This window comes from Amphiura filiformis, chromosome 9 (genome assembly GCF_039555335.1).
Source record: "Amphiura filiformis chromosome 9, Afil_fr2py, whole genome shotgun sequence".
Lineage (NCBI taxonomy): Eukaryota > Metazoa > Echinodermata > Ophiuroidea > Amphilepidida > Amphiuridae > Amphiura > Amphiura filiformis.
This window is the reverse complement of record NC_092636.1, coordinates 39,515,418-39,645,248: the sequence shown is the minus strand read 5'-3', so window position 1 is coordinate 39,645,248 and position 129,831 is coordinate 39,515,418. Positions and strand designations below refer to the sequence as shown.

The window sequence follows — 129,831 nt, the reverse complement described above, 5'->3', positions numbered from 1 at the left end:
ATAAGCCACCATTGTTCATATAAAATTGTTCAATAAAACAAAAATCCGAAATATATATTTTGTTGTGGAAGATGTCTTAATTTGACACCTCATTTGTGAAAATTGAACGAGAATTAAGAGATCTCAGGCAATAAGGTTCGTTATACTTTATATACACCTTTTCGTAATTGACCACTTTGTTGTTGTTGGCGACGTTTTGCTCTGTTAACTCCCAATTAGGCAGGAGTTAGCGAAGTGGAAAACTGAAAGCGAGGCCAAAGATGTAAATTATATAATATGCCCAATTATGCAAAGTTAATTTGCCAAGTAACTACAAGTTACCAGTTTAAGTTTACTTTTACTCTCTCGTTTAAGTAACTCGTAGTTAACCCTATTCTATTACCCCCATCAATTTCGTGCCATATGGCACGAAATGGCTTAATATGCATGTAAAAATAAATTTTACCCAAATAAGGCCTTATCTTTCGAACAGTTTTGATAATTTATAACTTCTCTATTTAAAAAAAAAAACCTTTTTCCTAATAACTACCATTTACACATCATAAAATTGTTTAAAATGTTGGAAACTCTCATATTTTAACCATTTTTAGGCAAAATTTTGCCCTAAAAATAGCCCAAAAATGTCCATAAAATATTTAAATATACCGGTAGTCCAAATTAACTCAGATTTCTTTTTATTATATGTAGAAACATGACAGTTTATTTAAAATTGCATTAAAATGCCACATTGATGTACTCATACACTTAAAAAATCTAAATCTAAATATTTTTTCATCATATTTGGCTATGAGCTCATTAATTATTCATGAGCTAATTTGCATAACATTTACATAATTAATTATTTAACTTGTTTTTCTAAAAGCTTGAAAAAATGATATGCCACTTATTGGTTTTTATCCAACCGATAACACTGCAATGTAGTAGTTAATATGATACCTCCACACCACTCAAATATACCACTTTTGTAGGGGTAATAGAATAGGGTTACGAGTTTTAAAAAAAACTCTTAACTACGAGTTACTTAAACGAGATAGTCCTTAAACTCGTATAAGGACTATCTAGTTGAGACTTGTTACATATGTAGCAGTAGGGCTTCTGGCAAATACGGTCATCGTCACTCTCATAGTACAAGCACAATAGAAGTATCCTGTGTTCAGCATTTTGCTTATTTTAATCTGCATAATTAATCAGGGTTAATTTCATGAAAAATTAAAATGAACTCTAATAGCCTCCCAATTAATTATGCTATTTAAATGCTCAACATAATATACTTCAATTGTACCTGTACTACATGTGTACCAAGTCTCAGCTAGTATAATAGTCCTTATAGTTACTTGCCAAATTAACTTTGTATAATTGAGAGTATGTAATTTACATCTTTGTTTGGCCTCGCTTTCAGTTTTCCGCTTAGCTAACTCCGGCATAATTGGAGTTAGTAGAGCCAAACGCTGCCAATGGTCAGCGAAGTGGTCAAAAGGTGAATTGTGCAAATGAAAAGTGACATTTATTGGGCATAACACAGAAAGTGCATTCGTGCAGGCATACTATCTTTTCAACCATTCCATGATATCTCGTGGACCCTTATCAAGTGTCACTTTTGATTTGGATGATAACAGGTAACTCATGGTGCTCTCTTTTTGCCCCTTACCACACCCATGATGCATGTGCACTTAGCCTCCTCTTCAGATCTCACACCACTAAATAGAACTATGGCTGTGTGCCTCTTGATATTATTACCTGTTTACAATTCATGGAAAAAGGGTTGTATAATATAAATTAAATATTAAAATAAGCAGAAATTTCCATGATTTTGACTATATTGCTCATGATTAGTGTTAAATGCTGCAAGTGTATCACAGATGTGATAGCTTGAGTAATGTTTAATGATTTTAATTTCTGTGAAGAAACTTTCATCATCATCATCAGTTGGCTGCAGAGCAGGCGACTACAAGCTTTCTCCAACTTATGCGATCTTGGGCAAGCGAAACAATTTTGTTTGGCTGCAGCATCCCTTCAGTATCTCCCAGGAGGTGCTGGACATACTGTAAGTACAGTGTGTGCGGCAGTCCCAGTTTCCTCTTTCCATGTGGTGGAATATAAAGCGCATATTCTTTCACAGGCTCGCCATCTTCAAGACGCAGTATATGGCCGAGAAATTTGAGTTGATGAATCTTGACAACCAGTGGAGTGGTGTTGGTCAGGTTGTAGATGGTTTCATTTGGAATCCGATCCACACGTTTGATGTTTAACATGATTCTGTAGCAAGATGTTGCAAATGCATTGATCTTGTTTTCCATGTCCTTGGTAATTACCCATGACTCGCACCCAGTACAGAAAGACAGTAACACACGTTGTCTGAAACAGCTTGATTTTTGTTTCGATTGGCAGGGACGGGCTTCTCCAAAGGCGTTCCAGTTTCCAGAAAGCTGCCCAGGCTAGTGCCTTTCTTCTTTTTAGGTCTCCAACACTAGAGCCCATCTTGGAACCCAAATACTTGGAAGTCTTGAAGAAACTTTAGGACAATCTTGCATGGAGAGAATGTAATTTCCAGATATCATGGACCGGTCAAAACAAGGTGCCGGGGTCTTGAACCGTATAAAGTAATGACGGTCAACGTATTGTTTTTCCTAGATCCCGGCAAGGACTGATTTCAACCATCATAGCTGTTGCCGAGAGCTTGAGTCGCTCATGGGACAAAATAAAACCTTTTTAAGGAGAATTTAGTACACATCTCTGTATGAGGCTGGCATTTGGTAGTCATTTTCAGCATGCTCATTTCAGTGGTTGGAGGTGCCCACTCCAGCCCGGTGAAAGAGAGGCACCCTTGTATAGTATTTTGTAGTATGCAGTAGCTATAATGAAAAACACCTCCCTAGTCAGAAAATGGTATTTCGGTCATCAGCAACCAAAGCAAATTAATGAACATGTTGGTTGGCTGTCTGCAAAATGTCAGGCTACAACTGGTGAAGTTAGTTGACAATCTGCTGTTGGGAATTCATTCTTGCTGACAAGTCCTTGTTTTATTATAGTTCCCCTAGGTTTAATTCAAAGCCATATTGTAACATTTACCAAGGAGGATGCCCTCAAGCTTGTCAAAATTCTGATTTTTTTAAATTGTAATATACTTTAATTAGTAACAATACCCTGCAAAAATCAAGGTTTTAGGTGCTGTAGTTGATAAAATCCGAGATTTTGAATAAAATGACTATACATCGTTTAATTATTGTGATCGAATTTAATATTAGACAAAATGCGTATTGTACCCATGTAACACTGTACCTAAACTGTGTGCGAGACGGTCAAAGTACATCGTAAGGACCAAACTTAGTCACAATAGAGTGATGCGCATTTTCCATATTATGCCCTGGTATAAATAGCAATCGCCTTTTTTTTGTTTTTGCCTACTAATCTGTTCAGGTTTAAATTAAAAATGGACATTATCTGACAGTGAAAACTCATGTTTTACAGGGGTGCGAGAGACCGGATTTTAATCCAGATATTTTTTTTTCCAACTTCTAGATTTTTTTCTACACTTGTTGTGTACATTGTACATGTGTATGTATGTATGGTTTAAATAATTTCAGATTTTTTTAGCTGTTCCAGACCCTCCGTTCGCCAAAAACAGATATTTTTTCAAAGACACACTCAGGCCTGGTTTTCTGTTCAAATCTGTTCAAATCTATTTTTTATAGAAATGTTACATGGCTTTCCCGTAACTCTGATCACAAATCCAAAAGTATTTTGGTATAAAGATCATACCTCATGACGTTTCGTACTACTTTCTCAAATTGACTGATCAACTCCCACACTTCTCATCTGTTTCCTGTGGTGGTATTTTGGAGTGGAGTAATTGGTCATAAATGTGGGGTAGGAATTAAGTGGTTGCCCTCGTCTTGGTTGAAAATGTTGGCCCCCTTTTGCCGGATCAAGATATCTTCATTTTCTGTTTTGTTCTTTGTCTACGATTTTTGCATCTACCCAACCAATTACGTGGTTTTAATTTGCTACATGGTCTGATCTCTGAGATCTTGTGAACGCCTTATTAGAGGCTTTGTCAGCTTCAGTCTTATGTTCTTTTAGGTGTGTTCCGATCAATACCTCACGGTTTCCCCTATGTAAGATTTTTCATTTGTATGTTATTATGGACAGAATGGACAAAGTTATTACGGAAGAGGCAGACAAGCTTGTTGAAGAGAACAAAATCAAAGAAGCCCTGAAATTATGTGGTTACCCTGAATGGGCATTTAAGATGTTAACAAAAAGACTGCAAAGAAAAAAGACCATTTGCAGACTACGCCAGAGGCATGATTGTCCTCCTTTACAAAGAGGGACTTTCCCAGCGAGCAAGACGAGTGTTTAAGAAAGATGGTATTCAGACATCATTCACACCACATCAGACCCTTAGGAACATACTGGTAAACCCCAAAGACAAGTGCGACATACTTCAAACAGCGGAACTGTGTCTACGAGATTCCTTGACTTAAGGGTAGACAAGGTACTCTTTGTCGAAGCAGCCAAAAAATATTGATTTTCATTATGTAAATCAATATATAATTGAAAAATAACATTTTGATGTTTTGCAAAACTTCATTCTACAAACCATATACTTTCAAACCTTGCTTGATTAATTGTTGTTAAAATGAGTTATGTACGTTTATGTAAGTGTTGCAGGCATTTCACCCTCCTACAACATAACTCAAGAACCACAGGACCTACAAAAGCATATCGGTGATATTTGAATTCTTCTACACACTCGCTATGAAATGAGCAATGCGATTTTTGCCAAAGCTGACTACCATTCGCAAGATGCTGTGAACTACCAAATCGCAACACTTTAAAATAGTGTCAAACCTTAATTGTGAAAAAATCTTACATAGGGAAGAGGGTATTCGGAACATGTTAATAGTCCATAATGGATCTCAAATTGTTCCACTTATCATAGGGAATAAAAAGTCAATTGAATTAATTTTCTACAGTACCGGTATGTCAAAAATTTCATACAGAGGACAAAATTTAATTAAAAATGGTCCGATTTAATCGCGGCTGGTCTCAAATTATTTCCCTTAAGGGGTACTACACCCTGACCAATTTTGTGCCTTTTTTGCATTTTTCTCAAAATTATAGTGCATTGGTGACAAGTAAAATATGTATATTATAGGGGCAAGGACTACAACTACTGCACTGGAAATTTTATTTCAGCACAGACAAGTTGTGGAGTTACAGTCAAAAATGAGGGAAAACCAATATTTGATCAATAAATCAATAACTACTTCCCTTGAGTTGCTGAGTTTTCAGTGCAGTAGTTGTAGTCCTTACTTGTCACCAATGCGCTATAATTTTTGAGAAAAATGCAAAAATAGGCACAAAATTGGCTAGGGGTGTAGTACCCCTACAGAAATCTCAAACATATACTCAAATTCACAATTTTGGTGCAATTTGTATTGTATCTTCAGAGCCAAAATCCAACAGAAATATGTACATATGCATAACCTTTGACCCAAGATTTCACCAGATTCTAAGGTTACACATTTCTCAAATAAATTATTTTCCTATTTCGTTAGTCGAAAGGAGTAATTTGAGACAAGATGCGATTGAATTGGTGCATTTTGAAAATTTGGCTTCTGTGTGCGAGATATTTGACATTTCACCTAATTTACTCCTGAACTATTAGCACCCAAGTGCAATATGCAAGTGCAATATGCTGAGTGACTTTATTCTTAAAAACTTGAAAAAAAAAAATTTTGGAAATAAAAATCCGCATTTCTTTTTTTTTTTTCAAATTATAGTGCAGTACTCAGTAACCTGCATCTTTTAGAGCAACTGTACTGCACTTTCATTCTTATCTATCTTGAGACCTATTTTTTTTGTTCCATAAAGTATGAAGGAAAATATTTTAAATAAAATCTAATATTTGTTACTTCCATAAACATGATCAATATCCTAGCATTGTCACACCCCTCCACAACCCCATCCATCATAGCGACAGCCCTGTATCTTATGAATACGGGTTGGAATTTTCGATATTTGACACTTGCGTTTGAGGGGAGGTTTAGCCTTCTAATGAAAGGTCTTTCGCTTATAGGACTTATCAAACTTTTGGGTTGTTCCTAAACAGGTCTCATGATTGTGCAAGGTAGGTCTCAAATCAAGAATTGGACCACACCCCCTGAAAACAATGTAAATCGGCTTGGACAAAGGTCTTTTTTATTTTCATCATTTCACAAAATGATATGGGACCAGATTTTATACTAAACACCTCAAAAGAAATAAGTCCCCCTCTGAACATGTCGTCATAACATCGTAAGGTTTCATTTTGTACCAACAAAACTAACTAAAATAATTATATGACTGTTTACTAAGTGCTGTGTGAAAATGAGAGATTTCCATGACTTCAGGGCTGAATGAGCCTAAATTGAAGGCAAAAATGCCCTTTTCAAAAGTCACAAAGTAGGCCTATGCTTGTCACAAAAGTGGATTCATGGCTTGTTACTAATGGAAAACCCCATGTGTTAGAGTGCAGTTTAAAATCCTCACCAAGTGAACATTTACTGTAATGTGTATCGATTCTTGATCATTCAGCCATGCAAATCCCCTTGGTGCAGAGTTCAGCACAGTGAGTTGTAAGATGGTCAGTTCCATTCCTTGTCCCAATTCAGTATCGAAGTTACGTAATGTTACTATGTCAACGGGATCACGCGCTTGAGTTATGAACCACGATCGAAACAATCACCACACAAAGTATATGGCACTTGAAGGCATATCAAAATAGCGTGATCCGGTAACCAAGAGAATTACGTAACCACTTCGATGCTGAATACGCCTTGCAGTTAACAAGCATAGGCCTACTTTGTGACTTTTGGAAAGGGCACTTTTTGTCTTCAATTTAGGCTCATTCAGCCCTGAAGTCATGGAAATCTCTTTTTCACACAGCACTTAGTACACAGTCATATAATTATTTCAAAGTTAGTTTTGTTGGTACAAAACGAAACCTTACGATGTTATGACAACATGTTCGATTTTCAGGGGGGGTCTTATTTCTTTTGAGATGTTTATTCAAAGTGCCTTGGACATATGCACTTTGTTTCACTTACTTGAATTATTATAGTCAACTTCTTAATGAATAAATAGCCATGGTAATCTGATTTCCTTACGAAAAAAAAAAAAGCAGTATGGGTGGACAGACTCGTCAAGAAGGGTTGGACAGATTTTTTTAAGGCTCACCTAGGTTTCATTTTCATTGAGGTATAGGACTTTATTTTTTCGGAGAAGAGCAGGTAGGGCAACTACTTGATTATATTTCTACATGTTCATACTACAAACTCTGAAAATTTCTGAAAATTCGCAGCAGTCCATTTTTTTAAAATCACATTTTTGTTCCTAAAATGAGTGCCTCAACGGGCACTCTCTCCATAGAGCTACATGTAAAGACCAGTTATAGACAAATGGCCCTAAAATAAAACGGACTTGTGCAAATTTCCTCAAATTTTGCATATGATGTAGATTTAACATCTGGAATGTAATGCAAGTGATGTCATTGCTGCTCTTCTAAATTCATTTTTAAAATGTCCGCCCCAGACCAAGGTGGCTAAATGGCCCCCAAAAATCAATGAAAGCTCTAATTTTCCCCCAAGCCAAAGTTTATCCAATTCAGCCAAAATGAGGGTTTTTAAAATTATTGCATTCAATTTAAAAAGGCCAATCTGAGGTCGGTCAGGCCCGTAAAATCGTGTGTTTTTTTCAGTCACCAAATAAGGAGTTTTTTTGCTTGTTTATGAACAAATCCAATAACATAATTGGATCTTCTTGCTTTCAATTAATTTCTATAATTGAGGGTTAAAGAAATACCCCCCTAAAATCCCAAAACATTCCTTTGCATTAACTAGACATACATGTTGTTGATTTGAAAACTTTAAAAATCTGATAGAAACATTTTTTATCCTCCCGAAGATCTTCCTTCGAAAACTTTTTTTTTGGTCAAGTCACTATTTCCAGAAATGATGCTTTCAGAAAATATTGCACTTTTCAACATCCTAAACATGTGATGTACAAAATGTTCTCAATGTCAATGTGTTTATTGATGTTAATTTTTTCTTTTTCTTATTTTATGTGTCCAATAACTCATCACCCTTGAAATCATCTGTCAGTATAAAACATGATTTATTGACATGATTTGGACATGAACGGGGTTTGTTTCAAGATTTATTTAGGCGTTTCAAAAATGGTAAATTACTATAGGAAAAATAAGGTTTCTAGTGTGGTGTTTCGCTCTTTTGTTGGCAAGAGATGGAATTTACTTGTAAATGGTCGACTGAAACAGTTGCAATGACCTAGCACGACAGCTTTCTTGAATAAAGCGCAAGTGAAAGACAAAATGGCCATCAGAAGTCGCCTGAATTAAGAAATTGGATGTAGGCATCCCAACTCTTGTGGCCACAATGATTGTTACACCTTTTATCCAAGAAATTCATCACATAAGTTCAAAATGCAATGATGCTGCAGCCTACCCATTTACATGTGAATGTTCACCCTTGTGTTCAAATGTAACCATGGATACCAGATTTTCCATCTCTAGTGATTTTATCATTTTGAAACAACTACTGATTAAAACTTCAAACAAATCCTCATTCATGTTAAAATTAATTTCAACGAATCATTGTTTTGTACTGCATGATGGTTACATGGGTAACTATTAAAGGGATCAGAAACAGGAAGGTAAAGAAACCAATTAAATCAATCATAACATTGATATTGAGAATGTTTTGTACATTAAAATAATGTATGGGATGTTGAGAAGTGCAACTTTTTCTGAGAGCATTATTTTTTGGAAAATGTGATTATTTTGAAAATGGGTCAACTTTGGGAGTGTAGCAAAACGATTTTTCTATTCACAGCTTTTTTAATTTTTCAAATCAACAAAATGTACATCAAGTTATGCAAAAAATGTTTTGCAATTTTAATGGTGGAGTTATTTCTTTGGAACCCTGTACTTTATTCCCCAAAAGCCAATAAAAATTAAATTACTTGCTTGTCCACTGTCTTTTTAACTTTTTTCTGGGGTAGGCTCTGTAATTTGGAAGAACTTCATAAATCAAAATCAAACTATGTATTAACAACTTATGAAAAAGCCTAAATTAAAAGAATGACATAGTCATTGACTCACAAGCACACAAAATTGTTGTGATACTTTGTTTTTCTGTAATTTAGAATATCAAACCACTCAGGGGAGGGGCACACAAAGAAACCTGGGTAGAATTTCATAATTAGGGTTGGTATTTTCATAGAGCAAAACCTTTCACTTGGTTTCAAAAATTAGAGTTGGTCAGATAAGGACAAACAAGCAAACTTTTTTTTTGGTCTTGAGCCCAAAGAAAAAAACAGACACACATACAAAAGTTGTATCCTTTCTTCCAAATCTGGAAAGTGCACACATTTATTAGAATAGTTTACGCATATGATATATAAGTAGGAAATATGTTATGTGCCCTTTCTCTTTGTACAAACATTTCATTGAGGGTTTCATCATTACTGATATCATCATCATTAATAATATTAAGTCCATCAATATTTTAAGAACCAACATGATTTCATCTCAGCTATGTATCGAGCAGGAAAAACATGACACACAAATAATTCATACAATATTCAGCACTTTTTAAAAAATAGGGGAAGAGAAGACAGTGTGACTATGTCTACGAAAGCTAAAATCTTACAGCACAGTTAAGACGAAGGAAGAGAAAATTCCTTTTCGAACGAATAAACATCAGGACTTTCATATACTACTCTCATTTTCACATTTTTTATATATTAAACCCCTCTTGCCTAACTATACAAAATTCATACTAAACTTGGAAAGAATTTCATACAGAGGAAAAATCAGAAAAAATCAATACTAATATTGTCTTATGTACCAGACTATACAACAAATGAGGTCTTTTCAACCTACAATATCTTTAAGTTTATGTACTCATCCCTAAAACAAGGAATGAAGAAGATATAAAATAAAATATCAATAAAACTTACAATCTTTTTTCTTTCAAAATTATTATTTTTTTGTTTCATTTTTTCTCATGTATCACTTTGTTCTGAAAACAGAGCATTGTAAGTTATGGTCTGTTAAACCATCAATTTCTATCTTTATATTACAAATACACTATGGACAGATGAACAGTCTTTTTTCTTTTCTTCGTTATTTGCAAAGTTGTACAAAGTTGTCCTTTTAAAACAAACATCCTTGTTGAGATGCTTCGGACAGACGGCTACAAAGTGTCCACAAATCTACTGAGTTGGTCCTGTGGGTCCAGCTGTGACATACCATCGTCCTGATTTAATGTGGGATTGGCAGCATTTGAACCCTGCAATGTCAAATTGCCATGGGACATTGGGTTCTGCGACAACATAGGTTGATCAGTTTGCATTGGTTCAGTACTAACAGCCGGATGCGGCGAGTGCATTTGCATCGACCGCGGGGAAGGCTGTGATGAATGTGTCCTTGGTGAAGGAGCAGGTTGCGACGGAGGTCGCGGTGAAGGTATGGGGTTTGGCGACCTGACCTGGGTCAGGGTTTGCGGTGACCTCACCTGTTGCATAACCTGCTGTGGTGATCGGTTGGTCATTAGAGTCTGTTGTTGCACCGTGGCCTGATTTTGATTGGCCAACATTTGTTGTGGGTGCTGACCTTGCATAAGTTGGTACTGTTGCATGTTTTGATCAACCTGGTTAACTTGCTGCTGCCGCAATTGAGGCAATAACTGGTTTGGCAGCATAGGGTTGCGTTGCTGCAGCATTTGTGGATTAAAAGGCCTCGTGGCAGCACCCATTTGGGGCTGCTGTTGGAATGGTTGTTGTACTAGTCCTTGTTGCTGCTGTTGGCTAAACTGTTGTAGCTGTTGCCTTCTAAGCCACTGCTGCTGCTGCTGATGTTGTTGCTGCTGCTGCTGTTGGGCAAGGAAATTCTGCTGCTGTTGCTGCTGCTGCTGCTGTTGTTGTTGCTGCTGCTGCTGTTGCGGAACAGGCTGTTGACCTTGCTGTTGAGCCTGTTGCTGTTGCAGAATTTGCTGCTGCTGAGTACGCTGCTTAATGAATGCAGCCATCAGCTGTGGGTTCGACTTAAGAATTGCCAATACTTGTTTTTGCTGCTGAGGAGAATGGGGACTTTTTAGCGTTTGTAACAACTGTTGTAATGCCTGAGGTGGGAAACTGCCAGAACGCGGCAAAGATCCTTGCCCCATCTGCGGTTGATTCGGTTGGGGTTGCATGCCCACTTGCATATTTGTCACCATATTTGCCTGCATGTTATTAGGCATAGCCGACATAGTGGGCATACCTATATTAGGCATGGCCTGCATGCCTGGTTGTTGTTGTTGTTGTTGCTGCTGCTGTTGCTGTTGTTGTTGTTGTTGTTGCTGCTGCTGCTGTTGTTGTTGCTGCTGCTGCTGCTGTTGCAGTCCTGCCTGATCAGAAAATCGCTTCCACTGATCTACACTTGGTACCATGGCTGGGTTTCCAGGCATGGATATTGTCTTTTGAATTCCTGGATTAACAGGTTGTGGAGGCAGCATTTGATTTACAATATTAGTTTGTGGAGCAATTGGCTTGCCACCACCAGCAGTTCTAAGTGGAGATGCAGTCCTTTGTTGAGGCTGCGGCGGCTGCTGCTGCTGCATCAAAGCAGGCGACAGAGCAGCAGCCTGCTTAGCAGCCTCTTCAACTTGCTGCGCAGCTTTGATAGCACCAAGTGGGGGCCCAGCCTGTGGTTTATGTCCTTGCACTGTTACCATTTGTTGAGGTTGCACTTGTGGTGCGATAGTCTGTGCTGGCATGGGACTGGCAGACGGTGTGGAAGTCTGACTAGGGATTTGCGTGGTGGTAGCTGTCCGCTGGGCCATTGTGGCCATTCTCCGACGCAGTAACTGCGCCTGTTGCAGTCTGTGTTGCAACTGTTGTTGCCTTAGTTTATGCTTTATGTTCAAACAGAATGGCACCATACATTTAGTTTCTGTACAGTGCTTGGCATGATAACAACATAATGCAATGAGCTGCTTGCAGATGGGGCACTCTCCATTGGTTTTCCTCTTGCAACCTTTGGTATGCTGCACAACCCGTTTCATCTTCTGGCAACTTGGCAGACGACAATTGGCATCGCGACATTGACAGGCATGAACCAGTGACTGGATACAACGCTGAATAGACAATTTGCGGGCCTCCTGCGGGCTGCGAGTAGCTGGGTTGCCCGAATCCACATCCAAATCCCAGCCCCATTTATCCATTTTATGCTGGTGACCAATCTTCTTCCAGCACGGAACACACAAATCAAAGTCCTGAAAAAAAAAGAGAAATACTTGTAATTGCAAGTTTAAATAGCCTATACTCTGTTCAACTTGTAAATAGGCAAGAGTCATAACCTTGTAGATCCAGGTATGCGCTGGTGATCGGCGTTAGCGTAGAAGTGGCGATGTCTTCCCCCCCTTCTACAAGCCGATGACCAATGGGTGAACTGTCTTGTTAACAAGACTGTTCATCAGCCAAAACTTAGTGTGCTTTGTGTTGTGCATAATGGGCGCATGATTTTGTGAACCGACGCGAGCGGAAGTTGGGATTTTATTGATGCAGTTACAAAAAATAACAATTTTGCCTATTATGAATTGAACATAGTATCTATATCCATTTTATTTATGAGCAGAAATGACCTGAATTTCCTACACAGGGGGTGCAGATTTCAAATATAGCCACCCATTCCGGTAACCCCATTTGAAATTCACACACTGACTTTGTGATCATGTTTTCCATAAAGTGTGTATGGATTTCAACTGGAATAGCCGAATAGGTACCCATCAATTTCACTGCTTATTTGAAAATCCTATGCACCTCCATGCTTTGTTGTATTCAGTGGAAATCACCAACACATTTGCTACTTTGTTAATATTAGTGGACACCATGTTGTATATGTATTAAACAAACCTACTGGTTGCAAAACAGTCAATTCCATTTTACAGGCCTTGAGCTTTTTCCTAAATCAATATCATATCAGCTCTCTGTAAAAACTGATTTTAGCACATCAGGTTGACATGATTTGCTAAGTTGTAAATATATTTGTCTCTTTCCTGAAAACTTGAAGTTTAATGTTTAAAAAAATCACTAAAGATCTGTTTCGACGAATTGTCTAAGAAATACAAGTATTGTGAAATGAATGTTAAAGGGGCATTTTGTGATCCCCTACTTTGGAGATTTTTGTACCACCGAAGACCTCTGGCTACATGTTTGCAGATTCATTTTTGATTTTCATAAATATTGTTTAATTTGTATCTATGATTTATTAACAGAACAAATTACATCAGTGACCGATGGAGTAATGAAGCAATATATGCAAAATCAGAAGCAACTGAAATTTTGGAAATAAATATTCTTTGTGGATATCTACTGAAACATACCATAAGGGAATGGAAGAATCACAAAATACTCCTTTAAACCAAGAAATGTAACTAGCTACAACACTTACATCACACACAGTACAGTGGTATCTCGTCTCCACATGATTTCTACACTCATTACAGGTGTACACAAAGCTGTCTTTGCCCTGGTTATGAAATTCACACAGCATGGCCATCGTTGAGAATTTAGCGCCTCCTTAGTGAGGAGAACTCGTAATGCTTCTCTCGTGCCAAGGTGAGGAAGGCATCACGGCCATCCATTAAGTCGCAGGAGATGAAGCCATCAGGATCTACTATCTTGGTATCAGACCCTGGGGTGTCCGCCAGTCTAATTACAAAGAATACCTGTATTAGGAAACAGAAACAGGACAAATGTCAAGTAATTGTTGTCGGAAAAGCCAACACAAAGCGCATTAGTGGATATTCATACAAAGAGGTTTCTTGATTTTTTTATCTTCTTTGCCAGAAATTGTAAAATGAAAATCAATATGCGATATAAGTAGTAAAATCATGGCCAAACTTGGTGCTTCACGAGTACATCTTTTTTCATTCCGTAAACTGTCTATGTTTATGCAAGTCCATTTTACGTGAATCCACATCTCGCCCTATTGATGATTACGAGAACCTTTGCATTGGATTCTAGGCCTGCAATCAACACATTTATCATCTATCGACATCTATACATTTAAAAGAACATTTCTCACACTTATCCTTTGCTATCCCATTCTGCTACTTCCCAACTCTTCTTAATCCAATAGATCAACTCAAAATAAGTTGATCACATCAGACATGCATTTTGTAAAACTACTAGTATGTATGACGTACCTCTCTATGCTTTTCCATGGTGGCGTAGAGTTTCTGTGATAAGTCGTTGCCTTGCTGCGGGAAGTTTGTTTTCTTGTTGTTCTTCCTTATACTACTACTTTTGCTTTTGTTCTTCTTCTGAGCTTTCTTCTGTGCCTTTTTGTTTCCACTTCCTCCTGGGCTAACCTGCTATAAAAGTATAAACAAAATTTATTTTGATTAACAGATATATTTAAATCTGTGTGTGTGTAAATTTAGAAGACCATACCAGTAACTTTGAGTCTCACATAGTAAGCTATTGTTGATATCCTGAGCCTTAGTTAAACATCTTTCTTATTCTGTTGCATTAGCATTTCTTGAACAATTCAACTGTTAAGGATACGATACATGATTTACCGACAAGTGACTCATTTCGGAATGCGATCATGAATTTTTGAAGAAAAAAAAGTTTCCACAGGCTTCGTTGGGACTCGAACCAGCGATTCTAAACTTCCTTCGACACGCGTCTAGCGCTTTACCACTCGCCACCGTGGCAGTTGAGCGGATGAGTGTAATGATAAAAGATAAATCTCATAATGCCATCTTTAGCCTTTTGTTTACTATAAAAAGATGCGTTTTGTAAAGATAGATTAGCCGTTTATGCATTAATAGCACAAACGTTTGGGAAAGGTTTCAAACAAATAATAAAGACACTGATGTGATGACAAAATTGCGTAAGTCGGAATTATCTGCGTCGCAATGTTTTGTTTTGGTTTTAGGAATTTGACCTTAAAATTTACGACTTCATGACATTACCATTCGAAATCAACAAAAGATATTTCAACACTATATCATGTGTGGAGATTTTAAGCAAGATACATAAAAGCATCAACTCGGAAATTGTCCACTACTCGAACATGTACATTTGCTGTCTTTAAGGGGGGTCGATCTTTTGTGCGTTATTATAGAGGGCCAGGGGATTCACTCTATCATTAAAAAAATTATTTGAAGAAGTCAAAGAGCCCTAGGAATAAAACTGTAGTGTAATTCACGCCAGATACAATTTCTTTATACGACAAAAATTAATTTTTGTAATAGATTTTAAATTTAGCCTAAATCCGTAAATATGGTACCTCTCGTCCTTTTTTAGGTCAAGGCTATTTTTACCATTATGCAGCGAACCATTGTTGAAGCTATTTCACATACATGTACAAAACATTCTAGCGAAAGAATGAGGACATATAGTAGGGGGGTCACACATCAGCTAAATCTGGTCTTGCAAAGTGCAAATTGACTCAGATCTATGAATGCTAGTCATTTTTGATTAAGAAAAAATATTTATTTTATTCATTCCAGCACTCTTACTTGTTTTTTACATTGATAATCAATATGTGTAGATAAAAAAAAATGTTTGTTTTGGTAATTTGAGCCACTAATAAAATTTCCATGGTGGCTTTTCACAAGATAGGAATACGCATTCTATCAATACTGAATTACTGATATCATACATCGCAAGCAAATTTTGGAAAATCACTTTGGAAAATGAGATTTCCTACACTGTGCGTAAATGTGCAAGCTATTTCTAAGTTGTTATTTCTGGATAATGAGTAACACACCTTTTTTTTGATACCAATATCTAATTTCTACGATCAATTTCAAATTTTACCTTTTTTTTTTCCAAAACGTGTGCATTTTCCCATAGGAAATGTCTTCCAAGAGTGAAAATCTCATTTGGTCACTTTGGAAAATGGGATTTCCTACACTGTGCGAAATGTGCAAGCTATTTCTAAGTTGTTATTTCTGCATAATGAGTAACACATCTATTTTTTGATACCAATATCTTATTTCTGTGACGTTTGGAATGTTAAATAGCAAGCCAACAAAAACTTTGTTTTTTAAGGCATTTTCCCTAAAAACGTGTGCGTTTTCCCTAGGAAATGTCCCTTAATAAAAGTAAATATTAAGATTTTTTTCTTTTTTGGACTGCAATTTTCAAAATACTGTGATATACCCAATGTTTTTTTTTATTTTAGTGGTTCAACCTCAAGTCTCAGAGTTGGTTTAACATGAATATGGACATTAGAAATTCATATTTACAATCTGAGGGTGCCCAAAACTTGCTATTTTGCTCTGTGAAGCCACTTTTTCAGATATGCGATGGTTGCTCAATTTTGAGATTTTACCCATTTTGGAGGGCATTTCTCACAACATTTTGATATATCTGATGCTTCTTGTTATTTTAGTGGTACAACCTCAATGCTTATAGTTGATTTAACATGAATATGGACATTAGCAATTCATATTTATGATCTGAGGGTGTCCTAAACTTGCTATTTTGCTCTGTGATACCAATTTTTGGCATTATAACCATGCTTAATTTCAAGCTTTTTTGCATTTTCGGAGTGTATTTTTCACAAAATTTTGATCTATCTCATGCTTTTTAATAATTTTAGGGGTTCAACCTCAAGACATAGAGTTGATATTTGATAAAACCAGAGTCTGAATTGGATTGATATGTGAAATAAAGCATTTTTAAAATGCGATTTATCACTTTTGTCCGATATTTGCCTATTTTTGCAAGAATTTGGTCATTTATCGAATAACGCGTTTTTCAATCATATCTCGAAAACCGTTCATCGGATTTGAACCAAATAAAAAGTTTTCTCAGTTTCTGCACAAGATCTTTCAAATAAGCTAAGTTTAAAGAGTATTTAAAGACATCTTAATTTTAGTGTGACCCCCCTAATTACAGAATTGACTGGAAAACTTCAAATTTATACAGCACATTCATGTGCAAATACAAATATTCTATATTGTTCAAATTTACAAGATTCAATATTGAGATATTCAACCAACCTCTTCGCTTGTACTCGCTGCAGCTTTCTCAGCCGCCTTTTGTCTCTCTTCCTCCTCCTGGTCGAGTTCCTTGATGCTTTCCTCCAGCACATTGGGCCAGAAATCGCCTTCAAAGTATGGCAACTCGGTGGCACATTTCAAACCATCGTCCATTGATGATTTCAGGATGTCCTGCAGGGGAAAACATTATTTATGAACGTCAGTATGATGTCAAAAATGTTAATGTATTGAGCAAAGGGATTAACATACTGTTTCTGTCACTTGCCTGCTGGAGTGATTTGTATCGTCTCTTGCTTTAAAATACATGCTGATCTTTGTCACAATTGGGTTTGCTTCACTCTTCATATCTTTGTGTGAATTTGCCCTTTTACACAGTATTTTCAAGGTTGTTGATAATGACAGCTTCATACTGGGCATTTAGCTTGCTTTCTTCATGTCCATCAAATTGATGCATTACCATGGATCACTTGACTACAGACTTTCATTGTGTTATCCGTTATTCCTTCATTCATTTTGTTACTTTGAGGATTTGCATGTTCTCTATTTTATCCAGGGAGTGTACAAATAATAAGTGCAAATATTATGTACCAAAAAGGCACATTTATTTCCATTTTTCCTGAACAAAATTTACCTTATATTCTTCTACTACTTTGTCTGTCACTGCTTTGTCCAACATTTTCTTGTACCAATCCTGAAGTCTTTTCGGTTTGGGAATCTTCTGGTCAGGTGGGTGGCAATGGAAGATGTAATCATCACCCTCGCTGGGAGGGCAGGCCCAAATATGAGCCCAGTCATAACTGCAGCAATGAAAATAACAATTGATGTTTTAGTCATTAACCCTAACCTTACCCGCTTTTTTTTTGCTATCGGAAGGGGTAGAAGAAACGAAAAAGGAGAGAAGGTGAAGAAAGAAGTCACTTGGTACCCCGGGATTCGAACTCCGGACCCCTCGTATGCCACGCACACGATCACCGACATGCTACTGAGGTTAGGCTGCCCCGGGCAGCAATTACCGGGGTATATATGCCTTAGGCTGATTGCGTCATCAAGTCACGTGGAATGCATGCACACAGAGTGGTTTTAATAGTGAGCTTTAGTGAAACTTGGTTGGATTAGTGTTAAGCAATTTCACCATGTCATACATGTTTGTTGAAGTGAAGTCTCAAAAACATGGTAGGTTAGATTATTTTATTCCACAACAAATTTATACGTTGTAAATCCCTTGTATCCAAGACATCTGGGGCCGTTTCACAAAGACGTACTTCCATTTCATGTTTGACTAAATAGGTTCTTACATATGATAACGTCAAATGAAAGTTTGATCACACATCTTTTTTTAAATGGGCCCTGCATTGTTAAAGGATGTGTCCGAATCCAAATTAACATTTACAAAAAGCCAGGTTAATTAAGATTCAGTGAAACAATGTGTATCACAACAACAGAATAATCAAACACTGCAAATCCACATGTACTCACCCCAACATTTTGACATAATCAAGGTATCCTATGAGGATCTCGTGGTAGACTGCCGTTCGGAAAGCTCGAGGCTGGAAGAAGTGCACACTGTCTAAGTAGGAGATGTAGACTCGTTTGGAGTTGGGTTGAGGACAGTCACCCCCATACTCCTGAACATGCATGCCGAAGAAGCACACATCGGTGCCATCGATCTCCTCAAAGGCAAACAAAGCTTTTGCCCTGTAAGGGAAAGATTCTGGGAATTCGTCACCAAACCTGTGAAGAAGAATATGACGAGATCGACATTATGGAACAATTCAAAGCAAATTTAAAGTTAACCCAATATGATAACGCACCCCATATTTTGATAACCGCCTCAGAAAAACTGAATTTATCAACTCCTCATTACCAAGGTATATATTTGCCTGTTCAATTGTAAGTTGTTCATATCCAAAGAATAGTGAACAAATGTTTATGTGTTAAGCATGTTTTGTGTTTTCTCAATACCCATGAAGATGAATGATGCAATTGCTGAATCAGACTAACAATGCATTAGGCCAAAATAAAAAAAGATTTGTCTCAAAGCTTGCGCACGCATTTGTAAAATCGTCCGATTTGAAAAAAAGAAATGCAGATTTTTTTATTTATTTTTTAATTTTTTCCGGAAAAATTCGGCAAAAATCAGATTTTGTTTCTCAAAATACCATAAAAATACCAAGTTGGGAATAAAAAAATAAATTGCATTCCACATTTGTTTTCAAACCACTCGTGAGCTTCGTGACCTTTTTTTGCCTCTTGTGTCACCAATCAACATACAAACATTTCTATATTTTAAAGAACCCTTTCTCTGCTTTAAGAAGTAACTTGCCAGCTAATATCAGCGAGGAAATTCAGTATGAAACTGATATTTATTACGTTACCTGCTTCTCATGCCTGGTTTGGTTTCTACTGTTTTTTCTGAACTAGATAAGACCCGTATCGTCACCTCACCCGCACCAGCATTGCGATTTCTTAAGAATTTGTTCACTCTATTCTCTAAATGCGTTCCTAGCTTTGACGTTTGTAATTCTGTGGATTCATAGAACATACAATAAACAAAGGTTAAGTTTTACAAAATGTGATATAGCTGGGGTTAATTAAATCATCATTATGCCGTTACATCTTGCCAAGACAAAATGAAGAAGGTATTTAAAGAGCAATGCTTCCTCGCCAGTCTCTCAACACGCCCAAGCCGCGAAACACACCATCGCGTGGAAGAATGTTAAGGTGCTAGACCAGGACTCCAATTGGTTTAATCAAGGTGTAAGGGAAGCCATCAACATCAGACGCCACCCCAGTTCACTGAATAAGGACAAAGGCCGCAACCAGCTACCACCGGTCTATGAACCTGTTCTGTCACATGACATCGCCAGCTCGTCATGTGACATCCCAGATCAATAAACCAGTCACCATCAGTTTGAAAAAGACACAGAGTCTTCGTGTCGAAAGCTCACGTAAGTGAACAAATTTAGTTGTGTGTAACGGTTTAAACTCTACCAATATCATATGTATTTAAAGATGTTTTCCCACCTCTCTGGTGGCGAATTGGTCATCTTACTGCTCCCCCAAGGTTAACATGCTCACTGAAACAGTATTTTGTGAAGAACCAGTAGTACAGAGTGGGCATGAAAACATTCAAAATCACCATAAACTGAGGATGAGCCACCCACAAAGCTATAACTTAAGCACAAAGTGCATTGATATTGTCATTTCATGAATATTAATACTAGCCATAAGCTTCAACATCAAACATATTTTCTGACAATATCAAAAGCTATCTTCTAAGAACCACTGAACCAATTATTAGGTTTGTTTGTCCCCATTTTAATGCATTTGTCATGCTGGTTCCAAATATGGTCATAATACAATTATGAAATTTTTAAATTAAAAAAGAAAAGAAGAAAAGAAACTTGTCGTCTGCAGTCGAAACCTGCGTGGAGGGATCCAATACTGTTTATGAATCCATACCAATGTGGTATCTACATCAATATTGCTTAGATTGCTTTGGGACAATCTGTACGGCACAAATTTTACGCAGTGTCTCCAAAATTGATTGGGTCATAGTGTGTCACTTCCAATTCTATGGGTAATTGCAATTTGCCAGGCTCTCTCCTCCCTTTTTAATGCATTACACCTACAAAGGATAATTGAAAAAGATTCCTCACTAACAAATGATACAATACCCAAGCCTGAAATTAACTTAAACAGGAAGCCCCGCTTGGCCAGTTCGCCACAGAAGAACTGACTTACACCTGTCACTTTGATGACAGACAGAACAGAATTTACATGGATACATTTTAGCCTTGACTAATTCCCCAAGGAACTTGAACCAAAAGTGGGGCTTCCACTTTAATGATAAACAACAAGAAGTTGGATAACTTACTTTTTCCAGTAAATTTATTTTCCTTCTTTTTGATTCCTTTTGCTTTTCTACAGTAGTCACAAATGAATCTACAAAGAAAACAGAAAAGAATGTTATAATTAAGGTTCATTTAGTACAAAAAAGACACTAGCAAGCAATGTCTTGGCATGTAAAACAACATCTTGAAGATAGTATTTTTTACTGGAGTTTTTTTTCAGCATGATACAATAAATTAAAATCAAAAAGTGATCAATCACAAAAATGAATTTCAAGTGGAAAGCAAACAGTGCTATGATCGGTTTGCAAGTTGCTGCTTACAAAGGGGAAACACTTTCACTGTGCACCTATTTGCCTTTATAATAGCCGTGTAATTTATTTACAATACCTTGTTAAAACACCAAATATGTTGGCCTGTACTGAAAAAGGCAGTAAACACACCAAATATAACATATTTTTAAAAACATGTCTCATCTCAGTAAACTTTGTCCTAGTGCTTTGTTATGAATTCTATGATTTTCTTCAGGTTTGATACTTACCCTTCTGGCCAAATGGTCTCATTATGGACAACACAGATTTGATGTACCTTCCTCCCACACTCAAGGCAGTCTATAAATCTGTGAATGAAATCACAAAGTACTTGTTTAAGTATGACAACCTACGTTTTAGGCAACAAAATCATTGGAACTCCCGCATATTGCTCAAAGAAGACGGCTCTTTAGGCATTAAGTGGCTGTTGACAAAATACTATTATTGTGAAAGAGAAAATGATTATGACACTTCTAACTGAAAACCATTGATGGGTATGGCTGCTACCTGGCTTGAACTACATCAACATTTCAAAATATTCATGAGCAAATCATGCCACTTTATTGGTCCATCACAAATGACACAACCTGTTTCACTGTGCGATATTTCTGCCTATCTTCATGACTATCTCATTCCCATAACAAAAGTTCAGTGTAATAAAACAAATACTGTTTATATCGGGGAAATAGAGTAACTATATTCCCCTCACTACAGGCTATGAGCCTATCACCCCTCACCATCCGGAATCGGGGTGATAGGCACGTGGCCAGTACCAGGGGAAAAATAGTTTGCCGTATTTCCGCTCTAACCATGTAGCATTAGCAGTGTACTATCAAATAGAAGGTTCCAATTTGAAGATTTTACAATTCTGTGATGCATTGTTCAACAACTGTATATAGATACTTACGGTTCAGGATCAAGAGAGTCATTCTTCATTCTGGTAAAGGTTTCTTTCTTGATGGTCCTGTAAAATTTTTAACACTTGTGTTAAGACATCACTTATCTAACTGATCTGGTGGTAATAATGTATTCCAATGTATACTTTCATATTTTCTTACTTATCTCCAGGTTCTCCACAAGGCAACAAAAAATGCTTGAATATCCTCACTCGGACGACTCTAATTTGAAAATCTGGAAAAGTTTTCCCTGTACAAAAGAATAATGACCCAATTTTTGCAAAATGCAGAAAAAGATTTTGTCCTTGCTTTGAATTTTGACATCTTTTGTTTAAAGTGTTTAATCACATTGAGGGCGAGGACAGGCAAACATTTTTTCCAAGTTGGCCTTGCAGAGAAGACAGACCACACATATGTCACAAACATACCCAGTTTTACATCCTATCCCAATTAAGACTTACGTTAATCTTGCTTGGCTACTACTGACAGAAAATTGTGACTACGGCAAAAATCACAACAACAACAATAACAACATACATCTCAAAGCTGGCAAAGATTTTAAAATCCAATGAGTTTTTTTTTAAATATACAAAAACATAATTTAATCCCTCCCCATCTCAAAAATAATATAGAACTCAATTTTGCTAATTTTGTTTTTAATTTAGTAAAAAAATGTTTTAAAAACTGGCAACAGCTTTGAGATGTATACTATTTTCTTTTTTGGCCTAATCATCCCATACTGGTTGCACAACCTGAATTCCACACATTTGCAATACACATGGTAGATGTATAAACTCATCACAAGCTTCTTAACTCCCATCAGGGTTCATCATTTCATTAAATTTTTGATGTTGCAAATTGTTTTTATCCAAATATCATATCCTCAGCCTACTACAATAATTGCCCATGTCATTTTTTGTAATTTCAAGAACCAAGTACAAAATATGGTTCAAGCATGCATCAGTTACATATCACCCTAATTATTTGGGATTATTCCCTTTAAGTTGTATCATAATCATTTGTTCTTGTGCAAAGATTGGTGAATAAATTCATGTCAGAACCATTTCTTGTACTTTATTCTCAAAATTACAAAAAATGACTTCGGTAATTACTGTAGTAGGCTGATGATATACAACCTTAAAATACAAGAATCACAATGATGAGGGAAATGTGATGTAGTTCCCACAATTGAGTTGCAGGCCTTTGTGCAAGTATCTCCCATTTGTTTGCAAATGTGTTGGAATTAAGTTTCACTAAACTAAACCATATATCATAAATGTACAGTTTCTTTGCTGTGCTTCGAGCATAACAAGCACGTATGAGCCCGTGTTTGCATGTACAACAGCATTTCTTCACTATGGCTGTGTTGCATGTACATCATGCTCGGTGCACGCATTAGTCATCACAGCATGCATCAAAACTGTACATTTACGATACTGATTTTATGTACAGGACATACCCCCAGTCATGCAAGCAACAGTTAGTGTCGTCAGTTCTCATGGCCAAAATAGTTCCACGTACCAACTAGGCCCACAGAGTAACCACTTTTTTCCTTTTCTTTTAAAAAGTGCTATGCCATATTGCACATGCATATGCCATTGCAAAAAACAAATTTATGCCAAAAAATCTATCTGGATCTGTGACCATATTTGGATAGCAGCAACCCATGTTATTATTTCCATATATCCCTTGGCTTTCACACACACATAGGGTAAAATGGTTAAATAGCAACCCATGTTATTATTTCCATATATCCATTGGCTTTCACACACACATAGGGTAAAATGGTTAAATAGAATTATGATCCCCCCATTCATGTTCTATTTATTTATTATAATCTATTACCTCTTCTCTTTATGCCAAAGACTTCTCAATTTCACCAATTGTTGTTTTAATGTATTTGAAATGAACCAAATGATATTGTACGACAATAAATACCACCCACACACATGTAACGCAGCTTGTTGCATCATTTTAGTGTATGAGACTGACTAGCTAGTACTGTTTACATACAGGACAGTTGCATTTGTCGTACAAAAGTCTTGTGTTGCCCTGTTGATAAGTATGTGATGGGACTACAAATATTTAGATTCCTTAATTTGTCTCAAGGCTGGAAATAGTCACAGACCAGGAGCCACACAACATTGTGTCGCATTTTACGTCAAATTTGGAGCTTATTGATGAATATGCTGCAGCGAAAGCTTAATACTACACATGTACCATACAAAATAATGGTGCTTCCTTCATGTAAGCAGAAGTATACAAGAAAAGGATATATGATGCAAGAATCACAGATAAACAAAACTGAAAATGTTATCTAGCAAGATTGATGAAGGAAAGACCAAAACAGTGTATTCCTACCACAAAGTGTGTAGTACAAGGCAAGGCAATTCTAAAATATATAATGCTACTATTCTTAAGCCAGGTTTACAATCATGCCATTATCCCTGTTATATTTACCAGGAGTCGGCAGGTCTACCACCAGGCGCTTGTGGGAGTGCTCCCCGGCGCCCGACTATTTCCAGCCGGGGTGACCATACATCGATTTGACTGCTGGTTACAGAACCAATGAGTAAAAACAATATATGGTCAGACAGGGTTTTAACGGTTTATTTTTCTGAACATATACCAATTACTGGACAGGGCCAGTCTTAAATTTCTTGATGTTGAGGAAGTTACAAATGCAAAATAAACATGCTTTTAATAGCCTTGTCATTTGGGCCAAATTCGATGTACATTTTCAAGAAACAACAGTTTATTACTTTTTACCAATAAATCTATTAAAATACATTTGATGAGGAAATTCGTTAAAAAAAATCGATTCACAATTTTCCAAATTTTTTCCAATACTTTTGGGTAGAAAATATGTTTTACGCCGTGGAAATATCCTGGCTAATTTCAGACTGAAATACTGTAAAATAAAAATGGTCATGAAATATAGGTAAAAGTGGAATTAATATTCAGCCAATTTTTTCCTTAGATATACTGATCTATTGGCAAAAACAAAACACATTTTGTGACCTGCTCCCACAAAATCCGCCATTAAGTCTCCGCGACTTAATATTCATTTCATTGATTTGGTCGTTTCAAGATATTTCGGTCTAAGTTGATGTTTGCCGTGTACACAAATGTACCTGTACAAGCCAGTACTATTATCCTTGGTGAAGGACTCATTGTACCCCCATTCAGGATGTCAAAGATGTCAAACAAAGGACATCAACTTAGACACCAAATATCTTGAAACTACCGACTCAATGAAAAGAGTATAAAGTCATGGTGACTTGCAGCGGATTTCGTGGTAGCAGGTCACATTTTGAAACACTTGTTCTTGAAAATCGTACTTGATTTAAGAACCCATTTTCCACACAATGACTATCAAAAGCAACTTGATTTTGTGTTTATATCCTCCTCAATCACCCTGTCTTGTAAATATATATGTTCTGAAATTTAAAACCGTCAACTGTGATCTTATTATATAAAAGTTTCTGTGAATGCATCTTAAATAATTTCTGGGCCTATTTCATTTTCTACTCTGTTAATTAGTTACTGTTAAAATAGGTATACAATATGAAGCAATGGTGATGAGATGCAGATTCAGATTCTTTACATGCCTGCAACCTTTTAATCATCCCCTCATCTATGAAGTCAGTAATTAAATAATGTCTCTATTTCTTTAACAACACCCAACGCCCCTGCTGACTTAATGTTCTATAACAAGCATGTTTTAGATGAATGATTCCATAAATATATAGTGACTTGGTATGTGATTTATCTAAAGATTATTTTTATCATTAAGTATTTATAAAGGTGTAAAAAATGTATAGATACTTACGTTTGTGATTGCATGGGATCATCGCCTAACGTGACTGATTCGCCTTCTATTTCATTGAAGCACTTCTCACAAAAGTGGTACCTGTCACAAACAAGGCCGATATTTCGTTTACTACGAAGTTGGGCCACAGTTAAAAATAATGGAGGGAAAACAACACAGGCATGACAAGAGGGGTGGTGATGGAATTTGTGATGGAGAAGGGAAAGTATATGATTGGGAGCACCAAACCACATCGAATATACACAAAACAAGAGCACACGATGCAAACATACAGGGAAAAAATGAAACGGGTTCATATTAGCAAGCTAGCAGTGAGTTTGATAAATACAAAGTGAGTTCTATGTTAATGTACATGTGCAGTAGAGAGGTTATCTATTGGTTACAAATGCTCCCAGATGTGAGATTCTAAGAAGCAGAGCTCAACACAAATGTGGGTTAACTTAAAGGGTGTTTTGCATCTAAATTTCACAACATAGCCCTGTGACAAAATAATATTTGTCAATGGTAAAAAGTACACACAAGGGTTATTTTTCATAGATTCTCTTCAATAGCCTTTGTAATCAAAAAAGTACTTTGACCCCTGCTAGAAAGCAAGTAAGTAGTCACATATTGAAATGATTTCATTTACTGCAAGGGGTATGGCTCAAAAGCAGTTAGTGTTATTGTGTACACCACCGTGACACAATTACTTGAGCAGACAGGATTTGGGACCAAATGATTATAAGAATGAAGAGTGTTCTGACTATTTGCGACACTACTCCTGAATGAATGGGCGAATCCAGCTTAAGTCCACACTCCCACTGTGGAAGATTTTGGAAATATCTTCACCAGAGTATGAATTTCCAATGCAATTAGCACATTAACCAACTCTTATTTGAAATTCGCATTCCCAATCTGGGCAAGATGCAGATTGAATCTTTATCAGAGGGTGTATGAAATTCAAATCCAGCTGCAAAATGTGTTCATTCTATTTGAAAAAGACATACTCCTCCTGTGTAAGATATTTTTGACATTTCCACATGGGTAGTGTGGATTTAAATGGAAAAGACTATGAGTAGAATAGTATGTGATCTGACATGGGCACCATCCACCATGTAGCATGACTTAATTTTCTCTCAAAAGAAAATGAATGTTTTGATAAAAATAAAATAATGAAGCAGAGCATTGACAATCAGTAATGATCATTTATCTAGATAATTGATTGTAAAAAACACAGTTATAATTAATGATACAGGGCTTAAAACAATAGTGTGACAGTATGTTCACATGACTTGAGAGTCCATTCAAAACACAAGCACATACTCATACACACACATACGTGTGAAAATACATGCACACTTGCCAAAGCACCAGCAAAGTGCTGGAAGTCGGAACATTACATTAGAACTTAAGATGCCATTAGGTGCAACCATTTATTCCACAATTTCTAGCAGGATGAACCAACAAAAGAACACTAACAATATGCGATTGAAAACTGAGCTAGCAATGCTGTCACAACAGACACTGTTTAAGCACTTTTACAAGTCATTGCAATACCATGCACTATGTTTTCCTTTTATTAATTGTAACTCTTGATCTGCTTGTGTTGGTTCACTTTGGAGATGGCTATTGCACACACAAATCAATAAATACAATACAACCAAGCCTTTGCATGCACAGTAATTAAAATATAGAACAAGATCTGGCAGACAAAGATAAAAACCATGCAATTGAAACAGGGCTTATAATTTGAGAATCTGATAGGACAAATGGGCTTTTCTAGTTGAATTCATACACAACTATGGAAGATGTGACATTAATCTCTCACGCAAGGGGGTAGATTCAAGTGGAGTCGCCCGTTCAGGTAACCCCATTTGAAATTCACACTTCCTGTATAATGGATGACATAAGGGGCTGTATGAATTTCAACTGGAATAGCCCAATATGGAAATTAAGTTTTGTGAATGGTTAGTAGTACAGCTGCATTTAATAATGGGATACCATTCTAGAATCCAGTGACTTTAATTGGTCATAATTGCAGAGTTTGTCAGCATAAATCACATCTCTGATATATTTATGGCATTTTAAATTAACATTATATTGTCCTTGTTTATCATTACACCAGTTGCAGCTGCACAATATTCTATCTTTGGCAACTGTGGGTGAAAAGGTCATGCCAAGATACCCAAGGCTGACAACCTCTATTATTGTATTTTTATTTATTGTGTACCAAAGAGTTTTTGCTCCAGAATAAAAGTTCCCACATCACATGCATTCTGACGATGTTATTATTGACAGTTATTTGGGGAGTGCTGACATTGTAACAATCTCAAATAACAAAACGGTTAAGGAAACATCACTGTGAACAATACAGGTGCAATTTCAAAGCTATACACAGAGCACATAATTATAACATATCACAAATTATATTAGGTGGTAGATCATATCACTAGGTAATATTTATCTACTGGTATGAAGCTCCAAACCTTCATCAGTATTCATTCAGAATTTTGCCCAGTTCTTTATCCACAGTACTGTCATCTTCACAGAATAGTCAACTGCAGATCCGTCGGATAACGCTTTTTCAATGGGAAATGAACTTTGCTGCTTGGATGATGTCACGATGAGGTTAGCATTATTCTGTGTTGAAAAGCGTGTTCCGACGGATCTGTACTCGACCAGTCTCTCATCCCAAGGAAAGGGGTATTCCAGTTGAAATCCATACACCCCTATGGAATACATTATTTTAGTCTCCCACACAGGGGGTGTAGATTTCAAACGGGTCAACCATTCAGGTATTCCCATTTGCAACTCACACTCCCTGTGTGGAAGATTAAGCCCATGACTTACACAAGGGGGTATATGGATTTGAATTGGTTAAAGTTCAATTGCATCCAACATATTTTGATGATGATGTTTATCTCTGCATTTCAATGCTACTGCAAATGCAAACTTTCCTTACCTATTTTGGTAACTCCAGTAAGGAGCATCTCTAGGGATTGTACACAGCTGTTTGCCATAGCAACACAGCACTTGTGGGTGAAAAACATACTGAAAGAGAAAGAGGAAGTGTAAGTCAACATTAAACATCAAGTATGATGCTTCACGTATGGTCAGGGCTAATACACTCGCATGTAATCCATCTATAACCTTCATCATTCTCTGCTTGCAAGTGTCATTTTTTTCTGGATTTCATGAAATGCAGTAAATTGCTCCAATAAACAAAATGCACATGGCCTACAGGGAACAAACTTTTTTTTTTAGCCTTAAATGGATCATTTTAGCAAAACAGTATTCAATGGTGAATGAATACACCCCATGGGATTCCCAATCACAGCAAACAGGTGCCACTTAGAATTAAAAACCAGCAATTTTCTAAAAGTTTGCATCCCAGGTTTTTCCAGCATTGTTGGTCACTAACCTTTCTTCCACAGCAATATTGCAACATTTGCATCACAGGATCGATCTCTGCCTCGAAAACCTCTGCTAATTTTGTACAGTATTTGTAGACTCTCGACGTCTTACGGTTATACAGCCACGCATTGTCAAACATCATCCACACATCATCAACATACTGCCAGGGGTCTGTGTACTGTCCTGTGTCTAGTCTACGCTTTATTGTTGATAGGTCCATAGGTGTCTTTACTATATCAAAATAATCCTGTTGAGGGAATGGGAATGTAGTAATTATTATTTGTTAATAATGTATCATGAATTTTCCTGCACAAAATTGTCATATTCATACTCAACTTGTGCCCCACATTTGAAAGAAAACATTCAGATGAAAATCGAACTTGCCCATTCCTTCCTCTATGTATGTGCGCTAATGTTACAATATTTTCCAAATTTTTGTTCACGCCGTCTAAACAAGTCATAACGACTGCATTAAATTTTAAATTTTACTGTAAAAGCTTTCTTCTGATACCAAAAAATATTGGCTTTGATGGAGGATGAGGCTGTCAATATGTCAATCTTGCTGCAAAGTGAAAGTAGCTCTTGCCTTCTTTCTAGACTTTAGGTCAAACAAATTTATTGCCAATATCAATCACTTAGAATGTAATTTTGGATGTACCATCAACCACCAAAACTCCTAGAAAAGTAAGTTTGACTTACAGGAATCTGCAACATCTTGGGATCTACGGGTTGTTGGAACGGTAACGACTCGGGATTCTGTCGGTACAGTTTTTCCAAGGTGGGCATCAAGGCTTGCCTCAGCTCATCTGGTTTGAATACTGTAAGAGTCAAACATCAGTAAAAGTTAGAATGGGTTAATATCTACAACATCCGTTTTTCAGTATATACGGACATTAAAAATTTGTCCAAACCATGTGCCACATTACAAACAAGTGTTTGGTGTCTTGATTCCTAGTCAAATAGCACAATGGCTACAGTGCAAATTGGAAACTCACTTATAACAAATCTTTACTCTTCATGAATTATACTCGTTACTTTCTATTCTGTGCATCAGAAGCATAAATCACTGTTGAGTTCAACTCCGGTGGATAGTCTTGACACTTGAATGCCCATTCAGTAATTTGATGAACCAGAACACTTCAAATTCATCAAAATTCTGCTTCTTTAATTTTTGGTACAAGCACAGATGTGCTAGTGAAGCCAACAAATGTCAAATGTGAAAGCAAGCTGATACAAGACAAGATCACACATCAAAATGAAGATGGGACAAAAGTGTGTTTGTATGGTGCAATTCTGGCTTACCCTGCGCACCGTGTGTTTTTAATACAATTCTAGTTTACCCTGTGTACCCTTTTATTAGGGTTAGGGTTATACTCGTGTGCAGGGTATACTAGAATTATTCTGTTTGTACTTTGTACTTTAATTATACTCAGTACAAGATACCTACCTTTCTTTGACCTGGGTTTCTGCTTGCCGGCGGTAGATGCTGCACTTGCAGGCGGCCTACTCGGAGGCTTCATATCAGGTTTATTATTTGCACCAGTCCCATTACTAGGTTTTTTCCCATGACCCGCAGCAGCACCACTTGCTGCCCCTCCTCCTTTAGCAGCTATATTAGGTTCTGGCTTGACTGTACTCCCATTGGATTCAGTCTTGATAACTTTGCCGCCGACATCCATCGGCTCTTGCTTGACTTCCAGAGGGCCGTTAGTGGCTTCTGACTTGCAGTTGCCTTTTCCTTTTCCTATCGATCCTCCTCCTTTTCCTCCTGTGTAACTTTCCTGTGATGCGCTACCTGAATTGAGCTGCGAGTTGGGGGTTGGTATTGATAACTCTTCTTTGATTTGAGGTTTCTGACTGCCAGGCTGTTATGGTGATAAATTAAACAACACAAGGCTAAATATATGTTTACTTCAAACGATAAAAAAAGCTTGGTAAAAAAAAACCCAAGAAGGCACAGCATATTATTTGATGTTTTGTGTTTGCAAGTGCATGTATAATGCACATTACGTTCTACTTGATTATACATGCAGAAAGCATTAATGAATTTTACACGCACTGGCAGCAAAAGACTATTTATATCTGCCCTCTTACGCGCAGTAACCAAATGAAACACACAGTATTTGCACAACAGACACTATTAGGTTCACTTCCTATTTGTTTACAAAACAACGTTATGCAGTAGCTCTAACACCTTCCACTTTCATAATTATGCACTTTGTGTACATGTGCATTGCTCATTTGAACTACTGCAATATAAAAAAAAAGCAATGAAAATTAGTAAAGCAACTCTGTTTAATTAGTTTACCTTTCCAAACCCTGCTGTGGTGTTACTAGGTTGACTGGCTTGCGTGGTGGTCATTGTTACAGTTGTTGTGGCCATTGTCATTGTCGCGGACGCAACTGCCGCAGCCGCTTGCTGCTGTTCTTGTGAGGCCTTTGCTGCAGCTGCTGCAGCCGCCGCTGCTGCAGCAGCAGCGGCTGCACTTGCTGTTGTTGTTGCTTGGCTAGTGGTGGTTGTGGTGACAGCCGCAGATGACTGAAAGTACACAGACACAAACTATGTGTTAGTATAGTGCATGGATAATTCACCAGCAAAGTTAATTGTTTACGATCAATACATACTGGTATACTACCTTTATTCATAGGGGTGTCACCTTGGTCTGGGGCGGACATTTTAAAAATGAATTTAGAAGAGCAGCAACGATATCACTTGCATCACATTCCAGATGTTAAATCTACATCATATGCAAAATTTGAGGAAATTCGCATGACGAGTCCGTTTTATTTTAGGGCCATTTGTCTATAACTGGTCTTTACATGTAGCCCTATGGAGAGAGTGCCCGTTGAGGGCGCTTATAACCCCATTTTAGGAACAAAATGTGATTTAAAAAAACGGACTTGTCTGAATTTTCTAAAATTTTCAGAGTATGTAGTATGAACATGTAGAAATATAATCAAGTAGTTGCCCTACCTGCTCTCCTCCGAAAAAATAAAAAGTCCTATACCTCAATGATAATGAAACGTACGCTTGCACATACCTATTCCCATTTTTAATTCTTTTGCACAAAGTCTTGCTGTAATATATATCATAAAACTTTGTGACACATCTGACACAAGTAATTATATACGTTATGCACCAGCAGCTCCTAAATTGAAACCTAGTTAAAGCGTTTCTCAATATTCTTGGGTGTAATAAGCCATGTGCTTTTGAAAATTATCATTCATACCTGCGAACTAAGAGCAGTAGACTGCAATCCCGCCTGAGAGCTGGGTGGTGCTGGCATCTGAGCGGCTGGTTGCTGACCAATCCCCGAGGCAAGAGATGTCGTCGATGCCGTGCTGACAGGTAGTTTATTAGGTCCTGCAGCAGCAGCAGTGCTACTTGGTGGAGGTGGGAAACTGGCAAATGGGTTAGTGTTGGCCTGCGTTGTATTCTGTGTTGTTGCCACTGCCGCCGTCGTTGTTGTTGGTAGCTGCGGTGTTGGTATTGTCCCTGGATGGCTGGTGGGCAGAGGCCCATCTGTTGATAACATCATAAAAGATATTATTATAGCAATGATGTGATATGAGGCAGCAACTTGTAGCGACATACAACTTGCTATGCTGCAATACAAACCTGGATTATTAATAGCAAAGGTTAATATAATCATTGATTCATCTCCTCTGACATAGTACAGATAGAGCCTTGGCAACCATCAAAAACAATTCATGATGATTGATGAAACATATATAATTCACTTGCAATTGTGTTCTTCAGCCTCTACCATATCAGTTAACGTTTATTGCGTTAACAACTGAAACTACAGTTTGCCCACTCTGAAGTACAAAGTGACAATGCGTGCGTATACAGCGCGTAAACAGTGCGCAGTGCTGCGCCTCTGCTGCAGGTATGCGTGCCTTCAAAGTCGGCACAATGTGTGCGTCCGCGTCGGTACTTTGTACTTCAGAGTGGACTGACTGTAGTCTCTTGTGCTAATTAATCACTGCATGTTTCTATATAATACCACATGAAAACTCACTTGTGGTGGGCATTCGTATGGACCCTGCTGGTGACTGCTGCATCAATTGCGCTGCCACACTTGGCACAGACATTGGCATGTTGGGTAAGCTGGGTAATGCATTCGCATCGCCTGGACCGGGTTTCTGGTCGTGAATCCTCTTTTGACGTTTTTCTTCAAGTTCCTTTTGGATTTTGTAGATTTTCTCAGCAAGAAGATGGTAATATTCCTCCTGTAATGTAGAGATGTGGTTATAAAAATCATATTTTTGACATTATTCTTAATCATACATCAAGATTTCACCCACATATTTTTTATCACTGCTTGCAACTTATGAAACTAAGACTGTACTTGATGCTAAAATGGTTTATATCCACAGCGGTCAGCGAATTCTTGTAAAGTCTGCCACGGCTTGTGGGTTTATGCCTTATGCCTATGCATATAATTTGGTTCACCTTAAGTTCGGTAGTGACAAATTAATCACACAGAGCGTACACTTACGCTGCGGGAGTGCTTTGTCGGCACGCTTGCAGCGCAACTGCGAAAAAGCATTGACGTCACTACCAAACTTGAAGTGAACCAAATTATAGCACACTGATGCTCTGGTGTTTTGGTAGGGTTTTTGTAAGTTGGTGACAACAAAAACCCTAAAATACTAACATACTGAAAATCTGAATTTTCTTATACTTATCACCCACCTTTTCCGCATAAACAATGCACTATTTATAATAAAATTATCTTATCCACAACAAATAATTACAACAGTACCAGTTACTTTGGTACAATGATTTCAGTTGGCTGCAATACAAATTTTCCACAAATTTTAGCAATAACATGACCAATGCCGTTATCAAGCACATACATGTAACACATACAATTTGCGAGTTGATATCGGTGAAAACTTACCCTACTACTAGCTTGTTCATACATGTCCTTCTCCACCTTACGGGCATACGCAACCAGGTTGCCCATGCGTCTGTCTCTCATGGCCGTTGGATCCGGTGAGGGGAATATTGCTTGCACACTGGAACAGAGAGTGCGAACACTTGGTGTTAAAAAGTGCAGTTCATCAGTGATTCACTGCACTATTTTGATACGACGCTGGGTTGGAACTTGTTCAATGTGGCACATTCATGCACGGATTAACAAGAGCATCAATGGTGCTGCAGCTTACTATGCTATATCAAACCACATTCTGCGGGCAGGTTTTGAGCAAATCACATTCCTTATGCTAGAAACTAACGTGTGTATCAACTGGATTCAATTACCAGGTTCCTTGGCAAGGGTAAGCAGCCTTCCTTTTTCAGCTTAGGTATGCTCTTTCTACACAGTTTTGAGGCGTTGGTTAATAATTTTCAGGCTAAGATTGGTTAAATGTTTTCAATCAGCAATTTTTAAGCAGAGGTGCTTGGGAGTTTTGTTGACATTCTGAACCTACACAAGTAGGTCTAGCACAAAGTTGATGGGGCAAGTGCAATGAATATTAGACTCGGATTTTCCGGGAGCCTGTTTTGAAAGTTAATGGTTATCCCAAGCAAATATTCTTTTATGGATGGGCTCGTATCCAAATTGCAATTTGCAGGAGATGATTATTTATCCGACTTGGCAGTTTGTCAATATGTGAAAGGGCTTTTTTCTTCCATAACTTCCAAAAGTACTTATTTTTGCAAACCCCAAAGGTACTGAATTCTCATGTTTTATTTTGCCGTGCTATGCATAGTAAGCTGGACTCAAGCGTCATACTCAATCTTGGGTTATAAAGCGTATTAGGCTGTGAATTATCACAAATACATGCATTTCAATCACTGTAAATCTTTATTTTCAAACAGTTTATACCCAAAGAGTACGGTCTCAAAATTGCACCACGTACAACACTACTATTAATCTTGGTTTGTCAAACATGGCGGGCAAATAGTGTAACTCTGGCATTCATTGGCTAGAGCCCAAACGCGAACAATCATTAAGCTTGAGCATTATATGTCACAAGGTCTGCACATATGTATTTTATGTACGCATTAGTGGCACAGTGTTCATAAACTACAATCATATTTTACCGGGCGCATGGCAAAATAATCCGCAGGTACACTATTTTCCCTCTATGAGCAACAATTAAACATGGCAGCAGAGTCGGTACTCTTTGGTTTTACCTCATTGTAATATTCTAAATGTTACACATAAATTGGTTCTTCTAAGATTGTCTACTCCACATTACTTGAGACAATTTAGATTTTGTGCAGGTTTTGAGTGGTTATGGGAGAAAATCGATATATGGCACCTTCAACCTACAAATTGTAACTGAACTAGCACCAATTTGTGGAACAAATTTCTTTATTGATGAACAATTTTCGTACCATCTCCTCCCTTCCTGATACCTATTTTATGAAAGTCAGCTTTTTATCACATTTGTCGTTATGCTTGTAATTTCCATGTGACTTGTGTGCTTACATCTACACTTTCATATTCCCATGCATTTAGTCCCACTCCATACACACTTTTCTCTTACAAACGGTATTAAAATAAACATTGTTCACACATTTTGAATCTCCTTCTAACTTGGTAGAGCTGAAAACATGAAAATTCCTAGTTTTTTACGGCACATGCAGTTCATCTTGGTTAGCAGAGAGCTGTGGTTGGGCACTCACACATAGGCAATGTCACATGCTTTCAAACATATTAATACACTCAGGCAAAGATTTACTCGCAATTCTGTAACTTACAGTTTATAAACTAGGTGGTTCCTCAAATCCTGGGTCACATACTGATGCCACGGCTGTGCCGGGCCGGTGGCAGGCACCGCCATTCCAGGTAGGCCACCTGGCATTGATCCACCTGTCAAGCTGGACAAGTTGGGCAGGCCACTAAGCCCACTGGTATCTAGGTTGCCCGATGAGTTTAGACCTGTTGTCATATTGGTGCCATTACCTCTACCTATTGTTCAGGAAAAATAATGGAGATAAACCCATCAATGACAATCACATCACAAAGAAAAAACAACTTAATCAAGAAAATTGAGATCCAAGCCCACATTGTGTATTTACAAGAGCAATTGCAACAAGATGATTACACATACACACAAACTGACATACATGACAAAGCCAGGAGGATAAATCACTTAACCAATAAGGCTTTCACGTGTAAAATAATTTTGTGTATGGAAAGCGCTTGCTCAGTAAATGACATGAGATTTTCATTTCAAATAGAACGCATCTTTTAAACAATAACCGAAGCAAGCGTCTCTCTGTTAAAAGATGTTCCTCGCACCACTTTTTAGAATTGAAATGATTTTTATTGGCAAATTACAGAGTCTCAACACAGAGTGCCAGGCAAACAAGTGGTTAAGTGCAGTTGGTCTTGTAACCACACAGTGTGTAGCTGCCACCTTACAAAATTACATTGACAATATAAAATTGTAAGAGAGAGTGATTTTACAAAATAGAAATGAACAGATCCACAAAAAGATAAATTGAGTGCATAGAGATACAGTTTGTTTTAATGTGACTAGTTTTGAATGTTAGGCCATTACATCTTATTGCGGGCTGCTAGAGTGGATCTGAACTTACTGAGTGCCTGTGGCATCCCCGGTGGCCGTGTTTGATTCTTGCCGTTGTAGGGTATGCCTAGTGCCTGGTACGCTCTCTGCATGGAGTTCTGGTCAATCTGCCCTGTACTGATTGAGGTCGGTGTTTGCAGAGTATTCGGACCCATGGCCATGCTAGCAAGCAGAGCTATGAAAACGCAACACAGCAAGTAATGATTTGGTCAGGAAAAACAAATTAAATCATAACAATAAAAAAAAAAAAAAAAAAAAAAAGACATAAAAATCACCATTATGAACAAGCAGCAAAAAAGATACAAGAAGGTATCTATTAAAACTACTACTACAATATTTCTAAATAGCAACACATATCAATGAAGGGATAGGATACAACAACACTGTAATAACATATTCCTTATTACATGTCTACCCCAAACAATAGAATGTCAGTCACATTTGTGCTCTATTATTAACAATTACATTAAAGCGACAAATTGTCTGCAACTTTTTAGTACATCATGTTAAAGCAACAACAGAATCTGCTTAAATAAAATTATCTAGCTTGTAAGAATTGCCCACATTTTGAAAGATGTTTAGTATGGTGTAGCAGAGAATGAACTGGTGGGTTAAAATAATATGTAGAGAATCCTGTTGATCAAGAATAACATTAGTTTGGATATGAATCTCACAAGGTGTTCAAATCATGCCTGTCATTGTTTACAAAGAGAGACTACCTCCTTGATTCAGTTCAATTTATGTGGTATGCAAAAGTATGCACTATTCTCTGATATATCCTCAAGTTTGTTCGGCTTTTATTAGGCGGAAAGCATTCGGCTTTTGTTACTGCGCGAGTCAATAAAGTCCCAACTCACGCTCACATAAATTCACAAGCGTGCACAGGTCACGCATTATGCAACACACAACTAGCATAAGCATTGCTCCCAACCGCGTGCATGCCATTCTACATCAATACACTGTGTTATGAGTCTTATTTTTTCCGCCTTATATAAACTGAACAAAATTAAACCACATGATTGAAATACTGCATGTATAGCATGAAGCCATTGTTGATTGTTAGACGAGTGAAACTTCATAACAGCAATGCAAAAAATACTAAAAACAAAACAATCAACAGGCAAGCCTGTACTTTCAAGTGGTATGTGAATGTGACTGCGACGTTTGCCAGAACAGTAAGCATGATTTGTGTGTGATACAGACACATCATTTCTAAGTTTAACATGATTATGTTTCCCTAATGATATCTATGTCTGTGACATCTGTGTTGACATTTCCTTTTTTAGTAGAGCCACATAAACTAGTACACTACACACACAGAAGAGCACCTGCAAACCAGATACATTGTAATATACCTAACATTTGGCAGCTGGATTAATGACAAGCCTGTAGAGTTCTACTGACTAGCCTGTTCTTGGTTCTTAAGTTCAATCAGGTGCGTACGACATGGATGTCTATCAACATGTGAACCTATCACTGCCGTTTCAAATAAAGCACAGTCACATCTGCGATAGAGCTGTGTTTAGCAGTTTGTTGCAGTGTAAATCCAAACAACTGCAAGTTTATATTAAGTCAATCCTGGACTTACCTTGCTGTGACCGCCTGTCGGAAGCATTTTTTAAGGGCAAGCATACTGGGCAATCGCTATGAAAGTGCAGTTTTTCCAGTGGGAAATTATTTGTCTAGATGAAGCACAGTGTGCAACTGGAATTGGAAAAAAACACCACCATTATGACAATTAAGAGTACATGATGTAATCACATTTTTTTAGAGCATGTGTTCATTGGAACAGAGAGCTTGCTGGAAATGCACCTATCATGTCAATGCCATGTAAATCAAAACAAGTAAAAACTGACACGATAATGTCTCAAAAAAAACCTTAAATGAGTTAGTTGACTTAATTATAAAGTGGTACAAATATTCTATATAATAAGTCAGAAATTTATTGGTCCTTGATATTGGATGTATGTGAAGATGAACTTGTCTCAAAATACTTAACTGTTCCAAATTAAACACACTCGCCCTGATATACTCCGCGCATGATTTTTGCAATAAAATAATGACCACAATAGCATTTGCTGGCTGTCACGATCGCAAAATTGCATAAAACCTATTTTAACGTAATTTTCCAACCAGCTCCTTGTCAAACTACAGTAGAATTTCACTATTGCATAAATGCATATAAATTGAAGTCATTTTGTGGTATTTACCAATAATACGATATTTGCGCAGGTGCTACCACCTTGGATTTGAACCCGGATAAACTGGAAGCAAGCAGTACTTCACTTTGCGTACTAACTTTTTAGCTTTATTCACTGAAAATATTGGTAATACACATCCCTTTTAGAAAAAAATCCACACCCCTGGGGTGTTTAATAGGAACAATACAATACTCTATTAAAAAATTATCATTTATAATTCTGAGTTGTGAAAATCAACTTGCAACATAAAATGGAGATACATTTGGGTTTTGACCTTGGACAATGTGTGGGTAAAGATGGGCATACCTTGGCAGGACTTTCCTGCTTGGCAGTTGGTCATGTGATTCAGCACGTTTTTCATAGTTCGGCAGTGTGGGAGAGCACACTGTCGGATTTCTCCGTTGGCTTGGTTTTCCCGCCTTTGGCACTTGTGTGCGTGTAGTAACAGCACAAGCTGCTGTTGGATCAACTTGCGCTTGCCTAGATCAGCAGCTGAAGCTGGCTGTTGCTGAGTTGCGTTGCCTGTTGCCCCTTGGCCTGCAATTGCGGCCATGCCTGGTTGTTGAGGGTTTTGGTTTACCTGGGGTTGTTGCTGCTGGCCCTGTTAGAAAAAGTGAAAGAAAACAGTGGATACATAATCAGTTCAATGATCAATGAAGTTACACAATCATGATGTTTACATTACCTTTTATTCATCATGATCCAGTTGAGCAAACTTGCTGCAATCTGCAAGTGAGATGACACTTCTCCTCAATGGAAACATCCAGGCTTCCTATCATTGTTCACATTGATTTGAACAATGATATCCACCAAACGCAAGGTTATCAAATGCCATGCATGCCCACAGCCATGGACGTGCCCATGGTCATGGACGTGCCCGAGAGCATGGACGTGCCTGAGACCATGGACGTGCCCGGGACCATGGACGTACCTGAGACCATGCCAAGTTTGTTTCTGACTTTGAGTATCTATCACCAGTCAAAGCAAGCACAAACACTTTGACACCCTCATACCTGAAGTTTGTTTGGCTTATCATAGGCGAAAATTATTACGTTTTTCTTACTGTTCAGTATGTTCATTATTCAAGTCCCAACTCACGCTGTGTAAATTCACATAAGCATACTCCAGTCACACATTAAGCAACGCGCAACAAGCGATGTGATGCACCCAACTGCGTGCATGGTATTCTACAGTGTTATGAGCCAAACAAACTTTACAAAGTCAAGAACATGTGAACCATCCTGAGAGTATAACTGCAAGGATAAGTTATCAAATACCATACACTCTATATGTGCCCATGGCATGGACGCATCACAGCCAAGACCATATACATCATGGACATCGGAGTTCTTGTCATGAATGGATACATACAGGCCTCCTATCATAACTCAAGATTTATTTGGACGATGACATCCAACAAAAATCTTGGATTGTTTGAAGTTGGTGAAATGAAAGGTTGATGTGGTTATGTTAAAAACTACATTAGTTTCGGTAACATAGAGATGTGTAAGATCACTTGATTTGCTTGCCACTTACCATGTTAACAGCACCAGACATATTCATATTAAGATTGCTAGGTAAATTGGCCTGTATATTCCCCATCATGTTAGCTTGCATGTTTGATCCACCAAGGCTACCAGTGAGGTTGCCGGCATTGATGATCGCTGACATGTCATTGAAATTTTGCATGTGCATGCCGCCACCACCACCACCACCGACCATATTGCCGGCGGCAGCTATATTGCCCTGCATATTTCCTGCTATGTTCCCCATTCTGCCAGGCTGCATCCCTTGCAAGTTGCCTTGCAAGTTGCTCAGACCCATACTATTATTAGTAATGTTCAGGCCAGAAAGCATGCTGTTGTTGACAGACTGAGTGACACTGGTGGGTACAAAGGATGTTGATATGGTATTGATGTTAGGTGCTGGAGTTGGGATGGAGGTTTGGAATCCATGGAAGGCTTGCGGTGTTTGTCCCATTGCGGTGTTGTTTGGACCAACCTGAAATAAGTGAAATATTAAAGTATTAGTAAGCAAGTTGAACAAAGTTCTCTAAAAGCTCTTGTTAAGAAACACCATAACCAAGTTTTCAAAGAAAGTGGAGAATGAAGTTAATGCTCTATTTTTTTAAAGGAATATATAATCTTCCGAACAGTAGTTTATTATCATATACAAACAGTCAAAACAATAATCACACATTTTAACAAGAACAAATACATTTACTCCAGCAAAAAGCAGAATCTCTTTTATAATGATCAACTACCAATATTTTTCTTTAAAAAAGATGAATATCTTGTATTTTCAATGAAGGTCCATCAATGTTACAAAGAATAATTGGCACTAGATCAAACATAAATTACTAAGTAGTATTTGGCAAGGTCCTTCAATACTCTGCCGAGTTTGCGCTATTGACAGCGTAAATACATCAGTGGAGTTTTGATTGGCTATTGAATCACATCATCATCACATCGACACATCATTCGCCGAACAAGCTGCGTAGCATCGTGTGACCCAGGCGTGACCAGTGCTGAAGGACCTTGTCAAATACTATAAAGAAAGTGGCTGAAAAAGAAAAATGTGCACCCACAGAATTGTAATGTATGTTAATAGACAGACATTCATTGTGATCCAGCAAAATTACCAGGTATTGTAAGTTACTTAAATAAATTCCAAGGAAAAGACAGGGAGGGGCCACGCTTGAAATACGCAGGAGCAAGGGGCAAATTTACCCCTGCTAAAAGGCAAAATGCTCCTGGTTCTGAAACAGAACTGTGTGGATTTGTATAGACCAGGAGCAATATTTACACAAAAACACACAAAATTGCTCCTGGATCTGAAATCCTTATTTCAAGCCCTGGAGAGGGCAAGAACAGGGTATGACAAGAGGCAGACACTTGAGATGATAAAAGATATAAAACATGTGGTGAAAGGGGACGGGTAAGAACTGACATGTGGTGTGAACAGTTAGTATACTATAAGGACATCTGTAGCGAATAGACATTTTAAAGGAAATTTTACACAAATGGATTAGTTGGCATGTAAGCAGAGAAAGAGAGAGAGCTTGAAGCAGATAGTATCAACCATTTCAGCCACCATGCTCTTTAGGCTGGAGCGTAAATGTTTGCATGTACATGTATGTAAAGCATTATGGGGCAAATGAATTCATTACAAGAAATGGCAAGTAAAAATCAAGCTTTCCATAACGTTGCAATTACATGTTGTGCAGCAATGTCATAACTTGGCACTTTGAACTTGGGGACAAATATAACAGAATGGATGTACACGACCATGTCATTTGGTTGGGTGATCAACCGTGTCACTTGGTTGGACGACCTTGGAGATAAATTTGCTATGCACAGAATTTTCCCCAAACATTTCTGAAGAACCATATCAATGTATCAATTTAGCTTGCTGCATACAGTTTATGATCAACTGAGCAAAGGATCTGTTCCACATCAGTTTTTTATTGTACACCAAAACACAGGACATGTACATGTAATGATGGGTGGCTTCTGTGAGAAGATAAGGTTATTCAGCCAACTCAGGACATTCAATCTCTATACTTGGGAGCAGAAATGCAAAATGTATTTAAAAAATCCAGTATCAGGAACACACCTTTTGGCATCAACATTCTGGTTCCCTCAAACAACATTTATTCCATGTTCTGTTTTGGTTGGACGACCTTGGAGATAAATTTGCTATGCACAGAATTTTCCCCAAACATTTCTGAAGAACCATATCAATGTATCAATTTAGCTTGCTGCATACAGTTTATGATCAACTGAGCAAAGGATCTGTTCCACATCAGTTTTTATTGTACACCAAAACACAGGACATGTACATGTAATGATGGGTGGCTTCTGTGAGAAGATAAGGTTATTCAGCCAACTCAGGACATTCAATCTCTATACTTGGGAGCAGAAATGCAAAATGTATTTAAAAAAATCCAGTATCAGGAACACACCTTTTGGCATCAACATTCTGGTTCCCTCAAACAACATTTATTTCATGTACTGTTTTGTAGAAATCAATTTGCCAAACTGTGGTGTCATGTGCTTCAATATTGACATTTAAAACCCAACTATTTATCAAATTTTTCATCCAAATATAAAGTCTTTAGGAATAGAGAGATTGTTATGTGTGAGTAAGGAGCAAAAGCGGTATGAGAGATACAATTTGTAAGGAATGAAGTGCTCGAAAAATATTTTTTGGGTCATGTGTCTTTCAACACAAGTCTTCTTATTGTCTTATATGTTACTACTTCAATACTGTGACTGAGATTTACCTGAGTACTGTATACACAACATTTTGACACAACTTTCATTTTTCCTTGGGTTTGCATTTTTAAATTTGGTTTTATTTGATGGGAGGGGATACAGATTTTACTTGGGTCGATTTGGTCAAAACATATTTGTCAAAAACAATCCAACAAATGGACAAGGGGAAAATCTTCACAAAAACAAAAGAGATGTAAACATTATAGTATACAGCAGCCACAGTGTTGATGCTCTCTTCTCTTACTTTATGTTTCCCTGGAGCTGATTTTAACTGTTGGGCCAACAATGTCTGGAATAAAAATACAACAATGCGCTTGATATAAGCTTTGGGTTTTCACATTCAACAATCTTTCTCTTAAGGTTTACAACATCTCCCAACAAGAACTGCAGTTTGTAAATTTCTCCACTTGCACATATATCTGAAAATCAAATGTCTTGCTACGGTACCATTAAGAAACATTCACGATACAAGCAAAAACAAAAATAGTCGCTCACATTAACATTTATTACACAGCAGACAAAATAACAATTGTTACAACATATAGGTATGCTTTATGAACTAAACCTGCAATACCGTAGAATTCCGTCTAGAAGCATATATGCCTCTAAACAAGGTTTTTTTTAACGAAAGATATGAAAGGCCAATACCCTTCTCAAAAACATTGCAATAGATTGGTCTTACAAATATACATGTTTGTACAGCCGCCTTTATCAGTAATATAGTTGTTCAAACTCCAAATAACGTTTTTGTTGAGAGTGTCTGCCTCTTGTCTCAAAAAAACTTCGTTTAGAGGCATATATATGCTTGTAGACGGAATTTTACGGTAGTTCATTAGAATAGGAAAATGTTCTACTTCAAAAACTTCTTTTGTGTGATGAATCCTGGGGTTAAAATCTTAGCAAAGTATTTCAAATGGACCAATACCTATCACAATCAATCAAAATAATAACAACAACCACCACCCAACAACACATGAATAAAATCTGTGGTCACAAAATGTACTATCGTACAGCCTAACCATCGCAAGAATGTTACATGCACCGAAAAATCTGTACCACTCCCAAGACAAAAATTAATTCAACAAGTCTCTAAGCAGATGCATTATACTATGCCACTGAGAAAGGAGAAAAATTGCTAATATAACATACAAACCAAATGTCAGCTAAAGCATTATAGCAAAATTGAACAGGCATGGTATATAAACCGACTACGCAATGGGAAGAGAGAAGAGCTAGCTAGCTATAGCTAGTTGTGTCTGTGTTTCACTCTCTCTCATTGCTCATAGCAAGCCTGCCTTACCCTGGCAGCTAGCCAACAAGGACTACATGTAGCTGGCTGGTTAGCACGCATTACACACAGTACTGCCTGCTCCACTCCAACGTGCACTGATCATATACACACACGTCATGGGCTCTTTTGCATATACATGTCAACACACACACACTGAACTGACAGTATAGGGGCTGTCCTGTTGTAGGTAGGTAGGTAGGTAGGCAGGCAAGCTTGAATGTGTGTGGGTAATGTGTGCGGTGCTTCATCGCACTCTCCATAATACCTCTCTATAGTAATTATCATTAGTCAGCAACTGCCATGGTGGATCAACAGAGAAATGGGGTGTTATTTCATGAATTTTACATTTGACCAGTGTTTGTGTTCGCCATTATTCAATGTATGTTTTCCCCAAGCTTGCCTGGTTATATTGTGCAAGTATCCAAAATGTAACGGGATATTTTCAGAATTTTCACTCGATCGTCTCAACTCGGATGATGGGACAAGGCTTTACTGGAATAAAATTCATCACACAATATATTCTTTCCCTCTAAAATACACTAGAATTGTTGGTCAGGTATATAATTAATTGACCATTAAAGGGAAAATGTAAATTCCCTTCTCATCTCACAGTTTGTGCCACTAATATTCAGTATAAGAAAGTCCAGAAAAAATTCATTTGAGATTTTACTGATTTGAAATGTTCGTGCAATAAATGAAATAGCCACATTTTTGTCCTGAACATTCAAAATTTAGCCTTTTGTCTTCACATTCACAGAAATTCAGACATTTACATAGTTTGCATTTTTTGGTAATCAGGTACCATTCTTCTTTCTCTTCCCATCAGATGGTGCACTTGAGTGAAGATAAGATTTATGTAAAATTCTGTTTTTATTTGCTTTTTACTTCAGTTCATATAAAATGGCACAAACTGTAATTATGATTTCATTTGTTTGGGTTTGAAAACAGTGATAAATCCCAGAAAGACTCTTGTGATGAAAATGTCCATCAGGGTCCACTTGAACACCAGAACAGGTTGGGACAGTCTGGGGTTACACCCTACTCTTCTCAAAACTGACTGCGAGCAATATCATGTGTATGGCTCTTCTGTACGCTGGCTTAATTTCCTCTCAGAAGGATAACAATTTTCTCATGGTCCATTTACCCATGAGCACATAAGTCTGAATTTAATCTTCTGTAATGTTGCTGCCCATAAAATTAAGACATTTTTCCTGGTCAATATCCCAGCAAGTTTTCCACAGCAGCGAATCTAGGACCGCGTGCACCAGAAGCCAGTGCTCTAACCAACTGGGCCACGCTCTCTCTAAAAGCTACATGTATAGAAAGTTGCAGGGAAACAAAAAATCTGGTGGAAAAACAGGAAAACCAAACATTTTAATCAACCACCTCCCATTTCCCCCCTTAATTCTAGCACTGGTCACCCTTTAGCTGGTTCCTTCATCACAATGAACATGACAGTACAGTTCAACACAGCCGTAAGTTGGGCATTTGGAAGGCAATTTTGTTCTCCTATTTAGAAATGGACTTGAAAAAACTTCTTAGACATGTTGATTTATTTGTGTCTTAAGTACCTTTGGGGGGGGGAGGACTTTTTTCCAGTGGCACATGCATCAAACAGCAAAATGCTTTTCATTTTCCATCATATATGTAGCAGTTTCTGCTACTTTTAATACAATATGCCCAAATCATAATTATAAATAATACTGTGCACAATACATGATTGCTTTGTCCATTATGCCAACAGGTTTGCAGTACAAAGACCATACGGAGGTAGGAAGTACTATATTAAGGGGAACATCCCCCTCAGGCAGAGTCAAGTTCAGATGGCCGCAAAAAGCATACATGTCTCAGTTAAGTTGTTTGGAGTTCAGATTCATAATATTTTAACAATGTACCAGAATTAAGAAATGTAGCGCCTGCTTAGATTGGGATCTGATCACAGTAAAAGTAGAAACGAATAATGATTGCTATCTACTTGTTTTATACACATTGTTGCATATGCATCCCATGATCCCATGTTTACATGTTTCTCATTTACAATTTTGATTTTCTGAGTAATAAACCCATAATTCATCAAATTTCCATCAAATTTAATGAAAACTTGAAACTAATTACTTTTCGTGTGTACAAATGGACAACCACATGAAACGGGTAATAAACTGTGTAGATGTACATGTACATATGTATTTTGTATCCTTGTACATCATTGTCAGGAACAGGGTTCGAATTTGGCTGTATCGCATAGCAGTTTGCTCCACATTTTGAAGTAACTGCTACCCAATTTTGCATTTGTTTAGCACTTTTATAGTGCTTTAGTATACTGGAAGTATCCTGATTATGATGAATTGGCCAAAACCTGCTACACAATTTTTTTAACGAATTCGAACCCTGGTCAGGAATCAGCATTGCCCTGTATATCGAGTAAAAACAGATGACTGACAAGTCATATAGTTCTTCTGAAATATCCTTATTTTGAAAGAGCAACTGAAATTTGCGGAAACCTGATTTTATTATTATTATTATTTTGCTTAAATTTATTACACACACAAAGTTCGAAGTTTTCATAAACTTGCTTCAAATAACTACGTATCATTGGATAAAGGCCTATCCCACAATTTGGGCAAAGGTTCCTAATCGATCATTCTCAATATTTTGCGGGTGAAATTGGATACATTGTTTCCACCAACTAAACAATTAAATTGAATTATGTAAATGATTGAAAATGCACATGAATATTGTTATAATTTTTTTTGATTTCACAATTTGATAAATATTTGAACAAAAAAAACCTTCAAAGCACTCTTCTCATAGCCAATCTAGGGCTATTTTCAAAATTGCCTTTGTGTGACGTTATGGTAAATCCCCCATTATGGTTTTGACAAGGACGCATATCCGGACGCAAGCAGGCAGACATGTTCGCGTCTACGGAACATGTTGCATCTGATGCGGGTGATGACAGCACAGCAATCATGCAAACGATATTGTCTTTCTCTCCAGATATAAATGTTATTTCTCTGCGTCCGATCACCCGACCAAAATCACCTTGGATACATAGCTTCACCTACTGCCATGGTTAGGGATGGGCACTCTAGGTCTAGGTGGTATGTCTATGGAACCTCCCACCTTTTTCATCAAGACCCTGAAATCTTGAAGCGTGCATATTTCGTGATAGCGAAATTAGCCTGAGATTGCCCTCAATTTTCCGCGACTTCTTTCCCCAATACCGACTATTTTTTCAGAGGGACTGTGTGGGAAATCCCCTATATGCCCTTCATATTTTGCTGGCTGTAAAAGTAGGCATCAGGGTTTGATTCACTTCCGCGTTACCCACACGCGGGCGTACATCACACAGTGTACACAGAGAATCACCACGCTGTTGACAGCCGTGTTCATTCAATTGAAATTTCTAGTAGGCTGGTTCTCAAGTACCCGGATGTTTCACTAGCATCATGGGATCACCTATAACTCTTCTCTGGTACGTCAGTGTGCGACCAGAGAGACATATGTACTCCTTGTGCCAGTGCAATCCTTGGAAACAGTTCTGCAGCAGTCTGTAAGATTCATTTGTGTAGAGTTTGAGCAAAAGCCAAGTGTAACACCTCTTCTGGATCAGCTACAATTAGTCCAATTTATTAGCCAATCCATGGAAGATTAGTGTCTACAGTGTCTCGCAGAGAAAAATGGCAATTGTTTACATTATTGAAGCTTGCACGACGCAAACACAGAAGTGGGGTTTGGCCGACAATCAATCGTCTGACAATCATAACAACGGACCGATAATCTGATTGGCCAATTATGATATAAAATTGGATCGGTTGAGCCCATATTTATTGGTCGAGCTATGAGTTTTAAAATATTGGACGAGACGTAGTCGAGTCCAATATTTTACAACTCATAGCGAGACCAATAAATATTGGGCGAAACATCAATTTTATCATTATTATGTTTTGGATCCAATATTATCACAACTTGGATCCATCAAAACATAATAATGCATCAAAACGTAGGTCGGCGTAAAGTGGTGCTCTTTAAGGGAACACAAAGCTCCGCATATGTCGCTTATTAACAGGGCGCCCGCATCAATCTGAGTGCAGGGACTTCTCTGAAACCCGAGTGTAAATGCATTTTTGGATGAGAACATTACCTACATGTAGATGCTACATTCCAGTTTTTGCATCCTACATGTACAACACTTATTAATACTTGTTCTTTGTGTGGGCACTCACAACTTGGAACAGGTATCTGTGAAAGTAGAACTCTGCAGCATCATCTGTCAACATTTTCCATAGCACTACCATAGCACTACCAGCAGTTCTAAGCTTTGCAGCCCACTGCTACTCACCAATCCATCTAAAAAGCTCTCTCTTTTTTACTACATGTAGCACAGTCTTTACTCTTTTGTTAATTATGCACACAGCACCAGCAGTCCTGGCACATGTATGAGCATCTTTTGCTATCTATCTCAGAACAGCACATAGCAGAATATGGGTAGTTCTAGAAGACAACCAATTTGAGCATAGGTACAAAAATAACATTGAAAAAAGCTGTTTTTCCCCAATCTAGTTGAAAGTTAGGCATACTTCAGCCATTCGCTGTAGATATGGGGTAATAGCCTTGACATTGACAATCACATGATTACAAAACATAAAACCAAGGTAAAAATGGATATCACATTTTTTATACCAGATAATCCTTTTTGACCCATTTGACCGTTTCATGTTTATAATCACATTTATTTGATGTCAAGGCTATTCACCCCATCTACAGCTGAAGTGTGCTAATGAAGAATGGTCATTCATTAGTAGTATGGCAAAAACAGCATCATCTGAAACTACATTACTAATAAACCTTCACCTGGTTCAACTGGTTAATTAAGTGGTTATTGTAATATGGGAGAAGGACCTCTTTGGGAGAACAGATGGATACTTTAATCTCCTCTGAATACGGAACAAGGGAAAACAAACAAACGAAACCAAATCTGGTAAAAAGCCATATTTTTCTTGTCATCTTCCCCCTGGTCTTGTCCTCTGCAAAACTGAGGCAGAGAAAACAATGTTCCCCTCATCTTCTTCCTTACTTCCACTTCACCAAAAGCATATTGGTAACATTAGGGCTAGCTCTGAGCTTTTGCGCCGTTGTTGTAAATCCTGTGATATTGAACAATTTAACCTACTGATCACATAAATTTGCATTTTTGAAACCCATCCTCTGTGGAACACTACCTGAAATGCATCATTCACTACCTGAAATGGCGAGGAAGGAAGTTGGTGGTCATACCATACACCACCGTAGATGGATATATTGCTTTAACTACTGAGAAATAACAACCTGTTTATGTCCAGATTAAAAAGGGGAAAAAAGTTAGCATTGCACCTTAAAACTAGTATACATGTACTTACCACGTTCATATGCTCAGTTTGTTGACAATCCTTCATAAAGATGAACATACATACAGTCATACAATACACATTTACTGGCAAGATGGATCTGACAATACACTCAGGCAGGCCCGTACGCAGGATTTTGTTTGGGGGGTGCTGATTTTGAAAAAGTGGACCTTTTTCCCAAGAGATTTTGTGAAAAGTGGACTTTCTTTCCAAAATTTGGACATTTTTTGACGAAAAACCCGTAAAAAACCTGATTTGTTTGCTCGCTACGCTCGCAATTTCTGAAATGTTTTGACTTTTTGTACACTTTGGCAAATTTTTTTTTTGGGGGGGGGCCTGCACACAGGGATCGACACAACTTCTGATAGCATTCAAGACCCTACTTGCATTTGGTGGCCAAAGTTGGTGTAAAAGGTATTTGTTCCAAGATGAAATGTTTAAATGTAGTTATTAAGTTTTTATTACAATTCAAACAGCTCTGTACTAGGGTGTTTCATTTTGGATGTATTTTCATTTTCAGTCTTGAGAATAGATGAAAAATGTGAATTTTCAATTTTGCATACCAATTTGTCGCTTTGACTTCAGATTTCCAAAACCTCAGAAATATTTTGTCGCTGCATCAGCAGATATCTGGCAAAAATTGACCATTTATAAATGGTCAAAATCTCAAAAATTGGTCCACTAACTCCACTTCCAACATTTTATTTAGTGCAAAATAAAGAAAATAACTGTCATAGCCAATTTACCTGCCACAAACATTATGGTGAGCAACATTTAAAAAATATTTTCACACCTAAATCATTTTTGTTCACACCTGACCTGTGGTCACCAAATACAAATCTTGAATGCTGAAACAAAACAAAGGCATGAACTGTCAAGTCAAAAGTATCTAACATCTTTTTATTAAAAATGAAAAAAAAAGTAGAATGCAATGATACACATGAACTGAGTTTCTTGCATTCACTTACTCAATTTTTTCATTTTTAGACTTGCCTTTGACTTGACTAGCCACATCTTTTCCAAGGTACTATTGTGATCTTATCTAATGCCACACTTCAATGGTTCCATCAAGGTGGAAGAGACATTCTTACCTTTGCCATAACCTGATGACTGATCTGCTGCTGCATATTGCTCATCCCGGTCTGAATTCCGCCACCTCCTAAGAGATTGGCATTGTTGCCCATCATGGCTGCCGTAGTGACTGTTGGTCGCCCAATGGAATTGTTCATACTAGTGTTCATACTGGTGGCAATAGAGAAGGGTCCGTTCTGTTGCATCATTGGCTTATTCATATTATTACCAGCCATGAGATTCCCTGGATTATGCATGTTTCCAGTATTTGAGTACGAAACCATGGTAGCTGATGCATTAGAGAGATTACTAGAAACAGTTGTCATCACCCCACCTGCTGGGTTCATGCCCATGTTCGGTGTGGGTACACTGGATGGTCTTGGAGATGTTAGACTGTTTGGCACAGGACTGTTCATATTCATGTTGGCACCACCCATACCCTGCAGAGTAGGTTTGGGACTCCCTGACATATTTGTACCTGTTGGTGTACCAGGGGTACCGACAGTCCTTGGAGGGGAAGAAAGCAACTTGGTGAGTTGCTTATTTTTCTGCACTGGCTCAGACGAATGGCTGTCTGAGCCAACTGAAGATGGAACACTGTTCGAGGTTCCATTGGAAGTATTGGCACCACCAATAAGTTCATCAGGAAGTTCATCAGTCAGTAACTGGAAAAATGCTGCAAAATGATCACAAATTGAAGAAATGTTAAATGTGCAATAATTCAACCAATTTTACAAATAAAAAACAACATCTCACAAAATATGAATTATTTTTTGTAAAAAGAAACAGCTGAAACTTGTTCCATGGATGCTAAAATTAATGGGAGTGCACAGTGCTCCAAACTCTGAATTTCATTGTGGAACACAACACAACAATTTCTCCCTTGTATGAAATGCATCATCAGGCTTTGAGCTAATTTGCATTTCCGTGGCCTCCTGGGAGCACTAAAGAACACTTTGGTTGCGTTGATTTCTTGTATATATGTGACAAGTTTTAAACTTGCATGTGTCTCGACACAAAATTTACTAATATTGCGTGCGAGGTAATGAATGGCTGCACACATATCACAAAATTTGTTACATACATAAGCTCTCTTTTCTATGACTGGCTTATTAAAAAAAAATAGGGACGGCGGTCCAAGATAGGTTGTCCGTCCGAATATATGGGTAGTGAACACTACAAATATGTAGTATATATTCATGTGAAACATTATTTTGCATTTATGTGAAACATTTTTTTCATTTCCAGTCAAATTTACAAGTTGACCACACATGACCTTTGACCTCAGTATGTGACCTTGAACACCACCATTACATTAAAGCTCCCATAATGCAGCTTAGTCTCAAGTTTGATATAAAATTGGATCGACTGAGCCCATATTTATTGGTTGACCTATGAGTTTTAAAATATTGGACGAGACATAGTCCCAATATTTTTTAGCTCGTAGCTCAACCAATAAATATTAGGAGTAAAACATCCAATTTTATCATTATGTTTTGGATCCAATATTTTCACACACTTGGATTCAGTCTCCTCCGCAGCCAGTTTGGTTACGCTCCCTCCACACAAACAGTCTGCCAATGGCCACTTATAACGCCGTTTCTGATTGGCTACACGTAAGCAGCAGAGAGCTGTACATACGGGAACTTGATTGACCTCAGTCTATATGGCGAGATGGCGGGTCAAACTTGCTCATGAATAATAAAGTAGCCGTGATAGCCGATCGACCAATTGAAAGCTTTGTTTGACGTCAAGCTGGATGACGCCGGCAGAAAACCGTTAGCTTAATCAAAAAGGACCAGTTCGTGACCATTGGCAGACTGTTTGTGTGGAGGGAGCGGAACCAAACTGGCTGCTGTGGAGACTAACTTGGATTCATCAAAACATAATTATGGATGCCATACGGTCTTTTCCTTCGGACTACCTAAAAAAGGTTAAATTTTGCAGTGGTCATTGTTATACACACAAACAAGTGAATTCCATGAAATTTATGAATGAAAATGGGTTTTGGCAATGTCTTTGTACGATCAGAAATTGCCAATGTTTTGTCAAGATGGCGATTATAAATTTGATCAATTTGCTGAGGATATTGTGAATGAAATGCTAGTTCTTCTGATGAAGAAAGTCGTTTTTGAAGTGTTAGTAGCCAACTAGGTTCAGACAACTATACACACAGTTTAATAGTAGGCCAAACTCCAAAACATAGATAGCAAAAAATATAGTTTCTAACTAGGGACCTCTAGTATGTTTAAAATGAGATTTTCCCCATTATGGGTGCCTACATTGTAGTACTGCCTACACTTGTACTTTTGTTTAGATGTAGATCCAATCAAATTGGTCATTTTGGAATCCGTCCGTATTTTGACTTCATAGGTGGAAAAACAGGAAATTTCACTTCATTGCACAAAATTAAACAACTTTTGTACCACTGCACCAGTAATTAAAACTAGGCAGGGACTGCCGTTTGAGAGGAGTGAGAGCTATCGCTCCTCTACAGCTCTTCTTAAGTTGCATTTACAAGAGCGATTTATAGCTCCTCTAAATGACTAGTTAAATTCTTTATAATTTAATGGCCACAGGTGCGAACAGCTCTTCTTGAAGAGACCAGAAAAGCATTCTACAGCCCTTTACTAATTTTCAAAAGGCAGTCCCTGACTAGGGATGCACCAATCCATTCATCTGAATCTGCCAATCATCAATCATTATTTTTTCAATCATGTTTTCTAAATCGGCCGATCGGATACCAATCCCATTCAGCACTAGACCAAAAATAATTTGGGCACCCGCTATAGACAATCGGATTCTACACATTCCTACACATAACACGTCAATGGCAGCCATTGAAGTGGGCCATCCCATGCATTCCCACCTGAATGTGAAATGATGCAGTTTTTGCGGGAATTTTAAACTGTACCATCACCCGTGTGACAAAAGGATACTGAAAGTTAACAATGTAATACAATATCAGATTTGATTTTGAAGCAGCGCTTTTCCACCCAATTGGGCAGTTACAACACCAGTTTGGTGCGGATGGCCCCCGAGTAACGGGAGAATGAATTCTGACAATCACTTGGCTTGTCGAATTAAGTGTACAAACGGTGACCAAAACTGACCATTAACTCTATCTGATGGCATATTAGTTTAATTTTAGAAAAACTTGGGAAACCCCTACTTCCACCGTTGCTGGTACTTTTACAGATGTTACAAATTGCTGTTGTGAAATTTGAAGCCCAATTTGATACTGATCTTGCATGAAAATAATTAATCGGTTCATTAGATCGCCAAATGAAGGGATTTCCCCGATCCCAATTTAAAACCGATCTGTCTTCCCCAGTAGGGGTGCTGAATTGTATTATTCAGACTGAAATCAGCTGATTTAGATCAGCCTTTATCTCATCGGTGCATCTCTACTCAGAACATGGAATCCATATTTTGCCTAGTATTTCAATATATGGCTAGCCCTGTCCTGTTGCTCATTTCACATCAATTGATATGACATCGTGGAAGGTCCCTGCTAACTTGGTAGTACTAGTAACTATCTTGAATCTTGAACTAGAATGGGGAATACGGTACCCAGTTAGCCTAATTAACTAAAATCTACATGTATAAATTATGCAGTCACCAAGGTTATGCAGTATAAGTGCAAATTACTTATAGTATGCATACAGAGACTTGCGCATGGTATTTATTGACGCACTAGAGCAATTCTCCAACCCCAAGGCCAATTGCCTACATGTGCATGATTGAATTTTGAATAATAGGCAGAAAGTTTTCTATCAATTAGGTCATTCCATGCTAACTTACCAAGGGTGTGCTGTACACCATACCTCATGTCTTTTTTAGTAAGTTTGTGAATTGATGATATATCAATGAGTAATGAAAAACCTGACAATTTTAGCCTTAAACTCCTATTCCGGATAGTGGCCATTTGAATTTTAGGGGTGGGGGGGCGGCAAGGGCTTATGCAGCCAGCCAGCGTGAGGGAGTGTTTTTACACACCTAAATTTGTAAATACACACCCAGTTTTTGCCCACATGGTCTATACTCTGTAGTCTGTACACAAATACTTAATTTACATGCCCAGGTTTTTGAATTTACACACCCAACCTTTCAAATCCTACCTCAGACCGGGGGGGAGGGGGGAATAAAAATGCTTCATTGCCCAAAACTTCAAGTTTTCCCAAACTACATCCCTTAGAAGATTGATATTCACTACCCTGGGTTTTTTGGGGTGTAGCTTTCAAATTTGCATACCTTACTTGTTAACAAAGTGGGCCCTAAAAAGGGGAAATTTGAACCATACTTCAGGGGATTTCTTCTCAGAAACTAAAAATATTTTTGGTGTCCAACTTCTTGGAGGTTATAGACAATATTAAGTACCGTACTAACTGTGTGTACTAACTGTGTGAGTATCATATCCCCAAATCTGAACTCTAGAGCACTGCAAAAATTATGATAAGAGTATTTCGGTCATAACTTGACCTGGAGCTTTAGCACCAATTGCAGCTCAAACTTTTCATGAGTTCATCCTAGACCAACCTTAAACATATCTGAAGCAAAGATTAGTGCCCTATGTGTGACATTGGTTTTAAGGGGCCAAGTTATGGCCGAAATACTTATTATTTATAACTTTTGAAGTGTTCAGACTGGTTCTTTGACACACACTAGTCTAGGAACAAGGGGTTTTGAAAAATGGTTGAGTTCAACACCCATTATCAACCAATCTTTGATGTACCATGAGGTGTTAGTATAGACCCTCTAGATCACTGCTAGAGGGGTATTGGACTCCAATTGTAGGGTACATTTTTCGCTAGAGGTCACGGTCTCACGGAAGGTCACACTGGGTGAAAAACTGAAAATGCTTCGATCTTATTGAAAGATATCAAATTACCCGTCTGATTCCTATTGAATCTGATCATGTTCTTAGTCAGATATTGCCTTTATGGCAACTTTACTAAGTATTGTTGTAGATGTGTAGATAGATGTGATGACAAGGATTAAACAAATGTTTGGTGCATGCTATCTACTATCTATCGTTATTGAGTTATTCTCCAAAACCCTCATTTTTGGGCTAAATGGTCACATGTTTTTGGTTGTACATGGATCAAAATGTCAACTTTTTCTGATTTGGGCGAAAATGGTAGCAAATTGTTTGTGTAGCTGAATAGAATCAGAAAAAGAATCTGTGTTCACTTTCTGAGATAGAGTACAAGCAAGGTCAAAGGCCATTGGGCGGCCATACATTTGTAGGCCACTGTTGATCTCCGACTTCCATTGCACATACCGGTAACAAGTAAACAGTTTAGAAGGCAAGTTCTATATACCGTTTCTTGTATCAAGCTGAGCAATTTGCCACCATTTTGTCTACACCCAAAAAAAAACACCCATAGTCGTGAATATTAATGTGTTAGGGAATGTAAAGCTTGGGAGATATGACCCCCTAAAATCCGCCTTTTTTATGCAACAAAACAGAGTTTAAGGCCAAAATATTCAGATTTTTAATTTCTCTTTGATATCTACATGTATCACTACACAAACTAAGAAAAAAATCCCTGTATGGTGTACACCTCTCGGTATAATCAAATCATGGCTCAAGTACATTTGGTCGCATGTCATGAATTGGTCATCTTTTGTGTAACATGATGTAAAAATGAGAAAAATATCACCAATTTTGATTCAATTCAACACAACTTTTAATGAATACATTTTAGACCATTATAAGTATATATTTCTGGAAAGCTTATATTACAAGGATGCCAAATCAACAAAGCATAACATCATAATACAGGGTGGGTGAGAAATATACAGGGTGGAACAACAACAAAATTAGCATCTTTCTTGTCATGGTGAACCCCATATTTTTCCTTTTCTGAAAGCTATGTAGTTCAAAATAAATATGGATTCAGAAAGACATTGCATGGGTCCTTCAAACAAATTAGGAAGAAAGAGTTTAGTATCGCTTGCGTTAAACATACAGGGTGGTCAAAAATTGTAAAATAATTTCACAATTTTTATGACATTTTTCAATCAAAACTTTTTTCCTCCATTTCTGGCACTAAAACTAATAGCATAATTGAATTCCTCATCAAATTTCCTTAAAAATATGTGTTCTTTTGAATAAGCAGGGTGATTCGGGCAAGAGATAGTCCATTTAGAAATGTCGGAGCATAGTATGCACACTTTGTACAGTAACATATAGGGAAAACTGTCTTAATTAACATTTAATTAGGCAATTAATTGGTTACATCTTTTGTTACAGTTGATGTACTATGAGGTAGATCTACAATCCAGGATGATATGTGCAATTTGAGGTCCATGCTAGTTGTACTTTTCAAGATACAAAGGTTTGAAGTTTGCCATATTTCCACAATTTTGTGTATAACCCTATGGGGCTCTCCCGAACCGGCTGCTCCATTGACACATCTTACATATTGAGGTATAAATCTCAAAGTACTTGTCCAATTGACTTGGGGTTTTTTGTATTTGAAAAAGAACATAATTATCTACAAAATGACACCAAACTTTCTACAATAGGTATTATACTTTTAGAATAAACCTAACTTGAAGTGTGAAGAAAGCGTTTTCATGTTACGGCTGCTCCATTTTGGGGTGACCTATTTGTGACATGCGACCATTTGTAAAAATAGGATTTCCAATAGGATTTCGGAATATTTCACTGTTAAGACTAAATTTAAGACACACAGGACAGGAGACACAGGATAACAAGACACAATCTTAAATTTATTTCATTGTATTTTATTCACCATATTTATATGTATTTCAAAATGTTGTTGTACAACCAAAAGGGCGACAAAAACTTCACGAAAAGTGCTCACATACATGTGGAAGTAGTTACTGTAGGTCACAAGAAATTGCTGATTGCAGATTGGTAGATAACTTCAGGAATCAGGATTGAGCCAATGTGGACGATGTTTATATGCCTGCCATGAATGGATCAATCAATAAAGTAAATCAGCCAATTCTTGAATGGACTTGTTGCGTCCATGAAGCGTACCAAGGCTAAGTGTGTACGTAGTACAAGGTGTGCGCATACAATCTTCTGGACCGTGTTATTCACGCACATGTGTTTAACGCAGAGCTACAAGCATGCCAAGTAATCTTTCTTGGCCAAGAATTGCCTAATAATATAAATAAATTTAGCTTCCACGTTCTACCCGATTTGTATTCTTTTTCATTAAAGTACTGGTGCCCCACGATTAACACTTTTACAATCTTTACATTTTAAATTGAGCTCTATTCAAGTATGTTCAATGATTCAAGTTCATTTAAGAGTTTCACAGAATCATCACATCAGTTGTACAAATGTATGCCAGATTTCAAAATGTTTTTTTCACATGGTGAAACCAAATTCAACCTGGATGGGTTAACATCACATGGTTTGCAATAAAAAGAAAAAAACAAAACATCACAACAAACAGTAACTCTGTACAGAACGACTCAAATTTGAAAACAAGCTTAAATTACAAAATAACAGTAATGTAAAACACTTAAATGTACTGTTGGTTTTGAAATGTATGCCTGCTGCTTGCGTCGAGTTTATACAGAGTACTTCGATTTCAAGGTCACAAGGAAGCTCTGCCACGACACGCTGACTTGATTGAGTCTTAACAATATCATGTTGCACGGCTTGCAAGATTTGTCGTGCATACATCACTACCTCATCCGCTGGTGTGTGGCATGCAAAGGTTGTATTTCTTGATGTCCGAGAATTACAGACAGTAAGGACTTGATGTGATCGGACTTGACTTCAGTGGATGCGATGGAATTCAGAAGATGGATCTCTTTTGTTTTTATGTCCATGTTCATGTCTCACAATTGAACAGGTCTGAATTTAAATAGTGAATGTTCATACTTCAGTACTACACATACATGACTGTCAACACCTGCGAATTCTGTCACATAGTTGGATCAGTGGCAGTGCAAATTAGTGATGTTGACATTTTTCGAGTTCAATTTTAGTAAGCTTATCATCACATGAGATCGCAATGTAAAATCGCATTTGTAGACAAACGCGATCCTTACATATAAAATCTGCCGGCAATTATGGATAGTTCATACCATGTATCCAATAAAAATAAGTAAAACATTGAGCAAACTATAAATATTTACCTGTGCTTGTGTCGTTGGGCGTCGTAGCAGGTGATGCGACCTGCTGGTGTTGCAGTTTGGGTCGCTTATTCGGTGGCTCAGCCAATTCTGCCATGATGAAAACAAATCTAGATGTTCGAGGTGAACTCGCGTACTACAGAAGTCGGTATTTGGTTACTCGAGCACCCTTAGAAACGCTTTGTTCTTCCATCTGTCCTTCAGGTCAGTCTTTGGGAGTCAAGATAACGTCTAAGCCATCTTTTAGATCGAAAGATTTTGATGTGTTCACTCGCCCAACCCAGATTTCCCGTACAAAGCAATTTTCCTTATTTACTCGTCACTTCTTGGCCGATGAAGTTACATCTTGGATCGCTGAAATAGGACGTGACTGCACTTGAAGCCTAGCTTAGATCAGTCAGTATCCACTTCGGTCTATTACGGTCAAACTGATCCCCAATATGAAGACGAAAATTGCCCAAATTTACCACTTTCTCCCCGGCCGAAATATCACAAAATGGCGGCTGTTGATGAAAACTTTTACGCGCTTGTCAGAGGGCTAACAAGGGAAGCTTCCGGAAAAATCCGAAGCCGAAGTGTGATTTATTCAGACTTTCGTCATTAGCATGGAGTCACATGAGGGTCTATCTGATCACTGATTGGACCAAAGCGTGTAGTTGCAAAATGATTGACAGTTGATTAGTTATCGGAAAATCCCGTGAATTGTCGGATTTTATCGGAAATTATCTACAAAGCATGATGGGAACTTTTTTAAATACCCAGCGGCCTTCGCGCGCATGTTTCTTCTCAGTGATCGACCTTTCCCACAGTGCAATATTATTTTGGTTCATTAGAAATGGTATTTTCATGTAAATAAGACGATTATATGTTCTCAAACATTCCCTGATGTCACTTGAAACCAGAATGATTGTATCCTGCAAGTGTGGTATGATTCTAACATATAAATGCAACAGTTCTTGGTTTATAGGGCCCCTCACCCAGGGGTTGCCATTTGACCCCTTTTGTCATGACCTGTGTTGCAGTGTGACACATGCATGACACAGGTTTTACAAATACAATGGGTTTTGTTATTATGCAGCTCTCAAAGCTATTAATAATTAAGATCTTGATTATCAAATCTGCAAAAAATACGCAAAACTGTCCCGAAGTCGAAGGCAAATTATTTAGTGTTTTATGAAATATCCTCGCTGTTTTCAAAATTTCAGACCTTATTATCTCACTTTTTTTGGTTAAATTGAGATTTATTTTTGTACTGATTTTTGTAGCTAGCAAGTCGGGGTCCATTTCACTAAACTTTTAACCCTTCGTAACTCACAAGTAACTATTCGTGAAGTTATGAATGTTACTAGTCGTAATGTAACTTGTGGGAGAGCGTGGCGCAATGGCGTAACTTGTGGGAGAGCGTGGCGCAATGGTTAGGGTACTTGCCTTTGGTGCATGAGGTCCCGGGTTCGATTCCCGGCGGTGGCGATTTGCTGGGATATTGACTTGGAAAAAAAAAAGTCTGAAATTAATTGGCAACATCTGTAGATTAAGTTTAGACTTCCGCTCTCCCCATGGTTCATTTAGAATTGGGTAAATGAATCATGAAAGTACTCCGTCCTTGAAGGGGACGTTAAGCCCGTCGGTCCCGTGTGCAGAGAGCCATACCTGTACATGTATCTCGCAGTCAGTTTCGAAAAGAGTAGGGTGTTAACCCCTGACTGTTCCTAACCCGTCCCGGTGTTCAAATGGACCCCAATGGAAATAAGCTTCAATAGAGGCTTTCTTGGGTTATCCAGGGTTGTCAAAACCCGAACAAATCAAATCAAAAACAACAAAAAAGTAACTTTACGAAGGGTCAGGCTGTATTCCTATTATTATGAAGGGTAACGTTTGTTATAGAAAAATTATCAAATTCGTGTACATCGTGGAACATACTCTTTGCGTGGCTGTGCGTAGTAAGCAGTTGTACGCAGATAGCCTCGGTAATATGGACGCGTAGAGTAGCGTTGTACGCGCGTGTAGTTGGCATGATTAGTCGCGGAGTAACAAGCGTAGTTGAATGTTCCACGATGTTCACGAATTTAATATTTTTTCTATAGTATAAAGTTAAGTGAAATGGAACTTGCAACTCGATCGTCAGTAAGTTACAAATGATTTCAAGACTTACAAAGCTTCGTAAAGTTTAGTGAAATGAATGGACCCCAGGCTTTCCTGGCAAAACCTTAATTGCTTGTCGATCTTCTTCGTCGTCTATCTGCAACAGGTCACAGTAACCTGATTTTTCAAAATCGACATGATAAAACCTCGTCCCCGGTATCTTAAATTATTAATAAAGATAAGATATAGTACGAAGTTCAAGGTTTTGTCTTTACACATTTCAAGCAATATCGAAAGGAATGTAACTTCAATTGTTATATTATATAGGCCTACATATAAGTGCAAAAATGTTTTAACTCCAAACATCAAAATTTAAACCTCCATTTTATATTTTAATATGTCTTTCTTTGTGTTCGGAGTTATTGTAGTTATGACTTTACATAGCAAAGCGCATTAAAATGTTTCGACAGGGAGGCAGTCATTGGTGTTAAAATTTCAAGGCAGCAATGTTTTTTTGACCTCCTGAACATTTCACTTATTTGAGATAATATGAGGTCTTGTCATTAGGCTAATGAAAGTCAATGTTATGTTTAGCGTAACATTTTTTTCAAACCACAATGAGGCAACTTTTTCATTATTCATTATTCATTATTTTGCAACGTTTCATTAATTACAAAATAGCAGCCACTTCATCAACACTTGTCGCACTATATACCCTCCAATATTCTATTAAAACAACTCTAATCAACAGTAGGCCTTTTTTGAAGGCATATGAACCAACACGTTTGCATTAAAAATATTTTTCACCATCCAGGTATTTATACCAGCTTTCTTGTTAAATGAGTTAAAATGACTGTCCACATTATTGGTCCCAAACCAGCCCTCCTTGGGGTAATGGCCAATTATAGTTCAATTTGATAACAGAATCTTGTTTTTAGTTCTTTTTTATGTTGGAATAGGTTGATTTATCATTGGCATTTGTGCTTGTGTCCCCACTGGAAACTAATTGTGTACAAAATACAAAATAATGAACTGTTTTGGGATTTTGGCATCACAAACGCGGCAAGAAAATCCAAACGCGGGCGGGTGACGCTAAACATAACATTGACTTTCATTAGCCTTACAGCGACGATATGTGAAATTGTATATGTGCCATACCATGGCGCGATTCCTCGTACCAGGAAATGTGCTGGGGATAGAGCCTTTGCAGTGGCTGCCCCAAGGTTTTGGAATTAGGGGTTCATTCATATATTTTCATGACTAAACGGTTGTTTATGCCCACGGGCCGCTTGCCCCGTTCATACATTATACAAGAACATTTTGTAATTCTTATTTCATCAAAATAATAACAACAAATTACAACTAACATTATTAAAAGTCATGATTTTCCTTCATTTTTCCTACCCGCAATCGCACATCCGGGACATCTCGACCAATCACGCGCACCGTTACATAGCGTGTATGTATGAATGGCTATTAACCATCTACAATCAAGAATGCTATATCAGCCATGGACTCATTTTTAAATAAAGTTATTGATCAAAACTCTGTCACTTTAATAATATTTCCGTAATATTTGCTGCCATTGCTTTTTGTATTTTTGTATTTTTTGGTTTTCTTTTCTCTTGCGCTTTGAATCTCTAGAGGCAAAGGCGCATATAAATACTTTTAGTTATGTGTATGTTATGTTATTAAAATACTACATGTAGATATTTTCTTAAAGTCGAGGCAGTTAAGCCTTTATACCTTTAGCCTTAACTTAGCCTCGATATCTTTTGAGGCTAAAAGATTAAAGCAATTTGAGGCCCGGGGTTCAAGGTTAAGTCTTATTCCTCCTTTGACAAGGCTAATGCTTCCGTCAATTGCAAGCCAAGCTACCAGGGACCCGGGCACAGCGGGGACGTAGCGGGGGAGATTACCAAAGGCAATTGTAAAAGTCTCCGCTATGCCCCGGGTATTGTCCCAGGTACTGGGGCACAAATTGTGGGTGAAACCCCCGGTACTATCCCCGCCCATGTCAGCCGGGCTGATCAGTAAACTCTCGTGCCTTCAAGGCTGTTATGCTTCCGTCAATTGCACGCCCGGCTACCAGGGACCCGGGCACAGCGGGACGAGCGGGGAGATTACAAAAGGCAATTGTAATAATCCCCGCTATGCCTCGGGTACAATCCCGGGTAGGCCTACCGGGACGTACTTTCTGATAATTTCAGGGTGACAGTCCCAGGTATTGTGTCTACAGTGCCCGGGTCCCTGGTAGCCGGGCTTGCAATTGACGGAAGCATAAGAAATTAACCTCGTCGTCTTGGCCTGCTCGTCTTAGCCCGCTTTGTTTTCGAGGCTAAGAAATTAACATGTCTTGCTTGCTTTAATTTTGAGGCTAAAAATTAACTTTGTCTTATTTTTGAGGCTATATTATGGTCACATGATGGGAGGTCAGAGGTCACCAACTCAGGGAACTCGACTCCTCAGGAACTGTCCAACAATTTTGAAAAATTAACAGAACTTTTTTAAAGGGTACCGTACCGTAGTTCAGGTTTTTGAACATGTCCCTGGGTGGGGAGCATACCAACTATGCCCACAACTATGTTGCCTATATTAAAAGTTGTTGAATTCAGCAGATATGCTGATGCATGCATGTACATGTATTATACTGCAGTACATACGATGCTGGCTAACCCAGGTGAAAAGTGTTCCAGTGTTGTTGGGGTGTTAGGGGGCTGGCATTTTCTTCGGAAGGGGGGGGTCCCAAATATGTCAGTGACTGGAGTCAATTTTTTTATGACCCCCCTATCACGGGCAAAATTTTTTACGCCCCCCCCTATCGCGGGTCGAAAATTTTTATGACCCCCCCCCCCCCCTTCCAACTACACAGACTCAAGAAAAATTATTCATTGCCGGAACTAAGGCGCGGAGCGTGTCAAAACTTAAAAGTGAAGAAAGTGTGTGGAGCGCGTTAAAATTTTTATTGTAAGTGTAAAGAAGAAAGAGAAAGAAATGAATGCGCGCGCAGAGTCACTTTTCATTCATGTTGTGTTTGGTTATTCTCATTTCTCACAATATCATACCATGTTTCGCCTTCATTCCAGCACACACACACACAAATCATATTGACCATGGTGCTCCATTCTTGCAGAAGTCTGTTCATGATATCACAGGTAAGATTGGCCTAATTTAGTATTTTGCAATTAAGTATCTTGTCTTTGTTAGTGATGATGAGTGTAGCTGAGAATATTTTGAAGACAAACCATTTTGACACCTCTACTGAGACAAGTTCAGTTTTCATTGATGTTGTTTTTGGTTATTATTCTCATTTCTCATAATGTCATGCCATGTTTCACCTTCATTCCAGCACACACTCAAATCATATTGACCATGGTGACCCATTCTTGCAGAAGTCTGTCAATGATATCACTGGTAAGTTTGGCCTAATTTAGTTGGAATTATGTATTTCTTAAAACCTTTGTTAGTGATGATGAGTGTAGCTGAGAATATTTTGAAGACAAACCATTTTGACACCTCTACTGAGACATGTTCAGTTTTCATTGCTGTTGTGTTTGGTTATTATTCTCATTTCTCATAATGTCATGCCATGTTTCATCTTCATTCCAGCACACACTCAAATCATATTGACCATGGCGATCCATTCTTGCAGAAGTCTGTCCATGATATCACAGGTAAGATTGGCTTAATTTAGTTGGATTTATGTATTTCTTGAAACCTTTGTTAGTGATGATGAGTGTAGCTGAGAATATTTTGAAGACAAACCATTTTGACACCTCTACTGAGACAAGTTCAGTTTTCATTCATGTTGTGTTTGGGCATTATTCTCATTTCTCACAATATCATACCATGTTTTCACCTTCATTCCAGCACACACACAAATCATATTGACCATGGTGATCCATCCTTGCAGAAGTCTGTCCATGATATCACAGGTAAGATAGGCTTAATTTAGTTGGAATTATGTATTTCTTGAAACCTTTGTTAGTGATGATGAGTGTAGCTGAGAATATTTTGAAGACGAAAACCATTTTGACACCTCTACTGAGACAAGTTCAGTTTTCATTCATGTTGTATTTGGTAATTATTCTCATTTCTCACAATAACGATACCATGTTTCACCTTCATTCCAGCACACACACAAATCATATAGACCATGATGATCCATTCTTGCAGAGGTCTGTCCATGATATCACAGGTAAGATTGGCCTAATTTAGTTGGAAATATGTATATCTTGAAACCTTTGTTAGTGATGATGAGTGTAGCTGAGAATATTTTGAAGACAAACCATTTTGACACCTCTACTGAGACAAGTTCAGTTTTCATTCATGTTGTGTTTGTTTATTATTCACATTTCTCACAATATCATACCATGTTTCGCTTCTTCATTCCAGCACACACAGAAATCATATTGACCATTGGTGACCAATTCTTGCAGAAGTCTGTTCATGATATCATAGGTAAGATTGGCCTAATTTAGTTGGAATTATGTATTTCTTGAAACCTTTGTTAGTGATGATGAGTGTAGCTGAGAATATTTTGAAGACAAACCATTTTGACACCTCTACTGAGACAAGTTCAGTTTTCATTCATGTTGTGTTTGGTTATTCTCATTTCTCACAATATCATACCATGTTTTCGCCTTCATTCCAGCACACACACAAATCATATTGACCATGGTGCTCCATTCTTGCAGAAGTCTGTTCATGATATCACAGGTAAGATTGGCCTAATTTAGTTGGAATTATGTATTTCTTGAAACCTTTGTTAGTGATGATGAGTGTAGCTGAGAATATTTTGAAGACAAACCATTTTGACACCTCTACTGAGACAAGTTCAGTTTTCATTCATGTTGTGTTTGGTTATTCTCATTTCTCACAATATCATACCATGTTTCACCTTCATTCCAGCACACACAGAAATCATATAGACCATGATGATCCATTCTTGCAGAGGTCTGTCCATGATATCACAGGTAAGATTGGCCTAATTTAGTTGGAAATATGTATATCTTGAAACCTTTGTTAGTGATGATGAGTGTAGCTGAGAATATTTTGAAGACAAACCATTTTGACACCTCTACTGAGACAAGTTCAGTTTTCATTCATGTTGTGTTTGTTTATTATTCACATTTCTCACAATATCATACCATGTTTCGCCTTCATTCCAGCACACACAGAAATCATATTGACCATTGGTGACCAATTCTTGCAGAAGTCTGTTCATGATATCATAGGTAAGATTGGCCTAATTTAGTTGGAATTATGTATTTCTTGAAACCTTTGTTAGTGATGATGAGTGTAGCTGAGAATATTTTGAAGACAAACCATTTTGACACCTCTACTGAGACAAGTTCAGTTTTCATTCATGTTGTGTTTGGTTATTCTCATTTCTCACAATATCATACCATGTTTCGCCTTCATTCCAGCACACACACAAATCATATTGACCATGGTGCTCCATTCTTGCAGAAGTCTGTTCATGATATCACAGGTAAGATTGGCCTAATTTAGTTGGAATTATGTATTTCTTGAAACCTTTGTTAGTGATGATGAGTGTAGCTGAGAATATTTTGAAGACAAACCATTTTGACACCTCTACTGAGACAAGTTCAGTTTTCATTCATGTTGTGTTTGGTTATTCTCATTTCTCACAATATCATACCATGTTTCACCTTCATTCCAGCACACACACAAATCATATTGACCATGGTGACCCATTCTTGCAGAAGTCTGTCAGTGATATCACAGGTAATATTGGCTTAATTTAGTTGGATATTATGTATTTCTTGAAACCTTTGTTAGTGATGATGAGTGTAGCTGAGAATATTTTGAAGACAACCCATTTTGACACCTCTACTGAGACAAGTTCAGTTTTCATTCATGTTGTGTTTGGTTATTCTCATTTCTCACAATATCATACCATGTTTCACCTTCATTCCAGCACACACACACACAAATCATATAGACCATGGTGATCCATTCTTGCAAAAGTCTGTCCATGATATCACAGGTAAGATTGGCCTAATTTAGTTGGAATTATGTATTTCTTGAAACCTTTGTTAGTGATGATGAGTGTAGCTGAGAATATTTTGAAGACAAACCATTTTGACACCTCTACTGAGACAAGTTCAGTTTTCATTCATGTTGTGTTTGGTTATTCTCATTTCTCACAATATCATACCATGTTTCGCCTTCATTCCAGCACACACACACACAAATCATATTGACCATGGTGCTCCATTCTTGCAGAAGTCTGTTCATGATATCACAGGTAAGATTGGCCTAATTTAGTTGGAATTATGTATTTCTTGAAACCTTTGTTAGTGATGATGAGTGTAGCTGAGAATATTTTGAAGACAAACCATTTTGACACCTCTACTGAGACAAGTTCAGTTTTCATTCATGTTGTGTTTGGGCATTATTCTCATTTCTCACAATATCATACCATGTTTTCACCTTCATTCCAGCACACACACAAATCATATTGACCATGGTGATTCATCCTTGCAGAAGTCTGTCCATGATATCACAGGTAAGATTGGCTTAATTTAGTTGGAATTATGTATTTCTTGAAACCTTTGTTAGTGATGATGAGTGTAGCTGAGAATATTTTGAAGACAAACCATTTTGACACCTCTACTGAGACAAGTTCAGTTTTCATTGATGTTGTGTTTGTTTATTATTCACATTTCTCACAATATCATACCATGTTTCGCCTTCATTCCAGCACACACAGAAATCATATTGACCATTGGTGACCAATTCTTGCAGAGGTCTGTCAGTGATATCACAGGTAAGATTGGCCTAATTTAGTATTTTGCAATTAAGTATTTTGTAAAATCTTTGTTAGTGATGATGAGTGTAGCTGAGAATATTTTGAAGACAAACCATTTTGACACCTCTACTGAGACAAGTTCAGTTTTCATTGATGTTGTGTTTGGTTATTATTCTCATTTCTCATAATGTCATGCCATGTTTCACCTTCATTCCAGCACACACTCAAATCATATCGACCATGGTGACCCATTCTTGCAGAAGTCTGTCAGTGATATCACTGGTAAGTTTGGCCTAATTTAGTTGGAATTATGTATTTCTTAAAACCTTTGTTAGTGATGATGAGTGTAGCTGAGAATATTTTGAAGACAAACCATTTTGACACCTCTACTGAGACAAGTTCAGTTTTCATTCATGTTGTGTTTGTTTATTATTCACATTTCTCATAATGTCATACCATGTTTCATCTTCATTCCAGCACACACACAAATCATATTGACCATGGCGATCCATTCTTGCAGAAGTCTGTCCATGATATCACAGGTATCGACCATGGTGACCCATTCTTGCAGAAGTCTGTCAGTGATATCACTGGTAAGTTTGGCCTAATTTAGTTGGAATTATGTATTTCTTGAAACCTTTGTTAGTGATGATGAGTGTAGCTGAGAATATTTTGAAGACAAACCATTTTGACACCTCTACTGAGACAAGTTCAGTTTTCATTCATGTTGTGTTTGGGCATTATTCTCATTTCTCACAATTTCATACCATGTTTTCACCTTCATTCCAGCACACACACAACTCATATTGACCATGGTGACCCATTCTTGCAGAAGTCTGTCCATGATATCACAGGTAAGATAGGCTTAATTTAGTTGGAATTATGTATTTCTTGAAACCTTTGTTAGTGATGATGAGTGTAGCTGAGAATATTTTGAAGACGAAAACCATTTTGACACCTCTACTGAGACAAGTTCAGTTTTCATTCATGTTGTATTTGGTAATTATTCTCATTTCTCACAATAACGATACCATGTTTCACCTTCATTCCAGCACACACACAAATCATATAGACCATGATGATCCATTCTTTTTTTTTATCTTTCCACAGAGCACACAAGGTGCCCTGTGTATTTATTTATCAAACATGATCTCAGTTATACATAGTTATAAAAGCCACAATTATACAGAATAATTACAATAATATTACATTGATGAAAGTAACTGTTATTACATATTTATAGAGTTCCATCTTTTTTTCCATTCATACATTTTACCTTTATTGTTTGCAATGTGTTTTTCAGTCTCGCGACACTATTAAGCATACCTTTAAAACCTTGTATGTCCAGCTTATTTTTATTACATCTTGCATTATAAATAAACCTTCTCCCCTGGAGAACAACAAAATTATAATGACAATAATCAACATCTAATATGCCCATCAGAACATCCTTCATGGTAAGAGTAACACTTTTTTTAAAGATATTATCTTGAACCTTCTTCCAAAATTGAGCAGAAGTACCACATTGCCAAAATAAATGTGGGATATTTTCTAACTCCTGATTACAAAAAGTACAGAGATTTGAATCAACATAACCATATTTAAATAGATTTTCATTTATACCTATAATTCTATGCAGAATTTTGAATTGAAAATACCTAAGTTTGGTTGATAGGGAGGAAGACAAGGGAATCCTGTAAATATCGTTCCAATTTAAATTCATATCATGAAAAAAGACAGCCCATTTGGCCTCGGCTTTGGGCGTCTTAAACAACTCGTCAACGCAACCTTTGTGAACCAATTTGCAGACCTTCTTAGAGGAACAGATAAGAGCAAGCATATCATCATGATCATTCTGAACAGTTCCCAAGTCTTCCCCCTCTCGACACTTCTGATCCATACATTTGGAATGGCATAGATTAGAGCAAAATATTCCAAAAAGTTACATTGTAAATTATACTTGGTCTTCAAGATATCAAGGGGAAGAAAACTATCATCTTCATTTAAAATATCAGAAATAAATTTAATACCTTTCTCATGCCAGACTTTTTTGTAAACAGTGTTTTGGGCGATAACAATAGATGAATTATTCCATAATATTTGATGTCTAAAATGACTTGAAGGAGAATCATAAGTAATTGTACACCAAGCGTTGAGAATTTCACCAATAAACACATTCTTAATAAGCTTAATACATTTCTCCTCTGGTTTAGTGTTACATTCAAAAAAAAGATTACCACCAATCTGTTTCATATAAAACATATAAAAACATTTCCATTTACCATTGTTGTTCACATCCAAGAGACGTTTAACCCAAGCCACTTTAAGCCCATTAATAACTGAGGGAATGTGAACCATCTTGAGGCCCCCTTTCTCATAGTCACCAATGATGGACTTTCTGCTGAGCTTATCTGGTTTTCCTGACCAAATAAATTTAAATATTATCGAGTCAACCTCCTTCAAAAAATTATCAGGTGGTTTAGGTAAAACAGAAAACAGAAAAATTAATTGAGAAAGACCCAAGGATTTAACAATTGTAATTTTACCAATTGGACTTAAATCTCTCATCGACCAAATTGCAAGATTTCCTTGAGTTTTTTAAGTTTTGGAACGAAATTTAATTCAAAAATATTGCTCAGATCAGAACTAAAAACTACACCCAAAAGACGAACAGGATTGGCAGTAAAATGTAAATCATCATTGTTTAAATCAGGAGGATTATCCTTAAACAAAGCTAAAGGGAGTAACTCAGATTTATCCAAGTTAATTTTCAAGCCAGAGTAAATTTGGAAAGTCTCAAGAATGTGAACAACTCTGTGAAGGGAGCCAACATCCTTTAAGTAAATAGTGGTATCATCCGCATAAGCACTAATAATAATTTCAGTATTCTCAACCATGATACCTTTAACACTATTATCATTTCTGATGGCCAAATTCAAAATCTCACTACTAATTATATAAAGCAGCGGACTAAGTGGACAACCTTGACGAAGTCCACAAAACAATAAAAAAAATCAGAAGCATGTCCATTGTTCATAACACACGAGGTAATATCTGTATAGAAAACTTTCACCCAATTAATCAAATCATCACCAAAATTAAACAATTTTAATGCCTTAAACACAAAGGACCATTCAAGTTTGTCGAATGCCTTTTCAAAATCAATTAAAAACATAATACCAACAAGATTATTTTCATTTACATAATTAATAACATCAAGGGCAAGCCTGATGTTTTCACCAATGTAACGTCCTTTCAGGAAACCTGTCTGGTCATTATGAATAATATTAGGCAAAACCTTTTTTAAACGAAGGGCAATACATTTTGTAATAATTTTATAATCAGTATTGAGTAATGAAATAGGCCTCCAATTTTTCAGGTAGATCGGATCTTTATCTTTTTTCGGGATCAGGTTACTTATTCCCCTACGTTGATCAATTGAAAGGCTTCCATTGTCAAAAGAATAATTATAACTGTTGATAAGAAAGTGAACAATATCGTTGAAACAAAACTTATAAAATTCAGTAGGGAAACCGTCTGTGCCAGGAGTCTTATTATTAGGCATTAACACTAAAGCTTCCTTACATTCATTTACAGTGACCAGTCCCTCACACACTTTTTGGGAATCCTCATCTAATTTTGAAAAAGTAGTATCCGTTGCCAAAATGTCATTGAGTTCAAAATTGAGCATTACAAGAGGTATACAAATTTTGATAAAACTGTTTTTCCTCATTAAGAATATCGGCACCTTTAGTGTGGATTTGGCCGTTATCTGATTCCAATTTAGTGATGACCTTCTGCTTTTGATTTCTTTTTTTCCAAATTGATAAAATATTTGGAGTTTCGTTCACCATGCTCAACCCAATTGGCTCTGGACCTAACAATACAGCCTTCTGTTTTGATCTTATAAAAAGAATCAAGTTGGGATTTACATTCTTTAATCTCATTCAAAATACCATCAGAAGGCTCATCACTATATTTTTTTTCAAGATTATTTAGATTTGTAACTAAATTGCCCTCCTGAATCTTGCGTTTCCTGGAAATTTTGGCTGAATATTCTATTGTCTTCGATCTTATTTGACATTTCACAAAATCCCATAAAAAATTAGGATTCAACTCCTTATTACTATCATCATTAACAATATCATTAATACATTGTTTCACAACATTAACATATTCATTATCATGCAACAAGGATGTGTTAAATTTCCAAAATCTGCGCCTCTAGCCTCGCTTTTGTTGTTACAACATTAAGGCTGATGGAGGAGGGATCTGTTTTAAACCCAGGGTTAATTTGACAGTCTTCAATCTGAGAAAATAAATTGAAGGAAACAAGAAAAAGTCCAAACGACATTGAACAGGAGGCTTTGAGTTGGAGTGCCAAGTATATCTGAAAACATTAGGATTCCTCTTTCTCCAGATATCAATTAGATCGTAATCTTTCATAACATCATGAATTCTGTTTTGAGAATTGAAATGGGTATGAGCACGACCACCTCTTTTGTCCCACACAACATCCAGGACACAATTGAAATCTCCTCCCCAGATAATTGATTCACAGTCAAAGTCAGACAATTTTCTATGAATATTCTCAAAAAAACTTGGGTCATCCTTATTTGGCCCATAGACATTAATAAGAGTAACTTTATTATCATTTAAAATAAGATCCAAAATAATGACACGGCCCTCATCGTCGTTAAAATTTTTATTAATTTGGAAATTGCACGAATTTTTAAATAAAATGCAAACACCTCTACTGTTGGATGTCCCATGCGAAAAATAAACATTATTGTTACCCCAATCATCAATCCATTTTTGTTCAATGTCTGATGTTGAATGAGTTTCCTGAATAAAAAAAATATCAGCATCCCTGTTTCTGAGCCAGGCAAACACCTGGTTGCGCTTATTTTGATCCCCCAAGCCGGGTGCGTTCATTGAATAAATGGTAACGCCCGACTTATCCATTCAAATGCAAATAATTAAGACATACATGTTCTCTGAAGCCAAGACTAAAATTCCACGAAGTATGCATTATCTGAAGATACATAAACAAACCGTGTATTTTATATGACAATAATGACATCAACTCTACAAGGATTATGCAAATGTAGGTACTTGGAACACAATACACAGCCACTAGGCACCGAGGGTGCGCTATCAACTCTTCACTATAAACATGCAAATATTTGATAGAAATAGCATGATCTTGCGGATCATTGCTAATTAACCAGTTGTAACATTTCATAATAATATTATTAGTTTTTGTATGAAGTATTTAACATAGTATAACACAAGATCATTTTTATAGTACATCTGATTGACTTTAAAGCCAAAAGTAAAATCAACTGTAGCCAAACGCGTTTTAAAGTCTGGCGTGCCCCTAAAAAGCGGGTATTTAACGTTTCTTCATGACACATACACGTAACAAAATTACAAAATAAAAACATATGCATTTTGAGCTCATGATAAATACAAGATGAATGACAATTAAAAAAAGCCACATTCGGATAGGAAATACCCATTGAGATTCTACCACTAGAATTATTTTTAGCACCCGTAAGAAAGTTAGTATCACCTGTTTGTGTTAGCCTAAACCATGAATATCTCATAATAAAATGATGTACACTTAGGTGAATGACCCAATTGTTCGTGTCAACCACACACCTACAAAACACATACGACTTATTAACCCACATGTGGGTTGGGCTACCAAGGATATTGTCATTCATATGCAAAGTGAAAATACCTGAAGTAGTGACCACAAAGACATTTTTACACGCGTCAATCTTATACTCAAAGCAATTATCATGTGGTTGGTACGGGCTACAATTGATGCATGCACCTGTTTCCCAATAAGTATGCAAATGATGGAGATATACACGTGGACAATTCTGAATTGGAAAAGCGAGCCCAAGATTTTGAAAGGCAAAATTACTATCCAACATTACACAGGCATTCAGATTCAAGCAAAGTACAATATTTCTCAGGGTACATAATCTTAAGATGGTATCTTGAAATGCATTCAAAAAAAAAGTTTGGCACATAACATAAAATATTAATATAAAATAATATAATTTCATCACTCAAATACAGTAAACAAAAGCTACAAAGACACAGACCAGCAAAGGCACTTGTGCTAATTAGTTACGTGTATAAAATAAAAAAGGACAAACGTGGGGTTTTGGAGCTCTCTACCTCTAACATTAATAAAAGTGACAACCATTGCATTGAAAACCAACGAATGACATGAAAACATTTTTGAGTAAACATCACAGTACGTCAATGGTACGACAATCGTCCTGACTCACGCTGAGCTCCCGCAACATGCACTACTCCGCAAAAGGCGGGCGGTACATGCGTCGAGAGCCCACCAGGAGCAAGACGAATCCCGTTAGTACTACCAGTAATCAAAACAATATATAGTATCAGAGAAAACAGAGCAAAATAATTAATAGTACAACATGATATTATGACAAGCGAAAAACACACTTCTAAATGACATTGAAGGAGAGTTATTTCCAACGATAATAAAACACACAAGAGTTCAATTTTTTTGGAGACCACTCTAGTTGACTCGTCTATAGTTCAAAAAAGTTTCCCAGAAAACTACAATGACTATCTTGATGATCTTCGGACCACGATACGTCGATAGATATCTTCAAAAACAAAGAATATTTCTTGCCGACATTAAACTGCCATTAAATGAGTTTAAATACGTTTATATGATTTGCCAAAAGTTGTAAATAATGAGTCAATCATGCTCATGGTTGAGATTCATAACATAAAAAAAAAGCGAGATTTCTTACCATGCCGATTTTAGGTACGCAAAAGTCCGCTCAAAAACACATTTCGGTAGAAATTTAAATTAAATCCATATCAATCCAGGGCATAAAGGTTCATGTCTTGACCGTTCACTGTAAAACCATCATGTCCATGAATAAAGAATTCCACTCGACAGGTAGTTCAAATATTTTTTGTTAGTGATGATGAGTGTAGCTGAGAATATTTTGAAGACAAACCATTTTGACACCTCTACTGAGACAAGTTCAGTTTTCATTCATGTTGTGTTTGGTTATTCTCATTTCTCACAATATCATACCATGTTTCGCCTTCATTCCAGCACACACACACACACACAAATCATATTGACCATGGTGCTCCATTCTTGCAGAAGTCTGTTCATGATATCACAGGTAAGATTGGCCTAATTTAGTTGGAATTATGTATTTCTTGAAACCTTTGTTAGTGATGATGAGTGTAGCTGAGAATATTTTGAAGACAAACCATTTTGACACCTCTACTGAGACAAGTTCAGTTTTCATTCATGTTGTGTTTGGGCATTATTCTCATTTCTCACAATATCATACCATGTTTTCACCTTCATTCCAGCACACACACAAATCATATTGACCATGGTGATCCATCCTTGCAGAAGTCTGTCCATGATATCACAGGTAAGATTGGCTTAATTTAGTTGGAATTATGTATTTCTTGAAACCTTTGTTAGTGATGATGAGTGTAGCTGAGAATATTTTGAAGACAAACCATTTTGACACCTCTACTGAGACAAGTTCAGTTTTCATTGATGTTGTGTTTGTTTATTATTCACATTTCTCACAATCATGGAATAAAGAATAGAGCACGTAGTGCGATGGAATTGCAACTCCAAGCGTCGATGTGAGGTCAGCGATCGTCACGCTTGCAACATGTGGACGTAGATGGCAGCAGCATTTTTCTTTAATTAGCATATTCGTGACGCCATGTTAACGTAAGTCTCCACAGCACTACGCATATTTTTTTAGGTAGCTTTTAGTACTATCGTGGTGGCAGCAGCATTTTTCTTCACTTTTCTAAAATGGCGGCGCCCAGGGTTTAATGACAAATTCTTCAATTTATCAATATTTTATGAAAATTTACCAAACAAACGGATACAGTAATGACAGTTAATATTTAAAGTACATGTATAAATGGTCACAGTTATAAAAGAAAGAATATAAGAAACATAAACAAATAAATTGTAGCAATATTCAATATTAATGGCAGCGGCCGTGACTTATCAATGGCGCTGGCGGGTAATACACGGGGGAAGCCGACGGTGTCGCCACCTTTTTGCATTGCGCTGGTATACGAGTTGCAACGGCCTGTCACAATATCATACCATGTTTCGCCTTCATTCCAGCACACACAGAAATCATATTGACCATTGGTGACCAATTCTTGCAGAGGTCTGTCAGTGATATCACAGGTAAGATTGGCCTAATTTAGTATTTTGCAATTAAGTATTTTGTAAAATCTTTGTTAGTGATGATGAGTGTAGCTGAGAATATTTTGAAGACAAACCATTTTGACACCTCTACTGAGACAAGTTCAGTTTTCATTGATGTTGTGTTTGGTTATTATTCTCATTTCTCATAATGTCATGCCATGTTTCACCTTCATTCCAGCACACACTCAAATCATATCGACCATGGTGACCCATTCTTGCAGAAGTCTGTCAGTGATATCACAGGTAAGTTTGGCCTAATTTAGTTGGAATTATGTATTTCTTAAAACCTTTGTTAGTGATGATGAGTGTAGCTGAGAATATTTTGAAGACAAACCATTTTGACACCTCTACTGAGACATGTTCAGTTTTCATTGATGTTGTGTTTGGTTATTATTCTCATTTCTCATGTCATGCCATGTTTCACCTTCATTCTAGCACACACTCAAATCATATTGACCATGGTGACCCATTCTTGCAGAAGTCTGTCAGTGATATCACTGGTAAGTTTGGCCTAATTTAGTTGGAATTATGTATTTCTTAAAACCTTTGTTAGTGATGATGAGTGTAGCTGAGAATATTTTGAAGACAAACCATTTTGACACCTCTACTGAGACAAGTTCAGTTTTCATTCATGTTGTGTTTGTTTATTATTCACATTTCTCATAATGTCATACCATGTTTCACCTTCATTCCAGCACACACTCAAATCATATTGACCATGGTGACCCATTCTTGCAGAAGTCTGTCCATGATATCACAGGTAAGATTGGCTTAATTTAGTTCGATTTATGTATTTCTTGAAACCTTTGTTAGTGATGATGAGTGTAGCTGAGAATATTTTGAAGACAAACCATTTTGACACCTCTACTGAGACAAGTTCAGTTTTCATTCATGTTGTGTTTGGGCATTATTCTCATTTCTCACAATTTCATACCATGTTTTCACCTTCATTCCAGCACACACACAACTCATATTGACCATGGTGATCCATCCTTGCAGTAGTCTGTCCATGATATCACAGGTAAGATAGGCTTAATTTAGTTGGAATTATGTATTTCTTGAAACCTTTGTTAGTGATGATGAGTGTAGCTGAGAATATTTTGAAGACGAAAACCATTTTGACACCTCTACTGAGACAAGTTCAGTTTTCATTCATGTTGTATTTGGTAATTATTCTCATTTCTCACAATAACGATACCATGTTTCACCTTCATTCCAGCACACACAGAAATCATATAGACCATGATGATCCATTCTTGCAGAGGTCTGTCCATGATATCACAGGTAAGATTGGCCTAATTTAGTTGGAAATATGTATATCTTGAAACCTTTGTTAGTGATGATGAGTGTAGCTGAGAATATTTTGAAGACAAACCATTTTGACACCTCTACTGAGACAAGTTCAGGTTTCATTCATGTTGTGTTTGTTTATTATTCACATTTCTCACAATATCATACCATGTTTCGCCTTCATTCCAGCACACACACACACACACAAATCATATTGACCATGGTGCTCCATTCTTGCAGAAGTCTGTTCATGATATCACAGGTAAGATTGGCCTAATTTAGTTGGAATTATGTATTTCTTGAAACCTTTGTTAGTGATGATGAGTGTAGCTGAGAATATTTTGAAGACAAACCATTTTGACACCTCTACTGAGACAAGTTCAGTTTTCATTCATGTTGTATTTGGTAATTATTCTCATTTCTCACAATATCATACCATGTTTCACCTTCATTCCAGCACACACACATACACAAATCATATAGACCATGGTGATCCATTCTTGCAAAAGTCTGTCCATGATATCACAGGTAAGATTGGCCTAATTTAGTTGGAATTATGTATTTCTTGAAACCTTTGTTAGTGATGATGAGTGTAGCTGAGAATATTTTGAAGACAAACCATTTTGACACCTCTACTGAGACAAGTTCAGTTTTCATTCAAGTTGTGTTTGGTTATTCTCATTTCTCACAATATCATACCATGTTTCGCCTTCATTCCAGCACACACACACAAATCATATTGACCATGGTGCTCCATTCTTGCAGAAGTCTGTTCATGATATCACAGGTAAGATTGGCCTAATTTAGTTGGAATTATGTATTTCTTGAAACCTTTGTTAGTGATGATGAGTGTAGCTGAGAATATTTTGAAGACAAACCATTTTGACACCTCTACTGAGACAAGTTCAGTTTTCATTGATGTTGTGTTTGTTTATTATTCACATTTCTCACTATATCATACCATGTTTCACCTTCATTCCAGCACACACACACAAATCATATAGACCATGGTGATCCATTCTGGCAGAAGTCTGTCCATGATATCACAGGTAAGATTGGCCTAATTTAGTTGGAATTATGTATTTCTTGAAACCTTTGTTAGTGATGATGAGTGTAGCTGAGAATATTTTGAAGACAAACCATTTTGACACCTCTACTGAGACAAGTTCAGTTTTCATTGATGTTGTGTTTGTTTATTATTCACATTTCTCACTATATCATATCATGTTTCGCCTTCATTCCAGCACACACAGAAATCATATTGACCATTGGTGACCAATTCTTGCAGAGGTCTGTCAGTGATATCACAGGTAAGATTGGCCTAATTTAGTATTTTGCAATTAAGTATGTTGTAAAATCTTTGTTAGTGATGATGAGTGTAGCTGAGAATATTTTGAAGACAAACCATTTTGACACCTCTACTGAGACAAGTTCAGTTTTCATTCATGTTGTGTTTGGTTATTCTCATTTCTCACAATATCATACCATGTTTCGCCTTCATTCCAGCACACACATAAATCATATTGACCATGGTGATCCATTCTTGCAGAAGTCTGTTCATGATATCACAGGTAAGATTGGCCTAATTTAGTATTTTGCAATTAAGTATCTTGTAAAATCTATGTTAGTGATGATGAGTGTAGCTGAGAATATTTTGAAGACAAACCATTTTGACACCTCTACTGAGACATGTTCAGTTTTCAATGATGTTGTGTTTGGTTATTATTCTCATTTCTCATGTCATGCCATGTTTCACCTTCATTCCAGCACACACTCAAATCATATTGACCATGGTGACCCATTCTTGCAGAAGTCTGTCAGTGATATCACAGGTAAGTTTGGCCTAATTTAGTTGGAATTATGTATTTCTTAAAACCTTTGTTAGTGATGATGAGTGTAGCTGAGAATATTTTGAAGACAAACCATTTTGACACCTCTACTGAGACATGTTCAGTTTTCATTGATGTTGTGTTTGGTTATTATTCTCATTTCTCACAATATCATACCATGTTTTCACCTTCATTCCAGCACACACACAAATCATATTGACCATGGTGACCCATTCTTGCAGAAGTCTGTCAGTGATATCACAGGTAAGTTTGGCCTAATTTAGTTGGAATTATGTATTTCTTAAAACCTTTGTTAGTGATGATGAGTGTAGCTGAGAATATTTTGAAGACAAACCATTTTGACACCTCTACTGAGACAAGTTCAGTTTTCATTCATGTTGTATTTGGTTATTATTCTCATTTCTCACAATAACGATACCATGTTTCACCTTCATTCCAGCACACACACACACAAATCATATAGGCCATGGTGATCCATTCTTGCAAAAGTCTGTCCATGATATCACAGGTAAGATTGGCCTAATTTAGTTGGAATTATGTATTTCTTGAAACCTTTGTTAGTGATGATGAGTGTAGCTGAGAATATTTTGAAGACAAACCATTTTGACACCTCTACTGAGACAAGTTCAGTTTTCATTCATGTTGTATTTGGTTATTATTCTCATTTCTCACAATATCATACCATGTTTCACCTTCATTCCAGCACACACAGAAATCATATAGACCATGTTGATCCATTCTTGCAGAGGTCTGTCCATGATATCACAGGTAAGATTGGCCTAATTTAGTTGGAAATATGTATATCTTGAAACCTTTGTTAGTGATGATGAGTGTAGCTGAGAATATTTTGAAGACAAACCATTTTGACACCTCTACTGAGACAAGTTTAGTTTTCATTCATGTTGTGTTTGTTTATTATTCACATTTCTCACAATATCATACCATGTTTCACCTTCATTCCAGCACACACAGAAATCATATTGACCATTGGTGACCAATTCTTGCAGAAGTCTGTTCATGATATCACAGGTAAGATTGGGCCTAATTTAGTTGGAAATATGTATATCTTGAAACCTTTGTTAGTGATGATGAGTGTAGCTGAGAATATTTTGAAGACAAACCATTTTGACACCTCTACTGAGACAAGTTTAGTTTTCATTCATGTTGTGTTTGTTTATTATTCACATTTCTCACAATATCATACCATGTTTCGCCTTCATTCCAGCACACACAGAAATCATATTGACCATTGGTGACCAATTCTTGCAGAAGTCTGTTCATGATATCACAGGTAAGATTGGCCTAATTTAGTTGGAATTATGTATTTCTTGAAACCTTTGTTAGTGATGATGAGTGTAGCTGAGAATATTTTGAAGACAAACCATTTTGACACCTCTACTGAGACAAGTTCAGTTTTCATTCATGTTGTGTTTGGTTATTCTCATTTCTCACAATATCATACCATGTTTCACCTTCATTCCAGCACACACAGAAATCATATAGACCATGGTGATCCATTCTTGCAAAAGTCTGTCAGTGATATCACAGGTAAGATTGGCCTAATTTAGTTGGAATTATGTATTTCTTGAAACCTTTGTTAGTGATGATGAGTGTAGCTGAGAATATTTTGAAGACAAACCATTTTGACACCTCTACTGAGACAAGTTCAGTTTTCATTCATGTTGTGTTTGGGCATTATTCTCATTTCTCACAATATCATACCATGTTTTCACCTTCATTCCAGCACACACAGAAATCATATAGACCATGATGATCCATTCTTGCAGAGGTCTGTCCATGATATCACAGGTAAGATTGGCCTAATTTAGTTGGAAATATGTATATCTTGAAACCTTTGTTAGTGATGATGAGTGTAGCTGAGAATATTTTGAAGACAAACCATTTTGACACCTCTACTGAGACAAGTTCAGTTTTCATTCATGTTGTATTTGGTAATTATTCTCATTTCTCACAATATCATACCATGTTTCACCTTCATTCCAGCACACACACACAAATCATATAGACCATGGTGATCCATTCTTGCAAAAGTCTGTCCATGATATCACAGGTAAGATTGGCCTAATTTAGTTGGAATTATGTATTTCTTGAAACCTTTGTTAGTGATGATGAGTGTAGCTGAGAATATTTTGAAGACAAACCATTTTGACACCTCTACTGAGACAAGTTCAGTTTTCATTCATGTTGTGTTTGGTTATTCTCATTTCTCACAATATCATACCATGTTTCGCCTTCATTCCAGCACACACACACACAAATCATATTGACCATGGTGATCCATTCTTGCAGAAGTCTGTTCATGATATCACAGGTAAGATTGGCCTAATTTAGTTGGAATTATGTATTTCTTGAAACCTTTGTTAGTGATGATGAGTGTAGCTGAGAATATTTTGAAGACAACCCATTTTGACACCTCTACTGAGACAAGTTCAGTTTTCATTCATGTTGTGTTTGGGCATTATTCTCATTTCTCACAATATCATACCATGTTTTCACCTTCATTCCAGCACACACACAAATCATATTGACCATGGTGATCCATTCTTGCAAAAGTCTGTCCATGATATCACAGGTAAGATTGGCTTAATTTAGTTGGAATTATGTATTTCTTGAAACCTTTGTTAGTGATGATGAGTGTAGCTGAGAATATTTTGAAGACAAACCATTTTGACACCTCTACTGAGACAAGTTCAGTTTTCATTCATGTTGTGTTTGTTTATTATTCACATTTCTCATAATGTCATACCATGTTTCACCTTCATTCCAGCACACACTCAAATCATATTGACCATGGCGATCCATTCTTGCAGAAGTCTGTCCATGATATCACAGGTAAGATTGGCTTAATTTAGTTGGATTTATGTATTTCTTGAAACCTTTGTTAGTGATGATGAGTGTAGCTGAGAATATTTTGAAGACCAACCATTTTGACACCTCTACTGAGACAAGTTCAGTTTTCATTCATGTTGTGTTTGGTTATTATTCTCATTTCTCACAATATCATACCATGTTTCGCCTTCATTCCAGCACACACACAAATCATATTGACCATGGCGATCCATTCTTGTAGAAGTCTGTCCATGATATCACAGGTAAGATTGGCTTAATTTAGTTGGATTGATGTATTTCTTGAAACCTTTGTTAGTGATGATGAGTGTAGCTGAGAATATTTTGAAGACAAACCATTTTGACACCTCTACTGAGACAAGTTCAGTTTTCATTCATGTTGTGTTTGGTTATTCTCATTTCTCACAATATCATACCATGTTTCGCCTTCATTCCAGCACATACACACACAAATCATATTGACCATGGTGCTCCATTCTTGCAGAAGTCTGTTCATGATATCACAGGTAAGATTGGCCTAATTTAGTTGGAATTATGTATTTCTTGAAACCTTTGTTAGTGATGATGAGTGTAGCTGAGAATATTTTGAAGACAAACCATTTTGACACCTCTACTGAGACAAGTTCAGTTTTCATTCATGTTGTGTTTGTTTATTATTCACATTTCTCATAATGTCATACCATGTTTCACCTTCATTCCAGCACACACTCAAATCATATTGACCATGGCGATCCATTCTTGTAGAAGTCTGTCCATGATATCACAGGTAAGATTGGCTTAATTTAGTTGGATTTATGTATTTCTTGAAACCTTTGTTAGTGATGATGAGTGTAGCTGAGAATATTTTGAAGACAAACCATTTTGACACCTCTACTGAGACAAGTTCTGTTTTCATTCATGTTGTGTTTGGGCATTATTCTCATTTCTCACAATATCATACCATGTTTCATCTTCATTCCAGCACACACACAAATCATATTGACCATGGCAGACCTGCCAACTGTCCCGCATTTTATGGACAGTCCCCAAGATTCAAGTTTAAAACCCGAAAATGCGGGACGCCCCGCATTCTCGCATTTCCGTCCATTGAAAAAAATCATTAAAAAACCAACAAATTGTCCGATATCGTCTGGCACGAAAAGAATTGCGGCGGCGCTTATACCTATTTAAATGCATTGAAAATGTGGTGGCGCTATTAAAAGCCTGATTAGCACGCGTGCTTGCGTGTTAAATTCACGCTGCCCATTGTAATACATTGGATATGTATGAACGTTGCCATTAAAAGGAGGCTATTATTTTCGCCTCATCGCTTCGGTGCATGGTTCATTGATGCAACATTGTATAACCGATGAATTGCGTATCTTTTCGGATTGGTGAAGAGGTTATTTTCAGCTTTTCACTGTGTCAATGTTTCCGAATTCGGAAGGTTCGTCGTAATTTCGTTGGAATTTTGGAAGATTTTTTAGTGTCCCGCATTTGGACTTTCAGGGGTTGGCAGGTCTGCCATGGTGATCCATTCTTGCAGAAGTCTGTCCATGATATCACAGGTAAGATTGGCTTAATTTAGTTGGAATTATGTATTTCTTGAAACCTTTGTTAGTGATGATGAGTGTAGCTGAGAATATTTTGAAGACGAAAACCATTTTGACACCTCTACTGAGACAAGTTCAGTTTTCATTCATGTTGTATTTGGTAATTATTCTCATTTCTCACAATATCATACCATGTTTCACCTTCATTTCAGCACACACACAAATCATATTGACCATGGTGATCCATTCTTGCAGAAGTCTGTCCATGATATCACAGGTAAGATAGGCTTAATTTAGTTGGATTTATGTATTTCTTGAAACCTTTGTTAGTGATGATGAGTGTAGCTGAGAATATTTTGAAGACCAACCATTTTGACACCTCTACTGAGACAAGTTCAGTTTTCATTCATGTTGTGTTTGTTTATTATTCTCATTTCTCACAATATCATACCATGTTTCACCTTCATTCCAGCACACACACACAAATCATATAGACCATGGTGATCCATTCTTGCAAAAGTCTGTCCATGATATCACAGGTAAGATTGGCCTAATTTAGTTGGAATTATGTATTTCTTGAAACCTTTGTTAGTGATGATGAGTGTAGCTGAGAATATTTTGAAGACAAAGCATTTTGACACCTCTACTGAGACAAGTTCAGTTTTCATTCATGTTGTGTTTGGTTATTCTCATTTCTCACAATATCATACCATGTTTCGCCTTCATTCCAGCACACACACACACAAATCATATTGACCATGGTGCTCCATTCTTGCAGAAGTCTGTTCATGATATCACAGGGAAGATTGGCCTAATTTAGTTGGAATTATGTATTTCTTGAAACCTTTGTTAGTGATGATGAGTGTAGCTGAGAATATTTTGAAGACAAACCATTTTGACACCTCTACTGAGACAAGTTCAGTTTTCATTCATGTTGTGTTTGTTTATTATTCACATTTCTCATAATGTCATACCATGTTTCACCTTCATTCCAGCACACACACAAATCATATTGACCATGGTGATCCATCCTTGCAGAAGTCTGTCCATGATATCACAGGTAAGATTGGCTTAATTTAGTTGGAATTATGTATTTCTTGAAACCTTTGTTAGTGATTATGAGTGTAGCTGAGAATATTTTGAAGACAAACCATTTTGACACCTCTACTGAGACAAGTTCAGTTTTCATTCATGTTGTGTTTGGGCATTATTCTCATTTCTCACAATATCATACCATGTTTCATCTTCATTCCAGCACACACACAAATCATATTGACCATGGTGATCCATCCTTGCAGAAGTCTGTCCATGATATCACAGGTAAGATAGGCTTAATTTAGTTGGAATTATGTATTTCTTGAAACCTTTGTTAGTGATGATGAGTGTAGCTGAGAATATTTTGAAGACGAAAACCATTTTGACACCTCTACTGAGACAAGTTCAGTTTTCATTCATGTTGTATTTGGTAATTATTCTCATTTCTCACAATAACGATACCATGTTTCACCTTCATTTCAGCACACACACAAATCATATTGACCATGGCGATCCATTCTTGCAGAAGTCTGTCCATGATGTCACAGGTAAGATTGGCCTAATTTAGTTGGATTTATGTATTTCTTGAAACCTTTGTTAGTGATGATGAGTGTAGCTGAGAATATTTTGAAGACAAACCATTTTGACACCTCTACTGAGACAAGTTCAGTTTTCATTCATGTTGTGTTTGGTTATTATTCTCATTTCTCACAATATCATACCATGTTTCACCTTCATTCCAGCACACACACACAAATCATATAGACCATGGTGATCCATTCTTGCAAAAGTCTGTCCATGATATCACAGGTAAGATTGGCCTAATTTAGTTGGAATTATGTATTTCTTGAAACCTTTGTTAGTGATGATGAGTGTAGCTGAGAATATTTTGAAGGCAAACCATTTTGACACCTCTACTGAGACAAGTTCAGTTTTCATTCATGTTGTGTTTGGTTATTCTCATTTCTCACAATATCATACCATGTTTCGCCTTCATTCCAGCACACACACACACAAATCATATTGACCATGGTGCTCCATTCTTGCAGAAGTCTGTTCATGATATCACAGGTAAGATTGGCCTAATTTAGTTGGAATTATGTATTTCTTGAAACCTTTGTTAGTGATGATGAGTGTAGCTGAGAATATTTTGAAGACAAACCATTTTGACACCTCTACTGAGACAAGTTCAGTTTTCATTCATGTTGTGTTTGTTTATTATTCACATTTCTCATAATGTCATACCATGTTTCACCTTCATTCCAGCACACACACAAATCATATTGACCATGGTGATCCATCCTTGCAGAAGTCTGTCCATGATATCACAGGTAAGATTGGCTTAATTTAGTTGGAATTATGTATTTCTTGACACCTTTGTTAGTGATTATGAGTGTAGCTGAGAATATTTTGAAGACAAACCATTTTGACACCTCTACTGAGACAAGTTCAGTTTTCATTCATGTTGTGTTTGTTTATTATTCACATTTCTCATAATGTCATACCATGTTTCATCTTCATTCCAGCACACACTCAAATCATATTGACCATGGCGATCCATTCTTGTAGAAGTCTGTCCATGATATCACAGGTAAGATTGGCTTAATTTAGTTGGATTTATGTATTTCTTGAAACCTTTGTTAGTGATGATGAGTGTAGCTGAGAATATTTTGAAGACAAACCATTTTGACACCTCTACTGAGACAAGTTCAGTTTTCATTCATGTTGTATTTGGTTGTTATTCTCATTTCTCACAATATCATACCATGTTTCACCTTCATTCCAAGACACACACACACACAAATCATATTGTCCATGGTGACCCATTCTTGCAGAAGTCTGTCAGTGATATCACAGGTAAGATTGGCCTAATTTAGTTGGAATTATGTATTTCTTGAAACCTTTGTTAGTGATGATGAGTGTAGCTGAAAATATTTTGAAGACAAACCATTTTGACACCTCTACTGAGACAAGTTCAGTTTTCATTCATGTTGTGTTTGGTTATTATTCTCATTTCTTACAATATCATACCATGTTTCACCTTCATTCCACCACACACACAAATCATATTGACCATGGTGACCCATTCTTGCAGAAGTCTGTCCATGATATCACAGGTAAAATTGGCCTAATTTAGTTGGAATTATGTATTTCTTGAAACCTTTGTTAGTGATGATGAGTGTAGCTGAGAATATTTTGAAGACAAACCATTTTGACACCTCTACTGAGACAAGTTCAGTTTTCATTCATGTTGTGTTTGGTTATTCTCATTTCTCACAATAACGATACCATGTTTCACCTTCATTCCAGCACACACACACACAAATCATATAGGCCATGGTGATCCATTCTTGCAAAAGTCTGTCCATGATATCACAGGTAAGATTGGCCTAATTTAGTTGGAATTATGTATTTCTTGAAACCTTTGTTAGTGATGATGAGTGTAGCTGAGAATATTTTGAAGACAAACCATTTTGACACCTCTACTGAGACAAGTTCAGTTTTCATTCATGTTGTATTTGGTTATTATTCTCATTTCTCACAATATCATACCATGTTTCACCTTCATTCCAGCACACACACACACAAATCATATAGGCCATGGTGATCCATTCTTGCAAAAGTCTGTCCATGATATCACAGGTAAGATTGGCCTAATTTAGTTGGAATTATGTATTTCTTGAAACCTTTGTTAGTGATGATGAGTGTAGCTGAGAATATTTTGAAGACAAACCATTTTGACACCTCTACTGAGACAAGTTCAGTTTTCATTCATGTTGTATTTGGTAATTATTCTCATTTCTCACAATATCATACCATGTTTCACCTTCATTCCAGCACACACACACAAATCATATAGACCATGGTGATCCATTCTTGCAAAAGTCTGTCCATGATATCACAGGTAAAATTGGCCTAATTTAGTTGGAATTATGTATTTCTTGAAACCTTTGTTAGTGATGATGAGTGTAGCTGAGAATATTTTGAAGACAAGCCATTTTGACACCTCTACTGAGACAAGTTCAGTTTTCATTCATGTTGTGTTTGGGCATTATTCTCATTTGTCACAATATCAATACCATGTTTCACCTTCATTCCAGCACACACAATTAAATCATATTGACCATGGTGACCCATTCTTGCAGAAGTCTGTCAGTGATATCACAGGTAAAATTGGCCTAATTTAGTATTTTGCAATTAAGTATCTTGTGAAATCTTTGTTAGTGATGATGAGTGTTGCTGAGAATATTTTGAAGACAAACCATTTTGACACCTCTACTGAGACAAGTTCAGTTTTCATTCATGTTGTGTTTGGGCATTATTCTCATTTCTCACAATATCATACCATGTTTCACCTTCATTTCAGCACACACACAAATCATATAGACCATGGTGATCCATTCTTGCAGAGGTCTGTCAATGATATCACAGGTAAGATTGGTCTAATTTAGTTGGAATTATGTATTTCGTGAAACCTTTGTTAGTGATGATGAGTGTAGCTGAGTATATTTTGAAGACAACCCATTTTGACACCTCTACTGAGACAAGTTCAGTTTTCATTCATGTTGTGTTTGGTTATTCTCATTTCTCACAATATACCATGTTTCACCTTCATTCTAGCACACACACACAAATCATATAGGCCATGGTGATCCATTCTTGCAGAAGTCTGTCCATGATGTCACAGGTAAGATTGGCCTAATTTAGTATTTTGCAATTAAGCATTTTGTGAAATCTTTGTTAGTGATGATGAGTGTAGCTGAGTATATTTTGAAGACAAACCATTTTGACACCTCTACTGAGACATGTTCAGTTTTCATTCATGTTGTGTTTGGTTATTCTCATTTCTCACAATATCATACCATGTTTCACCTTCATTCCAGCACACACAGAAATCATATAGACCATGGTGATCCATTCTTGCAGAAGTCTGTCCATGATGTCACAGGTAAGATTGGCCTAATTTAGTATTTTGCAATTAAGCATCTTGTGAAATCTTTGTTAGTGATGATGAGTGTAGCTGAGAATATTTTGAAGACAACCCATTTTGACACCTCTACTGAGACAAGTTCAGTTTTCATTCATGTTGTGTTTGGTTATTATTCTCATTTCTCATGTCATACCATGTTTCACCTTCATTCCAGCACACACTCAAATCATATTGACCATGGCGATCCATTCTTGCAGAAGTCTGTCAGTGATATCACAGGTAAGATTGGCCTAATTTAGTTGGAATAATGTATTTCTTGAAACCTTTGTTAGTGATGATGAGTGTAGCTGAGAATATTTTGAAGACTTACCATTTTGACACCTCTACTGAGACAAGTTCAGTTTTCATTCATGTTGTGTTTGTTTATTATTCTCATTTCTCACAATATCATACCATGTTTCGCCTTCATTCCAGCACACACACAAATCATATTGACCCATTCTTGCAGAAGTCTGTCAGTGATATCACAGGTAAAATTGGCCTAATTTAGTTGGAATTATGTATTTCTTGAAACCTTTGTTAGTGATGATGAGTGTAGCTGAGTATATTTTGAAGACAAACCATTTTGACACCTCTACTGAGACAAGTTCAGTTTTCATTTATGTTGTATTTGTTTATTATTCACATTTTTCACAATATCATACCATGTTTCACCTTCATTCCAGCACACGCACATCATTGACATGGTAACCCATTCTTGCAGAAGTCTGTCCATGATGTCACAGGTAAGATTGGTCTAATTTAGTTGGAATTATGTATTTCTTGAAACCTTTGTTAGTGATGATGAGTGTAGCTGAGTATATTTTGAAGACAAACCATTTTGACACCTCTACTGAGACAAGTTCAGTTTTCATTCATGTTGTGTTTGTTTATTATTCTCATTGCTCACAATATCATACCATAACATAACATAACAACGGCGCTTGATATAACGCAATACCAAAAATATGAACATTGCGCTTTACAAATATACAAAAAATAACAACAGCAAAATACATTAGAAAATATGTTTTAAGACCCTTTTTAAAAGATTCAACTGTTAGAGCAGTGCGAAGTGTAGCCGGTAACTGGTTCCAGAGGGTTGGACCAGACACACTAAATGAACCATCACCAATTTTTGTCTTACTCCTGGGGATGACAAGGCGAGTAATATCAAGCTCAGAGCGAAGGCCCTTCCTAGGTGGAATGTAGGTAGCGATGTAGTCAGTGAGATATATCAGTGATAGTCCATTTACCGCTTTGAATACGTGAAGAATAATTTTAAATCGAATTCGTTTATCAACCGGTAACCAGTGAAGCGAGTTTAACAAAGGGGATGTAGAATGACTCAAGTGGTGAGGATATAGATACAAAGGGGGTGATTCTTGAAGAAATTCATTGGGTTTGTGTACAACAATTAACAGAATGTTCTTTTTGCCAAAACCAAATATATTTTACTGTCCTGACAGTTTTGGCCATTGGTCGAAGGCCATCATCGGAGTGATGGTGCTTGATCTTTCCTTCTGGTTGATTGGTCACCAACAGAGGGCGCACTAGGTCGAAACTGTCAGGTCAGTAAAATATTTGGTTTTGGCAAGAAGAACATTCTGTTAATTTATAAGGTGGTGATTGAATATGAACCAGTGGAAGGGGGATCTTTGTTTACGTGTTGGAGATGGAGATCTTAAATTTAAATAAAATCGGTATATTTTGTTCGAACTAAATTATAGATTTGTTAGGCATAGGGGAGTTTCTGAGAATTGCGATAAGTACCAAATTAATTTGCTGGGAACGTTGCTGTACATGAGAATTAAGTATAGTATTAAAAGCCAAACAAAAAAAGAAACTTGCGCTAATAATTATTGAGATGATGAAATAGCAATAATAATTATAGTAATTATAATATGTACATGTACTTTTATACAAGTTTTGTGACCTTATTTGCTGTAGAAGTGATTATGTAATGGGACTAACTACCATAGCAGTGAATACAATTTTTGAATATATTGCCCTGCATTACAAGCAGGTTGCAGTTTGCACTTATCACCTGTGTGGGTCTGCAGTCATAGGTTGAATACAGTACCGCTCCTTTAAAAGATACTAATTTTACAGGTGTGAGTGATCAGCATGATAATGATATGATCCAGGTCTTTATCAATGTTCTTTGACATCTATGGTTCAATGCATAGGTTGTAGTGCAGGGCGATATATTCAAAAATTGTATTCATTTATTGCTATGGTAGTTAATCCTGTTATATCATTACTTCTACGGTAACACACATAGCCGGGGGAGCTGGGGTGCAAATTGGTTCCACACCCACAGAAATTTCCAGGAAAAAATAGGGTGGGCAAAGAAGAGTAAAGTGTCATTAAAATGACTATGGGAAGAAAAATTGACAATTGACGCGATTCCAAATACAGCGCGCCACCAACGACGGCAGTGAAAATTGGCATTTCCCGTGTCTGGGGTCGACATCCCTTTTCATCAACCATAGCTGACCATGTTTGTGATTATTACTCTAAAAACACAATGTTTTATAGTACTTTTTGAAATTTTTTTAGATTTTCTGTGTTGAAGTGAAATATTGCAGTTTGATATTCACAGATGTCCTTTTCTAAAACCCGCAAACTTGATGTTGATACTAGTTGTTTCCTTTTTGTTATACATTTTCTAAAACCGCCCTTTTTTGTTTTTAAACTTTACGATGCTTTTCAGCCCGATACGCGCGAGCCTATAGTCAATGCGAAGTAGGCCTAGGCCTGTCCTTTTTTAATGGAAAACGCATAGGTTTTATTTTGGTTATTAGAATAAATTGTTTTAATTCTTTCTGAATTTATTGTTTGTTCAATACGATAATAATATAACATCAGCATACTTAAGAACATCCATACTAATAGGTGTTGCGTTTTTGTAATCGGCCTACATTTTCTAAAAATGGGGTTTTTTTAATTATATTAGGCTACTATCAAACATTAAAAAAAATTACGATCACAATAAAAACACTTTGTAGGCATAGCCTACCGCATAAAAATAACATTTATTTTTTTGTTAATATTTCAATTTGAGACTTTAATGCCTAAGTTCAACAATACCTCATAGAGTTCTAGCATTATAATAAAGATGAAGAAAGTTTCAAACTGCAAAAGAGTAGGCCTACGTTAATTTTAAAAGATCATTATTTTAAGGCATATCAAGAAAATACGCATGAAACAACTTCTTAACTTTAGAACCAAATAGGCCTATGCTAGATAGACCTTTGGTGTTTTCAGTTTAAAATGATAGCCTATTGTACGTGTAATGTATAATAATTACAGTAACACAATTTTCAAAAATGCCTCCTTTGGCCCCCATGAACCAGATCGTGTAACAATTAAGGTTTAAATTTGACAATTGTCATGCCCGATTTTAATATTAATTCATGTTTGTTTTTCATATTTTATTTTTACTTCGCTTTCTTGCATGTCATACCATCTTTATTTCATCTTTCCCTTTAATAATTCATAACCCAAGGAAATTTATTTCTTAATGTAGGCCTAGGCCTACTCCCAAATAACACACGTTGGTTGGAATGAGTTTCTTTTTAGACATATTATCGGTCGCCCCAATATTGAAAAATCAAAAACTTTTTCAAATAAATATTCAATTGGACAATTTTAAACACCTAGGCCTAGGCCTATAGGCCTACATGTTTTTTTTTAAAGAAAAAGAAAATGAGAAAGATTAAAATCTTTCCCATTTTCTTTTTCTTTCTCGTGAAATTATAAGTCAACACTGTGAAAAGAACTGAACTGTATAGTGTAGCCCAACCTTTACGGCATTGTGGACTTTGGCCAAATTGGAAGGGTGTAAATGCGGAGGGTCGACATTTCTTGCATATTAAATAATGGATCAGGCCCATGGATCAAGGACTCAACCTAAAGTAAAGAGGTCAAATCTGGTGATGGACGCATTGTTTAGGTTAGGCCTGCTTCATTTGAGACTGAAGGGGCGAACCGGGACACCCCCCCCCCCACACACACACACCGATTTACGGTGAAGGATATACTGTACAATAAGGGACAATTTGCAGTTCATGTTTTTGACAAAAACAAGATAACTTAACATGCTTAACAATGTAGTTTGGAGGCCATTATAGGCCTAAATGAAAATGAAAACGTGCCTATTCATACAGAAGGGTAGGCCTATTGAGGGGCTGAGCCCCAGCCCCAGTTCATAAGCCTATGTAATTTTGTTGACAGAATTGCACCACGAGAGTTTATTTTAAAAATTAACAGATTTATTAATTTTGTTTAGTGCAAGTATATATTTTCTCCCGACATTATACATTGGGGCCAAAGTGTTTTGTTTATAGGGCTATAGAAGGAAATGGCTTCTAAATTTACGACCTTTCGTGATCATACAGTAGGCCTACATCATGCTACAAAGAGCGTTTCAAAATGTCACACGAAAAATGCTTTAAAACAATTAATTCATATCTATTAAAGTTTGTAAAAAGGTTATAAATGTAAAACATCTATAGGCCTAGGAAAAAAATAATAAAAATAAAAAACAAGACAAGCGTTCAAAACATTTATGAAAACCAAAAGCTTTTATCTTAATCATGTATCACGCATGGTAATAACTATGGGAAAAGTTATCCAAACAAGAAATAAAAAGGCACGCAATTTGTGTTTTAGATTAAATTTCCTATTTGCTATTATAGGCCTACCCAAACTCGAAAATTGACATTTTGACATCGGGTTTATAGGCTTAGATGGTCGATCAGAGACATCAACATTTTTGACATCTAGTTTTAACCGTAGATGGTTGAATAGGAATAGAGTACATTTGAAATTCGAAAACGTTTTAATCGTATTAAAAAAAAAATGCTTTACGCTGTTCATGCTGTTAAAATATGTATTGAATATTTCGTTATTCTAAATATTGAGAATTAGGCCTACTTTACTTAAAACAAACAAGGTTTAAAAATTGGTTTTTTTTAAGGATATGCATGAGGGTCTAAGTAAGTAGGCCTATCCCCAATCATATTTTTTTTAATCAAGTCTATTATAGGCCTACTTACAACAAAGCTTAAAGACCAGAAAGTGTTTTCTTTTCTTGTATACGAGAGCCTAAAGTATTTTCCCTAGCGCCTCGGAAAGTTCGGAAAAGTTTGAAAATAAGGGTTTAATTGATGCCCATTATTTTGTGTGGGAATAGGCCTAACACTCTGAACATTCACAGAGGTAGGCCTAAACCATGACTGTCAAAATTAACTTTAAAAAGGAGGCAGAAATTTAAAAAAAAATCATCGTTTCCGTTTCCTTGGTCGACGGTTCATCGTCGACGCGTCGTGGATGTCGACTTTTACCCATGATGCTCTGCGCGAAGTAGATCAGCCAGGCGTGATCGTAGGTGGCGCGCTGTATTTGGAATCGCGAGAATTGGGGACAGAAATTTGGCTTTGCCCCCTCACACTAAAATGCTGGTTATGCTGCTGACCTTACACATACTGCACTGGTACAAGGTCACAAAACTATGTTATTATTAATTGTGTTTTTCTCCTCTTTATAATTTCAGTATTAAATCCAGTTCCATTTCATTCATGCAGTTCTTCATTCCCAATTATGGACACCATGGTGTATGATTTGCACAGTTACGTGTGTAGGATTATTTTGGGGTACCCATTTGGTACACCATTCCTGTCTGGATGTTGGAGACAGAAGACCTGAATTCCGCGCGAGCACTAGAGTGCTCAAACACTTGCGAATGTGCATGCTTTTGGTGTATGCACTGAGCGCTTAAGTACCCACACAGATGTGAGGGTCTTCTGTTATCCAATATCGTAACCAGTGAAAGTCTAGTTTTTAGTTCCGGAATTTAGTGCAATTTTCAATTTGATTTACAATTGATGCTTTAATGCAGTTCTCAATTAAATTAAATTCTCACAATTTTTCAATTTATATGAAATTAATTTTATTCAATTCTGATCTCAATTCAATTCAATTCTCACCTTTTTTCAATTTCTATGAAATCAATTTCTCAAATAAATTTATATTCAGTTCAGGAAATGAGAACTATTCTTTGATTGGTAAGATTCATTTTAGATTAGTAGTGTTCACTTGAGAGTAGTAATAGTAGTTATCTATATTATATAGAACATAGATTTAGTCAGTATTCGTGGTAGTAGCTTCAAGTTAGTAGTGACGTCAGTCCTTTTTTGTGGGTGCGCCACTAGCGTACCGACAAACTGCCCTTGTACGCGTGCATCTGTGCTCTGCCCGATTAACTTTACACACGATTCAATAAACATGCACATATGTCACTACCGAACTTGAGGTGAACCAAATTACAATAGAACATAGATCTGCATCGTAATCCCCAACCAAATTTATGTATGAGGTGAGTTATATTTGCACAAATTTCTGGTGATAATGGCAAATATGCAATCCTGTACAAGCCATTAGGGAACAAACCAAAAGATCGATGACGTCCTATAAACATAACTAGTGTCATTTCTCAGCTGACCCCCTCCCTCCCTGCCAGAAACGTAATAATGAAATGTTGAAAATGTGAACATAATGACACATTCTTCAGACCGATGTTTTTGTACAAACATAATCGAGTATTTTTACCCCCCCCTCCCCCCCTAAACGAAACTAGGACGTCGTCGGTCTTTTGGTTTGTTCCCTTACAGGTCAGCTGTCAATCAATTATGGGCGTGCTGATGTCTGGGACTTGCTCTGGTCAAGCTGATGGTGTATGTGATCTGTGGCATACCAGGGGGGTATCAATATTTGGTGGTGACCCTCCCCTTAATTTGACCCCTCCTCCTTCAGTCATGGGAGGGGGCTTGCCTGCTCCCAAGCAAGTTTATTCAAATCTATGAGGAAGCCCATGTTGCCATGTACACACTGGATTTGGGTTTATACAGGTTGATAGTCTGGATAATCCTAACCTTGAACCTTAACTTTAAGTTACTCTTTTTGGACTTAAGGCCCTATGGCATAGTGGGAATTCTTACCTTTTTCATAATTATTATATGAATATGGTAGAGACATCATCATAAATAAAATTTACCAGAATATTATATTAATGAAATTCCATCATTGTGGAAATTATTTTATTTCTTTGTCATTGTTACATCACATTCATAACCAGTCACTCACAATATATGATACACATTAGCTGTAAAAATAATATGGGACTCCTCGCCACAACTGAGCCCGGATGTCGCCAGTGCCACTATTGAGATATGCTCCATCGAACTTAACAATAAACAATATTTTATTGATTTTTCACTACTTAAATGTCAAGTACTATAGACATGATATACATCATTTTAAAGCTAATTTCAAGCAGAATATTTTGGTTGAATATCTCAAAAATGATGATTGGCGACATCCGGGCTCAGTTGTGGCGAGGAGTCACATATGATTGTGTATAGCAAAACTTTGTACAGTTACTGCGATGTTGCAAATACTTATACTTGGTTTTGATTTAATTTTGTTACTTTTTACACAAAATGCTGATATTAATATTAGTAATTAATTGCAAGCTGAAATAACAAGATACAAGAAACCACAACCAATCTAGCTATTTCGGCCGTTTAAATGACATATCACAATGGCATTGTTGACCTGACAAACATAACATGTGATTCTATTTAGGTGCAACTTACTCCCCATTCCAAAAAAATACAGCACTCATTTTTTGGGATTAAAAAAATATTATCAAGATCTGCCAAATGAAACATAGCTCAATCCTAATCATTCAGTCAGTCCTAACTGGAGATAAAAGAAAAAGTTTCCTATTTTACTGATTTTTTTTGAAAAAGAGCCAAAAACATGCATTTTGGCATGTTTTCTGACAATCAAGTCACAAAAATCACAGACTTGGAACAAGTCTAAGCATTCAAAATCTTGAGTATATGCTGGAAGTTGAATGAAACATGTCTTTTCCAAAATTTAGAATGCATAAACTGAAATTAGTCTTTGTCTTTGGAGAATCCCCTCAGGGGCATTTTTCTGACAGTTCATACATGAACAGATCATTTCATGAAAAACTGCACAAATATAATGTCTATAAACATAATTATATGTGACACAGTCTGGTCTATGGAGGCCAAAGGAGGCATTTTTGAAAATTGAGTTACTATCACTTTTACCTTAAGCTATCATACACTGAAAATACCAAAGGGATAGCATACTTGGTTCTGTTAATTCTGAAGTTTTGTGATGTCTACTTTCTTATGTATTTTATTGTTTTATCTCAATCTCAAATTTGCCACCTTTGGCCGCCTCCGTGGACCAGACTGGCACATATATATCGTACATGCCTTTTCTCAGTGACAATACCATACACATTTAACGCTTTTGAAGGTACGATTATGAAATTGATAGGTGGGTTATGAATGTTTCGACAGTATTTTTTATGGGACATCAGAGTACATCAGACATATCGAATTGCATTCTGAATATGAAGAATGTCCTGATGATATCAAATAATTTTGATTTTTTGAAATTCGCAATACAATACACATTTTTATGGCAAATGATTAAAAATTGATATTTTTGATATTTAACAATCCTCGAAGTAAACTTTATAAATCTAATGCTATGTACTTAAAGTTTATGTAGCTGGGATGAAAAGTCAACGATCAATTGAAAATTTTGACCTTTCGTATTGAAGATGTGGATTTTTTCCCCAAAACACCAAAAAAAAGGTAAAAAAAAAAAAAATGTATATCTTCAATATGAAAGGTCAAAATTTTCAATTGATCGTCAGCTTTTCATCACATCTACATACACTTGAAGTACATATCATTAGATTTAGAAAGTTTACTTGAAGACTGTTAAATATCAAAAAATTTTAAATATCAAATTTTAATAATTTGTCATAAAATTATATTGCGAATTAAAAAAAATTATTTGATATCAGAAGGATATTCCTCATATTCAGAATTCAATTCGATATGTCTGATGTGCTCTCATGTCCCACAAAAATCAGCGCCGGATTTACCTTTTGGGGGCCCTGGGCCAGGCCAAAATTTGGAGGCCCCAAACGCACCATGAGTAAGGCAAGTGGCCAAGTTTTTAAATTTTACTAGGACATTTGTGCGCGAAAAAATTTCAATTTTATTTTTTTAGACTATTTGCATGATTTTAGCCCGAATTGAAGCTGAATTTTGCTATATAATATGCCAGTGCGCCACTTCTACAGTAATGCAAGTAATCTTAGGATTATTAGTAACATTAGGATTGTCAAGCAAACCAGTTCCTGCATACGGTTAATCCACTGCAGCAATACAGAGTGTGTGTGCTGGTCACATTATGTACGGGGTTGCTGCACTTCACAGTATTTTGCATTTGACATACAAGGGATTGAGGTTCTAACCCCGATATTGATTGATTGGTGGCATATCAGAAAAAGTCTGTGGACTCCAGCCTGTTTTAGGCTAAAATGGAAGATACACACTGTTGAAACGTGGAAGCATGGAAATAAAAACCTCGCCAAAATGCCACACAGTATGGAAGGAAGTTTTCCAATGAAAGGATTGGCGCGTTCAGTCATTCCTCTCCACTTCTTGTCAGCGTTCTTCGCACTCTTTTCTATCATTCATGACACATTGAAGAAGCAATAATTTATAACTTATTTGGCCTAGGAACCCATGGTAAAGGTTTGGACTGTACAAGGCTACAAAAAGGTTGCAAAATCCATCCACCGAATTGTTAACTCAACTTGCAAAATTAAATTAGATTGAAACAAAATTTATGACAAAGCTCAATGGGCAATGACACTGATAGTTTCACACCCATTTAACCATTGTTTCTTTTTTTTATATCCCGTTTATAAGGAGAGATGCCATAGAGTATGCTAGGCTAAAAACATTGCTATGTCTCAAAGCCCCCATGCACGTTTGTTTTTCTTAGCGCATCCATGTCAGCTGAAACAGCAAATTCATTTGCTATTTCCATTTTTTTTAGTATTTTGCAGTAAAATCATGAAATTCTAAGACATATTTTGTAGAAAATTTACTTGTTTCGATACTCGCATTTTATTAGGTATAAAACAATTGATATTGTACTTCAATTGTGTAAATCAACCACAATGTTAAGCTGTGTTCTTTTGAACACTCAAAAGTAGTCTTTTAAAAAAATCTTTAAAAAAACATGCATTATGCATTTGTTTTGAAACTGCCATGGGCTTTTAGACACCACATTTTTTTACAGTAGTGTGTGCACATTGTTCCACAATTCTAAATATAATTATTTACCAATAACCAATGTGATGCAATCAAGGTAAATGAGTCTGTAGTTGATCAAAATCAAAATTCAGTTTTCAATTTCCTTACATGAGCCATTCTCAGAGCTTTATTTTGCTGAAAACATTGCTCAGAACAATAAAATACAAAGGAAGTTGAATACTATTCCCGACATCCGGCTCATTTTGCTTGATCACATCACAAATTTGACAATTTTTAAACGGGTGCCTGGATAATGGGAAGAGTAAACACGAGAAGCGTGGGGTCTGAGCCATTGCACACTATGGGGACATTTGTTTACGAATCATCTTGTGGTGGATAATCTGTGTTGTCAAGATCGAGAGGTGCCTTACGCTTCTTGACAAGGTGAAAAGTGATCATGTCGCCATTATTGCGCACTTTCTTCACACCCGCATATTTGAATTGGTAGTGTGGATGAAGTTCCTTCATGGTGTCTTCTCGTACTTGGATATGATTGGCTACTCCAGTGGAGTCCATATGACTTGCCACACTGACGGTTTCACCCCAAATGTCATAACATTTCTTAGTGGTGCCTATAACCCCTGATGAAACCTCTCCATGATTGTACCCAATGCGCAACATGAACGTGCCATCATCGCCTCCTACAAATTTTAGACACTCATCGTTGAACATCTGTAACTTGTTCATCATTTCTATGGCAAAATCCATCATAGTGAGCAGGTCTTTGTTGCTGTCCTCATCAGATGATGTTTTTGGATGCAGACCACATGCAGCTATATAAGTAGAACCTATAGTCTTTAGTTTTTCCACATCTTGAAACCTCTTTTCATCCAGAAGGCTGTCAAACTCACTAATAAGCACATACGGGAAACAAATTTGCTCTACTCCTTTCTACTTATCCTCATAGTAAGTAAAATTTATAATGCTGGCAAAAATGACTGCCACATTTTTTGTGATTTTGGGAATATGTATCTGATTGAACCATTTGTTGTCTGACAAATGAGGGTATGATATGCCCCAGAAAAGTTTCAATCTCTCTTTTCATGACCTGCAGATCCTCTTTATCTTTTGCCACGTTCACTCCTCCATAATAATTGAGACGGACATTTATTTCAAATTCCCGATTCAGGAACCACACCAGAATTAGGAGCAGGATTAAAATGACAGCTAGTTCCACTGTCATTGTCTCGCCCATGCTTGGATTTGGCCCGGACACTGGTGTGGTCATTGGCGAACCTGTCGTTAACATGCTATTGGTGCTGCCACTTTCTGGGCACTGCTTGATGCTGACAAACAGAACTGCCCACATGACTACTGCGCACAGAACTGCCAACACCGTTTTCATCCACAAATTCAGCTGAATAAAGTTACAGAAATGTAATAGTGCCACCACAATAATGAATAAGTAGAACTGGTTGACACGAACCCCCGTTTCTGTAGAGCAGCTACTGTTGATGAATACTGCTAGCGCAGGTAGGCCGAGAATAACTGCCCCTATGATGTGACGAGGATACCACAGATGAAAGAAACTTAATTTATATTTACTAAGCATCGGGTGCTGAGCAAAGAAGGCATCACGTAGAGTAATTAGAAGAACTAAAAGTTGCAGCACAAGTGTAATTAGAAATAAAATGGTCCAATAAACCTCCTTTTCAAATACTAGAAAGCAGCCAATTGCTATGAGTACATAGACAACACACCCAATTATCACATCAAATACAGTATTGTAGCAATTGGTTGAAATTGTTTCAGATGGGTGTCGCCCAGTTTGATGTGGATCGTTCCTTGAATTGGAATTAGCATTTGGATTGAATTGAGCACGGAATAGATTTTCAGTTGAATTCTTGTTGAATGCTAGTAAGAGCAAGGATTCTCGAGTAATGGTAAGAGGTTACCAACAGGTGGTTTGTAAAAGTGGGCCTCTTTACCCTCAGTCTGAATCAACTCCATTAACTGGACATCTCTGTCTCTCCCATTGAGGGCATTGCTCTCTTGATAGTGTTGGCCTTGAATGTCTAATAGATATGGGGTTGGACTGGGTCCACCATTTTTTGGTCCTCTGCTGGGTACCTGGTTCAGAAAAAAAAAACATGAGAAAATGTGAAAATAGTTGCCAGTAAACAAGCCTATTTCAGTTTTATGGTTGATGTTGGTAATTATTACCCGATACCTTGGTTATTTTCATGGCTGGAAGATGAATTTGCTCCCTGTAAATGATGCCCAGTACTTTGGAGTTAGAATATTTATACTACACTTGCTTCCACAGAAGTATGGCACTCTCTTGCTCTGATTGACACATGTACTGTTAATGAGTGACATACGTCGGGCTTTGATGAATGCCGATCGCTTCTTTGACGTGAATAATCTACAAATCAGATTAGGGGTCTGTTAATGTTAGACGATTGACTTCGGCAATCAGAACCCCACGTACGTGTTGATGCTGTATATGCTCCCAAAATGTAACTAAAAAAGTGCCATTCTTCTCTGCCAGGAAGTGTAAAGCAGATGATAACTATGTCTATGTATTAAAGTTATTTCAGCAGGGTGAAAGTGCATGCATATTCAAAGAGCAATGTCGGGTCAGTGGTCACAAACATCGATACATATTACTAAAAACGCATGCATGTTCGTAAACTAGTTTTGGTAGTCCCCTCGAACCTATAGACAAATCCAATTTCACGCATTCCTACACCTGTGGCAGCCATAGCTGGGTCCCTGCTGGGTCTATCTCACCTGAAATGTGAAATGATGAGGCCTTGGTGGAAATTTTAAACTGCATTCCATCACACGAGTTACACATAGCCAAAAGGATGATGATAGTTTACAACACAACTCGGCAAAGCCTTTTTGAATGGAACAGTCCATATTTCACCTCATGAAAATATTTTCACCATTGTACTCATAAATATTCAATATTTGTATACTATATATTATGAGTAGGTTTTTAAAAGTAATCAAGCTGGGATACATATACTTGAATTATGACGTAATTCCACTCGCCCTTCCTATAATGCATTGAACTTCCCTGGTTATTTCCCATCTCCAATATGATTATTCCATGACTAGCTTAAACAAAAATATTTAAAAGAACAGTATACACCTAATTGGTAAGTACACTTCAAGGCTAAAAGTCCATTTGACTTCCTCAAGACAGTGATCAAAAGGTGGTGTATCTGTAGTCACTTCACACAGCATCACAAACTACAGATACACTGAAATACAATATTTCATCTTGACAAAACCAATTTGTTTTACTGACCTGACAGTTTCAACCATCTTGGACGATGGTCATCTTCAGAGTGATGTTTTTTTTACTTCTGTACACCAACAGAGGCGCACCAGCGCCAGAAGTGGATCGTATACATGACTAAGGTAATGGGCCCCTCGTCTCTGTTCATGGTGTTCGGTGCTCTCTTCCTTAGCCAGATTGCTTCACGGATACGGCTGGCTCCCGAATTACATTCTTTTTCAATGACTTGGGCATCTTTCCAATTGATAACATGATTTTGTTGTACGGCATGATCCGTAATTGCTGATCATCATCACTCTGAAGATGACCATCGTCCAAGATGGTTGAAACTGTCAGGTCAGTAAAACAAATTGGTTTTGTCAAGATGAAATATTGTATTTGAGTTTCTACAAACTTAATGAACCTCTTCAAGAATACAGGTATACTGTCTTTGATCTTGTGTGTATCACACACAGACACTACTGTTTCAAGAAAGCCAAATGGCCTACCTGATCAGACATTTCTGGCATTTTTCCACTGTGACAGATGTTGCATTGTAAGTTCTCACCAGTAATTTTTGTTTCTTGGTTGGGATTTTCTGCTCCATTGATTATAACCTTGTTCACAGTTTTATTCTAATTTTTAAAGTTTGTCACTGTCTGCAAAACACTCATTTCCTTGCATAAAATTTCAATTCAGGTAGAGGGGCACATGTTTATACTGTCAATCACAGATATTCATATGTAAATGCACCTATAAATGTGGACACACAGAACCGTGGACCATCCTCAGTTCCTAATGCATTCGTAGTTCAGAGACATCCTGGCTGCTGACTTGTTCTTTGTTTGCCGCACACCTGTACAAGCAAGTAGTTTGGCTTGAACCTCCACCATCAGTCAGGGCCCTTCCCTACTCCCGAACAAGTTTAGATATAAGGAAGCCTTTGTTTGGTAAAGGACACTACGAATTGGGAATTCTCTTTCACAATCTCTTTGTAACTACAGTCCACCTTCCTTATCCTGGTATCTGTTATCCAGATGTGAGATCTTCATAGGAAAACATGTTTTCAATGCTTTGATAATTTATTTCATGCTCTGAAGCACTAAGGATAATAGGATATACATGTCATATCAAAAAGTACCTCAAGTCAGAAAAGCCTGTATTAAGATAAAAGGTATAAAAATAAACTTTCAAAATATTTACAAACTAATAAAGAAAAAAAGACACTTTTCTTCATGTATCCAAAAGTATCACATCAAATGTTTTTAAAATGTTACAAGTGTTTCAATAACATTTAAATGTCAAGTTATATAAAGGTCATGAAAACATTTTAAAATGTTTGATATGAAAAAATACTACAATATTTTAATGTCCAAACGTTATTGCAATTTATTTTGTCAACATTTTACATTATGTTAGAACATTTTGCATGAAGTTTTTTAAAATGTTTTCTGAATGTTATTAAAACATTTTATACCCTTTATATAACCCAACATTTAAATGCTTTCTGTAAAATGTTTTGTTTGCTGGGAAGGTACCTTTTGATATGACATGTTGCATATTGATGTTGCACACAGCACTCACATGTTATTACCTATTCGCCCTTTCCACAGATCCGCCATCTTGCTACCAAAATGAGGTTCTCCCTGCAAACGCATGCGAAATAAGTGCATTTTTGTTTATTGCACTTTTCTAGCAATGCACCAGAAGGCTTTTGCAAAGCGTATGCGGTAATTAAAACATGCATTTGACAGGCATACACAATATGCACTTTGCGAGTAGAACCTCATTTTGAGATGACCGTGCGATCGGTGAATCAAGTAATCTTGTTTTCCCAAATTTAGCACTAAACATTCTGAAAATTCCCATATCCGGAATTTTCACTTATCCCATCATGGCTGGATAGAAGAGATTGGGTTGTTTTATTAACATAGCACAGACAGCACCATAAATAAAATTTACCACAAAACTATATTATTCAATGAAATTCCATCATTGTGGAAATCATTTTATTTCTTTGTCATTGTTACATCACATTCATAACCAATCACTCACAATATATGACACACATTAGCTGTAAAAAGAATATGATTGTGTATAGCAAAACTTTGTACAGTTAACCTTACAAAGTGCATTACTGCTATGTTGCTTGGTTTAAGTCATGCAATATAAGATACATGTCATTGATATAATTATTTCAAAAGATTTGTGCGTTGCCTTGAGGTATTAAAAAAAAACTTTGCAAACTAATTTGAATATCGAAATATTTCCATTCACCAGATGTGTACATCTATTTCAATCTGAAAATGCAAAGGGCATCTTTCTGACAATGCGTGGAGATACCATTTTATCATTTTGTGAACAACTTAAAAAAAATGAAAATGTTAATAAACATATAATATTGCTTTAAGGACAATGTAGACCTTTTTCCAGTGACAATACCACATCTTGTTTTATTTCTTCTTTACTGTAAACATGGACATTTTCACACTACATTTACTTTCGCATTCCAAACTGCTACCGGAAAAATAACATGTGAATATATTCCTTCTGTCTATAGGTCAATGAAGGAAATTCAGAATAGCATATTTAAAACAAGTTCAAAATTGGCAAAGCCCAAAAAATTAATCGCACAAGAATGTCCACTTTTACAGTAATGCAAGTAATCTTAGGATTATTAGTAACATTAGGATTGTCAAGCAAACCAGTTCCTGCATACGGTTAATCCACTGCAGCAATACAGAGTGTGTGTGCTGGTCACATTATGTACGAGGTCGCCGCACATCACAGTATTTTGCATTAATATACAATGGATTGAGGTTCTTATTCCGATATTGATTGATTGGTGGCATATCAGAAAAGGTCTGTAGCCTCCAGCACCATGCCATTGGAAATGATTTGTCCTTTTTGCTGATCTACTGTTTTAAGATATCGAGGACTCCGGGCAACAAAGACTCCTCTCCATTAACTCCCTATGTATTGTCATTTACTTATGAATAACATTAACCAGGGGAGCTAATGGAGATACGACTTTGTTGCCCTGAGCCCTTGATATATAACACAATATTTTGACACATATTCTGCTAAATTTTGCTGGTCTGAACTATTTTGTATTTGTTTTATTTTTGTTTCAAAAACATACATGTTTGAACCTATGGGTAAAATACAATTGTGAGCTATTATATGTGTGATTCTGAAATTGATAGTAAGTATGGAAATTAAAACCTTGCCAAAACAGCATGAAAGGAAGCTTGTTCATTAGCTTGTTCATTCGGGCTTCTAAAACCTTTGTCAGAGTTCTTTTGCACTTTTTTTCCCGTAAACATGGAAGAAGGGTTCTGATTGGCTAATTAAATCATGCCATGTACTATCAGCCTCTCATTCGTTGAACAAGCCATGTGGCACTGAGCGACCCTGATATGAGCTGGTTTTCACATGATAAGAAGGGTGCATGCATTGATACGTGCGAAGGGACCACACGCATATTTATGTCACAGATTATACCCAAATGTAATACAGCATACTGGGGAAGATCAAAAGAAAGAAACCAGTTAACTTCAATTTTACATGCATGGTTTATCAATGAGGATGCATATTATTTATTTTTGTATATGTATATATTTTTTAACATGACAACCGCTTTTTAAGTACAGGGATTTGCAACCAAGAATACCGTGTTGTACTAGAAAAATGAAATATACAGCAATAAATTGTAATTATTAAAACTTGAGGGCACATTTTATCTTTGTTATATACTTATGCTACAAATATGGTAATTCATACAAGTCCCGTTTCTTCCATATACAATGTATAATATCTATATTACCTAAAAGTTGATTTATTACAGGCACAATACAGATTAAACACCTTTATTTGCTTAATCCTAAAAGAAAAGAAATAAAAAATTGGATGCTGTACACGACTAAATCTAAATAATAATAGTAAAAAAATGGATAGTAATTCATATAACTAAGCAGCAAATTATTAATGATATTTGAAAGCAACTAATTTTGTACATTATTCCAAGTAGTATTAAAAGCAAAATCAAATATAAACATTTCAAAGTGCACACATGTATTCAATTTACAGTACAATACTGTTATCTTTACAATTTTACAATGTCTGAGCATCCAGTGTTTCAACGATAAAAGTCATATTTGAGTAGATTTTATTTACATCATGCAGAAATATACAATATCACATCTTCAGCCCCATTTACAGCAGAGGTATAACCTTAATTATTTTTATTATTATATTTTGCATTACTGGCCACACATCCAGCTTTCATCCCAAATCGCATGATTGATGAGGGCTTTATGCACTTAACTCATTTTCTTTGCACACATAAGCTTAAAGCTTGAGAGATGTTACCTTTCCCCCAATTTTGTCTGTGTTGTAATAATTTTGTGTCAGCAATTACCAATGCAATATTTTCTTTGAGCTGTCGGTTGTATGCTCCTGTTTGATACTTCTATATAACATAAAATATAATTCGGACCACAAATTGAACCTTGAGGAACACATTCCTATATGGTATCAGTGAGCGATGCAACTTCTGCATTCTCCCATTACCTTATATGATTAATACAATGTTGAACTGCACTTGTACTCATGGTACCAAACACAATATTTTTTTAATAAAGTAGGATATTTTTCGAAATACTGTTTTTCCATAATTATAAATGTTTGTGGATACAGGATATTGAAGACTTACTGTTATTTTACATATTGGAGTTTTGACCACTTGTTAAAATACACCATGACTGCTATGGAATCCACCTCAAAATCATTTATGATCACATAAAAGTTCTTTGTGATTTAAATGATCATGGAAGGCATTGAAGATTTTGACTCTCTTCTTTAGTATTTAACCATTCAAAGACTTAGGCATTGTTGTGTATATGCTGTGTGAATACAAATGCATGGTCTTAAATCACCCTATTAAACATATCATTCTGTTGGGTATCTTCAATATTTTCCCACATACAAAGCATAGATATTATTTCACCCCTCTCCCTCTTGCAATACGTACATAAAAAAATGTAAAATGTTACTAATTTTCCCTGTGGTTAGTTTGATCCACTCCTCCTCTCATATTTATATTTATATGAGAAAATGGCAAAAATGTTGAACAACCCCATAGTAATAAACTAAAGGTACATTCATACTATGCCGCAATTGCGTTGTGTTGCGTTGCTGCAGTGCATCGTACTGCGAATGCTGCATTGCGATACCCCAATACAGTTTAATACATTCAAACTTGGAAATGCGACAAGTTGCGGTAAAAAGTAATCATTATATCAGCAACGCTCCGCACCACACCGCAATTGCGGCGTAGTATGAACGGACCTTAATACAGATTGAGACTGAATAAAATAGTGTCTAGTTATTATAAATCATATTTAACTGACTAAGAATGAGAATACACAATGGGCATATAATTTTGTTTTCACTATCCTTTATCATAATGTAGAGGACGCGCAGCTCCAATATTTTATCATAGTGGATAGCAGCACATCAAAATCTAAGTTGTGTAAGATGTCAAAACCCTCAAATCATGAAAGATCTTATTTCCGAAAATGGACACTTATATTTATAATTTTGGCAATCACTGTTGCCCTTATAATATGCGACTACTAAATTAATACCTGCATATCCCAGAGATGATTTAGAATTTCCACACAATTTATTACTGGATGATTTTCTTGCAAAGTACACATAAATAAGTGCATCTTGCATTTTGTTGGATCCAAAATAAGAACCTAACTCAATTTGTTTGGATATGACAACACCATACTTACCTCACACTGGAATACTTAATTATTAGGTAGTAACCTGATTGACAGCCTCATCCCCCACTTTTTGGTATCAGGCGAGAGCTCATATTTTTCTCATTAACATATTGAAATTAGGTGTTCCAACTGAGTCTATTTCCAAAGATATCATCAAAAAACTGTCATATTCGTCTCGACTGTGGTATAGCCTACCACGTTTCAGACTAATCGGACAGTTTTTTTCATGTTATTTTCGGAACTACACCGAGTTGAAACTTCTAATTTCAATATGGTACTGAGAAAAATAGGGTCTTTCATTTGAAATCAATATATTACATGATCATGATGATTATCGTTAATAAAAATACTGTAGATACCAATATCACGCTGTATAAATGTCAGTAATTCCATAAGGAATTAGTCACATTTACAAAAAGCATTTACATGCTTGAAAGGGACAACATTTTATGTTATACATAAGTTTTAAAGAATTTGATTTTCCGAATATATCAGGTCACCTTCTTTTAATTAATTTATAATAAGCTAATTACTACAAAATTCCATTTCACATATGAGTTGCAGCTTATTAATATTACCAATAGATGATGCCCTTTGTTTTAATCAATGCACAAGTGTGCATACCATATATCGAGACTTTCTGGTGATAGCCCGTTTTTCAACTCAAATAGAACACAATTATAAACAATAATAAAAAGAAACACACTCAATTTCAAAAAAACAAAAGGTCAAAAGTAAAATGAAATATAAACTATTAGATATCTTGGCACATTATTCTATTTCGATGAAGTGTAGAAAATAAGTAATTATTAATTTTTGTCACAGGTTCATGGTGGCAATTTCTGTACAAATTATTTACAAAATTTCAGTTACAAAAACTGTATTCAACAATTAAACTTTTGCGAGGGTAAGCGTTAGTAATTGCATCAATTCACTAAAATGACAGGCTCCTCAATAACTGCCTGTACAAATTTATATATAATTTACCACACTTCTTTTCCTTTCCTTAGGGAGCGATATGCATCACCAATTGCTGCATGTTTCTGATGGCAGTGTCTTTTTTCAATCACCTTTGCCAAAATAAAATAATTCAAGTGTACATAACATAACATATGTGCAAACTTCAAATGTTTAATTAACACCAATGCCCATGAAATGTAACTTATGTGATATGATCTGGTCCATAGAGGTCAAAGGAGGCATTTTTGAAAATTGAGTTACTATAATAATTATTACCTTATACAAAGATTAGGCAATCAATCATATACTGAAAACACCAAATGTATAGCATACTTGGTTCTAAAGTTCTTAAGTTTTGTGATGTCTATTTTCTTACATATTTCATTGTCTTTTACTCCATATTTTTGCCCTTTTGCTGCCTTTGGCTTCCATGGCCTCCAGATCATGTTGTATATTAAGTAAATTTCCTAATTGTTCAGAGTTATTGTTATGCGATGGTGAACATCTAGCGAGTAGAGGGCGCCAAGTCTCCGCCCCTTCTACACCAATGAGTCAAGGGTCTTGTCATGATTCTTGATCAGCCAATCAGCATGATTGTTTATCACTAACTCTTACAATTAAATAATTTACTTTAACTTGCATTATAAAGTTACACAAATTTTGGCTTAAATTACCCAACATAATTTGTACTAACTCTATAATTATGACAGGGAAGGAACAATGTGTATTTATGCTACCACAGAAATGGTTGCCTTTGATGAGCCCAATAAGCTATACTACTGACCATTATCCGAGTATACTTTGTAAACAATAATGTATATGCAATTGGTTTTACATTTTTATACATCATAGAAAAATCTACCTTCGGCTATTATATACAATATACACATTCACATGCAATGTATCCTAGCTTATTTCCATGGTATGGGTGCATCATAGGGTTACGCCCATTCTATCTACATTTGAATCAGGTTCGATTCCCGATCAGCACTACCGTATACCATTCATTTAATGTACAATATGCCCTTAAAAGGTTTATACAGTAATTGAGGCACACATTATATCAGAAGGGACAAGGTTTTTTATTCTTACAAATATTTGCATTTTTAGTTTTATGTTAAGAAATTCTTGATTGTGTCACATCTTTAGGTATATTTACACATATTCTCTTGTCCCATAGTTGTATTTACTACAGTGTTCTACAAATGTACATATTTCATACATATTATTACTACACTACCAATGCTATTTCTAGTCTAGATGTGTGTTTATAAATACAAAATGCTTTGCTGGCCTTTATATATCTCATGTGAGTGTAAAAGTAATTTATACTATAGATGTAAATTCAATAAATTCAACTGAAGAATGGACATTCCACCATGTTTGCACGTTACTCATGTAGAGGTAACTAGAATGTATTTCTGGATTGTTCAGGACAGACAAATACACTTGTTCTATCACCTCTGTCCAAAGCTTAAAAGACTTATAAAATTATTGTGACATGAGATTCTAGCACTCGCTATCATTCTCAGGTTTTACAAGAAACAAAATACTGATAGTGCACTATAGTCCCCATACAATCAAATCTAGTGGATTACCAAAAGCATTATGCATGGGACCATATGGAATCTTTTTTTTTTTTTTCATTCTTTGCCTACACCTAGCTAAAATGAAATTGAATACAACCACTCATATCTGATATAAGCATGTTTGTTATATTATTGCAACCCAACTAAAACTATCAAATAAGGTCCATGGACTATCATAAAATTGTAACAGACATGTGCTGTGAAAAAGCTAAAAGAAAAGGGTCCTGGACCCAAATTCTTTTAAAACAGCAACATTTCTCTCTATACCAGGTTAGTGACAGACTCTCATTTTACTCTCTACACTCAGTTCATATACAACTGTGCAAGCTGATGCATTTTATTTGGGTTTCTTTCCAGAAATAGCATATTTTTGAGGAGTGTTTAAGCACCATAATATTCTGTTGCAAATATGGTCCCATCTATATAAACATTTGTAACCCTAAAAATACGAGCTGTAATATATAGGCTAGTTGGTATAAAAGTTTGACAACCATGTTAAAGACATCTACCATATTCATTCCATTAACCGCCAAGGCATTTTTAGTGGGTACTTATTTTCCCCCATTGAATACAATTATTTAAAGGCCCATTCAGTGATTTGCTCATCCGGACGATCGTAAAAATCATCAAAATTCAGATTTTGGTACCTTTGTAATTGGCATAGATGTGCTAACATAGCCTACTAGTGGTTCGGACGAAAGCCGTGTATTGTAGACAAAATACAGCATTTGCATGATTCTGGACTTTTGATACTGACAGTACAAAAAGTCCGACTCGAGATCTAAAGAAGCTCACTCTCCACTTACATGACGTACCAACACGCGTTGCGTATTGTTTCTACTACTTATTACATCAGTAGCTACTATTTTAAACAAAATACACAATTTTAACTGTTTTTCATATTTGAATTGACCGTTAGTTTGCCTCGGTGACCTTTAATTGCTTATTTTGTTTTCTACTACAAAAATTAAGCGTCTGTTTTAAATCAATTTAGACTCTACTTCCCCGTGTTAGAAACACTGGACTAGGAAGTTTTTCCAGTCGATTGGTGGCGCACTGTACGAAAATCTCGATTTTCTCGAGTCGATCTGAGTTGAAGTAGAAAACCTTTCTAAAACTTCTGTTTTTGACTAATTTGTCGATGTATTCAGGGGAAAAGTGGTTTAATGAAATTCTGTAGACGTATTCTTTATTTCTAAGCAACTCTGACAAATTTCCATTTTTTTTAAATGTTCCTGTGAAATCACTGAAAGGGCCTTTAACTATAAGACCATCTGGGCTTTTAGTAAAGGCACCACCATGTGGTAGGGATTAGTTAGTCCTTTTATGTTGATGTAAATATGACCATACCACCACATGGCCAAAATAGCATGAAAACACACGGTATGGTGATCAAAACTGCCTCAAAATTTAAATTTTGACTTGACAATTCATGAATATTTGATAAATATATCCTCTTATGAATGAAATCACCACTATCAAATTGCATTATCAGCAATTTTTAAGGCTGAGTTTTCTCATTTTCATGCTAAATAACCATTACTATGCTCAGAAGGTAAGCTTAATGGAATGTATCCAGTAGGCGCTTAATAATTTCTTGTTTGCAACTTCAAAATTCGCTGGGTAGGCGCTTATTGTGGCATGGCCGGTTTAATGGAATGAATGCGGTTTGATATTGAACCACATCAAATACATTACTGTACCGTGGGATATTTTCGCTTGGATAATTTTTCGTGATTTTAGCAATTCTGGACAGTTATTGGGTGTTTAATTTGTGTTTCCAAATATATTCACATTCTGTGTAATAAATATTTTCACAGAGGGTAAAAATTCTGGGCTGCCTTTTCGACTGCAAAAATGAATGCCCTGCGAAAATTTCCCGCTATGCAGTATTATTCCCCATGTTATCAGACTACTTTAAACCAAAATAAAACTACTGCTGTATTGTGTATTGTCAGGAACATAATGGAAGAGGATACAATTGTACTTATGTATTTGAAACATTTTTGTTTCCAGACTCAATTCTAAGAGAAACTGTCTGGAAAATGGGGTTAGTTCTCAACACTCCATCATAAACCTTTATGTATACTTATCATGTCTGAGTGGACAAAGCATACTGAGGCACTGGCTGACTATTATACAATACATGTAACACTTATGTTATGTTTTAGTGTACAGCTATACCATTGATCAGCATGCTTTCAGTTTGAATCCATTTCCATAATTTAAAAGTTCTTACTCCTCTCCTGTCAAATTGGTCTGTAGATTCCAATTGAAATCCATACCTCCATGGAAGACATGACCTTAATCTCCCACAGAGGGGTGTAGATTTTGAATTCACACTCTCTGTGTGGAAGATTAAGGCTATGTCTTTCATAGGGGGGTATGTGGATTTCAACTGTTATGTGTGATTTCAAAATCGAATCCAGACCCCCCCTGAAAGACTTGACCTTAATCTCCCACAGAGGGGGTGTAGATTTTGAATTCACACTCCATGTGTGGAAGATTAAGCCCACGTCTTTCATAGGGGGTATATGGATTTCAACTGTTATGTGCGATTTTAAAATCAAATCCAGACCCCCCCCCCCCCGAAAGACTTGACCTTAATCTCCCACAGAGGGGTGTAGATTTTGAATTCACACTCTCTGTGTGGAAGATTAAGGCTATGTCTTTCATAGGGGGTATGTGATTTCAACTGTTATGTGTGATTTCAAACTCAAATCCAGACCTCTCCATGAAAGACTTGACCTTAATCTCCCACAGAGGGGGTGTAGATTTTGAATTCACACTCCCTGTGTGGAAGATTATGGCCACATCTTTCATAGGGGGTATGTGGATTTCATCTAGAATAGCCCATTATACATTGCAGACATTACAATTTGCTGACTATAAACAAAATTGTTTTGAAGATATGTGAGATCATCTCTCTAAATCAACTTTCTCCATATATGACTCACATGTTCATTCAAGAAGGTGAGACATTACTAGCTTTCAGAGAAAAAGAAGGGCACTCTCTTGTCTGTGGTAAGTGAACACAGCGTAAACACTGAATTGGGGATCCGATTGGTTGAATCATCCCACAATTATAACAGCAGACTGGTCATCTGATTGGCTGATTACGCATCAAATTCCTCTGGCGCAGACCGGCACTCATGAAGGGAATACAAAGCCCCGCATATACCGATCATTAACAGGGCGTGTACATCAATCTGAGCAAGAGAGTACCATTCTGTTCTCAAAGCTAGTGTAGTAGACTCTGCATGTTTTTTGTGTTGCTGGGGGGGGGACAACAGTATACCTCTTATTTACCATGTACTTGGCACAGTTAAATTTCAACTACATGCTTTGTTTATCATCTGTGTGTAGTGCATTCGTCCCCTTTCTCACTTTCAAACTTGAAGACACCAACATTTTGCACCCCTATCCCTATCTAGTCCCCCTACACACTTGCAGTTTATGCCATATTCATTATGTTATAAGATTTAGGGGAGTAGATCGTGATTTAGGATCCTGCTGTTGCATCATATATCCACTAAAACACTTCATGTACGTCTTCCCATAGTCACAGAAGACAAATGGATCTCCTTGCTACTATTTCTATCATTCACTATATTGTCAGCCTGCTAAGTCATTTTTTGTAATTTGAGAACAAAGAACAAATTGTGGTTCAAGCATGCATCAGTTACATAATCACCCTAACAATTAGTGGGTTTTTAGCGGGTTCGCCATCGGACAAGTTTTGAACTGTCAAGCTTTTCGTCAGGAGTAGCTCTGACTTCTTCAGGACAAAGTACCTAAGAATGAGACATGTAGACCACCCTTGTCTACTGATGACTCTGAAAAGAGTCGTTCACTGAATCATCACCCTAATTTAATATTTTGGTTTATTCCCTTTTATTAGTATCATTATCATTTGTTCTTGTGCAAAGATTGGTGAATAAATATGTTTAAATGCATGTTTGAACCATATTTTGTACTTGGTTCTCAAAATTACAAAAAATGACTTAGGCGCTTAGTGTAGCAGGCTGACGATATGGCAATGGAGCCAAATTTGTTCCATCTTTTGATCAACCATTGATGTTTGATCAATCATTATTATTCAAAAAATATATATTATTATACGTTCCAACTACCTCATGATGTCACACTGGACAAATTCCATTCACTGTTAGACGAGGTTCATATGTGTGAATGCAATGGAGCAAATAAATCTGCAATCAATACAACATTGATTTGCTCAGAATTGAACAAGGCACCTGTCTCATCAAACCACTCTTATAGGTCCTTGAAAGTGACACAGGTGTCATCAAAGCTGGAATGGATAATTTGTTAACGGTGATAACACAATCATAGTATGAAGCAGCCTCGACAGTCGATCCCAAAATGGAACAAATTTGGCTGTAGTGCCTATGATTTACTGCCTTTTATAAGGAAGAAACATCTTGTTACCCAGGTTACTGTCTTTACTCGGTTTTGGCTGAGTAACCAATATTTTTTCAAAGCAATCTATCTTTATTTTCATATCTTTTATTTGTGAAAGTAAGATGATTGTTAATTTTGTGGAATTTATTACAACATTATATTCTATACATGTAATATATTTTCGATACGTCTTGGAATTTTTTGTGTCCATATTGCAAAATTCATGAAAATCAAACGAGCTTATACTAATATCATCTTTGTAAGTGTGTCATGATCTGATCCACTTGACCTATTTCTGATTAAAATGAAGGTATCGTCTTAGACTAGGAAGAAGTCGCTGTCAAACTATGACTATTTTCTGGATTTCATCTCTGCCGACATTTTAGTAGACCAAACCAGGGTACTCCAAAATTGAATGTTATTTTCTCCTTTACAGTTTTCTTGTTGCAATGGCCTTAATTATAAACTTAATTTCAAGTGTAACACATAATTATTAATGCTGACTTACACATTGTAGTTGAAAAATATAAGAGTAAAATTTAAGAACTCAGTAAGTATACAGAGTTAAAAATGTATTAGTTAATAACCCCTAAAGCACTCCTACTATCCACCTTTATAAAACACTGGCAACATATTTCATTGACATTTTACAACTTTTGTGATCAAAGTCCAAATTATGGACTGTATATCTCACAAAATTAACAAAATTGGAAATATCTTAGGCAGTAAATATAAACTCCACCCTATCAGATTTTACAGAATGAGGTATAGGTGTCCCTCAAGAGTCAATCTTGGGACCGTTATTATTCATTGTATTTGACAACTCTTTACCTCAGTCTGTAAAATCTAACTGTAAGTGTGTGATGTATGTAACTCTTTTACTTTTCACCTTTCATCTGATCCAAATACTCTGCAAAATAAACTTAATGCTAGCCTCAATGACATAGTTGATTGGTTCCAGGCAACATATATGCTGATGTTGTTTGGAACAAGGCAAGCACTTCTAAAGTAAAACAATGTTTCTCTTATTTATGGAAAAGCAACAATTGAAAGAGTTGAAAGGTATAAATTTGATTCACATCTGTCATGAAATGAGCTTGTACATTATTTATTTTCTAATATAGGAGTTATTTGCAGAGTGAACCAATACCTTCTATAGAAAACTGTCAAAATGCTTTGCAAGCCCTTGTCTTTCTTCATTTTGAGTACTGCAGTTCTGTTTGGTCCATTTTCAGTACATATCACACTCAAGCTTAAGATTTTGCATTTATAGCCTTACTCGTGTTTTGCTCTCTGCAAACATCAGAACTTCAATAGACAAATTGACGAACTTTTATTTCTCACAATGCTCTGCAAATTATTTTCCAACAACCAAATTCAAAATATTATATATCCATTATATTCCAAATACAGACCTTATTGGGTTTAAGAAATAGAAGCCCTTCTAACATAGCCAGCTGTTAACTAACCCTTTACAGAAACAAAGCAAATTGGCAAATAACATTTTGTTTACGAATCATCTTTTGGTGGATATTCTGTGTTGTCATGATCGAGAGCTACCTTGCGCTTCTTGATAAGATGAAAAGTGATCATATCGCCTTTACCGCGTACTTTCTTTACACCCGAAAATTTAAACTCGTAATATGGATGAAGTATTTTCATGGTGTCTTCCCGTACTTGGATGTGATTGGCTACTCCAGTGGAGTCCATACGACTTGCCACATTGACAGTGTCACCCCAGATGTCATACAATTTCTTGGTGGTGCCAATAACTCCTGAGGTAAGCTCTCCATGATTGTACCCAATGCATAAGATAAACTTGAAAGCCCCTGTGTGAATCGAAGACCCTCATCATTGAACATCTGTAACTTGTCCATCATTTCTATGGCAAAATCCATCATAGTGAGCAGGTCTTTGTTGCTCTCCTCATCAGATGATGTTTTTGGATGCAGACCACATGCAGCCATATAAGTAGAACCAATAGTCTTTATTTTTTCCACATCTTGAAATCTCTTTTCATCCAGAAGGCTATCAAAATCGCTGATAAGCTCATGCAGGAAACATATACACTCTTTCCCACCTTTGTATGTTTCCTCAAAAAAATCATTGAAATTTATGACGCTGGCAAATACAACTGCCACAGTTTTGTGATTTTGGGAATACTTGCCCGAATGACCCATCTGTTCTGTGACAAATGAGGGTATAATATGCCCAAGTAAAGTCTCAGCCTCTTTTTTCTCGACCTGCATCTCCTCTTTATCTTTTGCTGCTTTCACTCCACCGTAATAGTTGAGACGGAAACTTATTTCAAATTCCCGATTCAAGAACCACACCAGAATTAGGAGCAGGATTAAGACGACAGCTAGTTCCACTGTCATTGTCTCGCCCATGCTTGGATTTGCACCGGACACTGGTGTGGTCATTGGCGAACCTGTCGTTGAGACGCCATTGGTGCTGCCACTTTCTGGGCACTGCTTGATGCTGACAAACAGAACTGCCCACATGACTACTGCGCACAGAACTGCCAACACCGTTTTCATCCACGAATTCAGCTGAATAAAGTTACAGAAATGCAATAGTGCCACCACAATAATGAATAAGTAGAACTGGTTGACACGAACCCCGCTTCTGTAGAGCAGCTACTGTTGATGAATACTGCTAGCGCAGGTAGGCCGAGAATAACTGCCCCTATGATGTGACGAGGATACCACAGATGAAAGAAACTTAATTTATATTTACTAAGCATCGGGTGCTGAGCAAAGAAGGCATCACGAGAGTAACTAGAAGAACTAAAACTTGCAGCACAAGTGTAATTAGAAATAAAATGGTCCAATAAACCTCCTTTTCAAATACTAGAAAGCACCGATTGCTATGAGTACATAAACAGCGCACGCAATTATCACATCAAATACAGTATTGTAGCGATTGGTTGAAATTGTTTCAGATGGGTGTCGCCCAGTTTGATGCGGATCGTTCCTTGAATTAGAATTAGCATTTGGATTGAATTGAGCACGGAATAGATCTTCAGTTGAATTCTCGTTGAATGCTAGTAAGAGGTTACCGACAGGAGGTTTGTAAAAGTATGCCTCTTTACCCTCAGTCTGAACTGCAGTCTGAACTGACTCCACAAACTGGGCATCACTGTCTCTGCCACCACCAGGATTACTGCCATTTTTGAGGGCATTGCTCTCTTGATAGTGTTGGTCTTGGATGATGTCTAATAGAGATGGGGTTGGGCTGGGTCCACCATTTTCTGGTCCTTTACTGGGTACCTGGTTAAGAAAAAAAACATAAAAAGTTACCAACATATTCTATTTCACAGTTTTAAGGATGATTGGTTATAAATGTACAATGTAGTAAATATAAGATGGATGGTTATTACATGATATCTTGCTCATTTGTCAGATCTGGAATAAAAACCTGCTTCCTGCTAATGATTCCCAGCTAGGATTAATACAGCAGTACATCATGATAATTTCTATACTATTAATTATGTGCAAGTTATTTCCCACCTCCATTATGATATTATGTCTATATCCCATATGACTATATATAGGTTAAAGAGCAGTTTACAGAGAGAAGCGGCTCATATTCTAATTAGCATCCCACATATCTTCAGACAGAATATATTCCTGGTGTTTTTCCCCTGTGACAGATGTTGCATTTTCAGTTCTCCCCAGAACTTTTTTTTTTCCCGCTCAAAAATTAACTTGCGTTCACGGCTTTGTTATTTCAGAAGACCTGTAACTATTACATTGGGTCTAAAATGCTCTTGCCAAATACATATTAACAATTTTAAATTAAAAATGGAGAATAAGTCACTGCCTCTGTTGCAACAGAAAAAATATATCAGCCTCAACATGTACACATTTGTAGGAAAACACACCTCCAAACGCAGACTCGCACGGAACTACGGACGGTCCTCTGTTCCAAAGTTATGCAAGACTTAAAGTGACTTTAATATTGCATATGATGATAAGTCCCTTACCATAAGGCATAACCATAAATACAACAAGGCATAACCATAGGGCTCTTCCATTTGAAATCCATACACCTCCTAGGCGACGTAAAAAAAAGAAACCCTGTTTCTACGGCGGACGTACCTTTCAAGTAGGGTCGGTCGGCTTTTTTTTTTTTTCTTTTTAAATGACCCAAAAAATCACCAAAATCTGTAAATAATTTGCAATTTGAGAAAATACAAAAAAAAATTGTTCCTGAAATGTCCAAAATTTGAATTCGGCATTCATTTGTACAGGAAATTTTTTTTCCCAATTTGTTCAAACTCTGGGTCGATCGGGCCCGTGAGAACAGGGTTTTCTTTTTCATTCGACCTATGGAAGACATTACCCATACAGGGGTGTCAATTTCAAATGGAGTTGCCTGTTCAGGTAAACCCCATTTAAAATGCACACTCCTTGAGTGGAAAATCAAGTTTGTGTCTTCCATAGGGCTGTGTGCATTTCAACTGGAATATCCAATAGTTGCCCTGTATAATTGCATTAATGAAAATTACGCACAAAAACCTAGGCACACACTCCGCACTTGGATAATTATGTAAATAGGTGGCCCTGTGGATGTCTGTTTGTTATGTTTGACAGACACTGGCTTTTGTACTATTTCAAATACATTCAAATATTGAATTAATTTCACTGCAATCTTGTTATACACATTCACACACATATTTCAAATCATCCCTTCTCTAAACCGTATTGAACCTAATTAGCACGGGGACGCTTAGGTAAGTCAGTTTCAGAGGCGCCTACTATTGAATGTGTTACTGAAATTCAAACTGGACATTTTCATGGGAAAATATTGCTACTATTCAATAGATAAACAAGCATGCCAATGACACCTGATGCCCAGATATTTTTCTGTGATTTCTTTAATTATGAGTTTTGGCAAAATTTCATGCAAAAATGTTAATGAAAGGGAACGCTTAATCATGAAAGTTAGAAAGGTTATCAGAGGAAAGGCGCTAATTAGGTTTAATGCGGTAAATGCAATAAAATTGTGGGAACAAAAAGTACAAAAAGATATCTTGGTAAAATTATGACAAAAAATGTTTGTGATGAAGCAGATGTTTTTAAGCGTTTATAAAATGGACTAATCAGTTGAAATCCATACACCCTATGGAAGACATAACCTTAAATCTTCCACACAGGGTGTACAATGTAAACGAGTCACCCATTTAGGTAACCCTTTTGACTTTGTGCGTGGAATATATAGGTCATGCTTCTTTAATCTGGGGTGTATGGATGTTAACTGGAATTGCCCAATGATGTGATCCCTACCAATATGCAATGTGGCATTACAGACAAAATAAGCTTCTTAAAGTTGAAGATCAATTGCAGTGAGATTTAAAATACTATCTAGTGTAGAATGTAAAACGTCCTATGATGTGAATATAGCGCAAGAGTATTAAGATTTGTGTTTTCTGGTGATGTTGCTGGAACAAATGATTTGATGCATTAAAGATGAAGCACTTATGACACAAATTAAAAGCGATTATGAGTAAATTTTGAAAGATTTTGTTTTTGACTTATGAACTTGTAAGATATGATTAATGTTTCCACATGCTGCTTGGATAATCCATTTTGATCCCATGAAGGAGTAGAAGTAATTTGTATATTCCTATTATAACATCTGCCTAATTTTGTCTTCTATGTTTTATAAAATAATAAAAAAAAGAGGAATAGTCGGCATTATATTCAAATATCAACTTAATTTCAATGTACTGTAAAGCATGAAATGTTTAGATGCATGAAAACTTTTGTGAGTAACATGGTTTATAAAAATGTCATGCTCACAAGTATTCTTTTTCCTATCGCCTGTCAGAAAATGTATCAATTTCACAAAAATTTGGGACTTTTTAAATTCTCATTTATACCTAATTGATGAATTTAGCAATATATGATAATGATAATACATGTACATTATAAATAATAATTATAATAATAATAATGAATAATAATAATGAAATAATGATGCTAGAATGAATAATGCAAATATGCTAATTATTATTAATGTAAAGTTGGATGACAGACTGTCTTTAGCATCTTGCTACAGATAGCATGTCATCCTAGTTTTGCATACATTTGCATACTTAACATAACATTTAATGTGAACATATTCTATTTTGGTGTTTATTTGTACTCTGTTATGAACTTTTCATTACCGTTTATCAGGGGTGCGCCTATTGTAAGGCGGGATTTCAAAACTAAGCCTACATAACATTTATGGAATTAAATTTGTAATATTACCAATGTTTAAATGTTAAGGTGAAAAGAAATTTCCCCCACCGTCAAAAAATTATCATATGAAAAAAAATATTTCACACTATCAACCAGAATGGTATAACAATTTGAATGGCAGCCATGTTCGAGGACAGTTCTCAGATAGCAGAGGGACAGGCTTCTAGATCAATTCCACAACCATTCATAACTACCAGTACCACTTCTTTCATTGTATTAGTACAGGAAATTCCAAGTGGAGGGCTCTTGGAGGACAAAATTTTATTTAAATGAGGATGACTCTTTCATGAGTGACATAGTATTGCATACACCCTATACTAAGATAAAATAATAATATTGGTATTCAGGTAATAGTAATAATAATTATAATATCACTTCACAGCAATTGTGTTAATATGTTAATATTCTTGAAATGTCCCACACCTATTCGCCACTTGCACGGTTCCGCCATTATGCACTATGTGCGGGGAGAGCCTCGAACTGGCAGCATACATAAAAGGAAGAATTACGTAACCTTACACAGAATGTTATATGACTGGTTCAATTCCCATTCATGTATGCTGCCAGTTCGAGGCTCTCCCGCACATAGTGCATAATGAACCGCAAGTGGCTATGTAATAAAAGACAACACTTTCATGATTTTGAAAAACTGATTTCTTTTGAGAGGAAATAGTACACCATATATTACTTCAACATACTGTAATAGTGGACCTTGCCTTACTATATACATTCATTTGAGCACTTAACAGGTTCCCGAGTCCTCCACACTTGATTAATATTAAAATGCACACAAATATTTAATCTAGGGTTTAATTCCATGCAGAATACTTGAAATTAGCAAAAAATGTTTATATTGTTATGCCATGAAAATGAAACCAACAAAAAAGTACAACGCTTTTTATAGAATACCGTAGTACTCCCCATTGCAGAAAAATACAGAACTAATTTTTTGGATTAAAAAATATTCTCCTGTTTTGCCAAATGAAACATAGCTAAATCCTAATCCTTTAGTTAGTCGTAACTGGCAATGAAAGTAAAATTTTACTATTTGGTCAATTTTTGGAAATAAGGGCCAAAAACATGCATTTTTAGGGTTTTTTCGACCTTTTTTTCGTATTCTGTGACAATCAAGCCAAAAGACTTGAACATGAACAAAGACTAATTTCAAGTTATGCATTCTAATTTTTGGAAAACATGTTTTCCCATTTTTTTCATATCCAATTAGCAAAAATAACATAAAATATTGAAATTATGAGCTAACTCTTACCCTATACTCAAGATTTTGAATGCTTAGACTTGTCTTACAATTTTGTGACTACAATTGTAAGAAAACATGCAAAAAAAATTGCATATTTTTGACCATTTTCCTCAAAAAATATTAAAATTTAACTTATAATCCAGTTAGGACTAAGTAAAGGATTAGGATTTGGCTATGTTTCATTTTGCAGAACTTGATAATATTTTTTTAATCCAAAAAAATTAGTGCTGTATTTTTTTGGAATGGGGAGTAGAAACTACAAAAGCCATAAATATACGAGTAAAACCAAACAAAACCCTTATGCACAACTGCTGATTAGGAGTCCACTGATAGTGCATTGATTTACCTATGCAACTCAACAGGTCAGAGTGATCAATCTTGAAATGAGAGCTGCGATATGAAATCACAGGTAACCATGGAAACAGTTATGCCGTTTACAGATAATTTGATTGTGATGACGTTTGCAGCTCTATGATTCACCACGACTATTAACATGAAATTGATAGAAAGATTGGTAATATTTTCTCCATTCCTTTTTACAAAACAACGTTAAATTTGTTATTATTATTAATATTTTTTGATCATGATGATGTTGTCTTCATAACAGATTGTAGGAAATTCACATATTGTTGTCCCAGCTCTAGTCTATAAACTACTTACTTTATTAATAACCCTTACCACCACTAAAGCAAAAGGTATAAATCCTGACTTCATGACGAAAAAAAATCACACTAACATTTATTTAAAGAATACCATTTGGTACAGCTATACAGACCGTCCACCTAATCACTCATATCATATTTGCTTACATGGCCAGAACTAAAAAAAGAGAATGCACAGATCTGATGTGCAGGATCATTTATGAGAGTCAAACTTAATTTTGGACATAAAATGATATGCTGATTATACAACTTTTTGACCGAACTAAAGTGGCAAATTCTTGCAACTTTGCAAATCATGAAATTGGAAGGAATTGTAAAATGTTACGGTGGAAAGCAGTTGGCTTTTTATATGGTCTACGATTAATGAAAATAAAATAGGCCTTTCATCACACTTCAATATCACAGAAACAGTACGCAAATCGAGTATTGAGTATGCAAATAGGTTTTCCTACTACACATATATCATTTGAATTCTCTCTGAAAAGCAAACTTTAAAAAAAAAATTGTTGATACATAAGAGTGTGAAACATGTGCAATTCAGAAATCATAATACTGTCAAAGACGAAATTATCACACTACATTTTGTTTTCCTGCTTTTCGCGTTCCAAGCTGCTACCACGAAAATAACAATGTGTGAACATATTCGTTTAGAGACGCACCATTAGATATTATCGGGGGGAGGGACTAGAAAGTTTTTTGAAGAAAAAAAATTTGCCTCACTGATGAGTAAAAAAAAAACTTCCCTACCCAGCTCTGAATAAAGGTACATTAAAATTGAAAAAGACAACTTCGCCGCGGAAAAAACATTTTGCCTCCAAAGGCAGCGGAAAAAAAAAAATGTTGTCGCCTTTGGTGGCACAAAAAAATAAATAGTAATATCTAATGGTGCGTCCCTTAGTGTATAGGTAAATGTAAGGAGCTTGGAATCATGAATACAAGTGAAACTGTTCAAACTTGACAAAATGCAGAAAAATTAAATGTGTGAAAATTTCTGCTTTTACAGTAGTGCTAACTTATTGGTCTATCTAATGATACTATTACTACTGGTGTTAGTGAGAAGCACTCGCACACACACACCATATAAATATTGGTGAATGATATTAAAGAAAACCAGAATTAGTTAATAAGCAGGAAATGGTGTCATTTTGTTGTAGTCTCGGTCCCAGTCGGTTTGTGCTCTTTTGTCACAAAACAAACCGTCTAGCAACTAGGTAGAAATAACGATAAGCTGATTGGTTAGGGATTTCCATATTAAACTGTTTTCAATTGGTTATGGAACTATATGACTGCGGAATTAGGATATGACTTGGGTAACAGTGACTCTCATCAACAATATACCGCCTAGATTTCCTGTAAGCACAATAATTATTAAAACAGGAATAGACTTGGGGTGGTGGTCATGGAGGCGCCTAATCGTCAAATATCACCATTCATGCCGAGAAGCTGCAGTGCGTATCCGCATTAATTGTGTGACCGTATCATTTCGATCACCGAATGACTGTCAATTAACCATTGAAGACCAGTGGTTGATTGACAGCCGATTCAACTTGAATAAATTTGGGGATAAGGATTGGCCAATCAGAAAAGACATACATGGAGCATGTCGCCAGACGGTTTGTTTAGTGATGAAGGAGCACAAATCAGATGGGATCGAGACTAAATTTGTTGCAGATTATTATAAATTATGACAATTTATGCAAACATGTTTAGTATGAAATCAAACCAAAATGATTTAAAAAAACAGTATCTCCACCTCATCGGAATCCAGTCGCATATACTGATGCTTGTTCCAAACACCCGCACCACGCTGTTCATTCAATTCAAATGGAGGAAAAGATAAACGGAAAAGATTTTACCCACCAAGACATTTATCCTCAAATTAACTTCATTTATTTAAGTAAGTAGATAGGCTTTCTCAACAGGAATTCATAAAAAGTTATAGTATTCTTACAAGTACACTGTCAGCTCTCAGAGTACCGGTGCAGCCAGTCTGTGCAAAGTGGTCATCAGGAATAGACGGATTTAGAGTTTCTCTACCGGAAGTCAATTTGTGCCGAAATTCCTTCCCACAATGCAATAAGCGTTTGCATAACAATAGATACAGTTCAGAGGTTAATCCATATTTTTTGTTATGCAATACGCATATTGCATTGCGGGAAGGAATTTCGGCACAAATTGACTTCTGGTAGAGAAACCCTAAATCCGTGTATTGACTTACGCATCTGACAAACGCTCGACCTCTCATACAGGGGCCTGCCATCTGCACCAGTACTATGATAACCAATAGCATTCTCGTAGAAATACTTTTCATTTACTTTATTTATTCATGACCAACTCTGGTTGGAATGATGAGATGAGCAATTCTTTGCAATTCTTGACACACAAGACAATTTATGATACCTAAAACTATAAACCTACTTTCAAACAAACACATGTACACACAAACACATAGTATAAAAAGACCTAAAACAAAGTCACTATATTCATTAACATATTACTACTTTGTTGTTAATATACCCATTCTGTGAATTCAAACCCCGAAAGTAACTTGTAGATATGTTTAGTACCATGATATCACACACACACATAACTAGACATAAACATTTAAAATCTTGCACAAAACAAAGTCACACAAAAATTAGTAGACCTGTGAATTTCAAACCCCAACACTTGAATTAGAGTAAGAATACATATATCCATTCATGTGTATCTACCTCGATAGAGTTGCTTTCATCGTGAACCTATGCGATATTTGAGACCTGTTTTAGGGATTGCTTTACCGCTTACCTGGGACTATACAAAGATATCACACACACAAACACACATAAAAACAGACAAACACAGGATAAACAAGCAAAAGAAATCATGAATACAAAATGACACAAAACACTGTGATTGTTACAAAAAAGCAAAGGAATAAGCTGTGATTATATGTTCTCGCTGAATGTTCTAATATTACATAAAACACAAACTGAATGATTATTGCAGAATAGGTAATTAAAGGGGAATTAATTTATTTCATTAGGAACTGAACCCAGGACCTTCCACTTTTTAGTCAGGCTCACTGCTGAGCAATTAAGGAGCATGTGATGTCAAAGAAATAGATTCCAAATAAATGTTAAATAAATTATGCTACATACAAAAATAGGCATGCAGTCCCAAATAGGTTGTCCAAAATATGGATAGTGAACACCACCATCCAATTGAACCCAACTGGAAACCATTTATTTTTTAATGGAATTTTTGTAAAATTTCTGCAAAATTGTGTTAAATTTAGCCAAAAATCTGGGACTCAGATATAGAAATGGTGGTTCAACATCTTGTAAAAATGTGTTCGATTTGGCCAAAATTCTGCGCCTCATAGAAATGGTGGGTCAACATTTTGTTAACATTCCAAATTGTGTTAAATTTGGCCGACAATCTGGGTCTCAGATATAGAAATAGGTAAAATTTTCCAGGTTGCTATATCATATATGTTCACTTTCAGGTTCTTGGAGGCACATCTCTACCAAAACCAAACTTGAGTACATCTCTGGGGTTTTCGGAAACATAGTTTGAACCCTGACCAACTTAAGCCATAAGGAGGCACACTCAACACAACTATAGTCTAAATATATCCAAATGGCTTTGAATTCAAAACTGTCATGTCGGACAACCTTATTAATACTTTTCAAAAATGTTACCAAATAAAACACAATAATTACCTCAAGATTTGGACCACTATCATCTTCTTTATTCTTCTCTCAGACTTCTTCTGGAGGAGGTTTACTCTCCTCCTCAGTGTGCTCAGGTGTACCCGCCTTTGCCAATAGAGGCTTGCTGCTGGCTCCATTCTGAGGACTGCCATCTTCTGGACTATCAGCACTCTGGTTGGCTTCAGAATCGCTATCTTTCTTGGCATCTTTTACACCTTCGATGAAGTATGTTTTCATTCCTGGAAATATAGAAGAAAAAAAAACCAGAAAAGATGGAGCGAGAATTATTCACTATACATTAAAGTGAGACAGGTTTGGTGTAACTTTTAATGTTTCAGGACATATTAAAAACTTAAAGTCAAACTCTTTGACAGACAACATCTGTTCAATCTCATAATTAATTTTACATAAATACTAATTAATGCGTATTTTCTTTACGGAAAAACAAAGGGAAAGTTGGCCGACATCAGGCTGATGCACCCCATCACAAAAATAATCCAATGATTTCAAAACTCCTGATACTGCCCTCTATCTTACATGACTACACTTCCATTGAACCAAATCAGTTGCCACATTGAGTAATTTTACACAAATCATGGCAATTTTTGTCACACATCTGCAGAAAGATATAATGCAGCAATATATATCACAGTGCTATAAGAAGTGCCACCATGAGTGGAACATGTGTGACCACCAGTTCCGCTTTAAAAGCTATCACAAGCCATGATTAACAAGTCAATCGATTTAATTTCTTATTTTAATTCCATCCTTGTACGTGACTTTGGACAAACCATGAAATTGGGTCCATCGGCTTTATTGTTATCTTGGATATAATCAAATTGTGTGAGGAAAAAATATACACAATTTTATTGTTGAGTAATATTGGTTGGGCGAATTCTGGGTGGTACATACACTTTTTTATTTCTCTGTTTGAAATGAAGTCGCATATTACTTTAAGGGCTGGGAAAAATGGTCATTTCCCTTGAAGCTAATTTAAACTCCCAAAAAGCTTATTATTTTTCAGATAATTTGTTTTGTATTTATGCATTTCTTTAAACATGGGGAAGCATAATTATCCACCTAATTCCAAAAATGTCCTCCAAATTCTGAAATTTTGCTCTATATCATTATGATGTTTTTGGGTTTGATGAGAGCTTGAAGGCTCAATTTTATAGATAGAAATTCACACTGTGACACAGTAGTTTCTACATCATGATCACCATATTGGTAACCTTTAACCTTTCTTTATTATCGCCTTTATGCATGAGGGCAGTATGCCGGTTTCATTCATACACATTACATATCTCCCCTTTTTATCATTGATAATGTTAATATCAAAAGCAATAAGTTCCAATTTCAAAGTCTCAATGTCCATGTCTTACATGGATTGGGATCAACAGCTTCTGTTTGGGGTACAATGTAGGGTGATATTTGAATCCATTTGTTCAGCACATTCTGCAAACTCAAGTCCAATACAGGGTGGGCCATTATCACTTTGTTACAATGTTGGGGATTCCTTGATGAGCAAATATGTGACATGATCTGGTCCACGGGGCCAAAGGAGGCATTTTTGCAAATTATGTTACTGTAATTATTACATAACACGTACAATAGGCTATCATTTACTGAAAACACCAAAGGTCTAGTAAACTTGGTTCTAAAGTTATAACATTTTTTGATGTATATTTTCTTATGTATTTTATTGTTTTTTACTCTATATTTTTACCTTTATCTCAGTTTCAAATTTGCCGCCTTTGGCCCCCATGGACCAGATCGTGTCACATATGGCATGCATCTAATTTGGATATCACTGGTGAGGAGAAAAGTCACTTGGCACCCCGGGATTGAACCTGGGACCCCTCGCATGCCACACAGAAGATCCAAGCAGCATGTAGCCACACACAGGTGGACGTTGGCCTGGCCAGCGATTCCCTGGGTATATATGACTTGGGCTGATTGCGTCATCAAGTCACGTGGAATGCATGCACGCAGAGTGTTTTTAATAGTGAGCTTTAGTGAGACCTAGTTGGGTTAGGGTTAAGTCCCTACACTTATTCATGTAACAAACAAATGCACATAATTACTTGAGCTCGTGAACAAGTATACAGAGACCAGTGAAACAGCATGTGAATGTGCCAAAAGAACTCGGCTATTGCATTTGAAATCTATCACACCCCTGTGGAAGATTTAAGAAAAGTCCTTCTTATATTGGCTTTACCTATATTTTCCACAGCTGTGAGTATTTCAAATGGAAGTTAGCCAATCATCTTCTATTTCAAACCCATAGTCCCTCTGTGGAAGACTTGAGATAAATCTTCCACAGGAGGAGTGTGAAAGTCATACTGAATAGCCCAGAAGTACCAGAATTGGGTGAAGACAACCTTGTTAGGTAGCAATTAAAGGTGTGTGCCTGATGCAATTGTTGAGTCTCTACACTGTTTGCTCATAATCTGAGATGCAATTTGTATGCAGCTGAACCAAAAGTAGATCATGCCAAGAAAAGGCCATGGTCATGAATAATTAGGCAGATTCTTTCAACCCTAGCTTGAATCTGCAAGACCCAACATGCAAGTATAATGCAAGACTTCCAACGTCAAAATGAGAGAACTTTTCCAATCTCAATTGAAATTCAAATCTTTAATGAAAAATTCACAACGTCCCAAAAATATGAGATGGAAGCAGTAAAATACCCGTACTGTGGATTACTTCTGATCCTAAATTAGAGCCTGACTCAAAATAAGACAAACTATTCCTAGCTTTTTTGTTTATGTGCATGTGTACAAGGTTTGACATGACGGGCCACTTGACTCCTACCCCAGGTT

General features: G+C 36.6%; 2 protein-coding genes and 5 long non-coding RNA genes across 9 annotated transcripts; 5 read left to right on the top strand and 2 right to left on the bottom strand.

Annotated features, from left to right (window-relative positions):
- Nucleotides 1-9,393: 9,393 nt before the first annotated feature.
- LOC140160976 (CREB-binding protein-like) lies at nt 9,394-59,792 on the bottom strand. The gene is given in 30 exon segments (XM_072184332.1): nt 9,394-12,317; nt 13,496-13,618; nt 13,620-13,772; nt 14,253-14,420; nt 17,067-17,237; nt 17,698-17,863; nt 18,543-18,797; nt 19,442-19,589; nt 20,944-21,011; nt 21,459-21,536; nt 22,136-22,192; nt 24,585-24,677; nt 25,957-26,067; nt 28,898-28,986; nt 29,357-29,596; nt 30,049-30,167; nt 30,797-31,214; nt 31,658-31,888; nt 32,580-32,872; nt 33,372-33,582; nt 34,257-34,374; nt 36,068-36,278; nt 36,911-37,075; nt 38,489-38,549; nt 38,552-38,604; nt 39,408-39,702; nt 40,638-41,102; nt 43,623-43,667; nt 51,148-51,803; nt 59,258-59,792. Coding segments are annotated over 30 exon segments (7,416 nt in total). The 5' UTR covers nt 59,352-59,792; the 3' UTR covers nt 9,394-10,256.
- A 7,485-nt stretch (nt 59,793-67,277) lies between these two features.
- LOC140160326 (uncharacterized) lies at nt 67,278-68,396 on the top strand. The gene is made up of 3 exons (XR_011859953.1): nt 67,278-67,349; nt 68,067-68,132; nt 68,332-68,396. It is a non-coding gene; the product is annotated as an uncharacterized lncRNA (long non-coding RNA).
- A 7,104-nt stretch (nt 68,397-75,500) lies between these two features.
- LOC140160324 (uncharacterized) lies at nt 75,501-79,502 on the top strand. Its single transcript, XR_011859951.1, has 4 exons — nt 75,501-75,568; nt 77,600-77,664; nt 78,915-78,980; nt 79,438-79,502. It is a non-coding gene; the product is annotated as an uncharacterized lncRNA (long non-coding RNA).
- On the top strand, nt 76,291-77,140 carry LOC140160325 (uncharacterized). The gene is made up of 3 exons (XR_011859952.1): nt 76,291-76,359; nt 76,816-76,880; nt 77,076-77,140. It is a non-coding gene; the product is annotated as an uncharacterized lncRNA (long non-coding RNA).
- Nucleotides 79,503-79,695: 193 nt separating the features above from the next.
- LOC140160323 (uncharacterized) lies at nt 79,696-80,549 on the top strand. Its single transcript, XR_011859950.1, has 3 exons — nt 79,696-79,763; nt 80,224-80,288; nt 80,484-80,549. It is a non-coding gene; the product is annotated as an uncharacterized lncRNA (long non-coding RNA).
- A 193-nt stretch (nt 80,550-80,742) lies between these two features.
- Nucleotides 80,743-88,904, top strand: LOC140160974 (uncharacterized). Of its 3 annotated transcripts, XR_011860052.1 has the most exons (5): nt 87,527-87,598; nt 88,057-88,123; nt 88,323-88,387; nt 88,577-88,643; nt 88,840-88,904. It is a non-coding gene; the product is annotated as an uncharacterized lncRNA (long non-coding RNA). The 3 variants fall into 3 exon arrangements; XR_011860054.1 differs by lacking the exons at nt 87,527-87,598; nt 88,057-88,123 and adding an exon at nt 80,743-80,811; XR_011860053.1 differs by lacking the exons at nt 87,527-87,598; nt 88,057-88,123 and adding an exon at nt 85,439-85,503.
- Nucleotides 88,905-110,759: 21,855 nt separating this feature from the next.
- Nucleotides 110,760-127,158, bottom strand: LOC140160973 (adenylate cyclase type 9-like). Its single transcript, XM_072184331.1, is given in 8 exon segments — nt 110,760-113,171; nt 113,324-116,975; nt 116,978-117,751; nt 117,754-117,918; nt 117,921-118,007; nt 118,010-118,415; nt 125,068-125,121; nt 127,019-127,158. Coding segments are annotated over 6 exon segments (1,776 nt in total). The 5' UTR covers nt 125,089-125,121; nt 127,019-127,158; the 3' UTR covers nt 110,760-113,171; nt 113,324-116,652.
- Between the last annotated feature and the right edge of the window lie 2,673 nt (nt 127,159-129,831).